The 144179-nt window shown below is 42.7% G+C and overlaps 2 protein-coding genes across 5 annotated transcripts; one reads left to right on the top strand and one right to left on the bottom strand.

Moving 5' to 3' along the window:
* The first annotated feature begins 3241 nt into the window (after positions 1-3241).
* Positions 3242-68852, top strand: LOC307045612 (uncharacterized protein). Of its 2 annotated transcripts, none has more exons than XM_079691390.1 (7): positions 3242-3352; positions 59402-59596; positions 65458-65620; positions 66419-66967; positions 67229-67296; positions 67806-67849; positions 68733-68852. In XM_079691390.1, the coding sequence occupies exons 2-7, from the start codon at positions 59402-59404 to the stop codon at positions 68782-68784; spliced, it is 1071 nt and encodes a 356-aa protein (XP_079547516.1). In that variant the 5' UTR covers positions 3242-3352; the 3' UTR covers positions 68785-68852. The 2 variants fall into 2 exon arrangements, with proteins under 2 accessions (XP_079547516.1, XP_079547515.1); XM_079691389.1 differs by lacking the exon at positions 3242-3352 and adding an exon at positions 57431-57878.
* Positions 68853-72624: 3772 nt separating this feature from the next.
* On the bottom strand, positions 72625-77412 carry LOC307013719 (uncharacterized protein). Of its 3 annotated transcripts, none has more exons than XM_079641272.1 (12): positions 77348-77395; positions 77090-77264; positions 76407-76500; positions 76090-76325; positions 75758-75872; positions 75239-75359; positions 75067-75158; positions 74502-74619; positions 74303-74404; positions 74028-74201; positions 73386-73562; positions 72625-73158 (listed from the first exon to the last, which is right to left on the bottom strand). In XM_079641272.1, the coding sequence occupies exons 2-12, from the start codon at positions 77146-77148 to the stop codon at positions 72872-72874; spliced, it is 1575 nt and encodes a 524-aa protein (XP_079497398.1). In that variant the 5' UTR covers positions 77149-77264; positions 77348-77395; the 3' UTR covers positions 72625-72871. The 3 variants fall into 3 exon arrangements, with proteins under 3 accessions (XP_079497398.1, XP_079497399.1, XP_079497400.1); XM_079641273.1 differs by having other exon boundaries at positions 72626-73158; positions 75239-75356; positions 77348-77393; XM_079641274.1 differs by having other exon boundaries at positions 73019-73184; positions 77348-77412.
* Between the last annotated feature and the right edge of the window lie 66767 nt (positions 77413-144179).

The raw sequence follows: 144179 nt of genomic DNA on the forward strand, positions 1-144179 counted from the left end.
AGTGTGATCTAATCAATAAATAAAGATTCAGCCGATAACACAAAAGCACATGGCTACTTAATATGCAGAATTACGTCATTTTGCATGCTAAGTAGCCATGTGCTTTCTGGGGCTAAATCTTTATCAGTAAACCGATTTCACCGGTAAAAGTTCCTTCAAAATAAGAGTCCCGATCTTATTACTATCAAAATAAAGGTGCAAAACGAAAACTTTACCATAGGAAAAAATTGGCATACAAATAGAATCACTTCTCTAAAAGGTAACTCATTTTAAATATAGTTAGACATATTAAAGGTCATTTACAATAATAATAATAATAATAATATTAATATTATTAAAAAGCTTTATATTTGTATAGCACCTATTACAAGAATTGTAGCCAAACTCGCTTCACAGCAGTTCAATAGACAGATTAGTATAACATGACAGGATAAAAGCAATGTAGAGGAGCATCTACATTTGAACACATATATCCACGAAGATTAATATATGAAGACTTGTGACTCAGACTTGACTTGGACTCTTCTTAGGTGACTCAGACTTGGACTCGGACTCGAACATAGGTAATGATGACTCGGACTCAACTCGGACACTCCTTGGGTGACTTGGACTTGGACTCGGACTCGAACACAGGTAATGATGACTCGGACTCGACTCGGACACTCCTTGGGTGACTCGGACTTGGACTCGGACTCGACTACGACTTTCCCTTGGTGACTCGGACTCGGACTCGAAGAGTGGTGACTCGAGAGTCACTTGGACTCGTGAATTGGTGACTTGACTACAACACTGTCATGAACACATCTGTCCATCAGACAGAGTGCTGCTGTGCCTCCTGTCATCATTAACCTCTTAAGCCCTGAGCCTGTTTTTCAGGTTTCATGCTCGAAAATGCTATGCCCAAAACAAATGACTCTAACTTAACTTCTAAAAGGGTTATATGAATAATTTATTTTATCAAAGCAAGGGTACATCTGTGAGTTGGATGTAGAAGTGTCAGAATCAATATATAGATATTTCTGTGTCAGAATAAATTCAGATGGAACATAGTAAAAAAAGGTAAATTCTTACCTCCGCCTAAAAACAAAAAAAAAACATTACTTATAGTGAAAACCACCCTTGAATGATGGTATGGTAGACTAAAAGCTTTAGGAATCCAAAGTATAACATATAAGTACCCTTTATCAAGATTGAGGCAAAACAAGTTACATTTGACCTTTTTTAGAGAGGTTTAGCAAAAAAAGAAGACCAGGCGGACTGACCTTTGGGCACATTTGGATACCATCAGTGCCATTTGACCTTTTTCAGGTACCATACTGTAAAAATAATTGTATTATCACTATAGGTAATCATTCCATCCAAATACAAGTGTTTTTATAAAAAAAAATATATTTTAAAATCGTTTTAAATTACATTTCTTTTTTTATATAAATGGTGTGTGTGTGTGCCACAGTCCTTATATTACATGTTTATCACCCGACTAACACTTCTAGGAAGGTTTACTTACAGTGTTACACAATAAAAATTAGGAAACATAGGATACATTTGTCTCCAACAGGAGCAGATTCATTAAAAAAAATAACACACTAAAAAACTACACTAAAACCGAAATAACACCAAGCATTTCTTTTGTAAACACTGGCAAAAAAGAAAAAATGTACACAACCTGAATGTGTTTAGTGTTTTTGAATTGAGTCACCAGGCACTTAGTGCAGTAGATAGGTCTTCACCGTTTTGTTGCCAGCACCAGAGCACCTCCTGAGCGCGGTGGCATCTTCCCCATAATACTTGGGAATGCATACGAGTGATGATGGGGGGGAGTGGTGGTGGTACTGCAGGGACTTCACCCCTCATGTCTGCAGCAAGCTGCTCCGTGAAGGACTTCTGGGTGTGTGGCTTCGTCCTGCCGGGGTCACCCCTCATCTTGTGCAGGTCCTTGTGGAGAAGGAAGCTGTTCACCACTGCTATGTCCAGAAAATGGTAAAAACAAGTCTTGTACCATTTCATGGTTTTGTGGTGAACGCTGTAGTACTCAATCAAAGCATCGGACACATCCATGCAGCCCATGCTTCTGTTGTAGTCCACCACAGCGTCAGGTACGTCAGGTAACAATCTTAGTCTGCCACACACCAGCCCGTTTCACTTTCCTCCTGACAGTCTGTCCACTGAATCAGAAGATGCAGAGGGAGGCTGAGTTAGTACTGGTGCAGACATCCGACGGCGTAGCTTGGATGTTGATGGCTCTGGGGCAACTGTATGCTGATCTGATGCACGTCGTAGCTCGGATGAGGCAGATGTTGATGGCTGTGATCCAGAAGCCATTTGATACTCGTCTTCATCACTGTGAAAACAAATGTAGAAAAAACAAAATCGATTACTTCACTGGCTTATTCTTTCAAAAATGTAACTCAAATCAGAAATAATTCCTCCATTTAGCGTGTGTGAAATAACAGTATATATATATATATATATATATATATATATATATAGACTGATATACAATACAGGCTTATTTATATACTGCCGTGTTATAGTCATAAAATACAATTAATCTATTTATACGTTCACCAACATGATGTTCTCATTGTTTTAGTTTCTCACGGACCGATAACGCTACAACAACAAAGCGGCGTCCATTTTGTATTTTGCGAGTGTGGAATTACTATAGATTACACCAAATACACAACTAATAGATACAAACAGAGAGAGTACATACCTTTCCTGAAGTTCATAATCAGGGTCTGATTGTGGCCGAAGTACATCCTCATCTTCTGACGGAGAGTCAGCAATACCATTTCCACGGCGTCTTCAAGCTTATACAGCCTCTTTCTGGGTGCTATTATTTGCTCGAATAAGTCCTAAAAGCAAATAAATCCTTGTCCTTGTCCTTGTAATATTATGGTCTGTTGCCTGCTGTTTTCTCTGTGTTCTCTGTTCGCTGTGTTCGTTGCTGCTGCGCTGTGCTACTGAGGTTGTGCGGCTGGCTCTGCTGCTGCTCCATGTGCGTAAAGCTGCCGCTGCTGGCATTATTCTTACTGCGCAGGATCCTATCTCTGGAACCCATTGGTCGATTTGGATGATTGACACCTTTTTTGTGAAACTTTAGAGCCAATAGAATCGAGGGGGAGTTAGTAAATCCCGCTAAACACTTACGTCAAGGAGAGAGAGGCTTGCGTAAACAGCACATGAGACAGCCTGAGCCCCGGACTGCAAAACTGTATACCTACTCTGCGGCCATGAATGTAATTTTGGATTATCAGCAACAATTCTAAAGCGACTAAGAGACATTGGATTAACCTTGAGCAGCGTTTTTATTCCCTTGAACACGACTTTTGATCACAAAACAGCAACGGTAAGACATAATTATTGTTATGGTTTAGAACACTGTTGTTGTTTTATTGCTCTGTTCTGGCTGCTAGCTCAGTGAGTTTTTGTCCTACTGTGATGATACTTTTATCAAAATAATCTGTGGAGTATCAGCTTTCAGATCATGATCATATGTAGTTTGTGCAGAACATATTAAGTTTTAAATATTGTTTTTGCTAGTTAGCACCGGAAGTAGCATCAGCCTGTTTTCACTAAGGGCTAATGCTAACGCTTCTTTTGAGACTAGTGTTTGGTTTCCGAAAAATGGCTCATATCGTCAGGTTGCTGAGTTTTTTCCCGTTATTTGAGTATTAGACATTCATAGGTTTTTAAATATTAAGAAGCCCCCAGACGCTGTCTCCTGCAGTGACGCGTTTTTCCGGGCCGGGCTTAAGAGGTTAATGGACGTCTCTTTAAAATGACCGCTCAGAGGAGAGGATTTCTCATTTCTCTAAACGCCTGGTGCTACTGCTCTCTCCTCGGTTAGGAGTCGAGGAGAAATTAGATAAATGGGAAAAATATTTTCTTTGGGGGGTGCTGTGGGGTAGCTTGACGTTTCATAGAGGGTGCTCAAACATTTAGGGTTTCCCATTAAGGTACCGATCGCTACAGCGGAATTTTCTACTTCAACATTCGCCACACGCATATACACAGTATATCCGCGACAGTTACAAAGATGGCTCGATAATCAGCTCGAGGCATATAGGGGTGTAACCGGTGTTGTTAAGCGGTCTCTGCGTTGTGTTTTGCGTTGTTCATAGATGAGACCCGAGCCAGCATACAGTTTAGACCAGGGGTTTTCAAAGTGTGGGAAGGTGAGCCTCCCCTCAAAGAACATAAGAACAGCAGCGCCCCCCCTCCCAATTATTATTGCTATTATTAGGGCCTGAGCACGAAGTGCAAAGACCTATAGGTTACTTACGTAACCCCAGTTCTCAGAGTAACATGAAGTGAGATGTCTCACTATGGGATGCGCCTCAACGCGTATGCAAACAGAAGCATCAATCTCATTACGCCAATCCTGATTGGCTGGTGATCTTGACGTCTACGTCAGGGAATCCACCCACCCTATAAGTAGCTTGCGGTACGACGCAGCGTCATTCAAAAGAAGCACCTCTTCTCGCTTCGCCTTAGCAAGAAGGGCCGTCTGGTGAGACATCTCACTTCATGTTACTCTGAGAACTGGGGTTACGTAAGTAACCTATAGTTCTCATTCATAACACTCCGTTCGATGTCTCACTATGGGATATTGAAACTCCCGTATTGCTAGACATGCTTATCTCGAAAATCACCAAAACAACCAGAACTTAACAGGTAGAACCCTGTCTCAACACGGGGCCCAGCACTGGGGCCACACTTGGAGCAGAGACATCTACCCTGTAAAAGCGGACAAAAGTGAGCGGTGAGGACCAGCTCGCTGCTGCACAAATGTCTTGGATGGAAACACCCTTGAACAAAGCCCAGGATGTAGCCAGTCCACGAGTAGAATGAGCACGCAGGCCCGTTGGTACCTGCAAGCCCTGACTCGTATAAGCCAGAGCAATCGCTTCCACAATCCAGTGGGAGAGCCGTTGCCTGCTAACGGGCTTGCCCTTCTGAGGGTTAGCCCAGGATATAAAGAGTAGGTCATTGCAACGAAACTCTTTTGACCTGTCCATATAGGTGCATAAAGCACAAACTGGACACAGCAAATTTGGCCGCTGTTCCTCAGAGGAACACAGCGGCGGAGGAAATGCCACAATGTCAATGGGGGTACATGAGCCAACCACCTTAGGTATAAAGGCAGGGTTGGGCTTCAGCAACACTCTCGTTTGCCCCGGGGCAAACTGAGTGCATGAAGGATGTACAGAGAGCGCATGAATGTCACTGACTTGCTTGGAAGATGCCAGAGCCAATAACAGCACTGTCTTCAGTGACAGATGTTTCATGTCAGCTTCTTCCAGGGGTTCAAATGGAGGTCGAGTGAGCCCATCTAAAACCACTGCCAAGTCCCATAAGGGCACCAGTGACCTGGAAACAGGGAGGAGCCTGCAAGCCCCTTTCATAAAACGGCAGACCAAAGGATGTTGGCTAGCCGCCTTTCCCTCAAAGCCCACATAGCATGCAGCAATAGCAGCCAGGTACACTTTGATCGTAGAGAAAGCTCTGTGTTTATCAATTAGGTCCTGTAGAAATGATAAAATCACCCCGACAGGACATTGAAAAGAGATGTGTCCCTTTTGAAGGCACCACTCCTCAAACACCCTCCACTTACAGTCATAGAGAGACCTGGTGGAGGAAGCTCTTGCACTCTGAATAGTGTTTATCACCTTCTGAGGGAGCCCCACTGTATTCAGATTGTACCACTCACGGGCCAGGCCCATAGTGCCAAGCGCTCTGGGTGTGGGTGAAAGATCGAGACAGTATGTCCCTGCGTAGCTGCCACGGCTGCCCGCACAGCAGCTGATATATCTCCGCCAGCCAGTACATTGCAGGCCAGTGCGGAGCTTTCAGGATCAGTGTGTGGCGTTGTTCTCTCACTCTGGCCAGAGTTGGGGGTATCAGAGCCAGGGGTGGGAACGCGTACAGAAGGACCGGAGGCCAAACGTGTGCGAGCGCGTCCACGCCTAACGGTGCGTTTAAATCGCCCATTGAAAAGAACAGCTGACATTGAGCATTTTCTTTTGATGCGAACAGATCTACCGCGGTTCGGCCGTAACGCACCCACAGCTGACTCACAACCATTGGATGTAGAGTCCAGTCTGCATATAGTGGTGCACCTCTGGACAGCAGATCTGCCCCGAGGTTCATCACTCTTGGTACGTGCGTCGCTCTCAGAGAGAGGAGACGTCCGCAGCTCCATAAGATCAGTTTGCGTGCCAGCATGTGTAACTGGAGAGAACGCAAACCCCCTTGGCGGTTTATATACGATATTGTGGTCGTGTTGTCTGTCCTCACGAGGACATTATGTCCTCTGAGAAAAGGCAGAAAGCGTTTTAGGGTGAGGAACACCGCTAAAAGCTCCAGATAATTTATGTGTGACCGTTGGAGGTCTCTGCTCCAGAGACCCCTCACAGGTCGACCTTCGTATATACCCCCCCAGCCCGTCAGACATGTGTCTGTGGTGACCACCTTCCGCAATAGGACAGCACCCATAGGCACTTCCCGTACTAGAAAAGTAGGGTGCAGCCAGTGGCGCAGTGCCGTTACGCATTTCATAGTGACCATCACTCTGCGTGCCATGACGCGCGGGGTCCAGTCTGAGGGCAGCTACCCAGCGCTGAAACTCCCTCATGTGTAAGCGTCCCAGTCGTACCACCAGGATGGCTGACGCCATGAGCCCCAGTAACCGCAGACGTGATCTGAAGAGAACATATTTGTGTAGCCGGAAATGAGCGAGACAAGCTCTGAAGGCTTTCACTCTTTCTGCTGACAGGCGGGCTGTAAAGGGCACCAAATTCAGGTGTAGGCCCAGGAAGAGTACAGTCTGGGCTGGGGACAACATGCTCTTTTCTGTGTTTATTACGAAACCCAAATCGAGCAGGTGTTTTACGAGGACATTCGTCTGCGTAATAGCCTCTTGCTCCGACTGTGCGAGAAGCAGCCAGTCGTCCAGATAAGTTGCCAAGCAAATACCCTGTTGTCTTAATGGGGCTATCGCGGCTTCCGTACACCGTACAAACACTCACAGGCTGAGAGGCAGACCGAAGGGAAGGACTCTGTACTCGTAACAGACACCCTGAAAGACGAACCTCAGATATTACCTGTGTGGGTAATATACTGGGATGTGGAAATACGCATCTTTCAGGTCGACTGATGTGAACCAGTCGTTTTGGCGCACGAGACGCAACAGAGATGTGTGAGTGAGCATTCTGTATCTTTTGAGATATTTGTTCAGAGCTCTCAAATCTAGTATAGGCCGAATTCCGTTCCCCCCCCGTTTGGGAATGAGGAAATACTTGGAATAAAAGCCGCTCTGACTCTGTTCGGCGGGTATTATCGATATAGCCTTCTTTTGTAGTAGCGAGAAAATCTCTTGCTCCAGATTATGGGCCGACTCTCCCCGGGCTTGTGAATACAGAATGTCCGAGAAGCGAGGGGGGGTGACAGCGAATTGGAGCCTGTAGCCCCGTGTTACTGTCTTGAAAACCCAAGCAGAATCTGTGAGCATCTTCCACTTTTCGCTCCTTAAAGCGAGCGGAGATGTCACATCTCTGTCGTCTGCCCTCTGTGTCTTTATTTCTTGTGTTATGGGGCCCTCTAGTGTCTGAACACGGTGGTACCCCAGGTTGACAACCTAATGTCCGCCTTTTGAGAGAGGCCGTAGCCGCTCTCAAAAGAGGGGTAGATGACAGACTGTTTATTGTTTTTATTGTTTTTCTTTTCATTTTTATTGACTACGCCCTTGGCTTCAAGCCTGGAAAAGACAGTGGAAAATTATTTATCAGGAAACAATAATGATGACATGTGTTTGTGTGACTTAAACAGGCAGCGGAACTTGCTGTCTTTGATGTTAAGTCCATTTCCTTTATGGCGCGAACTTGAGGATGACGTTCTGGCATCACTCGAGGCGGCGGGAAGATGGGGGCATGATGGCACCCCGAAAACACATGAGCATCTAACACTTGAACGTGTTCTGGAGCTAGGGAACAGGGAACTTCCAGCTGTCAGGCCGCCCGCTTCTTATTCCTCGCCTGGTGGCTGAAAACCTGGGTCGGCTGTGCCTGAACAGCAGCTGCCAGAACCGGAGATCTTCTTGGCCAGCTCATCCTCGCCTCATGCCTGGGCTGGGGACCCGGGACGGGTTGTGGTCTCTGCTGCTTCAGTATCTTGAACCGGGCAGGACGTGAGGCAGCTTGAGTGAAGGCCTGCCGCGGGACCGTTGAAGGTGGCGGCTGGACCCTTCAGGGGAGACAGAGCTGGAGAGCCTCGTCTTCCTTCTTTTTTGATTCGCATCTCAGCTGCATCGAAGCTAGAGCGGAGCCAAATATGCCCTCGGGAACAATAGGCATGTCCAGAACATCCTCTTTTTCCCGGTCTGGAAGGTTCGTCAGGTTGAGCCACCTGGCTCTCTCCTGTACCACCATCATTCCCAGTGCTTTGCCCGTGGCTTGGACTGCACAGCGCTGCACACGGAGGCAAATGTCCGTGATCGCTGCGATCTCGTCCCGCACGGCAGGCTCAGGTTTGCTCGACAAGTCTTCGCAGAGCTCCACCTGGTAGGCGGTCAGCAGCGAGGAGATATTGAGTGCCCTGGCGGACAAAGCTGGGGCTTTATAGGCCCGTTCGGTCATCGCTGACTGAAAACGGTCTGCCTTTGCCGGGAGCATGGGGTTCCTGCTCGGTGTCGAAGCCAGCCTCGGTTGGAGGTGGGCTGCCACCAGCAGTTCCATGGGCGGCCTGCGGAGCCGTCACAGTCCAGGGAGGAGGCACCCTGGATTGGGGCCTTGTTGCTGAAAGGGCGGTTTCTCCACGAGACCGAGACCTCGTCCAGCATCTCCGGAAAGACTGGAAGGAGCTGCCTCTTCGTCCTCGCTGCTTGGGGCAATTGCTTGACCTCGTAGCGAGATCTGGAGGTCTCCTTGGCCACTTCAGGCCATGGGATGTCCAGCCTGGGCGCAGCACGTTGACACACGGCCTGCAAGTCCATACTTAGGCAGGGCGAAGCTGGTGTCCTTTCGCCCGGGAGAGCGGACATCGCTCCCGGCTTTACAGCCTGAGCCGATGAAACAAAGATGTCATCCTCGTGCTCAGCCGAGTCGGACAGGAGGAACTCAGAGGCATCCTCTTCTTCCTCCATATAGTCCAACTCCAGGACATCCTCCACAGGTTGAACCATGGTGAGGTCCAGTTGGGAGCCCCAGCTTGACCCAGCGTGGGGCTCCGCCCTCGCGGCTCTTGCCGCCACCGGACCCCAGCCTGTCACGGTGCGGGGCTCCGGTTCAGCGGCTGCCGCTGTTATTGAGCCCCAGTCTGACACGGCGCGGGGCTCAATCTCTGCGGCGGACGCCACCATGTCTTGATTGCCGGCCGGCGAATCAGCGGACATTAGGGGGTCCTGTCCCGACAAGCTAGCTTGGCGTGCTAGCCGTCGACGGAGGCTCTTAATGGTGAAACGGGCACAATGCCCGCACGAGCCGGGGTTATCGATAGCCTCCTGGACGTGTTCCAGCCCGAGGCAGGACGAGCAGACCTGGTTTGAGTCTGTGCCTGAGATCTTAAACCCGCAGCCGCATAGCCAAGCCTCAGAGTCCCTGACTCCTCTGGTGTGAGGGAGAGAAGGGTCCATCTTTGTTCGCCGGGGTGTCGGCGTGGAGTGGACACGCTAGTAACAGGTACGTTACTGAGAAAAAAATCCAACCTTGTCGTTAATCCGAAAGGAAAAAGCGACGGCGTAGATTTTATTCTTTAAAGAATATTAACTGGTGTGTTAATACCTTTTGTTTTTATCTACGACTCCTCTGGTGTGAGAGAGAAAAGAGAACGTCCTCGCTACCGTGGTGTCGGTGTGGAGGGTAGAAAAGCTAGCAACAGGTATATGTTACTAGCATGAAGAAAAAAATCAAACCTTAACGTAATTTCGAAAGAAAGAAACGGCGAGGCAGATTACAATATTAACTGGTGTGTTAATATAGTTCAGTCTTCTTGCAAAGCAAAAAAGTAACCGGCAAGCGCCCGTCGACCGAATTTTAGCTTTGGGTTCAGTCTGTGGACCGTTAAGCTAGCCCGGCTACTGATAATTTGAGATGTGCTCTGAAGCGAGAAGAGGTGTTTGAATGACGCTGCGTCGTAGCGCTAGCTACTTATAGGGTGGGTGGATTCCCTGACGTAGACGTCAAGATCACCAGCCAATCAGGATTGGCGTAATGATATTGATGCTTCTGTTTGCATACGCGTTGAGGCGCATCCCATAGTGAGACATCGAACGGAGTGTTATGAATGAAAACTATTGTTATTCGCACGATTCTTATTATTATTCCTCTGCTGGAAATTCCTGAATTTGAGGGCTTTACGACGCCATTCATGCAACGAAATTTTGCTCGGACGGGCAGGACCGGTGATAAATGTTACATTCTGGAGTCGATGGGTTAAAAAATTCCAACATCCTCGCTAACGCCACCTATATGTAAAACATTTTTGAAATATTTACATAGTCGTACCGTAAGTCGGATGGACCTGAAATGTTGCACTTATCCGGGTGGACATGCTCTACATTAAGTCCTCTTGAACCCCTAAGCTCCGACTACTTAATTTTTTAAAAAAATTAGCATAATGTTAAAAACTGAAATATTATCCTAAATTTCAATTTCGGTTTTATCAACACCAATCTTAGTATACAGCATTGGTGGAGGGTCACACACATTAACATATGAAATGAGCGTGTTCAGGTAATAAATATGGCCGCCATTAATCAAAACGTATTAGCAAAAAGGTGTGGCTTAGAAATAAATGCTCATAACTCATCAACAATGTATTCATTCACCACAGATTTTGGTGGATACTTTACATTTGTGCTGAGGAATAGGCACTCCAAAGCATTTTCCTTTCGGACTATAAAGGGCGCCAAAAACACCACCAATTTATAAATCAAGAACGGATGGCCGAAATAAAACAAACCTTTTTTAGACATACTCTGGGGGTGACTATGAACTGAGATTTAAAGTCTCGAAACAAATGCAGAATGTGGGCGTGGCCTATACATTTTTTTTACATTGCGATAGCATAAAATGAGCTTCGGACGCAAAACTTGAGACACACGTCATAGCCCACGACCTTTTCGCGAATGTAAAAGAAAAACGTAACGTAACTGCTCACTAGCGCCCCCACTTGTTTGGTAATCACATATAGTTTACCAGATCTTCACGAATTTTGGCACAGACAATTGTCAGGGAATAGCGGACATATTTCAAATTTGTTTCCATTGGCCCCGCCCCCGAAAGTCAGCCATTTTGGGAAATGTGCGTTTTTCATGCATTTTAAGGAAATGTTTGCTTACTCCTCCGAGGGGAATGATAGGAAAAATTCCAATTCAGGACAAGTTCAGCCCCTATCCAGTATGATGCTTAATTGAGAAGCCAATTTTTGATAGCTCAATCGTGGAGGTCGTAAGCTAACAGCGAATACACAATGTTTGACGATTTACATGTCACTAATTAATCCAAACTACTAGCATACAGTTCTTCTGATATTCACGAAACGCTGTATACACATTGCTCTTATGAATCTGGACATATTTCAAATTGCCTTCTACTGCCCGGGCCCCCCAGAAAGTCGGCCATTTTAAGCACATTTTTTCCTACTACTCCTAGGGAAAATCCAGGACAAGTTCAGCCCCTATGCAATATGATGCTAAATTGCGAAGAAAATAGTTGCTCCAGATGTAGTGATTCATTTCAGACAGTTTGAAAAACGCGAGGGCCGTGATTGGTACGTGATCTGCCCTCGCTCAAGGGAAAACCTCCAGCTTGACTTGAAACCGCCCCCGTGATAGATAAATGTAATTATAATGAAGCCAGCTGCAATGGATCATTGATCCACCAGGAGGTGCAGTGGGTTTCCACACTGGAGCTCATGTGAAATAAAGTGAGATACAGTATGCTGGATGTACAGCGGAACTTTGTTAAGATCCATATGTCACGGATATCATAATACTGTGCTAAATAAGAGACATGTAATCATGTACAAAACATCACCATGTTGTTATTTAACAAAATAATTTTGTTATTCGAAAAAAACGAACGGGAGGAAATGCAGCCCGGCTCTCGATTTTTAATCCTAATTTAATCATCATCTTCACCACGATCATTTATGTTTTTGTTCGCCGAATTGACATGAAATCACTGACACATATGAATATACTGTATTCAACTTCATTAAAACGTTATTAACGTGCCTAAACTCAGTAATTCACCAAAAATATGTATATTTTAATGGAGCTTCGTCGGTCGATCAGGATCCCAAAGTGTAGCGGAGGGATCCTCATCTGGATGAAGGGTGTTATTTTCCCCATAAGGAACAAGTCGCTGCAAATTATCCCGCTTATTACATGGCCACATTCTCAACAAAGTAACGACATGACTCCCAATATTAATTGAAATGCTTTTATGGATTTAGAAAATGTTTTTATTGATTAAAAAAATAGTTGTATGTATTGATTTAAATTGACATGCATCCGCTAAGAAAAATAGTCCGTTGTTACAGTTTTTTAAACAATCTGAATGAAACGGCAGCGCTCAGCTGTGTATTTACACAACTAATGGCCCATCAACCACAGCTCTCTCCCCCCCTCCCCCCCTGATCTTTCTTCTCCAGCAGCTAAATTAACAGTAGGTTACTCTGAGTGACCATAGACTGTATGTGACAAGCTTACAGTTAGTGACGTAACAACACCATAAAAGCTGGTGGGTTGAAAGCAATACTGGAGGTAAAAATAACTAGAATAATTGTGATTTATTTATTGTGGCTTTTATGTTTTTAGGTATAAAATATTATGTAATTCAGGCTTATAGTTCACCCTTCTCTAAAAGCCTTCAACAATGACAATATTCATTGTAATTTAATAAATCCTTCCAACACACATTGTAAAAAATAGCCTACTGTAAGTTAAGAAATCATTCCAATATGTACATCTTCTGATGTAACAAAACAATAACATTATAAATAGTAACATAGCTGAACATGGTTTTGCACATTTAGCTTTGAGTGTTACTGACCTGAGATGTTTTTATTACATGAATTAAGGTGACTGAGGCTTTTTAACATACAGGGATGCAAACTCATCAGGTATGAAAAAGGTGACAAGGATCAGAGCCCCCGGCTCCCCCACCCCACGGAATGACAGAGGATTTTAGCAGTCAGAACAACTAAAGCAGCAGTGTTAATAATAACAGAAACGCCAAAGAGTAACATCTAATAGAAATATATAAAAGCATTTATTTTAAATTGTGGAGCAGTCCGTTTATAATTTTGGCAGCACTGTTGAGCATTTTGAAAATGTATTTTCATGCCTCTGTGCAAGGCTTAAGTCTTTTTATCTTTATAGCCACATGGTGTAAAGTAACTAAGTTCATAAACTCAACAAGTACTATACTTGGGCACGATTTTGAGATACTTGTACTTTATTTAAGTATTTCAATGTTTTGCTACTTTGTTCTTCTACTCCACTACAGTTCAGAGGTAGATGGTGTACTTTGACTCCACTACATGTATTTAATACCTTTAGTTACTTCACAGATCTGGATTAATTAAATGAAAGATAATCAAGTGTTAAATCAGACTTTAGTTCCACCTGGAGTAAATCCACAAGCTACCCTGCATTATACAAAGTCATTCAAACTAGCTGCACCTTTAGCAGCTTTGAGAACACGTTCATGATCAATCATTATAAAACATATCATATCTATTATTCTGAAATGGACCAATCTGCACAATGACTACTTTTACTGTCGCTACTTTCACTATATTTTGATGATAATACTTTTCTACTTTTACTTGAGGAACATTTTGAATGCAGGACTTTTACTGTAACAGAGTATTCCTACACTCTGGGACTATTACTTTTACTCAAGTACAAGACCTGAGTACTTCTACTTTTACTCTAGTAAAATATCTGTGTGCTTCTACTTTTACTCAAGTACAAGATCTGAGTACTTCTACTTTTACTCAAGTACAAGACCTGAGTACTTCTACTTTTACTCTAGTAAAATATCTGTGTGCTTCTACTTTTACTCAAGTACAAGATCTGAGTACTTCTACTTTTACTCAAGTACAAGACCTGAGTACTTCTACTTTTACTCAAGTACAATATATATATACTTATACCACCTCTGTTTATAGCCTATGAAAAAAACTATTAGAAATAGAAGGCTAAAGCTAACGTTAGCAGATAGTGACAATGTATGCTAGCTAGCTAGCTCAACGATTCCTTAAATAATATTGCCACAGAAACACTTTTCAGTTCACATCACGCTCTGCCGCTCCGACAAGGAGCTCTGCTCTGAACACCTGAACAGCCCGTTCTAACAGCTGTTCACCAGCGGTCCAGTCTGTGCCACAGTGACTCCGGACGCACAGTTAATATTAACGAACGCACCCATAGGTAATGTAGCTGCTGAAGCTAGACCATCATCTCGGAGCAGCATAGCCTTATTATACATCCATGAGCAGAGCCGACAGGCAGGAAGACTCGAGCACACAGCTCGTACTTCATTATAATATATAAAAAAAGAACACCATGCGTTTCACGATGGCACATAACAGCTCACGGCCGCAGATTACTCCGGGTCCCAGCCCCCCCCATACCCCAAAAATATTTGTATTGCAGATCTACATGAATCACACAAACGACTTATTTTGGATTCAAAACGGCGAATTTCGCCGAAAGGTGACAAGTTTGCATCACTGAACATAGACAGAGCACAACTGAAACATAACATCTGAAACGATGTAACAACATAATACACTTGTGGGGATGCTTGGGATGTGAGGAGTGAGGGACACGGCTTAGAACGGGTGTGTCACCTGGCAGGACAGGAGAGTGTGTGCACCAGTCTGCCTTGATCTATGAATTCATGTCCGTGGCACTCACTGCTGCCCACAGGCACGGCCACATTCTCAACAAAGTAACGACATGACTCCCAATATTAATTTAAATGCTTTTATGGATTTAGAAAATGTTTTTATTGATTTAAAAAATAGTTGTATGTATTGATTTAAAAAATAGTTGTATGTATTGATTTAAATTGACATGCATCCGCTAAGAAAAATAGTCCGTTGTTACAGTTTTTTTAAACAGTCTGAATGAAACGGCAGCTCTCAGCTGTGTATTTACACAACTAATGGCCCATCAACCACAGCTCTCTCCCCCCCTCCCCCCTTGATCTTTCTTCTCCAGCAGCTACATTAACGGTAGGTTACTCTGAGTGACAAGCTTACAATTAGACACAACACTGTCATTGCAAGTGACCCTCAGTTATTTGACTTTTATGTTCAACTGCTAAATTCGTTACTGATAAAAAAGGGCTTCTACTGTACCTAATTACCTTAACACTAGAACCGCCAGAGGTTTTTGTATAGGCCTACCTAAACCCGTCAAATCCCGCTATTAGAATGCAATTTTTAACAACATAGGGTGCTACATAACACACTTTCAGGAAAAGTCACGGACTGGGAGACTTTAATGTTTTATTGAAAAAAAGTTACATTGCACACACTCAACACACATCACACAAATTGACCCGATTGGCGGTTCTAGTGTTAAATAAACTCACTAATTAATTAAACCAGTTCAATACGCATTATTCTTATTCTTATAATTCTTTATGAGCGCAGAAATAGTCTTAAAATAAGATCTGTTTTTTAAAGGAAATCTGACGGCAGGCAGTTAGCTCTGATAACCTATGATAAATGCGCCGCACCTAAACGCTGGCCATTCAGCCACAGACACTGTTCGAAATGGGGGGGAGCTAGGGGGAGCTTGGCTCCCCCGAAGAGGGAGGGAGCTCCCTTGATGGCTGACTTTGAGATAAATAGGGGGAGCCCAAAACAATCGTGCATATTTGTGTCACACAGATTAGAAATGTTGAGTTTCTGTAAATAACAGTTCTTGAAATAAATAATAGTTTTTGTTCATTACAGTTTCTGAATATTTGTTTTATATTTGTGAATATGTCTGGGTGTTGCCATCTGTACGTGGCAGCGCTGCATTCTTACTTACGTTGCTATGGTTATGGCGGTGATGCCGGCGCGGTATTTGAAATGTTCATATTGATATTTTTTTAACTCTGGATGTGTAATAAAACAATTCTTGGGAGGCCGTTGCATTTATTTAGCTGTTCTTCTGTTTCACAAAATACATCACAGACAGACCTCTGTTTTTCACACTGCTTCCCCGCAGCGAGGCTCCCCCCGCCCTCCGGCTGATAGTTCACGAGCGTCAAGCTCCTCAACCCCCCCCCCCCGTTGATAATTCTCGATCGTCGGCACGCTGATAACAATTTTTTTTTTAAATGGCACTTCATATCAAAAAGGTTGCCGACCCCTGTCGTAAGCTAACGGAGAATGTACCATTTTTGACGATTTACAAGTCACAAATTAATCCAAACTACTTCATTTCCATTTTTGGAAACATTTACAAAGTCGCACCGGAACTCTGAATGACCTGAACAGTTGCACACTTACTCGGGTGGACCTACTCTAGATATTATGTCCTTGAACCCAGAGGCGTCGCGTACTTGATTCATTTGTAATTAGCATAATGTTAAAAACCGTGAAATATTAACTTAAATTTAAAATTGTTGTGTTTCAACTCCAAACTTAGTATACAGCATCGGTGGAGTGTCAAACACATTACTGAAGGAAATGGCCATGTTCAGTTGATAAATATGGCCGTCATTATTCTAAACGTGTTTGCAAAAAGGCGGGGCTTAGAAAGAAATGCTCATAACTCGCCAACAATGTATCCAAATAACACACATTCTGGTGGATAGGTTCAATCTGTATTAGGGAATAGGCACACAAAGGTATTTTCCATTTGGACTATAGGGGGCGCCAAAAACACAACAAATGTATAACTCAAGAAAGGATGGACGAAATTAATTTTATTTTTTTAGACATACTCTGGGGGTGAGTATGAACTTATAGGTAAAGTGTCGCAACAAATGACGAATGTGGCCATGGCCTACGTTTTTTCATTCATATTAAGCACATTTTTGCTATTTCCTCAAAGGAAAATGATCGAAAAACATTCCAATCCAGGACAACTTCAGCGCATATCCAATGTGATCCTACTTTGCAAAGGAATAGTTGTTCAACGAACGGGGAGCTCGTAGGCTAAAAAGTAAAAATGTTGACCATTTATATGTCAGATAAGCTACTGATACCTGCCTGTCTGCCTGGCACATCAACTCTCTTGCACACACACACACGCACACACCGCCTCTGCTGGCGGCAAATTAAATTATAACATACACCTATACACTCCACAAAACACACCTACACACTGTACAACACACACATACAGCTCCGGAGGATACATCCCTCGGTTATAGCTCCTCCAGAGAGGCTCCTCGATAATCGATCCTCGAAGAGCCTTTAGAGACATTTATTATCCTTCGAACTTTAAAATGTAGAATAAAAGGCATAAAACAACAGCAGGTAATAAATAGGATAAAACACCAATAAAAGACAGCTACTAACTCACCTCCTCCGACGACGACCCAAAGGCCTGTCGAAAGAGGTGGGTCTTTAACTGCCCCTAATCCCTATTGAGTCAGAGGTTTTTATTATTTTCCTGGGAGTTTGTTCCATAGCCTTGGGGCCACCGTCTCAAAGGCACGGTCACCCTTGGTTTTTAGCCTGATTCGGGGCACCCTTAGGAGGCCTTGCTCAGAGGAAATCAGGGCCCGGGTTGTGCTATGAGGGTGGATCAGGTCATTAATGTAGGCTGGGGCTTGGCCATGGACCGCTCTATACGTGAAGACCAATACTTTGAATTGGGTTCTGAGATGGACAGGGAGCCAGTGCAGGGCAGAAAGGATTGGATTGATGTGGTATGTTTTTTTGGAACGAGTGAGCAATCTGGCTGCTGCATTTTGGACCTGTTGTAACCAGTTTATTGATGTTTTGTTGAGGCAGGAGAACAGAGCATTACAGTAATCAAGCCGGGATAAAATAAAGGCATGGATAGCCATCTCCATTTCTGCGTTTGATAGAACCCCCCTGAGCTTGGCAATGTTTCTGAGATGGAAAAAACAGGTACGGGTCAGGAGTTTGATGTGTTTGTCTAGTAGCATAGACTGATCGAAAATTACACCAAGGTTTTTTATCCATCCATCCATCCATCTTCTCCCGCTTATCCGTGTTCGGGTCGCGGAGGTAGCAGCTCCCGCAGAGAGCCCCAAACTTTATTTTCCCTGGCCACATCAACCAGCTCTGACTGGGGGATCCCAAGGTGCTCCCAGGCCAGCGAAGAGATATAATCCCTCCATCTGGTTCTAGGTCTACCCCTTGGTCTCTTCCCAGCTGGACGTGCCTGGAACACCTCCCTAGGGAGGCGCTACCCTGCGGAGAAAACCCATCTCGGCCGCTTGTACCCGCGATCTCGTTCTTTCGGTCATGATCCTTCATGACCATAGGTGAGGGTAGGAACGAAAATGGCGTGGTAGACGGAGAGCTTTGCCTTCTGGCTCAGCTCCCTTTTCGTCACAACGGTGTGGTAAAGCGACTGCAGTACCGCTCCCTCTGCTCCGATTCTCCGACCCATCTCACGCTCCATTGTTCCCTCACTCGAGAACAAGACCCAGAGATACTTGAACTCCTTCACTTGGGGTAAGGACTCATTCCCTACTTGGAGTGGACAGTCCATCTGTTTCCTGCTGAGAACCATGCCCTCAGATTTGGAGGTGCTGATCCTCATCCCAGCCGCTTCACACTCGGTTGCGAACCGATCCAGTGAGTGCTGAAGGTCGCAGACCGATGAAGCCATCAGAACCACATCATCTGCAAAAAGCAGTGGTGCAATCCTTAGTCCACCAAACTGCAGGCCCCCTCCCCCACGACTACGCCTCGAAATCCGATCCATGTATATTACAAACAGGATTGGCGACAAAGCGCAGCCTTGGCGGAGGCCAACCCTCACCTGAAATGGGTCCGACTTACTGCAGAGGACCCGGACACAGCTCTCGCTTTGGGAGTACAGAGATTGGATGGCCCTGAGTAGAGACCCCCTCACTCCATACTCCTGCAGCACCTCCCACAGTAACTCCCTGGGAACTCGGTCATACGCCTTCTCAGAGTCTACAAAACACATGTAGACCGGATAAGCGTACTCCCAGGCTCCCTCCAGGATCCTTGCGAGAGTAAAAAGCTGATCCGTCGTTCCACGACCAGGACGGAATCCGCATTGTTCCTCCTCAATCTGAGGTTCAACAATCGGCCTGACCCTCCTTTCGAGTACCTTAGAGTAAACTTTCCCGGGGAGGCTGAGTAGTATGATGACTCTGTAGTTGGCACATACCCTCTAATCCCCCTTTTTAAAAAGGGGAACCACCACCCCGGTCTGCCACTCCTTCGGTACTGTTTCCGACTTCCACGCAACGTTGATGAGACGTGTCAACCATGACATTCCCTCAACACCCAGAGCCTTCAGCATTTCTGGGAGGATCTCATCCACTCCCGGGGCTTTGCCACTGTGAAGTTTTTTATGTTTGCCCTTATGTTACCACTGAATGAACCCAGGTGGCTTGCTACCTTAGAGGCAATGTTATCAGCCGCTAAGATCAGGACTTCCGTTTTCGATGCATTGAGCTGTTGGAAGTTGCTTGACATCCACTCCTCAATTGCAGACAGACATGGGATGAGGGTGTTTACATTTTCCATGTTGACGGGTTTGAAAGAGAAATATATCTGGATATCATCTGCGTTGCAGTGATACGAAACACCCTCAAATTGGCTAATTAAGCGGCCCAATATAAGCATGTACAGGGCAAAAAGAAGGGGGGCTAAAACAGAACCCTGGGGCAGGCCGCAGGATAGGGGAGTGCTATGTGATGAGGATGGGCCCACCGCCACGGGGAAAGTTCTCCCACTGAGGTACGAGGCAAACCACTGGAGGGCAGACCCTGAGATGCCTACCCAATCCCTGAGTCTATCTAGCATGATGGCGTGGTCCACTGTGTCAAACGCTGCAAAGAGGTCCAGTAAGAGAACATGTCATTAAATGCTCTGTTTTCGCTGTCTACCTTTCTCTTTTTTGAGCACGCCATTTGAAATTACTCCGACTGTTTCTCTCTTCTTGTCTCGTCTCTGTGTGTGTGTTTGAATCTATTGTGCTGAGTCCCAGTCTTCTCTGATGTTACACTGCAACCTGCCTGTGAAACAGAGTACACATGCTGCAGCTACACAGCTACTCACTGTTTGTAAAAGTAAATAAATAGTATTTTCATTTCATTTCATTTCCTTTACTCTGCTTCATAAACAATACTGACATCCCTGTGCTCCTCCGAGTCTGGGGGTCCGGGGATGTGTGGACAGCGTGAGGACATGGACAGGGAGGCTGCTTTACTTCATAAAGGAAATGGCGGTCAATATTAACAACACTGGAGCTAAAAAACTTAATAACCTTCATTACGTGTTAAAGAAAGAACATAAGAAAGTTTGACAAAGATGAGGCTGTTAAACGGGCAGCGGAGCCGCTGTGTGTAGAGAGAGAGAGAGAGAGATTTTTGATTTTTGATACCACCTTTATTCACACATTTTTCACAAAAAACAAACAGACACATTATTACCATATAATAAACGTTCTGTTTGACATGGTGCTAAACTTAAAAACAAAATCAGTAACATTGTTTAACTTTCACACAAAGAAACCCTCACATCTGAGATCAGGAAAAAACATAGCATCTCTGAAAAAGAGTCATTGTCATTAGGAGACTTCAGTCCATTCCAGTGAGCAGCGATCAGTGCCTCTGCAGCAGGAGGCTGCTCAGACGTGAGGCCAGGCCTGCAGCGTTGTCCAGGTGGGGGCCACACACCTCCACCACCTGGCCAAACGTGAGGATCCTCTCCTCACAGAGTCTCTGCTGCAGAGAAGGCCCAGAACCTTGAAGAGACCTCCATAGAAACCAGAGAGACCGTTCAACTGTAATCCTTTTAGGTCCATCAGGAACAGCGACTCAGCCAGAACCAGCCCACCACAGCGCTAATAAGGCCCGAGCTACGGGTCTCCAGACCAGGTCAGCAGGTCCAGTCTGGAAACTCTGGAGGAACCGGAGCCTGAAGGCAGCCCCTCTGCTCGCCAGGTGAACCAGGCCATGTCCCCCCTCCTCCTTTGGCAGGAACAGGACGCTCTCAGGGACCCAGTGCATGCAGTCCCAGAAGAAAAGCACCACAAACAAAGATGCTCTCTTAGCATCCCCTCGAGAAACGTCAATCTTTAAAGAGCCCAGCTTTATGTCACTCATAATGACATTATAATTGCATAAACAAAAACATGGCTGAAGAAAAATAAAAAGAGAAAAAAATAAAAACAAGATGTACTTATTCATAATTCTTTGCAGTTTCCTCTCTAATCCTCTGAAGTATCTTCTTTAACCGAGCCTTCTCTGGGCCGCTGAAGAAATGTTCCCCTAAGGCTTCTTTGCGCCGCATGAGAACCCTGGCAGTATTGTGAAAAATCTGCAAATCAGCAAAAAAAATCTCTAATTTCACCCCCCTCCACCCCTTAGTTTCCGCCAGAAAGAATCTGATCCCCTGGAAAGAGTACTCCTCTCCCTTTGCTACCTCAACGATGTCAAAGAAAGACTCACTGTCACTGTCCTCTAAGTCTTCTGAGACTCCCTCTGGCTGAGAGGAGGAACACAGCGACTCCTTCTTTGACACCTTCCCTTTTTGTGCCACACTTCCTTTGCTCACTTGTTCGTTTTTCCTTTTAACAGGTAACCTTAATAAATCCTCATCCATTACAAATAATAAAAATGCTGTGTGTGCAGTCCCGCACAGTGCGGGACACCTGGTCCCCCTACACACACGGTTCTGCCCGCTTGGTTCTGCACGCTTCAGATCAAGTTGCATAAATGCTTGAGCTACGTTTTTATTATAATTACTGTGAAATCTGCCTATTATGTTTTCGTCATTATTACAACAAGCACACACTTGCAACTGATAACACTGGCAATGATTTTAGATGTATTAGACCAGGGGTCGGCAACCTTTTTGATATGAAGTGCCATTTAAAAAAGAAATTGTTATCAGCGTGCCAACGATCGAGAATTATCAACGGGGGGGTGGTGAGGAGCTTGACGCTCGTCAAATATCAGCAGGAGGGCGCGGGAGCCTCGCTGCGGGGAAGAAGTGGGTGGACCTGTGAGCGCAACTGACATGATGCCGAATTTAACACATTTAAATAATTGGTTTAAACGGCATAATAATAAGGAAGATCGTCCGTTCTGTGATTCTCCAGAGCACACATGTTATGATATTAGGATCATGCAGAGTGAGATGAGATCGCTGTCCCTTTAAGAGAGAGAGAGAGAGAGGGGTATGGCTTGTGCATGTGTGTGTATGGATGGTAGAGCGACAGTGAGGAAACGTGTGTATGTTTCTGGAAGTTAAACGAGGCAGTAGAAAAACAGAGGTCTGTGATGTATTTTGTGAAACAGAAGAACAGCTAAATAAATGCAACGGCCTCCCAAGAAGAGCTCGCCTCTCTCCAGTCATTTAAGCTAAAGTGGGTTATTGAACCTGAAGCTTGTTGCTTCTGCCCTCCTCGATCTGGGAGCGGACAGGAAAGTTCAACACACAAGATGGCCAGTCCGCCCCTTTGTCATGGACGCGGGAAGGGGGGTGCTGAGGGCGCTGCAGCACCCCCTAGCGGCAGGCAGGGGGTGCGTAGCTCCCCTGTCTGAATTATTATTTGACGGTTATTGCTGCTCCCGCTGTGCATAATCTGTGTAATATGTAGCCAATAAATTCCACATTGTTGATAAAATAATATTTTGGCCTGCCCCGAATGTTTTTTCTGTAGCACCGGACCATTCTACCTCAATAATATAATACATTAACCGTGCTTTACGTGAACCTCATCAAGACACTAGAAAGGACGGCAGGACTGTAATTTCCCGTGTTCAGTGAATGCAACAGAGGCAAGACACCAGACCAATCAGAGAGTTGCATGGAAATAAAAGTGTGCTTGTGTCATTCAAGCTCGTGGCTCTGTGTGTGTGCGGAAATAGCGCATTTAGTGTTTGTGAGAGAGGGGGAGAGAGAGAGGGACCGGTGCCAGCAGCAGGGACCGTGTTGTTAGCATCTGGTTAGCTAGCTGCACTAACGGACATACGGAGCTGTTTGTTCCACAACAAGCTGGAGGAGAGCTCTCCTCTCAGACTGAGAGAGAGTCCTTTAGCTCACCTGAGCCTGAGTGTTTAGATAGTTAACTTTAGTCTAAGTTATCTCAGTGGGTCTCAAACGGTTTGGTCAAAAATTATTCAAAATATTATTTCCGCGGCACACCTTCATATGATCATTATAGTTATTAAAAAAATAAGAGAATAAAGGAAAAACAGTTATGAAATACTGTATGGTAGTAAAACAAGAATACAATTTGAAATGGGAGTGATTTGTAAAATATCCATAAAGAAAAAGAACATCTGCTTACAGTTGTGTTTCATCTGGGTGTTGAGAGATGTATCCATAGATCTCTTAATGTTGCTCTCAAAGTGCACCAGATTGATGCTTTTAACTTCAATATTTAAGAAAAACTTCCCGGCGGAGCATCCCCCCGGACTCCCCTAGAGGAGGTGAGGTCCGCTCCCCACTCGTAAAAAATAGCACTTTACCCCTGCCTATATGCCGTGAGCTGATTATCGAGCCTTCATTGTAACAGTCGCGTGTTTACTGTGTGTTTGCGTGTGGGGAGTTTTTTTGTGCGTGCTCTATAGTGCGCGTAATAGTGTTCACTGGAGTCCAGCACCTCAGCACCCCTACTCAAAATACCTTCCCGCGCCTCTGCCCTTTGTAGAATATTGTTTCGATAACAGATGAACAGATCGCCACTGGGCTTTCAACTAAATACACAGCCACGCAAAAACTGCAGCATTTGTACAGCTCCTTATGGGTACTGCAATTAGTGAAGTGCTTTCCTCCGTGGTGAAACGATCAGCACTGCACCACGGAGGAAAGCGGCAGAAAGTCACCTGGAGATAAAGAGAGCGGGGCTGCCTTGCGGGCATGGCCTCCTTCTGCAGGTAACGGGGAGACGCTCTGGCGGCGGTCTCGGTCAGGATCCAAAAATACAATTGAAATATTTTGCACACTTATTCCACTTATTCCTAGTGTGCCACTGGTTACGGTGCCGCGTGCCAATGTTGGCACGCGTGCCAGGGGTTGCCGACCCCTGTATTAGACTAATTAAAAAAAGAAATCATGCTTCAAATAAGTGGGGGTACGGCGTACCCCCGCGTCCAACGCCCACTACACCACTTTATATATATATATATATATATATATATATATATATATATATATATATATATATGCTATATATGCTCTGAACGTTCCACTTCCCGCCTGCCCGACATTACCTTACGGCTGCGTCGTGTCAAAAAATAGACTTCAATCCTATTTTGAGCGGAGCCCAGCGGCGAGACGCTTCTGGGACGCTTCTGAGCCGTAAGGCGGCGCGTCTGGTGGAATAGCATCCATTGACTAGAGTGGCCGCGATCCTCACGGACGCCGCGGCACAGCCATAACACGGCCGTAACGCGACGCAGACGGACCCGGTGGAAACTAGGGGTTAGGGAATGTTCCGGTATTTGGACAACATTAACATGGGATCACTCCGGTCAATGTACGTACTTCGTCTCACTGGAATATTAATGGCCAGATTGAATACAACATCGACCCAAATTCTCCGGTCAATGACAGGAGAGTTTTGAAAGTGACAAAACACTGTTCCACACATTTAAAAACACTTAATCAATGTTTACCCAGGATCCATGCACCTTTCCTGGCTTGTAAAATGTGGTGATGCGCCCTGGAGGTAGCGGGTAGGCTCTGTGCGTGGTGCTGAACCCCAGCCTGTCTATGTGGAATACAAAAACAAACAAAGACAACACCTTTAAGGTCACCAGGGTCGTGAGGTTCTGGTTCTGGCGGTGTGCATGGAGGGGTTTAGTCCGAGTGAGGAGTGCTCGAGCGTGGGAGGATGTGTAAGGCAGAGGAGGGGAACAAAAGGTGTGTGCAGGAGCAGGGAGAAAAGAGAAAATAAAAAGACTCAAAGTGTTCCACCTTCCAGCAGCAGCAGCAGCGGGCCCGCGGTGCTGAACACCTGCCTGTCTATGTGGAGTACAAAAACAAACAAAGACAAACACCTTTAAGGTCACCAGGGTCGTGAGGTTCTGGTTCTGGCGGTGTGCATGGAGGGGTTTGACCTGGCTCCCCGACACAATGCACATAGTCTGGAGCAGCGGAGCAGCGGCTGGGCCGTGTTCCCCCTTCTGTCCATTTGCCTATCAGTTTGTTAACGAAGTGGACAGAGGCTGTTTTTTGCCCCTAAAAGTTACTTTTAATGGTGTTTTTTGTATTTAAATGATGGGTCTTATCATTGTGGAGGGTCCCCAAGACAATGCAACTAGTCTGGAGCTCGCTGGGGTCCCGCAAATGCTTTAATCACGATTTGGTCCATTTGCCCATCAGTTTGTTAACGAAGTGGACAGAGGCTGTTTTTTGCCCCTAAAAGTGACTTTTAATGGTGTTTTTTGTATTTAAATGATGGGTCTTATCGTTCTCCAGGGTCCCCGACACAATGAAACTAGTCTGGAGCTCGCTGGTGTCCCGCAAATGCTTTAATCAGGCGTTTTAACACTTTTCCCCACGAAAATGATTTTTAATCATTTTTTGGGGGCTATATAAATCAAATTCCGGTTAATGCCGAGCACAATCGTACCTTTTACTATTTTAATGTATTTGCATGATATATCTTTGGGCTATAAAAGCGACATGTTTGGATGACTTTGTCAGTTTATGGAGCTTATCCCACAAATCCCGGATGATCCGGGCCAAATTTGGGAGCTCATAGGCAGCCTGCCATAGGCCCCCACCCGTGGAATGAAAAAAAAATGAAAGAAAACGGTCAATTATATGTTAAAATAATCAAAAAATGAACTTTTAAAATTACATGGGAGAGGGGATCTGAAAATTGGAGAAGGGGAAAAGTGTTCGGCGCTTCGGGACGAAGCGCCGAACACTTTTCCCCTCCCCCGTTGCAAGGTACAACGGAGAGGGGAATCCAGACTTCCCCTCCTCCGTTGTAAAAAACCGTTCATGTTTTACAAGCTACCTTCTGCACGAAATCGGAAACCCGGTTTTTGAGAGGACTCAGAAAAAAAACGGCTGTGTAACTTCATGGAGGAATTCATCCGCTGTATGTGCACTTTGGCTCGGATACATTTTGTTGCCTGGAGACCCCCCAGCATGGTTCTTACCAAACTTAAAGTTTTTGAACTGGGCTCTGGAGGAAGGTGAGGGGAGTTGACAGGGGACTTTATCCGCCTTATGGGGCACTATTCTCGGATACATTTCAACACTTTTAGCCCTTTTTGATGGTTCTCCAAAAAATAACTCTGACTTTTTCAGAGTGTGGAGGAAGGTAAGGGGAGTTGACAGGGGACTCAATCCGCCTTATGGGGCACTATTCTCGGATACATTTCAACACTTTTAGCCCTTTTTGATGGTTCTCCAAAAAATAACTCTGACTTTTTCAGAGTGTGGAGGAAGGTGAGGGGAGTTGACAGGGGACTTTACCCGCCTTATGGGGCACTATTCTCGGATACATTTTTTCATTTTCACCCATTTTTGATGGTTCTCCAAAAAATAACTCTGACTTTTTCAGAGTGTGGAGGAAGGTGAGGGGAGTTGACAGGGGACTTTACCCGCCTTATGGGGCACTATTCTCGGATACATTTTTTCATTTTCACCCATTTTTGATGGTTCTCCAAAAAATAACTCTGACTTTTTCAGAGTGTGGAGGAAGGTGAGGGGAGTTGACAGGGGACTTTACCCGCCTTATGGGGCACTATTCTCGGATACATTTTTTCATTTTCACCCATTTTTGATGGTTCTCCAAAAAATAACTCTGACTTTTTCAGAGTGTGGAGGAAGGTGAGGGGAGTTGACAGGGGACTTTACCCGCCTTATGGGGCACTATTCTCGGATACATTTTTTCATTTTCACCCATTTTTGATGGTTCTCCAAAAAATAACTCTGACTTTTTCAGAGTGTGGAGGAAGGTGAGGGGAGTTGACAGGGGACTTTACCCGCCTTATGGGGCACTATTCTCGGATACATTTTTTCATTTTCACCCATTTTTGATGGTTCTCCAAAAAATAACTCTGACTTTTTCAGAGTGTGGAGGAAGGTGAGGGGAGTTGACAGGGGACTTTACCCGCCTTATGGGGCACTATTCTCGGATACATTTTTTCATTTTCACCCATTTTTGATGGTTCTCCAAAAAATAACTCTGACTTTTTCAGAGTGTGGAGGAAGGTGAGGGGAGTTGACAGGGGACTTTACCCGCCTTATGGGGCACTATTCTCGGATACATTTTTTCATTTTCACCCATTTTTGATGGTTCTCCAAAAAATAACTCTGACTTTTTCAGAGTGTGGAGGAAGGTGAGGGGAGTTGACAGGGGACTTTACCCGCCTTATGGGGCACTATTCTCGGATACATTTTTTCATTTTCACCCATTTTTGATGGTTCTCCAAAAAATAACTCTGACTTTTTCAGAGTGTGGAGGAAGGTGAGGGGAGTTGACAGGGGACTTTACCCGCCTTATGGGGCACTATTCTCGGATACATTTTTTCATTTTCACCCATTTTTGATGGTTCTCCAAAAAGACAAGTTAGTCTTTTTTCTTCCCCCTTCCTCTTCTGATTTCTCACTGATCGAATGGCAAACGCGACCCGCCATCGGAGGGCCTCCGCCGGCCCGGCCTCGTGCCGGTGCTCTGGCGGTCGGTTCCTCCGAACTGCGGGTTCGACTCTGATGGCCGGGAGGGACGAGGGAAACGTCGGGGGGGTCTGCTGGAGGCTCCTGCTGGAGTCTTGCGTTCACTGGGACCTGGCTCGAAAAACTCGAAACCCTGCCTCCTCCGTGTTGCGTGGGCTGCGTGGGGGTAACCCTGCGTGTCCGTTACCCTGCGTGTCTCTTACCTCCCAGGCCGACCGATATGAAGCGTTTCCAAGACGAACCGTCTGACTCAGGGGTCCCACCACAGGTTCCGTAGCGGGGTGGAAGTTCCACCTCCCCTCTTTGCCGCGGAATGCAAAACAAACACCTGTTTCTCTCATCCTCCACTGTGGCATAGCGGCCTTAGTCGGCTGCGGCATTCAGCAATTGGCCTTGCTCCGGGCACAGGACCCTACTTCATCAAACTACCTATTTGATCCTGCGTAACAACCACATATATGCTTGTCTGCAAAGACATTGATCGAATGGCAAACGTGACCCGCCATCGGAAGGCCTCCGCCGGCCCGGCTTCGTGCCGGTGCTCTGGCGGTCGGTTCTTCCAAACTGCGGGTTTGACTCTGCTCCTGGGAGCACATATGCTTGTCTGCAAAGAGGGACATGCCTGGTCCCGCCCAGGTGTTCTTCTACGGCTAGTGTCCAGCCAGCTGCGGTATCATCAAATTTGACCCGCCATCGGAGGGCCTCCTCCCCGGGTCCAGCTTCCGGTGCTTGGCGGTCGGTTCCTCCAAACTGTGGGATTGACTCTGCTCCTGGGAGCACATATGCTTGTCTGCAAAGAGGGACATGCCTGGTCCCGCCCAGGTGTTCTTCTACGGCTAGTGTCCAGCCAGCTGCGGTATCATCAAATTTGACCCGCCATCGGAGGGCCTCCTCCCCCGGGTCCAGCTTCCGGTGCTTGGCGGTCGGTTCCTCCAAACTGTGGGATTGACTCTGCTCCTGGGAGCACATATGCTTGTCTGCAAAGAGGGACATGCCTGGTCCCGCCCAGGTGTTCTTCTACGGCTAGTGTCCAGCCAGCTGCGGTATCATCAACTTTGACCCGCCATCGGAGGGCCTCCTCCCCGGGTCCAGCTTCCGGTGCTTGGCGGTCGGTTCCTCCAAACTGTGGGATTGACTCTGCTCCTGGGAGCGCATATGCTTGTCTGCAAAGAGGGACATGCCTGGTCCCGCCCAGGTGTTCTTCTACGGCTAGTGTCCAGCCAGCTGCGGTATCATCAAATTTGACCCGCCATCGGAGGGCCTCCTCCCCGGGTCCAGCTTCCGGTGCTTGGCGGTCGGTTCCTCCAAACTGTGGGATTGACTCTGCTCCTGGGAGCACATATATATGCTTGTCTGCAAAGAGGGACATGCCTGGTCCCGCCCAGGTGTTCTTCTACGGCTAGTGTCCAGCCAGCTGCGGTATCATCAAATTTGACCCGCCATCGGAGGGCCTCCTCCCCCGGGTCCAGCTTCCGGTGCTTGGCGGTCGGTTCCTCCAAACTGTGGGATTGACTCTGCTCCTGGGAGCGCATATGCTTGTCTGCAAAGAGGGACATGCCTGGTCCCGCCCAGGTGTTCTTCTACGGCTAGTGTCCAGCCAGCTGCGGTATCATCAACTTTGACCCGCCATCGGAGGGCCTCCTCCCCCGGGTCCAGCTTCCGGTGCTTGGCGGTCGGTTCATCCAAACTACGGGTAATCCTGGAGCGGACATAAACAAATAATGATATTTTACAGGACATGATGGATATGTGTTTTTTCCAGGCTTTTTGGAAATAAACCAAATGTGATTTTGCAGTGCATGATATAGCTCATTTTACCCATGTGATGTTGTGCAGTACATTACTGAGCTCATTTAACGATATGGTCTACCAGGTGAAGTGGGATGCTGCCATTTCCCAACTGGTCTCCGGAGGAATATAAGGAGAGTTGACAGGGGACTCTGCCCAGTGCTCATGAACCAAATGAGGGGTGTGTTAGAGGGGAAAGGCTCTGGCTGTTTCTGCAGCCTCTGCATCTACCTTCTCTCCCCACCCCGATACCAGCGCGTGCCTGCTGTAAAAGGCAGGTGCACGGGCTCTCACTTCCACTAACTCTGAGCCTGGCTCCCGAGCAGCACGTTCTCCCCGGCAGTCCGCCAGCAGATGAAAAACACCCACCTCTCCGCCTCTTCCGAGGGACGAGGGAACCGCGCGGGGGGGTCTGCTGGAGGTTCCTGCCGGGTGCTCCGTACTGCGTTTCACCGGGACCTGGCTCGAAAAACTCGGAACTCTGACTCCAGTGCGGTGTGGCGGTCTCGCCCTGGCCGTCCACCGTGCGCCTCCGGGTACCTGACTCCCCTGCCTCCTCCGGGGGCAGGTGCGAGGGGTTCAATGCCTCCTCCCCCCGCTGCGGCGAAAGCCGGAGCGGGACGGAGCGCCCGGAGGTACTGTTACCCCCACGTTTTGTACCCAAAACTGTCTTGTGAGTTCGTGGCAGAACCATGAAACAAAAAACAATCAATGTATCGGACCCATCGCCAGTCGCGTTGGTGCGGAGGTGGGACCATTTTAACCAGGTGGTAACCCAAGTCCTCCCCTTGGTCCGTGTTCCCTGCATTGAAGCATCGGACCCATGGTTGCAATCAGCAGTTGGCTAACGCATATAAACGGAGAAACAGAAAACCATTTAAATAGAATTCATTGTGTGTGTTTTTGGAAGGATGTTGACCGAATGCCCGGTGTGCAGCCTCCGCTATCTGGCTTTGAATAAGCACCTTAAGCACAAACATGCAGTGCGGAACCTGGATGAAAGAGGCATCATTCTTAAAATGGCCAGTGGTAGAATACATGTTCGGACCAAACCCTGTCCCATCACAGGGTGTTCGTATGCTGGGAGGAAACTACACCGTCATGTAACTCGTGACCACCCTGAGTTCTCCCGAGATGAGGCACATCAGGTCATGGCAAGGCTGAAGCATAGTGTGGCCCTGCAGTTGCTCCATGACCTCCGAGAGACTAATCCCATCATTGGAATGGCTACATCATTGGATATAGACAATGAGGAGGAATACCCGGTGCACCCTCCACCCTTCTCCCCACATACCGAGTGTGACGAAGAGGACTGCATGCAGGTGAGGCTGGACAATGTGGCATTGAGGGCTCAGAAGGATGCCCTCATTGATGAGGTGAAGACCCTGCGCTCCAGGCTAAAACAGGGTCTAAAACCCAGGAAGCAGAATGCCACTGCTGCTCTGCTTGAGGAAGACGAAGAATGTATACGATTTAAGGGAGTAGCAATCCCAAGTACCCCCGACATGAACTCAGTAGCCTCCGGCAGCAATACCCCTCTCAAGACCCCGGTGAAGACTGTCATGCGGTCCATAGAAGCCTCTGCGAGTGAGACCCCCCTCAAGTCTGTGATGCGGTCCCCAGAAGCCTCCGGAAGCAAGACCCCGGTGAAGACTGTCATGCGGTCCGACAAAGCCTCCGGTAGTGAGACCCCGGTGAAGACTGTCATGCGGTCCCCAGAAGCCTCCGGAAGCAAGACCCCGGTGAAGACTGTCATGCGGTCCGACAAAGCCTCCGGTAGAGAGACCCCTCTCAAGTCTGTGATGCGGTCCCCAGAAGCCTCCGGAAGCAAGACCCCAGTGAAGACTGTCATGTGGTCCCCAGAAGCCTCCGGTAGTGAGACCCCAGTGAAGACTGTCATGCGGTCCATAGAAGCCTCTGCGAGTGAGATCCCTCTCAAGTCTGTGATGCGGTCCCCAGAAGCCTCCGGAAGCAAGACCCCGATGCAGACTGTCATGCGGTCCGTAGAAGCCTCCTGTAGTGAGACCCCTGTATGCCAGAAGACCCGTGCGTCTGTCTCCAATAAGCTGAAAGCTAATCTGGCTAAGGACTGGCCCTCTTCCCAAAATCAATGGTGCACTGGGAAGGGACTGCGGAATACCATGCGTGAAATCACGTTGCCTAAAAGCATGGAGACGTACATTCAGACATACAGAGGTCATTGTGAGGGTCTTGCACCGACAGTAAAACGGAAAGAGAATTGTATGTCCAATGTCAGCCGGATAAAGAACTTCATAGTATTCATGGCCCATGGTTTTGACCGGCTGTCAGACTGGCTGTTTCTAAAAGACACAAAGAGGGTCCGTGGCTGGAGCAAGTATATTTCAGAGTCGGGCCGGACAGTCACAACATCGCTTTTGTTCCTGAAGACTGTGAACCATTTCCTGAGGTACTTGTCTGCATCAAAGCTCCGGGGGTGCAGGCTCACCCAGTCTGATATGACCAACATCATCAGAGAGGTGAAAGCCAACATTAACGATTTGAAAAAGTCTGTCACTCTCCACCAGTTTAAGGTGAAGAGGGACAAGCTGGATCGTCTGCCGAGCCAGGCGGAGCTTCTCGCCGCCATGGCGGCCGCTGAGAAGCGCATCCCTGATCTCCTTGACCTGATGGCTAGCAATCCGACCTCAATCACCCAGTACCTGCTATATGGCTATCTAACCCTCCATTGGAGCCTCCTGTATGGCCACCGTCCGGGTGTGTATGCAAACATGACCAACACGGAGGTCTTTGAGGCGGACAGAAGGGGCACTGCTGAGGGCTACATCATCCACGTGCAGGATCACAAGACTGCCAAGACATTTGGTGAAGCACAGCTGGTGCTTACAATAAAGGAGTTTAGCTGGGTCATGCGGTGGATGGGGATAAAAGAGGGCTTGTCGGGTCCTCAGAATGAATTCTTCCTTTTCACATCGGGGAAGCAGGCTTCCAAGAACCTGAACGCTCACTTGAAGAGGGCTTGGGCTGATGCTGGGCTAGAAACAGCCGTCACCTTCACCATCTTGCGCACTGCCCTGGCTGACAATATCAAGCATCACCAAGATCCAGAAAGCAGGTCGATTCTGGCTAGGTTTATGTGCCACGACGTAAGCACTGCAGACCGGTTCTACGCGAATACGCCTGGAATAAAGGAGGCATTGAAGATCCGCTCCATGTTCAGGGCGGCGGCAGCAGCTGCAGCAGCATCATCATCAGAAGGAGGTCTACCACCGTCAGCTACCTCCGAAGAGGATTCAGGGGCGGAGAGCAGCGATACCTCTTCTTCAGGACCGATTGGTACTCCTGATGAGGGGAAAGGGGCCGTGGACTCAACCTTTTTTCCCCGGTGCACTGTACAAGTTAGACGGCTAATATGGCCCCCAGGCCCCTGTTAATCATGTTGTTATTATGTTTATTTTGTATACTGTTTTTGTAAAAGTGGTGTGATAATTAAATAAAAAATAAAAAAAAAACATTAGTATAACCTTGAAGGTTCCCAGGGGCAAATACAGTGCCTGTCATTTTGCAGGATATAATTTAACATGTAACCTCTCCTGGAAATGGACATACTCTGTGCATTTCCAGGAGAGGTTCCATGTTAAATTATATCCTGCAATATCCTCCAAAGAAGGGGTGGTAGTGTCATGAATAAGGCCGAATATGTATGCCGATGTGCGGACGGTAAAGCACCGCAAAATCCACCCCTTTAGGGTAACCAGGGGCATGAAGTTCTGTAGGGTGTGAACATCTGGGTTTAGTCCGAGTGAGGAGTGCTCGAGCGTGGGAGGATGTGTAATGCAGAGGAGGGTAACAAAAGGTGTGTGCAGGAGCAGGGAGAAAAGAGAAAATAAAAAGACTCAAAGTGTTCCACCTTCCAGCAGCAGCAGCAGCGGGCCCGCTCTGTCCGTGGTGCTGAACACCTGCCTGTCTATGTGGAGTACAAAAACAAACAAAGACAAACACCTTTAAGGTCACCAGGGGCGTGAGGTTCTGGTTCTGGCGGTGTGCATGGAGGGGTTTAGTCCGAGTGAGGAGTGCTCGAGCGTGGGAGGATGTGTAAGGCAGAGGAGGGGAACAAAAAAAAACGAATACAAATAAGTTAAAGTGTGAACCTCCAGCAGGGCAGGTGCTGCTGCTGCTGCTGCTGCTGCTGCTGCTGCTGCTGCTGCTGCTGTGAAGGAGGACGAATATTGATGCTTGTGTTCGGACGGTAAAGCACCGCAAAATCCACCCCCCCTTAAAGGTGACCAGGGGCATGAGATTCTGCAGGGTGTGAACATCTGGGTTTAGTCCGTGGGGGAGTGCTTAAGTCCGGGGGCCCGGGGTCTCACGGTGCACGAGGTTATGGAAGTGCAGCAGGGCAGGTGCTGCTGCTGCTGCTGCTGCTGCTGCTGCTGCTGCTGCTGTGAAGGAGGACGAATATTGATGCTTGTGTTCGGACGGTAAAGCACCGCAAAATCCACCCCCCCTTAAAGGTGACCAGGGGCATGAGATTCTGCAGGGTGTGAACATCTGGATTTAGTCCGTGGGGGAGTGCTTAAGTCCGGGGGCCCGGGGTCTCACGGTGCACGAGGTTATGGAAGTGCCACTGTTGCCGGAGGTCCTTAGTCCGTCCTTTGGGGCTCTGTCAGGGGCTACAGAGAGGTGGTTTTCCCGGTCCCTCTCCTGGAGGTATGAAATAACCTGAGCTCCATGTGAGGGAGCCGTGCTGGAGCTGCTTAGTCCGTCCTTTGGTGGTCTGTGAGGGGCTAATGAGAGGTGTTTTCCCCGGTCTATTTGATGGAAGTCTGACACGAGCAGAGTGTGCATGCTTTGAAACTAATCCACCCACACTTAGCATGCTATTTTAGGGTATAAATCGTACCTTGTCACCATGCACTGTGCTCCCTGGGACGACGCGCCCTCCTGTGGGGACACATGAGAACTGCACTCAAATCACTTTGTGCTTTTTAAACAGTTTAACATATTTTTTTCCACATTTAAAAAACGCTTTCTGCCCTGGAAATCATTTCTAATCATTATTACCGTTATGGGGGGGCTGCAGGAACACTTTCCCTGCCTTGCAAACATTTATTCCTGGTTCAAATAATCAATTTGTTCCGCCTGCTTTGCGTCAGCACCTCTGCGGCTGTCGGATTAACACAGATGAATGCACTTTTAACACTCACGCAGCCAGAATTCCTGCTCTTTTCCTGGGTTACAAAGTGAGGTGACGCAGCCTGTCCTCTGAGTCTCCCCGCCTCTCATAGACTTATTTCTGGGTAAAAAAAGCCATGTGCTCCGCCCCCTGGATCTCTGCATGTGTGTGTGTGCCTGTGAGTCTGTGGCTACTGTCCACATGCCCGCATTAGGAGGCACTATTTTCGGATACATTTTCTCATTTTCACCACTTTTCATGTTTTTATTATGTATATTGTTATATTATTATTATTATTATTATTGTATATATGTATACTGTGTATACTGTTTTTGTAAAAATCATGTGATTATTAAATAAATAATAAAACATGAATATAACCTTGAAGTTTCCCAGGGGCAAATACAGTGCCAGGTGTCAGACTATTTAAACAATGTTTACCCAGGATTCCGACACCTTCCCTGGCTTGTAAAATGCGGTGATGCGCCCTGGAGGTATCAGACTATTTTAAACAACTTTTCCCCGCCTTTCAAACACTTGTTCCTGGCTTATAGCCTGTCATTTTGCAGGATATAATTTAACATGGAACCTCTCCCAGGGGCAAATACAGTGCCAGGTGTCAGACTATTTAAACAATGTTTACCCAGGATTCCGACACCTTCCCTGGCTTGTAAAATGCGGTGATGCGCCCTGGAGGTATCAGACTATTTTAAACAACTTTTCCCCGCCTTTCAAACACTTGTTCCTGGCTTATAGCCTGTCATTTTGCAGGATATAATTTAACATGGAACCTCTCCCAGGGGCAAATACAGTGCCAGGTGTCAGACTATTTAAACAATGTTTACCCAGGATTCCGACACCTTCCCTGGCTTGTAAAATGCGGTGATGCGCCCTGGAGGTATCAGACTATTTTAAACAACTTTTCCCCGCCTTTCAAACACTTGTTCCTGGCTTATAGCCTGTCATTTTGCAGGATATAATTTAACATGGAACCTCTCCCAGGGGCAAATACAGTGCCAGGTGTCAGACTATTTAAACAATGTTTACCCAGGATTCCGACACCTTCCCTGGCTTGTAAAATGCGGTGATGCGCCCTGGAGGTATCAGACTATTTTAAACAACTTTTCCCCGCCTTTCAAACACTTGTTCCTGGCTTATAGCCTGTCATTTTGCAGGATATAATTTAACATGGAACCTCTCCCAGGGGCAAATACAGTGCCAGGTGTCAGACTATTTAAACAATGTTTACCCAGGATTCCGACACCTTCCCTGGCTTGTAAAATGCGGTGATGCGCCCTGGAGGTATCAGACTATTTTAAACAACTTTTCCCCGCCTTTCAAACACTTGTTCCTGGCTTATAGCCTGTCATTTTGCAGGATATAATTTAACATGGAACCTCTCCCAGGGGCAAATACAGTGCCAGGTGTCAGACTATTTAAACAATGTTTACCCAGGATTCCGACACCTTCCCTGGCTTGTAAAATGCGGTGATGCGCCCTGGAGGTATCAGACTATTTTAAACAACTTTTCCCCGCCTTTCAAACACTTGTTCCTGGCTTATAGCCTGTCATTTTGCAGGATATAATTTAACATGGAACCTCTCCCAGGGGCAAATACAGTGCCAGGTGTCAGACTATTTAAACAATGTTTACCCAGGATTCCGACACCTTCCCTGGCTTGTAAAATGCGGTGATGCGCCCTGGAGGTATCAGACTATTTTAAACAACTTTTCCCCGCCTTTCAAACACTTGTTCCTGGCTTATAGCCTGTCATTTTGCAGGATATAATTTAACATGGAACCTCTCCCAGGGGCAAATACAGTGCCAGGTGTCAGACTATTTAAACAATGTTTACCCAGGATTCCGACACCTTCCCTGGCTTGTAAAATGCGGTGATGCGCCCTGGAGGTATCAGACTATTTTAAACAACTTTTCCCCGCCTTTCAAACACTTGTTCCTGGCTTATAGCCTGTCATTTTGCAGGATATAATTTAACATGGAACCTCTCCCAGGGGCAAATACAGTGCCAGGTGTCAGACTATTTAAACAATGTTTACCCAGGATTCCGACACCTTCCCTGGCTTGTAAAATGCGGTGATGCGCCCTGGAGGTATCAGACTATTTTAAACAACTTTTCCCCGCCTTTCAAACACTTGTTCCTGGCTTATAGCCTGTCATTTTGCAGGATATAATTTAACATGGAACCTCTCCTGGAAATGGACATACTCTGCGCATTTCCAGGAGAGGTTCCATGTTAAATTATATCCTGCAAAATGACAGGCAACAACTCTCTTCCAGACGTTTAAAAACACTTTTCCGACTATTTTAAACAACTTTTCCCCGCCTTTCAAACACTTGTTCCTGGCTTATAGCCTGTCATTTTGCAGGATATAATTTAACATGGAACCTCTCCTGGAAATGGACATACTCTGCGCATTTCCAGGAGAGGTTCCATGTTAAATTATATCCTGCAAAATGACAGGCAACAACTCTCTTCCAGACGTTTAAAAACACTTTTCCGACTATTTTAAACAACTTTTCCCCGCCTTTCAAACACTTGTTCCTGGCTTATAGCCTGTCATTTTGCAGGATATAATTTAACATGGAACCTCTCCTGGAAATGGACATACTCTGCGCATTTCCAGGAGAGGTTCCATGTTAAATTATATCCTGCAAAATGACAGGCAACAACTCTCTTCCAGACGTTTAAAAACACTTTTCCGACTATTTTAAACAACTTTTCCCCGCCTTTCAAACACTTGTTCCTGGCTTATAGCCTGTCATTTTGCAGGATATAATTTAACATGGAACCTCTCCTGGAAATGGACATACTCTGCGCATTTCCAGGAGAGGTTCCATGTTAAATTATATCCTGCAAAATGACAGGCAACAACTCTCTTCCAGACGTTTAAAAACACTTTTCCGACTATTTTAAACAACTTTTCCCCGCCTTTCAAACACTTGTTCCTGGCTTATAGCCTGTCATTTTGCAGGATATAATTTAACATGGAACCTCTCCTGGAAATGGACATACTCTGCGCATTTCCAGGAGAGGTTCCATGTTAAATTATATCCTGCAAAATGACAGGCAACAACTCTCTTCCAGACGTTTAAAAACACTTTTCCGACTATTTTAAACAACTTTTCCCCGCCTTTCAAACACTTGTTCCTGGCTTATAGCCTGTCATTTTGCAGGATATAATTTAACATGGAACCTCTCCTGGAAATGGACATACTCTGCGCATTTCCAGGAGAGGTTCCATGTTAAATTATATCCTGCAAAATGACAGGCAACAACTCTCTTCCAGACGTTTAAAAACACTTTTCCGACTATTTTAAACAACTTTTCCCCGCCTTTCAAACACTTGTTCCTGGCTTATAGCCTGTCATTTTGCAGGATATAATTTAACATGGAACCTCTCCTGGAAATGGACATACTCTGCGCATTTCCAGGAGAGGTTCCATGTTAAATTATATCCTGCAAAATGACAGGCAACAACTCTCTTCCAGACGTTTAAAAACACTTTTCCGACTATTTAAACAACTTTTCCCCGCCTTTCAAACACTTGTTCCTGGCTTATAGCCTGTCATTTTGCAGGATATAATTTAACATGGAATCTCTCCTGGAAATGGACATATTCTGTGCATTTCCAGGAGAGGTTACATGTTAAATGATATCCTGCAAAATGACAGGCTACAACTCTCTTCCAGACGTTTAAAAACACTTTCCCCGACCATTTAAACATTATTTATGGCTTGTAAAGTGCGGTGATGAGCCCTGACAGTATCAGACTATTTAAAGGGTTACCAGGAGCATGAGAATATCCTCCACAGAAGGGGTGGTGGTGCCGTGAATAAGGCCGAATATGGATACCGATGTGCGGACGGTAAAGCACCGCAAAATCCACCCCCTTTAGGTTAACCAGGGGCATGGAGTTCTGTAGGGTGTGAACATCTGGGTTTAGTCCGTGGGGGAGTGCTTAAGTCCGGGAGTCCGGGGACTCACGGTGTGCAAGGTTATGGAGGTGCCCATGTCAGGGACACATGCTGGAGGTCTGTGGTCCGTCCTTTGGGGGTCTTGGAGGGGCCACAGAGAGGAGATTTCCCCGGTCTCTGTCCTGGATGAGTGAAATAAACAGAGTCTCCATGTCAGGGACACATGCTGGAGGTCTCTCTCCCGAGAGTGGACGTCCATTGCCTGTAAATTGGTCTAACATTAGGTCTGTCACTTTGGCTAACCGCACCACTGTCTGTCGTCTCCCGCAAGTGGACATCCATTGTCACTTTGGCTAACCGCACCACTGTCTGTCGTCTCCCGCAAGTGGACATCCATTGCCCCTAAATAGGGTTAGGGACAGCTTCATCCCACAGGCCATAAGACTGTAAAACACCTGAACTTTGAAACAACATCCATAACATTCATCTGGCTGCTACTTAGAAATTATGTGTCTAATATATCATATTCCAATCACTTGTAGGCTATATAGACTCTTATAAAACGGACAAGTCAAATCAAGCAATCTGATTGGTTCTTATCCGTGATATACTGAGCGTATACCACGGGTAGAATTGTAAGTTACTTTTCACAACAAGTCAGTATCCCTCCGCGCCTGAGAAACACAGTATACAGTTGGGCTGAAAAGCAAACTGCCTGCAGTTTGCTTTTCATACTGGAACAAGAAAGCAGCGGAGAAGTAACGGGGCAGAAACCCTTCTTTTTACGCAGTGGCCCAGACATAGACATCAAATGGCAAAACATATTCAGCGTGCAGTTCCTTTGGCATTAGGGAAGGGATATATAGATACTCTCCAAGGTTTGACAAAATGAATTTTGCTACTTTTAAAGCAAGCAACGATGTTTTCAAATCTGTAATCAAAGAGGTCCGCAAAAACGCTATCGACCAATCAGATTGCTTGATTTGACTTGTTAGTTTTATTAATACATTTACATTTCTTCCGTTATGAAACAAACTTACAAAGCACAAGATGGAAACATTTAAGATTAACTTCGACCTCCGGGGGGGTCTTACTATGGAGGAGTGGATTGAGCAGTGCCTATCTCCAGAAAAAAAAGCACCTAAACGACGACATGCAGAGCTACGTGAAGAGCAGGTAGACCAACTGGAAAAGTACCACCATTCAAAAGCTTTCTGATGCGGGTCTTGAAACAAAGCAGAGAATTTATGACCGTGAGTGGCCACAGGTGCGAAAGCTCTCTCCAGAGCTACTGGAAGCCCAATCTCGGGAACCGGAGAAAGTGGAGAAAATGGCCTAGAAGAACCTCAACCTATACAAGTCAGTGGCGTAGCGGAGGCCCCCGCCCCGGAGCTTAGGGGGCCCCGCCCCCACTGTAGGCTATCCTCTTAGATTTCGTAACGCGGGAACAGGGCGCAGAGGGCGGGGCCCCCCCCTCCCTGCTATGTTGCTAGGCACCCCGTCCCCGTCATGTGTACGTTGCCTGTAGTAGTACAACAGTGTATCATTATAATTATTTGCTGACCTGCGATAGGGCTAGCCGGCTGATAACTAATGTTCATTGGCAGGCTGGGCTGCATTCAAAACAAAGCGGGAAACATTGCTCATATAAATAACGTTCATTAGTTGCGTTGCCGGTAAACATGAAAAATGAAGCGCCACTATCCAAGCGGTGCTCAGAAAAGCAAAATTAGAGCGAAAGCCGAACAGGAGAGGGCAAAACTACCTAAAATAACGTAATTGTTCCGGCAGGCAGCAAAGGTAGACGTAGACTCTAACGTTACTGCAGATAGACCGCTAGCGACCAAGTCTCCAAGCTCCAAGTCCAGGCAGACAGCCCAGCAGCCCCGTTACAGCCGAGCCATATAGTCGTGCCTCGCGCTTCGAGACAGGTTAGACATTAGAATAATAGAAAGTTTTATTCGCCATAACCAGTAAGAGTATGCTACAGGTTACATTGGAAATGGAATCTAATCCGTTCATTTTTGCAGGTCAGCAAGAAGTCAGCTGTGCCCCCTCCAAGGCCAGTTCAGACATAGCCAAGGTTGCCCAGCCAGCTAGCCGTGCCCCGAAAGTGACAGCAGCTCCCAACCACCCCAGGGACACTTTGGCCAGCGACAACTCTGTGACTGCATACCCTACTGATAGGGGGAAATTCCCTGTAGATTTAGAAGACGATGATGTTAAACGGTACATTCTGAATAACGGGCCATGCAAGCCTGAAGGGCCATTCAAAAGGGATGGGAAGGGAAGGTGCTTTTCAAAAGAGTTCTATAACAAAACATCTAAAATTGGATGTAGAATTCCGCGCAAGTGGCTATGTTACTCGCCATCTATGAACCGGGTGTACTGTGAGCAGTGCTGGCTGTTCGGTGACAGACCGTCTGCCCATCACCTCCACCAAGCGTGGAGAATAGGAATAAATGATTGGCAGGGTCTCTCTAAAAAGATTAAGGAAGACGAATTCTCTCGCTCTCATTTGGCAGCATGTGTCGTGTATGATACGTGGAAAAATAATCTGACCATTGACGCGCAAATATCATCTAAGTTTAAGAGAGAGGTGGGGTTTTGGACCGAGGTCCTAACCAGAATAACTGATGTTACACTAACACTGGCCTCTCGCAACTCTGCTTTACGGGGTCACAGAGAGAAAATAGGTGATATAGATAATGGTAATTTCTTATCTACCATAGAACTTATGGCGCGTTATGATCCAAGGCTTATTGAAAGCAAAAAGAAGGTGCACTACCTAAGTCCTCAAACTCAAAATGAAATAATTTCATTGCTATCGAAAAAAGTGCAGGACACAATCATTACAGACATACAGAATGCAGAATTCTATTCGATTATAATGGATACTACCCAGGACATTTCAAAAGTAGACCAACTGAGTCAAGTGTTCAGATATGTTACTATAGCAAATGATGAAAATGGAAACCCTACAGAGGTGAAAATAAACGAAAGTGTTTTGGGATTCCATGCAGTCACAGACCAAACTGCTGCAGGTCTAGAGAGAGAAATTCTCGAATCGATGGAGAGAAAGGGGATACTACTTGGGAACAGTGTTGGGTGTAACGCGTTACAAAAGTAACGGAGTTACAGTAATATATTACTTTTTGCTGTAACGAAGTAATGTAACGCATTACTAATGAAATTTGGGTAATATATTACCCGTTACAATTCTCAGTAACGCAGTTACACAACACATTTTAACCCGAAATTAAATGGTGTTTTTTTTTTTAAGAATTTACAAATATCGCGAGACATTCCTACACCAGAGAAAAAATGTGCGGGTAGATTAATAAACCTGATGCATTGTTTACTCATGGGTTAAGATGGCGGGAGGAACTTTTGAGCGATGGGTGTTCTCACATTATTATCAGTTCATTAGAGAAAAAGAGAAAAACATAATAGTCAAGTGCAATCTATGTTCGTCGGCAGCAAAGGAATTGTCTACATCAAGAAATAGCACTAGCAACTTAAAGAAACACCTGGACCGGTGCCACGCTAACACTAAGTTATTCGAGAGATCTGCCGGCTCGGAGAAAGGAAAATATACAGAAGACGTGAGTGCAGGCACGCCGAAGCAACACGAGTTAACATTCTCTCGGTCTTCTATGATTCTGGAACCCCGAGAAGTTAAGAGACTCGTGGCAGAGTATGTTGTGGAAGACATGCAATCTCTGTCAACTGTGGAGTCGCCGGCATTTAGAAAACTTGTCAGCAAAATCCCTGTCAACACCACCAATGACAAGGTAAGCTAACGTTGCAATAGAGACTTTTTAATACAGTAGATTACTGGGCCATGCCGAGGCTGTACTACCATGTTAGCGACCAGCGACGTAATTGTAATGTTGTTATTGTGTGTGTGTGTGTGTGTGTGTGTGTGTGTGTGTGTGTGTGTGTGTGTGTGTGTGTGTGTGTGTGTGTGTGTGTGTGTGTGTGTGTGTGTGTGTGTGTGTGTGTGTGTGTGTGTGTGTGTGTGTGTGTGTGTGTGTGTGTGTGTGTGTGTGTGTGTGTGTGTGTGTGTGTGGACTCACATCTTATTCCACTCTTTGTACATGGTTAGCTTAAATGTTATACTGCTGCCTGGTGGTAAAAAGATGCATTGCCTATACATAAGCACCTATCATTACAGTAATATTACCGGTATTTAAATATTATTTAGCCCAGTTATAAATGGAGCATTAGTTTATTATCTGGCATGACTTTAATATCTCTATCTTCTTAATTTTCAGCAAGTGTTGCCAGATAGAAAGACATTTGCCAAAGAGTTGGATAAAGAATATGCTATCATGGAAAAGGAGCTGAGGAAAACTATCGATGACCAGGATTATGTGTCAACAACGGCAGACATATGGAGCGCTAACAACAAAAGTTTCTTGGGGGTGACTGTGCATTGGATCGATGCAGATACCTTGAAACGAAAGAAGGCTGCGATCGCTTGTAGAAGATTTAGGGATCGACACACGTACGACGCAATAGCAACAGAGCTGGAGGACATTTTCTCTCAATATGGACTTACCAACAATAAAGTGACTGCATGTGTGACGGACAACGGGAGTAACTTTGTGAAGGCGTTCAAGGAGCATCAGCAGCGGCAAGTGGAGTCTGATGAGGAGGAAGATGAGGTGGATGGCGATGGTGAGGCAGACTTTACAGACCTTCACAGTGTGCTTGCCACCGCCAAAGATAATAATGCCCAGGACGGGCTATGTGTACTGCCTCCCCATCATAGATGCGCAGCCCATACACTTAATCTAATTGCGAACAATGAGGTTGATAAATGGCTGTCATCTAACGTAGAATCTAGAGCTGTGTATCGTAGTGCTACAGCCAAATGTTCAGCGTTGTGGATGAAGGCCAGCCGCTCCACAGTCGCATCAGAGTTCCTGGAAGAGGTCAGTGGTAGAAAGTTGATTGTTCCCACAGTAACAAGGTGGAACTCATACTTTGACGCCTATTCTCGGATCACAGAAATTCCCCTCACTGACATCAATAATATCTGCACACAATTTCAAATGAAATGTATGAACGACAGGGAATACCAATTTCTCAAGGAATACTGTTCCATTATGAAGCCTTTCACAGTTGCACTGGATATCTTACAGGGTGAGGACACTTGTTTTTATGGAACGCTTCAACCAACACTAGAAGTTCTCATGGGAAAAATCTTAGCAATGAAAACTGGCCTATCAGCAATGACCACTCGGCTGCCTGTTATTGTGGGAGCAATCAAAACTCGATTTGCCGCAATAATTGACTCCAAGGGAGCGCTGCTTGCCGCTGTCTCACTGCCTAAGTTTAAGCTGCGTTGGGTAAAAGAAGAAGCCAGAAGAGACTATATCAAGATACTCCTCATGTCAGAGTGTCGTTCCCTAACAACACAAGAGCCTGCATCCCTCATGCCCGATGTCCCTCAACCTGCTGCTGTTGCCTCCAGCGAGGAGGATTTTTTTGCCTTTGACTTACAGCCCGTTACCACAGCTGATGCGCCCATGTCTGTGGAAACAGAGGTAATGTCTTATTTCAATTCTGCCCCTACGATGGAAAGTCTGCACCAGTTTCCAAGAATTAAAAAAATCGCACTCCGCTGTAATGCCCCAACGCCATCCAGTGCACCAGTAGAGAGACTTTTCAGTCTTGGAAATCTTGTGCTCACCCCAAAACGCAACCGTCTCGGTGATGGACGCTTTCAACGCCTTCTCCTGATGCGCTTCAACCGTCATTTCAGTCAAGGCGGTAATGGAATAGGCCAGCCCCCCACCATAGAAAAATAAGTAGGCTATAGGTCAAGGCTTTAAGGGCTTTCATACTTAAATGTATTTTACGAGCATTAATCTGCTGTATTCTACCTCTGTTTTGGCAGTAACAGGTTTCCTGTTTATTTGTTTTATTTTCAATATTCCAATGTGTGTGTTAAATATAGTGGAGCTTCATTTGTTTTGTGAAGTATTTCCTACGAGGCCTTTTTTGCATTTAGATTTGACCAGACTTTGTTTGGTAGCCTATGTTCTAGGCGTTGTTTGGCAAATAGCAGGGCTCCTATTTTTGGCCTACGTTGCATTTAGTAGCAATTTTAAGCAATGTTTGGCTTACATGTTAATAGTGTTGGACTGAAAATGGCTGAGCCGTAGGCTATTCCTTGAGGCATAATCCTTTTCGTATTTTTGATAAAGCTTCTTCTTTGTCCACTCAATACATTCAAACTTCTTGTGCTTGGAACTTGAATTAAATAAAAGAAAGTAACAAAAAGAAAAATATATTGCACACCTTGTCATTTCATAATGTTATAGATTTCATTATATTGAGCTCTAGCTCTATTGTATTTAATATATATATAGGCCTAGACTTATAAATATTTACAGTATCTCTACTATAATTGACTAGACTTTGATCTTTTGTCTGCTTTAAATAAGTTTATAAGTTGTTAGTAGCCTTAAGGGCCTACACAGTTGTTGTGCTATACCACATTGCCCTTCACTGGATGTATAATGAGCTGCACTAAACTACATTTTAGCATTTAAAATAACTAGCCATTCTTTTGTGGTTATTTTGGTGAAAGTAACTAAAAAAGTAACTAAAGTAGTGTAACTCATTACATTTCAGAGACAGTAATATTGTAATGTAACTTATTACTTTCAAAAGAGAGTAATAAGTAATATGTAATATATTACATTTTGGAAGTAACTTGCCCAACACTGCTTGGGAAGTGCCGCGGACAGGGATATGACGGGGCTAGCAATATGAGTGGTGTCTACTCCGGTGTACAAAAACGCATAAGGGATAAAGAGCCCAACGCAGTGTACATTCATTGTGCTGCGCACAATTTAAACCTTGTACTCAATGACGCATGCCAAAATATACCTGAGATAAAAGACTTCTACGACACTGTTGAAAGGCTATATGTATTCTTTAGTGGAAGCATCAAAAGATGGGAGCTTTTGGAAACACACCTCTCAGTGCCCAAGGCTGGCCAGCCTACACTGAAGAGACTATGCCCGACACGATGGGCATCAAGACGCCGTCCAATCATTGCGGTTCCGTTATGCTGACATTATGCAAGCGCTAACTAAGATAGACTTGCTCTCCAAAAAAAGCGAGGAACGTGCCGAGGCGACTGGCTTGAAAAAGGCCATGGAGAGCTTTGAGTTTGTTTTAATGACTGTAATACAGGGCAAGGTCCTTGAAACAGTCAACATTGTGTCCCAAGCTCTCCAGCGCAAAGACGTGGACCTCTTACAGGCGACAGCAATGCTTGGTAACGCAACCGATACACTTGCCCAACTCTGAGGAGAGTTTGATGGCTTAAAAGCGCAAGCGCAAGACCTGGCATCCTCATGGGGTGTCCACAGTCTCTTCAAAGACAGACGCGCAAGGCGCACAAAGAGGCATTTTTCAGAGCTTTGCGAGGACCAGCGGCTCCAAGACCCAGGGGAGCATTTTAGAGTGGCGGTATTTTACGCAAATAACGATATTGTCGTTGCCCAACTCAAAAATCGATTTGTTGGAATGAGCGAAGTTGCACAGTGATTTTCTTTTCTGCTTCCCCACAAACTTTTGCGCGCAACAGACAAGGATCTGTCTGAGTCCGCAAGTGCTTTATCAGGCCAGTATAAAGACGACCTGTCAGCCGAGTTTCCTTTCCAGATCCTGTCCCTCCGTAATGCTCTTAGGCCTACTATAAAGAAAATTGAGCGTGGAACAATCAAAGACCTTGCACAAACCCTGCTCATTGAAAATCTGTCCATTTTGCCAAGTATCCTCGATGTTGCCACAGCACTGAAATTGTTTTTAACTATACCCGTGACTGTTGCCAGTGGTGCGAGATCTTTCTCAAAACTTAAATTAATATAGACATATTTGAGGAGCACAATGTCGCAAGAGAGACTGTCTGGGTTAGCAGTCCTTAGTATTGAGAGCCGACGCACGCGCAGTATAGATTTAAAGACTGTTATACAGGACTTTGCGCAGAAGAATGCCAGGAGACGCGCTCGTATAAAATAATAGGCCTACAAAGCAGCTCCTGATTGCATCCTCTATGTTGCCTATAGGATGTGTTTTATTTGTTTGTTTTTTGTAGGCTACTCTTCTTTTATACAGAATGTTATATATATGTGAACCGTTCCGTTGTGTGAACTCCAATGATGATAGGCTATAACGTTCTACAATATACCTTCATGTTACAAAAAATACACAGCCACTTGTTTGTATTTGTCAATGATGTTTAAATCAGATGTATATTACTATACAGTTCCTACTGACCTTACTGTTTAAATCAGATGTATATTATACAGAAAGTTCCTACTGACCCTACCGTTTGAATCAGATGTATCTTTATACAGAAAGTTCCTACTGACCCTATACTGTTTAAATCAGATGTATCTTTATACAGAAAGTTCCTACTGACCTACAGATGTAGCACTGAATTTCGGACTCCAGCTTACAGCTTCCTGCTTACGACCTGCCAAAGACCAGTATAGAGGAATGTTAAGCCCTCCCACTATTTTCCAAGAGGGCGTTGCCAGATTTTCAATTTCAGGTTTTAACCAGGAGATGGCGCTTCATTCACAAATACAGAAAGACAAGTTTCATGGACTTTCAGTTGTGTTTTGAAGAGCATTTGAACACATCAATATTTTAGATCAACTAAAGTATATCTAATCTTGTAATTCAATAATATATAGTCTTTATATATTAAATAATCATAATGTAAATGTTTACATTACACTTCTTTATTTGTTATGCTCATACTTTAACCTTTACAATCGTTTGCTTTAATATGTATATTTTTGTGTTTGCTTCCTCCTGCTCCCTTTCGGACACATACTGTATGATTTATTATTATTATTAATATGAAGATATTATTAAGATAAGATAAGATGTTACTTTATTGATTGAACATTTTAGTTTAGAATGTGCTGTCCCACGGTAATTCAGAAGGCTCACAGGTCACATTCCGACCATTATTTAAAACAATAGGTGCTTTCACACCGTCTACAGTTTGATTTGTATAGAGGGAGCTCTGTCAGTTTTCGAATTACCCATTTGCTTTCGGGGAGCCCTATTTTTCAGAGCACATCCTGCTACTAAATATGTCACATGCACGCTCTTTTGACTGGCGCAGCAGCGCAGATGCGATCAATTGCTATAAAAACACTCTTCTACTAATACAGACGGTGTCACTATGCCGGTGGATGTGGCCGTTGTTGAAGCCTCTTCAGGCTCCGCATCGGCAGGCCTCTCCCTCGGTGTGGAGCTGTCAAGCTCGACCCTAACGCCGCTTACAGCCGGCCAACTAAAAGTTGTTTTCCGTTCACCTTGTAATTTTTAGACTCCTTCGCTTCTTTGCTTGTGAATCCAAAAGCTGTGACGCTTGGCTGTTTTCGTTTTGCCATATTTTTTTATTACACAGCCAGAGTTAAAAAAATATCAATATGAACATTTCAAATACCGCGCCGGCATCACCGCCATAACCATAGCAACGTAAGTAAGAATGCAGCGCCGCAACGTACAGATGGCAACACCCAGACATATTCACAAATATAAAACAAATATTCAGAAACTGTAATGAACAATAACTATTATTTATTTCAAGAACTGTTATTTACAGAAACTCAACATTTCTAATCTGTGTGAAACAAATATGCACGATAGTTTTGGGCTCCCCCTATTTATCTCAAAGTCAGCCATCAAGGGAGCTCCCCCCCATTTCGAACAGTGTCTGTGGCTGAATGGCCAGCGATTAGGTGCGGCGCATTTATCATAGGTGATCAGAGCTAACTGCCTGCCGTCAGATTTCATTTAAAAAACAGATCTGATTTTAAGACTATTTCTGCGCTCATAAAGAATGATAATAATAAGAATAATGCGTATTGAACTGGTTTCATTAATTAGTGAGTTTATTTAACACTAGAACCGCCAATCGGGTCAATTTGTGTGATGTGTGTTGTGTGTGTGTGCAATGTAACTTTTTTTCAATAAAACATTAAAGTCTCCCAGTCCGTGACTTTTCCTGAAAGTGTGTTATGTAGCACCCTATGTTGTTAAAAATTGCATTCTAATAGCGGGATTTGACGGGTTTAGGTAGGCCTATACAAAAACCTCTGGCGGTTCTAGTGTTAAGGTAATTAGGTACAGTAGAAGCCCTGTTTTATCAGTAACGAATTTAGCAGTTGAACATAAAAGTCAACTAACTGAGGGTCACTTGCAATGACAGTGTTGTTTCTAATTGTAAGCTTGTCACTCAGAGTAACCTACCGTTAATGTAGCTGCTGGAGAAGAAAGATCAAGGGGGGAGGGGGGGAGAGAGCTGTGGTTGATGGGCCATTAGTTGTGTAAATACACAGCTGAGAGCTGCCGTTTCATTCAGACTGTTTAAAAAACTGTAACAACGGACTATTTTTCTTAGCGGATGCATGTCAATTTAAATCAATACATACAACTATTTTTTAAATCAATACATACAACTATTTTTTAAATCAATAAAAACATTTTCTAAATCCATAAAAGCATTTAAATTAATATTGGGAGTCATGTCGTTACTTTGTTGAGAATGTGGCCGTGTAATAAGCGGGATAATTTGCAGCGACTTGTTCCTTATGGGGAAAATAACACCCGTCATGTGTGTGTAGAGGTGTGTGTGGTTAAAACACTTTCATGAAGTGAAGGAATTTCCTTCTATAAAACAGCTGTGGGCAGCAGTGAGTGCCACGGACATGAATTCATAGATCAAGTCAGACTGGTGCACACACCCTCCTGTCCTGCCAGGCGACACGCTTGTTCTAAGCCGTGTCCCTCACTCCTCACATCCCAAGCATCCCCGAAAAGTGTATTATGTTGTTACATCTCAGATGTTATGTTTCAGTTGTGCTCTGTCTATGTTCAGTGATGTAAACTTGTCACCTTTCGGCGAAATTCGCCGTTTTGAATCCAAAATAGGTCATTTGTGTGATTCATGTAGATCTGCAATACAAATATTTTTGGGGTATGGGGGGGGCTGGGACCCGGAGTAATCTGCGGCCGTGAGCTGTTATGTGCCATCGTGACACGCATGGTGTTCTTTTTTTATATATTATAATGAAGTACGAGCTGTGTGCTCGAGTCTTCCTGCCTGTCGGCTCTGCTCATGGATGTATAATAAGGCTATGCTGCTCCGAGATGATGGTCTAGCTTCAGCAGCTGCATTACCTACGGGTGCGTTCGTTAATATTAACTGCGCGTCCGGAGTCACTGTGGCACAGACTGGACCGCTGGTGAACAGCAGTTAGAACGGGCTGTTCAGGTGTTCAGAGCAGAGCTCCCTGTCGGAGCGGCAGAGCGTGATGTGAACTGAAAGGTTTTTCTGTGGCAATATTATTTAAGGAATCGTTGAGCTAGCTAGCTAGCTAGCATACATTGTCACTATCTGCTAACGTTAGCTTTAGCCTTCTATTTCTAATAGTTTTTTTCATAGGCTATAAACAGAGGTGGTATAAGTATATATATATTGTGCTTGAGTAAAAGTAGAAGTACTCAGATCTTGTACTTGAGTAAAAGTAGAAGTACTCAGGTCTTGTACTTGAGTAAAAGTAGAAGTACTCAGGTCTTGTACTTGAGTAAAAGTAGAAGTACTCAGATCTTGTACTTGAGTAAAAGTAGAAGCACACAGATCTTGTAGCCTACTAGAGTAAAAGTAGAAGTACTCAAATCTTGTACTTGAGTAAAAGTAGAAGCACACAGATCTTGAACTAGAGTAAAAGTAGAAGTACTCAAATCTTGTACTTGAGTAAAAGTAGAACCACTCAGGTCTTGTACTTGAGTAAAAGTAGAAGCACACAGATCTTGTACTAGAGTAAAAGTAGAAGTACTCAGGTCTTGTACTTGAGTAAAAGTAGAAGTACTCAGATCTTGTACTTGACTAAAAGTAATAGTCCCAGAGTGTAGGAATACTCTGTTACAGTAAAAGTCCTGCATTCAAAATGTTCCTCAAGAAAAAGTAGAAAAGTATTATCATCAAAATATAGTGAAAGTAGCGACAGTAAAAGTAGTCATTGTGCAGATTGGTCCATTTCAGAATAATAGATATGATATGTTTTATAATGATTGATCATGAAAGTGTTCTCAAAGCTGCTAAAGGTGCAGCTAGTTTGAATGACTTTGTATACTGCAGGGTAGCTTGTGGATTTACTCTAGGTGGAACTAAAGTCTGATTTAACACTTGATTATATTTCACTTAATTAATCCAGATCTGTGAAGTAACTAAAGGTATTACATGTAGTGGAGTAAAAGTACACCATGTACCTCTGAACTGTAGTGGAGTAGAAGAACAAAGTAGCAAAACATTGAAATACTTAAATAAAGTACAAGTATCTCAAAATTGTGCCCAAGTATAGTACTTGTTGAGTTTATGAACTTAGTTACTTTACACCATGTGGCTATAAAGATAAAAAGACTTAAGCCTTGCACAGAGGCACGAAAATACATTTTCAAAATGCTCAACAGTGCTGCCAAAATTATAAACTGACTGCTCCACAATTTAAAATAAATGCTTTTATATATTTCTATTAGATGTGACTCTTTGGCGTTTCTGTTCACTGCTGCTTTAGTTGCTCTGACTGCTAAAATCCTCTGTCATTCCGTGGGGTGGGGGAGCCGGGGGCTCGGATCCTTGTCACCTTTTTCATACCTGATGAGTTTGCATCCCTGTATGTTAAAAAGCCTCAGTCACCTTAATTCATGTAATAAAAACATCTCAGGTCAGTAACACTCAAAGCTAAATGTGCAAAACCATGTTCAGCTATGTTACTATTTATAATGTTATTGTTGTTACATCAGAAGATGTACATATTGAAATGATTTCTTAACTTACAGTAGGCTATTTTTTACAATGTGTGTTGGAAGGATTTATTAAATTACAATGAATATTGTCATTGTTGAAGGCTTTTGGAGAAGGGTGAACTATAAGCCTGAATTACATAACATTTTATACCTAAAAACATAAAAGCCACAATAAATAAATCACAATTATTCTAGTTATTTTTACCTCCAGTATTGCTTTCAACCCACCAGCTTTTATGGTGTTGTTACGTCACTAACTGTAAACTTGTCACATACAGTCTACGGTCACTCAGAGTAACCTACTGTTAATTTAGCTGCTGGAGAAGAAAGATCAGGGGGGGAGGGGGGGGAGAGAGCTGTGGTTGATGGGCCATTAGTTGTGTAAATACACAGCTGAGAGCTGCCGTTTCATTCAGATTGTTTAAAAAACTGTAACAACGGACTATTTTTCTTAGCGGATGCATGTCAATTTAAATCAATACATACAACTATTTTTTAAATCAATAAAAACATTTTCTAAATCCATAAAAGCATTTCAATTAATATTGGGAGTCATGTCGTTACTTTGTTGAGAATGTGGCCATGTTATAAGCGGGATAATTTGCAGCGACTTGTTCCTTATGGGGAAAATAACACCCTTCATCCAGATGAGGATCCCTCCGCTACACTTTGGGATCCTGATCGACCGACGAAGCTCCATTAAAATATACATATTGTTGGTGAATTACTGAGTTTAGGCACGTTAATAACGTTTTAATGAAGTTGAATACAGTATATTCATATGTGTCAGTGATTTCAGGTCAATTCGGCGAACATAAACATAAATGATCGTGGTGAAGATGATGATTAAATTAGGATTAAAAATCGAGAGCCGGGCTGCATTTCCTCCCATTCGTTTTTTTCGAATAACAAAATTATTTTGTTAAATAATGGTGATGTTTTGTAAATTATTACATGTCTCTTATTTAGCACAGTAGTATGATATCCGTGACATATGGATCTTAACAAAGTTCCGCTGTACATCCAGCATACTGTATCTCACTTTATTTCACATGAGCTCCAGTGTGGAACCCCACTGCACCCCCTGGTGGATCAATGATCCATTGCAGCTGGCTTCATTATAATTACATTTATCTATCACGGGGGCGGTCTCAAGTCAAGCTGGAGGTTTTCCCTTGAGCGAGGGCAGATCACGTACCAATCACGGCCCTCGCGTTTCAAACTGTCTGAAATGAATCGCTACATCTGTATACTGTTTACAAAAGATGCCTGAAAAAACAAACATTTAAAAAAGTGGCCGCGATGTCTATCCAATATCACTCTATTATTGATTTAGGGGAGGGGGCGGGGCCCCATGGTCCGACCTGCGGGGGAGCCCCGAAATATTGCGCAACGCCACTGATACAAGTCACCACGTAAGCCATTCTACTGATGCTGGACAGTTTTTCAGTGGGTGCACAATAAACGGCAACATACAAATGAATGTAAATAAATAGCCAAATAATGGATCAACGCTCTCTGTGTAATGTGTTCGCTAGCTGTTAGTGTTGTTGCATAGCAACCACCTCGCACTAGGTTTCTTGCAGAAGGCAACGGAGGGACTATTTTATTTTGAACATCATTATTTACTAATAAAAACTATTTAAATTAGAGTGTGTATTTTTCTTTCATATTGCCACACTTAGTAACCATTTTATAAAAGCAATAGCTCACTTCAGGCCGTGATATATGCTCATTATATCACAGCTAAGGGGGTTGTCTTAATTATTGCACTATTTAACTTATTACTATTTTACTTTTTGAATTTACTTGCACTATCTTTTCTGAGTATCTGTTGTATTGTGTTGCACTGTTGGAGGAGCCTGTTACCTAAGGGGGGGGGTGGTAGTACACGTTCGAGTTTTGATTTGGATAGTGTGCCGTCGATGGGTTTAATTCCATTTCAAAGTGCTGTTTGACGCGTGTAAACTTTGCGCACTTTCACTCCAACATCCAATCCCAGAGCTTGAGAACTGAAAACAAACGATCAATTTTTCACTTTGCTTTTTTTTTTGCCTAAAAATTGAATGGGTGCTGGCCATTGGCCTAATCATATCACCTGTGTTGGCTTTATGTTTTTGGTCAAAAATGTGTTTGTTTCACTAGCATTGATGTAATGAATAATTTTTCGAATTTAATTAAATAAAAACATTAAAAAAACACATACATTTCTTGGGGGTGCTTCAGCAATCAACATTCATTATCCAAAGTAATTTGACTTAGGCCTCTTCTTTATAGAGGACAAGATATACCTTCAAAGCACGTAGCTCAGAGACAATCAAATGTACTTTCTCTACCTTCTCCTCTCCCTCTCTCTTTATCACTGGCTACATCTGTGAAAGTAAGTGAGAGAGAATCCCAATATGTTTAGGTGAGAAAAGTCATCATTTGCTCTAATGTTTATTTGCTGAGGTGGAAGGGAGGAGATGTGACAAATGTGCTGACTGGAGTAAGGAGCATTAGCAGGTGAGGCAATGCATTAAATCCCTCAGACTCAATCATTGAGGTAATGTCCCGTTTGTTTTGGATTCATAGCAAGTACTGCCTTTTAATAGATTGAGTGTGGCCATCCATGAATCTCTGGCTACCATTATCCTGCAGTGGGAACAGTGTTTATACAACGCACCACATCATCTGATGCAAACCATGTGGACATAAAGGGATCAAGTGAAAATCTGTGATCCGGGTACTATTTTCTTAAGGCAGAGCTGTTTTGTGGACACTCATTTAAATCGCTTGATGCGTTTTATTATCACATTGTGGGTAAGGAATGTCTTTTTAAAAACATTGTTACATTTTTGAAATGCCCTTTAGATACTGATCAACATTTTAAATGGTCTGGCAAGAAATGCTATTTGACGCTGTGGTCGACGCAGGCTGCATCTCAGGTCGGTTAAATGGAATCCTTGAGTCCCTGACTTGCGTCGTTTCCCTGCGTTTAGTCCCTCCCACCAGGGAAACATGGAGAGACGCAAGGAAACCACGAGAAGCAGGGAAATTAGTTTTAAGAGCAATGGGACGTCCTTTCTTACGGAGCGTCACGTGAAGCGACATCCGTTTGTGATGACGCCGCGCAGCTTTTCGTCTGTCAGCAGCAAGCTCTGTCCCCGTTATATTCACAAACACCCCCGCCTCTGTTATTACACATTTACTGACATAAACATTTGTATCATCTGTTGTAGACCCAAATACATTAAATAAAATAAGAACTCATTCTCAAAAAAGACAAACGCCCTTCTTAAAATGTATAAACGAACAATAGTTAGATTAATATTGATTAGAGTGCACAAAATAAATAAAATAATTCAGAGAAGAAAAAGAAATATGTTATCTATCAAAACCCAGTTAGATTAACATTCATTGGATTGCACACTTTGTTTGTTTGTGTGCACATTAACATTTTAATAGCACTTAATGACTGACTGAATGGAAAAATATAAAACGAAAAAAGCGATCATGAAAATGTTTCCAATAAATGAATAAAATGATTTTTGACCACTTTGTTGTTCAGCTATATCACATTTTGTAACTAAATGATACATTAATTGAAACAAAACACAGTATAAACTGAGGAGTGAGTCCCTTGAGTTTCATGTGTTTTCTTCACTCCGCTGGGAAACTGCTCTCATGTCAAGAAGCATCAGATTAGTGCATGCACTGCATCGTCCAATCAGTGAGCGATACACAGTAAGGGGGCGGGGCGAGTACCTGAGGATTTCATCGGAGGATGGTCTGGTGGTTCCTCGATTATCGCTCCTCCAGTATCGCTCCTCGGTCCTCCGGCAGAAATAAGAGCCATGGGACGCCACTCAAGATGGCGCAGACAAATCAACTTCCGGTGATACCGAGGACCGAGGAGCGAGGAAATAATAATAATAATTAAATAATAACCTACTTGAGATGCAGCCCTGGACTTAAAAAGTGTGATATGCGCCGGTGAAGATGGCCGCATTGTCTTTTGGCTCCTCTCCAACTTTGCCCTTTTTCGTATTTTTTGTGTTTATTTACTTTTTGCCGTTTGCTTTTAACATGGTTCGCAACATGCAAGCCGACCGCACCAACTCTGCAATACAATATAGCAGAGAGGAACTTCTTCACATCAGAGACTTTGTGGACAATAGCCCACCGACAGATAATGGAGATTCGCCATGGCTACCTGTTGCTGTCCTACCTGAGAGACACAGGAGGAAGACAAAGCGGGGGTCCCGCGCCGGGCTGCTGGTCAGCCTGAGGAAACGAGAAAACCGACCCCCTCTTCCGAGTATTCTTCTGGCCGATGAAGAATACTCGGCCAGAACCGGAGATCTCTTTCTGATGACCTGTCCTCTTCACACAGCAGGGTAAGGACCAATAGCTACTCCAAAAGTAAAAGGCTAGAGGCAAAGCTAACGACTGGGCCTGAAACTCTGATTGTGGTTGACTATGCTGTCAGAGATGTAAAAGGTCTGTGTAGTAAGAACAACACCAAAGTACTCTGTTTTCCCAAGGATATGGTCTCTGACTTGGCTGAGAAGATCCTGCATATCAGGGCTGAACATCCGACTGTAAAAAAAAGTGGTACTGCACATTGGAACAAATGATGTTGTGAAACAACAGTCAGAAGTGCTGAAAGAAGACTTTAAATGTTTTTTGGAAACTGTCAGCTCTCTAAATGCGGAGGTGTTCATCAGTGGCCCTCTACCCCCAGTCAGAAGAGGAGTGGAGAGATTCAGCAGATTGTTTACACTGAACACCTGGCTTTCAACTGCCTGTACTGACCATTCTGTCAATTTTATTGACAATTTTAACTTTTTCTGGGACCGCAGACATCGTTTTAAGGCAGATGGAGTGAAATTGTTTATCTCTAACATATTCAACTGCCTGCGTCATCAATCTGTTCCATTTGCCAAGGACAAGCAACGCAAGGATTCAAAACAAGAGAAAGACACAACACATCGCTCAGAAAACCTTGAAGATGTATCACTGCAACCGCCTGAGGAATGCCTTGATTATGGGAAACCTATGAGACAAATGGAGGAGTCTCCACTGCCCTTCCCCCCCTCCTTATCACCTTTGAGGATACTCTTCCTTCACCCCACAGCTCTCTACTCGCCCACCCTCCTGGAGATCGCTGAACACATGAAGGAGATACAGGATGGCACCAATTCCTTCCTGGAGTTCAATGACCGCATTAAAGCAATACGTAGGGTTGGCAGCATATCCTTTACCCCCGCCCCTCAACGACGGCCCACAGAGACGTGCACCATTATGGTGTTATATTTGTGCCTCTATCCTGAGCACGCAATGAAACATGTTGGGCATAGAAAATGCTATTGAGCGCGCACTTGAACATTTTTGAGCACAGAGAAATATATTTTCTCTCATAAAACTCCTGCTCCGTGCGGAAGCAGACCACTGCACGCGCTCTCTTTCACTCTCTCGACCTCTCTATCCTGTGCGCGCTCAGCTTTGCCTGCCTGCTCGCCCAAGTTATCACAGCGTTACAAATGTGCCACAAAACCAACCAATCGGAGAACTCGAGAAGATCAATTCTGATTGGCTGGTCGTCTCTAATTATATCTTCTATCTGAGATGAGAGAGGGATTTTCGGTTGCCATCAGGCTGTTGACGTTCTTATTACACATCAATCGTTGACATTTACAGGACATGACAGACTCGAATGAAGAGAATAGTACGCCACAGTGTCAGGTGAGTTATACATTTCTAGTTTTCTGATATCACGTTGTTGTTTGCAATGCCTTTGACATAACTTTTTATCCGATCGTTTCATATAAGGGTGAGTTTGCTAGCCGGCAACATAGCTATATGCAACAAGTCCTCCAACTAATACGACCAAATAGGTCGATTGTTTTCCTTGTTTTCCGACCCATTAATACGACCCAGAGCAGCGTTTTCAATCAACGGGTGCGTCAGCCTGTATACCTTTACGACCCACGGGCGCGTTTTAAATCAACGGGAGGCGGCGTAATGACGTACAACGTCCTCGACAACTTCTGTTAACAACCATCGTTTTTCAGACACGTACACTCTTCAAAAATCACGGCTGTCTGTCGTAGAACAAAACGTGATCCGTCTCTTAAATTTGTGTCGACCACAGACCTTATTTCAAGCTATTTTCCCAAATCCTATGGAGAAATCTCATTGGTTCTGAGGCGAGGGAACCGGAAGTGGTAAAATGCTAACTCACCGGGGTTTTGGACTCGTTACTGCATCACTGACAACATCCATTTATTTCCCAGACAAGCTAATAAACGTGAATAGTCAGATATCAAAAATATATTCATTTTGGGATATGTATTATGTTGTTTTATTTTGTCGTCTAGTATAGTGACAAAGATTACTATGTTTACCTAGGAATAATGATAGCAAAGCTAAATTAGCCAAAAGTAGAATCAGCTAACGTTAACGTGAGCATGGAAGTTATGTGATCCATCGGTTCATGCGGTTGATCCAAATGTTATCACACGTCACATTCTTTATAACTATATTAAATACTATTTATCTATTAAGTGAAGAGTGACCAGGGGTGTAATACTGCCGGAACACCGCTCCGGCACCTAAAACGGGGATGGTTGTTAGCATCTGGTGCTAGCTAGCTATGATAACGGATAGGCTAAGAGGCTAATGTACCTAATGTAATGTTTACACAGTTAACTTTAGTCTAAGTTATCTCAGTGGGTCTGAAACAGTTTGGTCACCATATATGGAAATACATATTTCCAAGGCACACTTTTATATTATTGTAATGTTCCACAATAGGAGTCGGAAATTCAAGTTCCTAGGTTCAATAGCTCCTTTGGTAGTATACAAATACAGGTTCATAGGTCACAGGTTGCAGGTCGCAGGTTCAACGTCACACAGCACCCTAAAAAAAATCGAATGAATCTAAAACATCGATGAAATCATTACAATTCATACTATTTGACATACAACAAATGCATAAAAAAAAAAACAGTAAATAGTTAAATATGCACAAAGATACATTTAAAAAAAGTATTATTCTTATCTTTTTTTTTTATTATTGAAATGTATACAGTTAAGTTTCATATGGGTGTTGACAGATGTATCCATAGATTTAGTTAATTTTGCCCTCAAAGTGCACAAGATTGATGCATTTAACTTCCCGGGGGCCTCCGGACCCCCCTAGAGGACATGAGGTCCACCCCCACTTAAAACATATTCACATGGATAGGATACTAAATAAATGTGCACACTTTTTATATAGTAACCTTTGTACCTCAGCAGGAGGGAGTTAGTTTATAAAGGTCCTTCACTGATCACTTAACTATCACGCAGCTGTGTGCAGCATTTACTGTAAGAATCACACATTTATTCAATAATGCAGACTTAATAAATGACCATTCTTTGTTGATTCTGGCTGGAGTGTTAATTGACAGTAGTTACATAAGCTTCAAAACGAGCCACAACTGCGCGTGCACACATGCAGAACTTATAGAATTAGCAATACACCCCTGGTAATGATGATTTTAGTATTATTTTCTGTGATGATGGAGCATCAACTTTTGGATCAACCAGATATTGACAGATTAGGGTTGTCCATAACAGTCACTTTAAACATGTGACTGACTCTGTATAACATTGTTTTCCTTACTCTTGTGATTTTTGTTCATCCTATCTAAAAGATAAAAAAAACATGAGTTCATTGTTTTAACAAGATTTTTCACGATATAATAAAATACATGAATCCTGTAAACATTTGTAGTATAGTATTCTTATTTTTGGTATTCCCTGACATTATCTGTGTTTCTGTTACAGATGCCTACTCAAAAAGTGTGCCAGACATGCAGGCAAAGCATAGGAGTAGCAAGTAAAAAATGCAAACAATGTGGTGCCATCCAACCCTACAAAGAGAAACTCTCCAAGCAAAAAGAAAAGGTTGCACAGGAGTGGAAGGCCACGCAAAAGAAAAACCACAGTGTCAACAAAGTGTATGACTCGACACATTTACTGGTAAGCTTTTTTCTCTTGCAGATGTCAGTTATCATAAAAAAGTGTGTAAATAATCCCTGATCTTAATCTTTTTATACAAATTGTTAAATTACTTAATTGATTTATACTTTCCAACAGTCGCCCTCATTTACTTTTTAAAAATAATCCTAATTTCTTAATTAAGTTTATGTGAGAAGTACAGACTAGTGCACGATTACTGCACTTTAGGCTTGGGCGGTATTACGGTATACCAGGGTATTTCGAAATACCGTCGGTATGATTTTCAATACCGTGACGTAACAGACTGTGCGCCAAATCACAGATGCGTTTCATTCTATTACACTGACACGGAGTTTTGACAGGGACGACATTGATTGTAATGCACAGCACGCGCCAGCAGAGGGCAGGGGAGGGCAGTCCGTCTTTCCCGCTCTCAGAGCTCAGAACAGAGCTGAGCTGAGCAAGATGGCGGCAGCATTTGCCGGCCCCGAACTCGGACAACTAGTAAAAAAGAAAACTGCCTCTGCGCCTGTTTGGGACTATTTTGGGTTTACTCGTCGCCAGTGACTTCATCCAGCACAACGAGAGACAGAGGCACTTCTTTGGGAATGTTTAAGACGGGGTGAGTGAGTGTTGACATTTTTTAATCCTATGCAACTGGTTGATGGTTTTGTAGTCGAGGTCGGACGGTTTTAAAAACGAAAGCATTTACGTGCTAAACATTCACGCGAGTAATCCAATGAATCAAATGGAAATAAGGTTTTTAACACATGCACGGAATAATATTGCCAAACTAGTTAGTGAATATAGCAAACTTTATTCAATAAGTCAAGTATTTACTCCCGGAAAAAGTTTATGTATGATGATATATTGTTAACTTAGCTCACTATGGAAACAACGTCGGACATCTACAAACGCGTCCTGTATCCGATCTCAAAATGTGCCATTTGCACAATGTGTCATGTATGCAGCCCTTGTTTTGCACTTGCGCGCACTTCGCGGCACTTTGCGAGCGTCTACCGGCTCGCAGTGGCGTCAATTCAGCCAAAGCTAAGGTATGGCAAGGTTACTAGTCACATGACTTAACTACAGTATCAATCAATATACATGCCCAGCAAATAATCATAACAAAAGTGACAAGTCTGCTATGTAGCTTTTCTGTGTGGTTAGGAAAATTTGAACTTTTTCAAATGCAGCCTCACTCACATCCCGCTAGCGCAAGTAACTATGGACACAAACACTTAACTACGCACGTCAATCAATCAATTCAGTCAAATGCGCCGTTACGCATCCGTTTTCAGCACCATGGATAGCAAGCGGCAGGGTTAGACAGCAGTAATAGCCTTTCTGACACAATTTCACTCTTTCTGTTCACTTCATTCACTATGTAATTGCAACAATATCACGTGAACATACCAGGTAAACTGCTGTAAACTGTTAAAGTCCAAATATAAAGAGGAGAGGGAGGGAGGGAGGGAGGGAGGGAGGGAGGGAGAGAGGAGAGGGAGGGAGGGAGAAGAAAAGAGAAAGAGAAATCATATTAATAAGATGTTTGGGTATCTTACTTTGAGATGAACTTTATTAATTATTCCACAAGTGGATAACGGCGGGTCCTCAAAGCAGCAAAGTTATTGACGAGTTCATCTGCGTCCAGGGATTTTACGACAGCAGGCTCAACAGCCATCAACATGAGGTTTGTGAGCCTGTCATCGCTCATGGTGGTCCGCAGGTAAGTCTTGACTCTTTTTAAAACGGAAAAGAATCTTTCGTTGGATGCAGTGGAGACAGGAATTGTTGCTGCGATCTTGAATAGCTTGATGACCTCTGAAAAAGCGACAGACATGGTCTTCAGTCGTGTCAAAGCCAGCATTATGTTTTTCTCCTCCTCCACGTCCTCCTTCATCTCAAGTTCAAGGAAAGCTTTTGCTGTGTGACACTGGGAACTGAGAAGGGTGGTGTCGATCAGTTCATCATAGAGTTGTGCAAACTGTTCCATTTTAACTACATCCATGAAATGGGGAGATGAACAATCAAATGCCTGGCTAGCATTAAGTAGCTCATCATTATCTGTAAATCGGCGATCTAACTCAGAGATGAAGCGGTCCAGTGTTTCAAAGTATAGTCTTTTTTCTTGGTCATCTCCTGTTTGTCTCTGGCCACTGGATGATCCGACAATAAACCCTGCCAAGGCTTTGGACACACTCCGTGCTCTTGCTGGTCGCAGAGGGGCAGTGTCGCTGCTTGGGAGGCCGAGCTCTGTGGAAAATGCCTTGGCTCTGCTCAGTGTGTCCTGGTACTCTTTATCTGACCTCATCTTTTCCAGCTGGGCCTTAGTACTCCGTATGAGGTTGGAAGCCATCGTGATTGCAATGTCTTTTGTCTGAAGCTGTTCAGACAGTCCATAAGTGAGATTTAAGATTTTTTCTAGGACATGAAGACGCACAACAAAAGTGACTGTCAGCATATTTGTCCGAAGTCCAGCAGCTTCAGTTGAACCCTCTGCATGAGCGTCAATAGTGGCATCTAACACAGCTAGTATAGCCTCGTAGCGCAGTTTTATCTTCTGTAGAGCCCTATACCAATACAGCCACCGAGTGGGACAGGTGCGCTCCAAGTGCAGTATTTTGTTGTGTCCCAACTTCTTTTGAGCCTCAATGAAAAGCATGTGTCTGGTATTGCTATTTGCAATACAAGTATATAGTGTTTGAACAACACCAAAAAACTCTGCCATCTCTGGTATTTCAGTTATCGAGCTCACAAGCACAAGATTTAGTCTATGTGCATGACAGTGTATATACGCTGCATGCGGCACTTTTTCACGTATTAAAGCCTGCACTCCACGCACATTACCCCGCATAACACTTGCACCATCGTAGCATTGTGCAACACACAGCTGAATATCTAAACTCGATAATTCCTTTATTATTTTCTGGGCCAGGGATTCAGCTGTCAGGTCTTTCATGTGATAGGTTCCAATGGCTCTTTCCTTTATAATCCCGTCATGTACATAACGGATCAAAATGGCCAGCTGCTCCTTCTTAGACAGGTCTTTCGTTTCATCCACTAACACTGAAAAGTACCGTGCTTCTCCTACTTCATTTATGATTATACTTCTGATATTTTCCCCAATAACTCTCACCATATCATTCTGGGCTTCTGGGGAAGAATAGTGCGCATACCTGCGTTCCTGTTTGCTTTTCACGTTCCTGTCATCTGTTGCAATAACGTCCAAAAGTTCAAGGAAATTTCCTTTATTTTCATCCTCATCTCTCTCGTTGTGGCCACGGAGAGGGAGGGCCTGTCTTCCCAGAAATGACGTGATTTTGAACAAGGATTTGACGTGAGCCCGGTTCTCCTGCACCTCATCTGTCCTGTTTGCGTCAATCCGACTTGCGATGGATTCCTTATGTTAGCCTTAAAGTTAGACCACGCTAATGCAGCACAATTGTGTCTACTGCTCCCTTGATGATCCCGGAGATTTTTTTTCATGTTCTTCCAACATGTGTATCCAGTGTCTATGAACACACGCAGTCCATGCCTGTCACCTGTTAAAGTTGAGGCTCCTCCAAAATGACGGCATGCAAAGCAATAAACTGCATCTTCTTGCGCAGAATATTCAACCCAGTCATATTCCTGATACACACTGACATTAAAGCGTCTTCCATTTCTAGTTGGGAAGTGGGTCAAACGAGGACGCCTGAGTCCGTCTGTTTTACATCCACTAATATCCTTCTTCTCTGCTCCAGTTGACCCAGAGGCTGCTACTGCTGCTGCACCCGGGCCTTGACCTTCCTTATCGCTGTCCACGTCTGATCCAGCTCTTTCAATCTGAGAAATTGGTGGGGACTCAGACTCGGATTCAATTCGAGAAGTCGGTGTGGACGAGTTCTCAGCCTCCATGCATGTAGTCTCCGTCTCCCTGTTAGCATCTGCATCCCCGGCGCAGGTGCTGGAGTGGCTAACAGCCTCGTTAACAGCTTGAATCCCACCTTCACTACCTGGTCCTTCTCCCTCTGCTGCTGGGGCAACATTGGAGCCATCACCTTCACCTGCCTTTTTTTTGATAAAAAAAGATTCTAAAGTTCTTTGCTTTCTTTTCATTTTAGTTAATTAGCTTAGCCGAAAAATAAAAAAAACCGCGATAACATGACCCGCTCTGACCTCCGGCGGCTTCTCGTCAGGAGATACCACATTTCAAGATAGGGAGGGGGGATACGTTACGATAAGTATTGGGAAAGATAATATCTAGACTAGAGAAATCGATTGTGTTGTTCTGATTTTCATTTGTATTTAATTTATATGTATTAAATAATAGAATAATCAATACAAATTGACACAGAGTAATTCCATAAATTAATTTTTTTAAAACGAACATTTACATTTTCCCCTGGAGCCAAGGTGTGGCAGCTGCCATACCTTGCCATACCCAATTGACGCCTCTGCCGGCTCGGGCTGCATTTTACACCGAACATATAATATACCGTTCGAAACATCTATTTGCCGCCGAACGCCACCTCACTCAAGTCGACCCAAGTCATATCGTCAGTGGCGGCTGGTGGAAAATATTTTTGGTGGGGCTGTTGATATAGTGAGTAAAAAAATGTTGGGGGAGAAATTACCCCTTAAATTGGGACTGATACCGTCATATACCGTATACCACAGTATGATGTCAGCAAGGTATGACAGTATGAAAAAAATGATACCGCCCATGCCTACTGCACTTCATGTAATGTGTTAAGCAAAATTGTTGTCACCGTTGTATTTAAATCTGTAAAGGCATAACACATTTTTTCGAACTGATGTTAGATAGTGTTTGTACTGGCAAGCACCCAGTTTTAGTAAAACATTATTTCTTAACCAGAAGTAACATAGTTCAGGCCAGTGGTAATTCCTAGAATCAGAGCTTCAATGTACATGTTTTTCTAATTATATCTTACAAAAAAACCTGCATTTTGGTGTTTTATATTTTATTTTGGAACTTCATAGTATGGAAAACACATAATTATGTGACTATGGTTTCCAAAAGTAAAATAAATGAAATATCATATACATTTTTGAATAAATGGTAAAACCAAGAATGTCACAGAATCAAAACCAGCCCATATTAATATAGTGCTTGAAAGACAATCAAGACCTGGAAAGAGTTAGTATTAATAAAGAGGCCCTTAAAAGCACTTTCATTAAGCTTACCAGAGTCTCTGACTTTGAGCCGTGTTCGAACAGTCATTTCAAAATTCCCCTGTAACACCAGCTTTACATCTGAAGTGCTGTTAATGCAGAACTTTGAACCTGAAATGATATAGGTTATAGCTTGCTGACATGTTTCAAAGCTAAATGTAGCTTATTCAGATATCTGAATGTGAGAGTTAAATGGACCCATATTAGGGATGCCAGAAACTGACCATGATCAAAATCGGACAGCCCTGGCGAATATTAATCGATTATTCGCCGCCGAATTGAAACTAAGCCAGGAAAAAAAAGAAAAACATAAATAATAATAAAAATATATATAAATAAAATCGAATTTTAAAAATAATTTTCGATTATGGAGACTATAACGAATATTCGAAAAATAGAATAATCGCTGGCATCCCTAACCCATATAAAAAGAACTATGCCCATGTAAAAAAAACTCAAAGTGAACCCGAGCTCGATAAACTTCTTTTTTTTTTACAGTTCTTTTTTAGGGGCTCCCCTAAAAGGGGTCTAAAATCACACCTGGTTAATTGTGGGGTGCCTTCCTCAATGTGCACACGTATCACATCAGTGCATTTTTCACTTATGCAAAATAAATGGAGTTATAATGGCTTTAGGTGTGTGATGATGTTTAGAGCTGTTGTGTACATAATATTTCTTGTTTTTTTGTGTCCATTGTGTTCCAGCTCCACAAATGGAAAATGTTAGATCGGCGTCCCATCCTCCTTCTTGCCAAGAGAGGCACAAATGGTTTTGCGGCCGATTGCATCTGTCCATGGCAAATCGAGACAGAAGATGGTAACAATGCACTTGTTACCATAAAGAGGATTTACGAAAGCCTTATTAATGGTAAAGTATACAAATCTGCATGCTATATTTCAGCAATGTATCTGTTAACATTTTTTGTAAATTAGTTGCTCAGTTATCTGGTTTTAAATGTAAAAAAATGTGAATCACTGTTTACCAAGTAGTAAAAATATGTCGTTATGTCTTGTTTTGTCAGTTAAAGGGCCCATGTCATGCTTTTCTGGTTATTACCCGTCCCCTTGTGTGTTATGAAGCTTTTCCTGCATGTAAACGGTCTGCAGAGTCACAAACCCTCAAAGTACACCCTGTAGCGAGTAAAACTCTAACACAGAAAATACCTGTCTATGCTGCTCTTTTTCAAAGAAAATTCTTCCTGAGTATAGTGACGTAACGGGCATAGTGACGTACCGGCTCACACACACACACTCACTCAGCCTTATCTTTTCTCAGCCGAGGCTCCGTGGATCTCCTCACGCACACACAGTGTGTGTGTGTGTGTGCGCTCAGGCTGAGTTCCTCGCTGTCTCGCAGACCCCACGCAGCAACCAGGAAACAACACCAGTAATCCAGCTCACACTGTCTGCTCCTCGAGCCTCAAAGGGCGGAGCAGCGAGCCCCCCAACGTCCCGCCAACACGGCACCCAGACCCCACGCAGCATTCTCATCTGTTTGTCCTTACTGGTGTCATTTCCTGGTTGCTAACAAACGCCATTGTAACACAGAATCACTGATGTTCCGCTGTTTCATTTTTAGCTGTAATTACTCAGATTATAAATGTATATGGAAGATTATACTTGGTCATTTATTCACCATGCGTCTACTTTTTTTTCTTCTCAATAGTGACTTTGGCAGTTGAAACTGAGGGCCCTTCAACCACACAGGCAGAAATGGCCGCAGACCCAGGATCAGACTTGTCTGTACCTCTTACCACCGAGACTGACACTGAGTTCACTCTCTTCCTCACTCCTGTGTCCTCCGGCCTGACTCCTGCTCTCTCCTCCGGGCTGACTCCTGCTCTCTCCTCCGGGCTGACTCCTGCTCTTTCCTCCGGCCTGACTCCTGCTCTCTCCTCCGGGCTGACTCCTGCTCTCTCCTCCGGGCTGACTCCTGCTCTCTCCTCCGGGCTGACTCCTGCTCTCTCCTCCGGCCTGACTCCTGCTCTCTCCTCCGGCCTGACTCCTGCTCTCTCCTCCGGGCTGACTCCTGCTCTCTCCTCCGGCCTGACTCCTGCTCTCTCCTCCGGCCTGACTCCTGCTCTCTCCTCCGGGCTGACTCCTGCTCTCTCCTCCGGGCTGACTCCTGCTCTCTCCTCCGGGCTGACTCCTGCTCTCTCCTCAGTGTCTTCCTCACAGAAAAGAAGACCAACGAGGAATAAAGTGGCAATTAATGGTATGTGCGGGTTGATTAGTAATTATCTTATTTACATCGACTGAAACTGTGTTAGATTTTGCACATTGAATTAGTTAAAGAGAGAGAAAACAATCATCGGTACAATTAGAATACACCACCTTTTGTTTTGTTTAAGACTTTGCAGTATCAAAAGTCTCAGTGCCATTTTGAACAGTTTAATTGAGCACAATGTGATGTTAGGCAATGTTTAGGAGGTTATTGCTGAACTTCAACTTATTACCATCTTTTAATTCCTTGCAGAATGTCCCATTCATCAAGGGTCAGACACTTTCCCCTACAAAAAACTACTGAGGGAACGAATCAGGGAGGTTTGTTTAGAAAATATTTTTAAATAAATAAACAATGACAATAATGTTTCCGTGGAACCAAGTCTTATCTTATTGGATTTTCGTATACTTTTTTTAAAAGGAGTGTTTCAGTCTTAAGCATGACTGCTAATGTAAATATTGAAATATTGAAATTACAGTAACAATAATGTATTATTAATTTAAGGTTGAGGTACTTGTGTAATGCTTCATGTCGCATTAATGCATCATGTCCAGCCATTTATTTGTATATTACATTTTTTCTTGTAATCCTTTGTAGGTGAATTCCTATTCTTGGCAGTACAAATATTTTTTTAAATAATAATAGTATTCCAAAATATTAAACTGATGGGGAAAATGCTATTGACTATGTTACAGTCCTTCATATGTTTGAGTTAATCGTACCTACTATTATTTCAAATTATCATTTGATTTCACTGGACTTTTTGTATTTACATGTATGACATTTGAAAAAAATGAAGTTTACCTAAAATCTGTGTTTCTTTACTCAGGGCCATACCGAGGTGTTGGTGCAGTGGCAGTCTTGCTCTGGATGGTATGTATCTAATCTGAAGTTTCCTTCAGTGTAGCTGATGGGTCTGGCAGAACAGGGGCCACAAAGTAGTCTTACCAACCAACTTCATCAACCCTGAGATCACTAACTTAAACATTTTGGGTTCCTCAGCAGTAAATTGAATTTAGTTGATCACATGGGGGTGGGGAGCCATGTCATCAATGGCTCTATCAGACGTTTGCGCCATAAAGTAAGACATCCAAGTTCTCTGCCCTTCGTCATTCAGACATCGCGCCCTAGAAACGCTGTCTGATTGTAACACATAAGCAGGGAAGTAGCCTACATTGAAATAGAAATTAAAATATACAATAGAGTTTATCATTGATCAATATCACTAAAGGTTAAATGATTGATATGTGAGGCTGGATGGTATTTGATCTCTTTTGTAATTACTGACTTGTTACATTTGTTCTTAACAATTATACTATAAGTATAGTTAGTAGTAATAAGTAGTATTATTTCTGTGTGCAGTCTTGCAGGCAGTTGTCTAAGTTTAGTGCTGTATGTTTGGGCATTGATAAGACAGCAAATTCAAAGAATTGGTCAAATGAAACATTGACTTTGAAATAAAAAATGTACCTTGTATTATATATGATGTACGTGTTATATATAAATATATACATTATACTGCACTTTCATCATGATATTTTTGAGTGACTTAGTATATCTTCTCATTTGAAATAGCATTGTCAACATACTGTAGAACTACATATTCCAAAAAGTAATACTTTTTGCTGTGTCAGTATTGTCATACTGATATTCTGTACAAACTGTGAAGTCCACTGAGACAAATGTAACATTTGTGATATTGGGCTTTATAAATAAACATTGATTGATTGATTGATTGACTGTTTCTATTTTACAGTGGGGCGAAGTGGAAAAATTCCTGGGAGCCAAAGGAAAACTTTTCCAGTTAAATATGGCTGACTTTTTTTTTCTACTTTGGAGTAATAAAATACATATAAAAAAAACATCTATGTAAGTGTTGTGCCTATTTGTGTTCTTATGTTATCAGTGAGCTGAAGCCAAGACAAATACAAATATGTTTTAAGTGTATCCATACAAACTCATTCTCTAAAACTGTCATGATTGGTCTGTTGTGAATGACACCCATGAGGAAAAAGGTCCTATACATTATATCACATCGGCAGGGCTGTGATGTGATGAGGCCCTCGCGAGCGTCGACGGGGGGGTAGTGTGTAAACCCTGGACACACCAAGCCGATTACAGCTAGTGGAGCCTCGCAGCAGAAACTGTGGCGCGCTCAATTGCGCCGCATTTGCGCATCAGATGAGGCTCCCTCCACAAGATGAGGGCGAGAGGCAGACGCAATCTGTGTGATCGGCGTGTATGGAGGGGCGGGCCTGCACATCGGCATATCACAGACTGGTGCATACATTGTACAGGCGGCAATTTGAAATGGAACGCAGCCCACACACGGCAGACAAACCCAAACACTTTTGGAACACGCCACCTCCAGACACATTAACATGCACTCCCCTAACTTTCCCCTAATCTTACATTGTATTTCATTCCATAACATATAAATATACTGTTCACCCATGTGAAACACACACACTGAAACCAAAATAATTTACAAACATGTAAAAATCTTTCATATGCGATGGAAACTTCTGAAGCAATGGAAACAGGAGTCAGAGAGACACGAGGAGAGTAGGAACTTTGATGGCAAACTGATGGTTTATTCACAAGACATGTTGTGTGCCACGAATTGACACAAAAGATGCCAAACCAATTCTGAAGATCTCTACCCCAGACCCATATTTAGCTAGTTCTGAGAGAAGAATCAACATTGTGCATAACAAGATAAAACCAACACCTCTATCAGCTGACGCCAATAGGCAGGAACAGGGAGACAAAACACTGAGAGCACAGTAGCCAAGGCTACAGGTGCCTGTGCTCAGTCAGGACCTGGGGGGTATACCACGAAACTGGTTCAACCTAACCTGGATATGTTTGAGTTAGCCGGTTGGCCTAATCCAAAACATACGCCCTCTCGCTAAACGGCACTACGACACGGGTTATCAAGTGGATCGCTCAAGCCAGCCGTGTCCTATCTAGTTAGGTGCGCGTTCACATAAAAGGGGTAGTATTTGGAGCATTCGACCAATCACAAACATGGAGAAGCGTACTGACAGCGCAGCGCGTCATACTTCCTGAATGAAAAGTCAACTATATAATTAGACAAATATGAAGACTTTAAACATCCATGACTCAAACACTTTATCCAGGATAAAAGCCACATAGCTGCACCTGCAAGGTGAACACAGCTGGTAAAAGAAAAAGTGTTTGAATGCGTACATTAACAGGTTTATGATATGCCCCGTCTAAGACACGATCTGACTTTAATTACATTTGACTCGAGTGTTTCGTAATGTGTTGCTTAAAATAATACTTCTGCATACAGTATGTGACACTGTAAGTGTTGCACGGCCAGATACGGCTCAGCTGACTCAGATAAGGAAATATATGATACATTATGATGTGATGCCGCGGACTGTACTGTTACTTTGATCCAGTTACTTATGTTGTGGCAGATATTTAATTAAGCTTTCTTAACGCTAATGTTATAATAGTCAGATTGCTCTGAAGATGGGAGGTGATATTCTATTAATGTTCACATTCACACGTGAACACGTTTGGTTCTATGCAAACTCAGTAATATCCATTGTGATACCGTTATAAGGCCTTCACAAGAGACTGTCAGTGGAGATTAAAGGGGATCAGGAGCTCACGTCTTCTCAGAGTCCTTGGTATCTGGCTTGATGATTGTCTCACATTTCTAAACTTCATGTCAATAACCTGCTTAAAAAGCTGAGGGTTAGGCTAGGTTTCTTCTACAGGAACAAGTCCTGTTTCTCTGCTTGAGGCCAGGAAAAGGCTAGTCACTGTGACCTTTTGACCTGTGCTGGACTATGGTGATTTGATCTATATGAATGCACCTGCCAATTGCCTGGTCAAGTTAGATGCTGCGTATCACAGTGCACTGAGATTTGTGACAAACTGTAAAGCATTAACCCATCACTGTACCCTGTATGCAAGGGCTGGTTTGCTTTCACTAACTGTACGGAGGCTCAGTCACTGGTACATTTTTATATACAAAGCCATGTTAGGGAAACTTCCATCTTATATCTGCTCCCTGATCTCACGGAAAATTGTAAGTGGCTACTGCCTGAGATCGAATGTTGTGGTTTTATTAAATGTGCCAACTGCTAGGACTGTCTTAGGGAAGACAGCTTTTAGATGCGCAGCTCCTCTGTCTTGGAATAGTCTGCAAATTAAATGGAAACTGAGCAATCTGGTGCCACTAAATGTTTTTAAAGCTCGGTTGGATGCTACTCAATCGGAAGCTATTGGTACCTGTTTATGTGGATAGTTATGTAAATGGTGCTGTATGATGTCCTTTTGTTGTTCTGTTTATGTTTTTATGTTTCATGTGGAACCTACTTGAGCAGGTCTCCCTTGAAAAAGAGATCAATGATCTCAATGGGATACACCTGTATAAATAAAGGTTTGAAATTAAATGAAATGAGAGTCATCATCATCATGTTCTCTCTGCTGCTGCTGCTGCTGCTGCTGCTGGCAGCTGGAAGTGAGTCAACACTTATTATACTGCTGTTTAACAGGATAATCTGTCATATAACTTTTTTTTGTATTTGTACAGGTGTGAAGTGTGAACAGTTGACACAGCCAGCCTCTGTGACTGTGCAGCCAGGTCAACGTCTGACCATCACCTGTCAGGTCTCTTATTCTGTTAGTTAATAATAATAATAAAATTCAATAACGCGCTTTAACCACTAGGTGCCAAGAGTTTATAAATTAACATGAACCGAAGCTGTTGCCTGGTAACGCAATCGTGCAACGTCACGTCCGTTAATTCCACATCCACACACATTGATTTAATAAATGAATGTAGCCTTTGTATCTGCTAAAAGAGGTGCCGACCAGCTGGGGCAACAGAAAATTGGCGAAATTGAGTGTGACTATTACAAATGAAATCATTATTATATTAATATTGATAATAATAACAACCGACCGTCGGGGTAGCATTTGCTTGGCATTTCCGGGTATATCTCCACTGGTTGGGCCACGTTAACAATACTGTGTAATTGTCACGTTTGAAGGGACGAAATCGTGACAGCTTCACGTCTCCCATCATGGTAAATCGTCACATGTTCACCTCTTGCCGTGATACCGGGTTGTGCTGACCATGTCCATGCCTTTATGACAACAGTGTACCAATCTTCTGATGGCTACTTCCAGCAGGATAACTCACCGTGTCACAAAGCTCAAATATTCTCCAACTGGTTTCTTGAACATGACAATGAATTTTACTCAAATGTCACAGTCCACAGTCATCAGATCCAAATCCTACAGTGCACCATTGGGATGTGGTGAACCAGAGATTTGCGTCATGGATGTGCAGCCGACAAATCTGCAGCAACTGCGTGATGCGATCAGGTCAATATTGAGCAAAATCTCTGAGGAATGCTTCCAGTACCTTGTTTAATCTATGCTATGAAGACTTAACGCAGTTCTGAAAGCAGATGGGGGTCCAACCCATCCTAGCAAGGTGTACCTAATTAAGTGGCTCGTGAGTGTATTACTTAGCTCAATTTGTATTGTTAGTGTGTGTCTGTAGGAGTAAAGTCTAGACACATTCTTTGGATGTAAGCATTGGCTAATTAAACAGATCGTGATTAAATGACATGATGATAATAAGGGTGATCACCAAAACCTTATACCAGGGGTGGGGAACCTCTGGCCCTCGAGGTAACTCGGATCTGAAGGTGACTGATAACTGCTAATGGCATTTACTTGAATACCAGACATAGTAAATGCAAAGCAGGATCATATAAAAAAAAAGGTAATAAACAAGCCATTCAATCGTAATACTCGTTTTAATACGTTGACATGCATACAACACAATAGACTTGTTAAGTCCTGTTCGTTGTCCTGTTTGTTGTCCTCATCACCGTCCTGTTACTTTTCCTCTTCACCGTCCTCATCACCGTCTTGTTCGTTGTCCTCATCACCGTCCTCATCACCGTCTTGTTCGTTGTCCTCATCACCGTCCTCATCACCGTCCTGTTCGTCGTCCTCATTACCGTCTTCAATGTCTTCCTCCATCATGAGAAAAGACGAGTCCGAGCCAATACAGCTGTAGGTGCTGGTGACTCTGCTCAGTTTCTGCTCCAGAAGATATTGATGGTGTAAAATACAGCAGTGCAGTCCCCTGTATCCCTCTTCTGTTATATCGCTTGGAGAAACTAAAATAAAAAGACAAAATGACAGTCTATGTAAGGCAACTTTTAATTAGCATTGATGTTGGTTCCATATAAGCAATTTGAATGTTTAACTCCGAGGCTGTATATTAGCTAAAAAGATTTGTGATTCAGAAAAAATGCAATCATTACAGATGCTATTCAGTGATAGACATTTGACACTGGGAGGGGGGCAGTGGCAAATGTTATAAATCGGTATTTGTGGAACATACTTTGGTTCCTGATGTCATCTTTTGTCTGATGAAGGAGGTGGTCCAGTTTGTCCAGTGCCTGCCTCAGATTTTGACAATGCTGGGTCATCTCCTTCACAATGATGACTTTCTCCTCTTCCATACGCCTGACCAGCATAACCTGGTCAAAAAGTCGCCTCTTTGTGCGCAGGTTCACCACTATAATGGAAAAAACACAAAATATAACAACCACAATGGTAAGGCTAATAAAACAAATAATATCAGTTTGTATTCAATCTTTTTAAATTAAATTGACCAAAACCTTAAAATCTGGTAAAAAAAAAATCAACCTCGCCGCTTGCTGAATTTTTTCAATTCTGTCTATGTTGGCAGAATTACATTCAGTATGTCTTGAGATTCAACATTAGTATGCAGTTTAGGGTGGTCAGGAAGGGTTTTACTGTTTCCATAGATATGCCTGTCCCAGTGAGACTAGACTATTAAGACTTGATAGGGCAACATCATACAGACCTTTCAATATCATTATTTTTAAATGATTTGTTGTGATCATGATGATTTGTGACACCTATGTTGATAGCTCTGTGTTACATTGGTGATTGTATTCTAGTACTTCAACTGAATTTATGGAATATCTAGGGCAAACAAAAACAAGTTGTTTCTTACCATCTCCTTGCGCCTCCCAGGGCAGAATGACATCCTCAGACAGACCGCATGCTGCTTCTGTGTCAATTTTCTCTGAACAGGCATCAATGGTGTTGTACTGCAGTATCCTCTCTCTGAGTTTCTTCTTGAGCTCTGTCAGTCTTCTCTGTTTGCGTTGCCTTGTTTGGTTGCTGTCTGTAAAGTAAAACAAAATACAAATAAACTAATATTAATAATACAAACAACAACAACAACAAGAAACAAATATTGTTTCTAGATAACGTAATAATAAATACCATTTTGTCGATAGAGGTCGTGTTTCTTTCTTCGGAGGGAATAAATAATTTCATCTATTTCTCTCTGGAGCTCCTCTTGGCTACTCTGGGCTCCATGTTTCTCTTGAAAACAGAAACAACAAGGTGTAATCATAAAACATGAAGCCAAATGTTTGGAAATATGGAACCAAATCTATACCACAGTGATCATATAACATACCAGTGGCTGCCCATTGCTTGACCTCCAACACCCACTGCTCCGTGTCCTCCAGGGAGATGTTCAGCTCTTGCTTGAGACTCTCAAGATTGTCCACCTCAGTTTGTGCTCTCTGTGTAGTCTGGTTAGAATGTTTAAAAGGAAAAAGTGAATATGCGTTCCAGTTGGTTGAGAAGGTTGTTTTTTACTGAATTCCTTTATGCACATTAACTGACCAGACAACAACATGAAATGCTAAACACCTTCTCTTCAAGGTTGGCAAGTATCACCTTAGTGTCCCTTTTTTTTCAAGATCAAGCAGGATTAACATTATTATTATTATTATTATTATTATTATTATTATTATTATCCAGAAATTCAGATGAATCAACCTATAGTGCTTTATTAAAAACAAACAGAACAGAGACTCTCTTGGCAGAACAGTGTGCCATGGCAGCGCCATCATAATGAAATGATTGCAGAATGCATTCAATTCAACAACATGTAGCTAAGGATGGTGTTAAATTACTACAACAACAAACTCGGATAGTCTTAATATACATTTTGAAATGCATTATGGACGTCTTACTTTGACAAATCTCTTTGAGAGTGTCTTGTGGAGATTCTCCACCTTCCTGTGGTTCCATTGCATAGCCAGCACGCTTATCATATCTGCTCTAGCTGTAAACACAAAAACATGAAAATTCATATGAGCTTTACAATGTGGCACTACTTAAAACTATTTGTTTTCCTCTACCAACCTGATTTGGTCATGTATTTTGTTGTCAGAGCTGCCCTTGAGAGGAAGCTGTTAACCTGTTCCACTTCCTCGCCGACAGTATTTCCAGCACCTTCCTGGCTTCTGCCACCCCACTTCACCTGCTCAGAATCATAAACAATGAGATCTAGCTATTTAGTTCAATATTATAATTTCTTGTACTGTACATCTTTAGTTATCATCAGTGTCAGGAGCAATTTCAGAAAGTAAAAATGTTCTGATATTGAATTATGCTTTGAACTACAATGTCACAACTGCAGTTATTTGAAGCTCTATTCATTCATTATTTCTACAGTGCGGATATATTTACTAAAATAAACATAATGGGTTTTGGAAGCCTATCCTTGTGACAGTCTGTTTTGTAACAATTTTGTCAACATTTGTAACTATTACAATTATTCCACAGGCTTGAATAGAATATACTACATGATATTCTTATGTGCACTACAATTTCTAAAACATTTGAATCTAGTGACACAAATGTTTAACTTGCATACCGTACCTCGCATTTGCCTGTGTGGGCCTTGGCGTGCATTACAGAGAGAAAAGGTTTCATCTCTGTAAGTGGTTGGAGCTCAGGCAACTTTGCTGCCATCTTCTCCAAATAAGGCCAGTACCTGTAATGACAAAATCAATTAGCTTTTCCAGTTGCATGATGGCATAATAGTAAAAAGATAAACCAGGTCCTTAAAATTACCAGTACAATCCTTGTAACCAACATCAGCATTTATCCAAATGAATGCTTTTTTTGCTTTACATCTACTGGATGTGCAAGAATTAAATAGATAACACGTTTCCCACAAACACTTCCAATTTTGCAATAGTTATAACTACCTGCAGGCAACATCCATACAAAAGAATGTTGCATTCGCAACTTCAGCCAGCTCCTTCTGCAGGAACATTGGGTAGGCATATATTTCACCACGGTAGTGATTTAGGCCTTGTAGCAAGATGCCATGTCTGCACACAGCTATTTGCAGTCCTTCCTCATCCACCTTGGCCCTGGACTTGTGTGAGGTTTCTCTGCAAGCTGTGAATGTTGCCGGTCCACAAACATCACAACCACTTTTCTGAAATAGACACAATCTGTTACATTTAACCCTGTGCTAAGAAAAATAAATAAAGGGTTAGGGGATTGAATAGATTCTTACAATCGTCATCTGGCTCCTGATTTTGTCGACAAAGGCAGACACTTTACTGTCCTGGGCAATGAACAGTCCATCAAATAGAGACGGTTCATCTGTCCTGCAAAATTCGAGAAAGACATTGTAAGCAACATTATCATACATACATAAGTTTGATTGTGTCCTCTATTTAATGTGGCCAATTTGCTTTTGCCATAACATTTTCATAAATGTGGAAAAGGTCTTTGTGAATTTGATCTGTAATTCTGTGTAAAGTCTTTTGTCACCATTATTTAACATTAGTGAAAAGTTTACTGACTTCTTGTAAAAAGGTAAAAATAAAAGTACATCCTTTATATTGATGGGCATGGAATAGGGCAGAGGAAGGCATAGAAAAAGGTTCCTGGGCAATTTAATACATTTTTCATGAAGCGATTATATCCAAAACTGGTTCTTAGCTCCAACATATCCAACTAACGTCAACCATTTAACATTTTAAAGTTGAGTTAACTTTACAGGCGTCATATATAATAATGTTTATGAATTGGATTTATATAATTATGTGTAATTTCAAACCAACTATTGTTTTCTGATGGTCTACAAACTTTGGAAAAAGAAATTGCAGAGTTGGGGAAAGTTAAACATTTCAGCAAAGACATTCAGCTTAGTCAATAAAACAACAACTAAAATGAGAATATGATTTCACTGACCCTCTGGACTTCTTGAAGCGATAATGCTTTCTATTGCCATCTACAGCAATAGCCAGCATGTCAGGTGTGCATGCTGGGCATTTAAAGGGCTCCACCAGGCATAGATCTTCTTGTCTGTAATTACAGAAGGCAAACTCCCGAAAGACTCTGTGGAAGGTATCGCTACAGATTCTGCCTGACTGGAAACAAGAATGGTATTCATTTGGTTAATAAAAAGTTTGGTATTCAAAAATCTTGAAAACCACATTTTATTCTTACCCTTCCTGTGGAAAACGATCGATGTTCAAGCATTTTTATAAATACTTGCTGGGATAATGCTGGGCTGGCCAATTTCATTTGCTCGAATGATGTGAACACATCAAACTTAAAAATAATTTTGCAGCTGTCGGTTGGTGGCCAGTATTTGTATCCCAGCAAGTCACCTATGCTCGGGGACCATTTGGCGGAACAAATTGGGCAGCACACAGAAGGCAGACGAACGTTGTATGGACCTGAGAAAAAATATAAATGTGCAATTTGACAGCTATCTATGCAATGTAGGACAAAAGTATAATAGTAATCCTGTATTTCTGCTTGATCGTCTTCTGGTGGCAACAAACCATTGATAGTCACCAACACGGTCTGCTTTCCTGGGATGATGGTGAAATCTTGGCTTGGACCACAGAAGCAGATTTGGGATGGCGGAGGAATTGGAAGCAGACACACTGCAGCAAAGACAATTTCAGAGATTCATATGCATGTTAGGACATGTTAGGAAATGTAGTCAATACAAATTGAGACATTTTAACTGTTAAAGCAAACTTCCGACATGGTGAAAATGATGCCGCTGTATATGTAGTGCACATTAGGAAACCATAGTAAGGGAATATGTAATACATTATTTGAACCCACCTTGTTCACAGAGTCCATATTGGCCACTTTCATCCACAACCACTAAGGATGTGGGAGGAATAGGTCTGTAAAACCCATCAAACATGGCTTCCCTGTCATGGAAGACATGTTTACCATGGATAATAGGGTCACATGCCGGACAAAGAAAGGGAGTTCCTGGTGGAACACAGTCCAAGCACCGGACCACAGCATCAGCAGTTTTGCATTGGAGACAGGAACGTGTAGTGACAATCTCTGCAGCCAATTTCAAATTAAGGAGCTCTGGCATTGCAGCTCTGAATTTTTGTTCACGTTTCAACTGTCTTTGGGTCCATGTTGATGCAGTGGGTGTTTCTTCTGATGATGCAGGGACAGTGAGAGAACCCAACAGGTTTCTCAGTGTCTGAAGATGTTGATCTAAAATAACAAAATATAAAACAAATCATGGAATTTAGTTTAATTTAAAAAAGATATTCCATACATGGCTTTTCACTTTACAATGTATCATGAACAAAGCTATTACATACTACAAACAATTACCTACATTTCAAGTTGAAGGATAATTTAAGAATTCATTGTGCATACCAAGACTTGGGACCTGTAGAGGAATCTCATGTGTCTCCTCGACCTCTGGGGACTTCTGAGAGCTGGAAGGTTTAACTGCATAAAACAAAGTACGATGATATGGGAAACATTATTGAGGACCGACCAACGACATTAAAACTTAATGAAATACTAGAACTAGATTATATTTTACAGACCAGATCGATTCTTATTCCAATGTTGGGCTATAATGTTCCCATCCAGGTCCCTCTTCCTCCAGGAAACATTTGATCCTTGCGTTATTTTCTTTGGTATCTTCTGTATCTTCGGTTTCTTTGGTTTCTTTGGTATCTTAATATATAAATATATAAAAGAGATTATATATTTCCCTTAATTGTTGCACACACATCTTTGTAATGTGTGTGTCTGTTATCATTTGAGTAAATGTTATAATACATTTTTGAATAATGTTGTACTTGCCTTATTTGCCAACTCATCTGCGAGGGCATTCCCTATCTCTAGCCATTCATTCAGTTGCTTGGATGCCATTTTTAAGTGAGGATAAAAAGGGCAACAACAAACAAAGGATGAACTGACATACAGGGAGGGAGAAAAACAAAACAAAAGACAAGAAAACGAGAGGGGTGAAAGAGAGTAGGAAGAGGAATATGGCTCTGAAAAGAACCGTTGATTTTTTTATGATAATAGGCTACTTCATATAATTGAATTGATAGATGACCTGAAAAAAACCAAACAGATGAACTCAGATTAGCTGTGCTACCATGTAATTTAATTGTTGCTTCATAAATAAGCATTTGCCAAAATAAAACTACAGGCACCAAAATCAATCAAGTCCCAGGTAAATCAGTAATTACAGGGAAATATATTTCTCTTTTTAACTAGATGTGATGCTTTCACAAAACTTAAGTTGAATTAGCGCATGTTTAAAGTAGTAAAACAACTATGACCTGATGATATTCAAGTGTTGAACTTACCCTAACTATCATTCATGCAACATGTTAGGTGACATTTCGAAGAAAAAAAAAGTGTGTGCATTATAAAAAGCGCCATGTAAATGTCAACTATTATTATTATTATTATTAAAGTGCCATTTCCTTTCGCATTGTTTACGTTCATATCATGTCCTTGTCTGGTTAGCTGAATATACATACTTTTGCCATTGTTATGTGTTATGTCACGTGCTACCAAGGGTTTTGTTTTTAGGCAAGATTTTAGCTCCTTTTGTGCGAAGGAGAAAACTCTCCCTCCAACTTGTTGTAGACAAACCTTCTTATATTGCAATACATATCCGTTAGCGCATATAAGCTAAGCGCTAAGCTAAGCGCTAACCTTTACAGCCATGCTATTGCTAACAACATGCATTCGCCTATACTGCCTATGCCACGGGCCAGCCCTAAAACGTAAAACTGAAATATCGTGGTTAAACATGATTAGTAGAAAAACGACAGGTTTAATTTAAAGCGTAAACAAATCAAATGAAATACAGAAATCAGATTTACCACTTGTAAAGCTCTGACGCTCTTTAACAATTCTTCTTCTTCTTCATCTTCTTCTTCATCTTCATCTTCTTGGCTCGTCGCACTTTTATTGATGCGCAAGGTTAAAGTTCACGGGATTACGATCGTGACAAAACGTGACAAAAGGTCGTAATAAACTGCTGCTAGAAATGAATAATGGGAAAGCTACGTGGCTATGGGTCGTAATATCGTGATCAACACTGCTTAAACAATCTACCTATTTGGTCGTTTTTTGTAGGAGGACAGGCTGCTATATGGGTAGTTTAAGCAAACAGCTAACAAACCGTAGCCTACATGTACATGAACCCTTCTGAGGTATTGATTACTTGCTGTAAGCATTAGAGGTGGCAGAATGACAAAACATGTTTCTCTCTCTATCACAATTTTGACCAGAACCTGGACCAACTTCTGTTTCCGGTTCTACAATGGGAATACAGATGTAGCGATTCATTTGAGACAGTTTGAAACGCGAGGGCCGTGATTGGTACGTGATCTGCCCTCGCTCAAGGGAAAACCTCCAGCTTGACTTGAGACCGCCCCTGTGATAGATAAATGTAATTATAATGAAGCCAGCTGCAATGGATCATTGATCCACCATGGGGTGCAGTGGCGTTCCACACTGGAGCTCATGTGAAATAAAGTGAGATACAGTATGCTGGATGTACAGCGGAACTTTGTTAAGATCCATATGTCACGGATATCATACTACTGTGCTAAATAAGAGACATGTAATCATTTACAAAACATCACCATGTTGTTATTTAACAAAATAATTTTGTTATTCGAAAAAACGAACGGCAGGAAATGCAGCCCGGCTCTCGATTTTTAATCCTAATTTAATCATCATCTTCACAACGATCATGTATGTTTATGTTCGCCGAATTGACATGAAATCACTGACACATATGAATATACTGTATTCAACTTCATTAAAACGTTATTAACGTGCCGAAACTCAGTAATTCACCAAAAATATGTATATTTTAATGGAGCTTCGTCGGTCGATCAGGATCGCAAAGTGTAGCGGAGGGATCCTCATCTGGATGAAGGGTGTTATTTTCCCCATAAGGAACAAGTCGCTGCAAATTATCCCGCTTATTACATGGCCACATTCTCAACAAAGTAACGACATGACTCCCAATATTAATTGAAATGCTTTTATGGATTTGAAAATGTTTTTATTGATTTAAAAAATAGTTGTATGTATTGATTTAAATTGACATGCATCCGCTAAGAAAAATAGTCCGTTGTTACCGTTTTTTAAACAGTCTGAATGAAACGGCAGCCCTCAGCTGTGTATTTACACAACAAATGGCCCATCACCACAGCTCTCTCCCCCCCTCCCCCCTTGATCTTTCTTCTCCAGCAGCTAAATTAACGGTAGGTTACTCTGAGTGACAAGCTTACAGTTAGACACAACACTGTCATTGCAAGTGGCCCTCAGTTAGTTGACTTTTATGTTCAACTGCTAAATTCGTTACTGATAAAAAAGGGCTTCTACTGTACCTAATTACCTTAACACTAGAACCGCCAGAGGTTTTTGTATAGGCCTACCTAAACCTGTAAAATCCCGCTATTAGAATGCAATTTTTAACAACATAGGGTGCTACATAACACACTTTCAGGAAAAGTCAGGGACTGGGAGACTTTAATATTTTATTGAAAAAAAGTTACATTGCACACACACAACACACATCACACAAATTGACCCGATTGGCGGTTCTAGTGTTAAATAAACTCACTAATTAATGAAACCAGTTCAATACGCATTATTCTTATTCTTATCATTCTTTATGAGCGCAGAAATAGTCTTAAAATCAGATCTGTTTTTTAAATGAAATCTGACGGCAGGCAGTTAGCTCTGATCACCTATGATAAATGCGCCGCACCTAATCGCTGGCCATTCAGCCACAGACACTGTTCGAAATGGGGGGGAGCTAGGAGGAGCTTGGCTCCCCCGAAGAGGGAGGGAGCTCCCCTGAAGGCTGACTTTGAGATAAATAGGGGGAGCCCAAAACAATCGTGCATATTTGTGTCACACAAATAGAAATGTTGAGTTTCTGTAAATAACAGTTCTTGAAATAAATAATAGTTATTGTTCATTACAGTTTCTGAATATTTGTTTTATATTTGTGAATATGTCCGTGGCGGCGCTGCATTCTTACTTACGTTGCTATGGTTATGGTGGTGATGCCGGCGCGGTATTTGAAATGTTCATATTGATATTTTTTTAACTCTGGCTTTGTAATAAAAAATATGGCAAAACGAAAACAGCCAAGCGTCACAGCTTTTGGATTCACAAGCAAAGAAGCGAAGGAGTCTAAAAATGACAACGTGAACGGAAAACAACTTTTAGTTGGCCGGCTGTAAGCGGCCTTAGGGTGGAGCTTGACAGCTCCACACCGAGGGAGAGGCCTGCCGATGCGGAGCCTGAAGAGGCTTCAACAACGGCCACATCCGCCGGCATAGTGACACCGTCTGTATTAGTAGAAGAGGGTTTTTATAGCAATTGATCGCATCCGCGCTGCTGCGCCAGTCAACAGAGCGTGCGTGTTACATATTTAGTAGCAGGATGTGCTCTGAAAAATAGGGCTCCCCGAAAGCAAATGGGTAATTCGAAAACTGACAGAGCTCCCTCTATACAAATCAAACTGTAGACGGTGTGAAAGCACCTATTGTTTTAAATAATGGTCGGAATGTGACCTGTGAGCCTTCTGAATTACCGTGGGACAGCACATTCTAAACTAAAATGTTCAATCAATAAAGTAACATCTTATCTTATCTTAATAATATCTTCATATTAATAATAATAATAAATCATACAGTATGTGTCCGAAAGGGAGCAGGAGGAAGCAAACACAAAAATATACTGCATATTAAAGCAAACGATTGTAAAGTTTAAAGTATGAGCATAACAAATAAAGAAGTGTAATGTAAACATTTACATTATAATTATGATTATTTAATATATAAAGACTATATATTATTGAATTGCAAGATTAGATATACTTTAGTTGATCTAAAATATTGATGTGTTCAAATGCTCTTCAAAACACAACTGAAAGTCCATGAAACTTGTCTTTCTGTATTTGTGAATGAAGCGCCATCTCCTGGTTAAAACCTGAAATGAAAAATCTGGCAACGCCCTCTTGGAAAATAGTGGGAGGGCTTAACATTCCTCAATACTGGTCTTTGGCAGGTCGTAGGCAGGAAGCTGTAAACTGGAGTCTGAAATTCAGTGCTACATCTGTAGAGCCTGCGTTAATTTTCAACCGGACAACTAAATTAGGATTAGGCTAGGATACCGGATAAAGTTAGCAACACACATTAACCACGAACAGCAGTGTTTCCCCTACCATTGTCTTGGCGGGGCGCTGCGCTCTGCCAACGGAGCCCCCCCCCACACACACACACACACACGCATACACAATCAGAGACAAGAGCGGAGGAAAGGAGGAGAACAACAAAGTGTAAAAAAGTCAAACAAATCTGCATTATTGCCCCGAGCTCTGCTGTCTGCCCGTTTGTGTCCCCTCCCTCAGTTTAAAATGTGTTTATTATTATTTTTTAACCTCAAGCCGTTATGGTCACGGATGAAAAGGACACACACAGCCTGCCCAGGTGGACGCGCACGAACGCGACAACGAACGTAGCGTGCACATTCTAAAAATAGCTCACAGATGGTGAGCAGGTATACCGCGGTTTTGAATTACAGTATTGAATTTGACAGAAAACAACAATGAAACGCCAGCAGAGGAATAGTCTAATGAGTTGGGGGAAAAAATAAACAGAAGATGTGAGTTGGTTTATTCAGTAAATTAGCTCAGGATAATTGGATGTTCTGTCTATACCTGTTGATGTGAGGCTAATGCAGGATTTGCTAGCTTGATGCTACCGGCATTTAGCGGCAGTGACTCAACAAATAATAATAATAATAATAATAATACATGGGACTTTTATAGCGCTTTTCATGAAACTCAAAGACGCTTTGACAGAGAATTAAGAAAAGACAACAACAAAAAAAAGAGAAAGAAATACAAAAAGAGATAAACAAAACGGATTGGGGTAGTGCAGGGGTCTCAGACTCAATTTACCTGGGGGCCGCTGGACGTAGAGTCTGGGCAAGTCTGGGCCGCTTCAAGTATTCCGCAAAACATTTATTAAAAAATACAACATTAACAGTTCTTCAACATCTTCTTAACATGAACTATTCTTCACAACATAACTATGTACAGTTGCTCTTTCTTGCCTACTCCTTGCTGGTAGAGACCTGGCAGCGCTTCCTCTCACACAGCTGAGCCACATTTGGTTTGAGGGAGGAAGCAGTTGAAACCCTCAGTATGGCTTGAAGATGTGCATCAGTAAGTCTGGACCTGTACTTTGACTTATTGAAGTTCATGGTGGAGAAGAGCTGTTCACACATATATGTGCTCCCAAAAAGGCACATGGTCCGCTTGAACATCCTGGAAATCTCAGGGAAGGAGGGGGGCAATTCTCTCATGAACTGTCCAAGCTTGTCTGCTTTCCCATTCACTTCCCTGAACATGGCTTTGAGCTCAGAATTGCACTGCAGGTCGATGAGCTCCATTTGAAGCACACCAGGGGCATTTTCCACATCAAAGGAGAAGGGGCCTGCAAACATTTGGAAAGTGGCTCTGTGTCTCTTGAAGTCTGCAAACCGCTGATCGAATTCCTCCTGTGGCTTCACAATGGCATCAATATACTTCTCACCACTGAATGCTGTGCCCCTGTCCATGAGAGCCTTGCATGCTGGGAAATGGCAGAGGTTTTTCTGAGGGAGCTGGGCTTTCCATAACATCAGTTTTGTAGAGAATGCTCTGACATTGTCATATGCTGCACTAACAAGCTGGCCCTGGCCCTGCAACTTCTTATTCAGAGCATTCAGCTCCTGCGTGATGTCAACAAGAAAAGCTAAGTCCAGGAGCCATTTGGGATCACTCAGCTCGGGAACAGCCATCCCACCCTTCTCCAGCATGAATACTTTCAGTTCTGTTCTCAACTCAAAAAACCTCTTCAGGAAGTTTCCCCTGCTGAGCCAACGTACCTCTGTGAAGTAGAGCACATCCTCATATTCTGACTCAATTTCCTCCAAAAAAGCACGGAACTGGCGGTGCTTTAAGCCCCTGGATCTGATATGGTTGATGCATTTCACAACGACAGACATCACATTGTCAAACTTCAAGCATTTGCTGCAAAGGGCCTGCTGATGGATAATGCAGTGCAGAGCAATAGCCTCCTCCACACCCTCCTCCTCCAATTTTCTTTGAACAAGTGCCACCAGCCCGTTTTTTCTCCCTGTCATTGATGGCGCTCCGTCCGTCGTAATTCCAACAAACCTCTTCCATGGCAGACCGATATCCGCAATGGCATCACACAGTTGCTGAAATATCTCCTGAGCGGTGGTCTGGCCATGCATTGGTTTCACTGTAAGCAACTCCTCTGTCACTTCAAAATTGTCATCAACACCACGGACATACATTGCGAGCTGAGCGGTGTCAGTGATGTCTGTGCTCTCATCAAGAGCCACAGAGTATGCACGGAAAAGTTTGGCTTTGTCGCACAGCTGATCATATATGTCACTTGATAAGTCAGAAATGCGCTCTGCCACTGTGTTAGCTGACAGGCTGATGTTGTTGAACTGACCCTTCTTTTCCGGACAGACTATACTTGCAGCCTGCAACATGCATTTTTTTACAAACTCGCCTTCCGTAAACGGCTTTCCCGCCCTAGCAATCATCTCACTCACCACATAGCTAGCCTCGACTGCTAAATCAGCATCATTGCTTCCTTTCTTGAAGAGATTTTGTTGCTTCCATATAATTTTTTTTAGCTCTGTGACTTTTTCTCTCTCTCATCTCCCAGGTATTTTGCATACTGTGCATGTTTAGTTGAGTAGTGACGTTTGACGTTATACTCCTTGTATACAGCGATTTTCTCTGTGCATATAAGGCACGTTGCGTTTCCCCTGTACTCAACAAAAAAATATTCAGTCTCCCACTTCTCCTGAAATGTTCTGTGGTCATCATCGATTTTTCTTTTCCCTGAAAGTTTTGATGAAGACATGGCGATATATTTTGCTTCCACTCTGTGTCACTTTTGGATCACTCTGGATTGATTCCGCTGCGCGCATTTGATTGACGTGTGGCGGAGTTCCCTCGGAGGGGGGAGGGGTGAGGGAACTCCGAGCAGCAGTTCCCTGCCAGCAGCAGCAGCAGCGGGAAAAATACAATTGAAATATAAAGCGCAAACGTAAACGCGCGGGCCAGATTAACACTATTACATGATATCAACAAAGGGGCCATGAGAAAGTGTCTCGCGGGCCAGACGTGGCCCGCGGGCCTGGAGTCTGAGACACCTGGGAAAGTGAGTTCCAGAGGGTGGGTGCAGCAACGGAGAAGGCTCTGTCGCCCCAAGACTTGAGGTTGGTCCGGGTGGGGAGTAGGGTGGCCATTTCCATAACACCAAAAAGGAGGACACTTTGGGATTATCTTTTAGTTTTTATCCTGGCTTCACTGAATCCTTCATTTACGATACTTTTGCCCTTTCCTGGCTGCTTCCAAGAGTTTTTTGTTTGTAAGGAGTCTCTGGTACATGTCTGTGCACTCAAATGTGAAGTTGACACAAATTTGCAGCTCTGCCTTGACACTGTCCACATCCAGACGATTTCTCTCATTTCTCCATGCTGAGGTCATCATTGAGAACACACGTTCTGTATGTGCATTGCTACATGGGATGGAGAAGATGTAGGCGCTGATCTTCCTCAGATTCACAAGTGGGACTTCTGCTTTGGAAAACAGTTTCAGATACCGCTCCTCACTGTGGCATCCTTCCATTTCTGAAGAGCTGAGAATAGCTTCCACCATGCCATATTCCTCATAGTCATGTCATCCATGTCAATGTCTTTCAGGCTGCAGGCTTGGACTGCATCACTGTATTCTCCATAGGACACAGCAGTTGTGAGGCCAAGCTTTGACACTTTACTATGAAAGCTGTTCTCAGAGAAGTCATACCTTTCACTCACGTATTTCTTGGCTCTTTCATAGAAAACAAGAAAATCAGCCTCACATTTCTTAGCCAGATCAGGGGTTAGCTGCTTGAGTTTGTTGTTCACAGCAAAGCCAAAAAATGTGTCCTTTAACCTTCTCTCAAGTTTCCCTTTCAGTTCAGTCATTACCTTAAACACAGAGGTTATGCTGAATGATTTGGCCTCGAGTGCTTCAATGCTGTCTGAAAACACTTTCAGAATGTGACTGAGGAAGAGAAAATACATCTCAGATACTTCGTTGCCATCCTCTCCAAAGCATTTCCACAAAATCTTGGAGCATTCCTCCTCACCTAGACTCTGAAAGTAGCTGGTCAGGGGTCTCCAACACTTCAGGATTCTGTCAATAGATGGCAGCAGAGACAACCATCGCGTGACAACGTGCCGCAGCAGATTGCATTCCTCCACTTCCACAAACTCGCAGAATTCCTTCAACTGCGCCGTTCTGCTAGCTGAGATGCTAAAATGGCTATACACCTTAAGCACAACATTTTCAATGTCAATATCCAAGTTGCTTGCTGCATATCTTGTTGCATTGTGCAGAATATGGGCTAAACAGTTTGCAGCGAGCACGTCTTTTTGAGCCTGTTTCAGTTTCTGATAAACACTGTTGTGTTTTCCATAGTTAACGCTGGCGTTGTCTGCTGCATATGCTGACATTTTTTTCACATCTAGTCCAGACATCTCCAGTTTAGATAGCAGCTGATTTGTTATAGCTTCCGACTTTTCGTTGCTATCACTGTAAAAATCCAACAGTGCATGTTGCACGCCCTCCTCAAAGTGAAAATATCTCAGTACAATGGGGAAACACTTGATCGTACCTTTGTTTGATGCATCACTTGCCACTGAATAATGCAGTTCATTTTCTTTTATGTAATCCACATGCGTCTGGACAGAGTAGGGTGCTAGGATATTTTCGCACAAAGCTTTGGCTTTTGTTTTTCCACAGGTCATCCCTTTTGCTATTGATGAGTCGTTGTAGATTGTGCGATCAACTTTTATTCCACAGTCTACACTCCTGTATGACTGGTGATGCTTGACGGCATGATAAACTTTACAAAGTTCTGCTGCGGAGATTTTGTCATCTTGAGGCGATGAAACTTCACGGAAAAACGATAAAAGTGAAGAGGCACCTGCGCTTTGATCGTTGCTTTTGTGCTTATCTGTGTTAGCATGTCTGTCGACAGCACCTTTTCCTTTGCTACTTACGTCCACATCGCAACGACACAACGTGCAAAAAGCATGGAAGTCGTCCTTTCGGCTTTTTGTGAGGAATCCATGCTCTTTCGACCATTCAGGATTAAATGAAGTCTTTCGTTTCGGCATTTCTGCGGTTTAACCTACTGCTAACTAGGCGGAGTTGGCTCATGAGCTAGTCTGCTAGCGCTAACGTCACTCTGTGCCACAGTGCCATGCCGTGAACGTGACGTCAAGAAGCACATGGCTAATTGTTTACGTTTATTAACCAATGAAATACAAGATATTTATTTGACATCACATTCAGCCAATAATTTGTAAGACCACAAGTCTTACAGGGATATATACTTACACATAACTTATTTTTTGTATTTCTTTGTATAATTGTCTATTTTTTTTTTATACCCTAAAAGTATAAAATGGGGATCACCTCAAAAGGAGGACAAATGAGCGTCCGGCTCAAGGCTGCGCCTGCAGACGGACACAGACATTGAAAACCGGACTGTCCGACCTAAAACCTGACGGATGGCCACCCTAGTGGGGAGGGACAAGAGGTTGGCAGTGGCAGAGCGGAGGGAGCGAGTGGGAGTCATTTCATTTCATTTCAAACCTTTATTTAGACAGATTGGTCCCTTGAGATCATCGATCTCATTTACAAGGGAGACCTGCATCATTTAGTTCCACATGAAACATAAAAACAACATACAAACAACAGAGGATATCATATTTACATATTCAACATTTACAAATACCCAGAGTGTCAGAAAGCATTTCATTTAGACATGCCTTAAATACATTCAGAGAAATAAAAATGCTCAATTTCAATTTTGCCTGTAGACTGTTCCAAGCAAGTGGAGCTGCGCACATAAAAGCTGTCTTACCTAAGACAGTCCTTACTCTTGGCACATCTAACAAGACTATATCCTGTGATCGCAGACAATAGCTGCTTGCAACTTTCTGCTTTATCAATGAACAGATATAATACGGGAGTTTGCCCAACATAGCTTTATAGATAAAAGTGTACCAGTGACTGAGCCTCCGTACAGTGAGTGATGGTAAACCTGCCTTGGTATACAATGTACAGTGATGAGTAAGTGCTTTACAGTTTGTGACAAATCTCAGAGCACTATGATACGCAGCATCTAGTTTGCTCAGGTAGTTGGCAGGTGCATTCATATACAGCAGATCACCATAGTCCAGCACAGGTAAAAAGGTCACAGTGACTAGCCTTTTCCTGGCCTCAAGTGAGAAACAGGACTTATTCCTGAAAAAGAAACCTAGCCTAACCCTCAGTTTTTTAAGCAGGTTATTGACATGAAGTTTAAAAGAGAGACAGTCATCAAGCAAGATACCAAGGTATTTGTAACAGGTAACAACTTCAAGTTTTGTTCCTTGCGTTGATACAATATCTAAAACAGGCTCTGGTGTCTTTTTAGCTTTTGAAAAGAGCATTATCTTGGTTTTATCCACATTTAAAAGAAGCTTTAGTTCAGAGAGCTGAGTCTGAATAATGTTAAAAACAGCTTGTAATTTAACAACCGCCTCCTGAATGGAGGGACCTGCACAATACATCACGGTATCGTCCGCATAAAAATGTAAAGTAGCTTCATCCACATTTTCACCTAAACTGTTGATATATATGGAGAATAAAAGTGGACCTAAAACAGAACCTTGAGGAACACCATTAGCAATGTTTAACCACTCAGAAGACAGCCCATCAAAGTGAACACATTGGGACCTTTCAGAGAGGTAGTTCACAAACCACCCCACTGCATGGCTGGATATGCCAGTACTGAGTAGCCTCTGTTTTAAGACGCGATGATCAACGGTGTCAAACGCTTTGGAAAGGTCAATAAACAGAGCTGCACAACTCTGTTTATTATCTAGCATACTAGTAATATCATTTACCACTTTCATTGTTGCAGTGATGGTGCTATGTTTCTTCCTGAAGCCTGACTGATGTTTAGACAGGATATCATTTATACATAAAAACCCCTTTACTTGTTCACTCACAAGTCGTTCGAGCACCTTAGCCAAAACTGACAATTTAGAGATTCGCCTATAGTTATTTAAAATAGTTGCCTCCCCTCCTTTCAGTAGAGGCAGGACATAAGCAGACTTCCATACTTTAGGAATTGTATTTGTGCTGAGGGAGAGGTTAAAAAGAGAAGTAAGAGGTGGAGCAATCAAATCTGCAGCTATCTTTAAAAAGAAAGGTTCTACGTTGTCCGGGCCAGCCGGTTTCCTAGGATCTAACTTGGATAAAGCTTCATGGACAATACCAACAGTTAAAGGAGTAAAACTGAAAGGGTTTTCCAGACCACATTGTTCAGAGTCAAGGACTGGAGCGTTCACAGAAGCAGAAGCACAGTCAGTGACAGAATCAAACAGAGAGCCACAAGAGACAAAATGCTTATTAAAGCAATTTAGCATGGTGGCCCTGTCTGATATAATGCCAGATGCTGTGGTGAGGTACGGAGGTAGCTCATTTGGGATATCACCAGTGGAAATCGATTTTATGGCTTTCCAAAATTTCCTAGGATTATTCAGGTTTTCTGTGGTAACTGACAAATAGTACTTTGACTTAGCACTTTTGACATGTGAAGTAAAGCTATTCCTTAGCTGCCTAAAGCGTAGCCATTCTACCTCTGAGCCTGATTTCCTAGCCTTTGCCCAGGCATTGTTTCTCTCATGAAGGAGACTGGACAGTTCAGCAGAAAACCAGGGATTGTTTCGTCCCTTCACTCTAAATGTACGCAGAGGTGCATGTTTATCTATAATTTTTATAAAACCAAGATAAAAATAAGACCATGCAGTTTCTACATCAGCACACAGATCGATTTTTCCCCAATCAAAATCAAACAGATCATGTAAAAAACCCTGCTCCACTAAGTGTTTTGTATCTCTCTTTGTGATGATGCGTGGTTTAACTTTTTGGACCTTAGTGTCCCTAATTGTGGCTACAACACAGTGGTCACTCACATCATTAGCAAATACTCCCACAGATGAGTATTTATATGGAACATTTGTTAAAATGAGATCAATTAAGGAGGATTTATTTGGGGACTTAATATTTGGGCGAGTAGGACTGTCTATAATCTGAGTAATGTTCAAAGAGGTACACATGTTTTTAAAATCCTCTGACACAGAAGTTAACCAGTCCCAATTAAAATCACCAAGCAGCACTATTTCCTTGTAGGAAAGTTGAGATAACAGTTTTGCCAATGAAGATAAGGAGTCCTTGACAGCCGAGGGGGCCCTGTAGCAACCCACCACCATGACCTGTTGACCCTTTGTTACTTCGACATTCACAGCTAAAAATTCTAGTTGTTTACTAACAGATTTGGAAACCATTTTTGTTACACAAAACTTATTTTTCACATAAATGGCAACGCCACCACCTTTTTTAGGACGGTCAGTGCGATATACATTGTAACCATTTATGTAAATGTCAGAGGCCAAGATCGATTTGTCTAGCCACGTTTCTGATAAGACAATGACATCAGCATCAGTTGAACTCGCCCAAATACGGACAAAATCTAATTTAGGTAACAGACTGCGCACATTTAAATGAATTAAACCTAACCCCGATCTAGAAATAAAATCAGCAGGAGTAGCTATTTGACTAAAACTACCAGGTGGACCCGGATTTGGCTGTACATTTCCTGATAGTAACAACAATAAAAATACCAAGCACCTTTTCCTCTTAATCAACACACATACATTTTCAGCTGTTCTAGAGTCACCAGCAAACTTCGCAAAAGTGAGATTAGAGTTCAAAAAACAATTCTGAAGGACCATTGTGGCAGGCATGTGAGAAAGACAGACATTTGACGAAATGAATGTCCGCGACAGTGCAACTAGCAATTGTTTGTGCAACCCATCCGAACCTGTACAGGGGATGTCCACTGCGGGCGGCAGAACGGACCCGAATCCAGCTGAATTTTCAGGATGACTAGCGAACTTCTCCTTGTCCAGCACAGTCAAAAAAAGGCACAGCAGAAACACGACATTTGCCATTTTCCCAGTCCAGCTCAACAGCATCCACGATGTTCCCGAAGCAAAAAGTGTGTCTGTGGAGGAGGTCAGTCAGGTAGGATGGGGCCAGGTTATGGAAGGCTTTGTACATCATCAGGAGGATCTTGTACTGAATTCTCTGGGGGATAGGGAGCCAGTGGAGCTTGATGAGGACGGGGGTAATGTGGTCACGGATTCGGGTGTGGGTGAGTAGACGGGCGGCGGAGTTCTGGATATATTGAATTTGTTGAGGATTTTTGCAGGTGAACCATAGAGGAGGCTGTTGCAATAGCCCAGACGGGAGGTGATGAAGGCGTGGATGAGAGTTTCGGCAGCAGTGGGAGAGAGGGATGGACGTAGACGGGCGATATTTTTGAGGTGGAAGAAGGCTGTCTTTGTGATCTGTTTGATGTATCTGTTGTAGGAGAGGGTTTGGTCAAATGTTCCGGATGTGAGGGGAGGTTTGAACTGGGAAGCCGTCTATGTTGAGGGTGAAGTTATGGATAGGTGTGGTGAGCTTTTTTTGTCCAATGATTATTATTTCAGATTTATCGCCAGGATTTTATTTCAGTGATGCAGTTTGTCAGGATGGAGTGGGTAGCAGTGGAGATGGACTTGGTGGAGATGAGAAGCTGGATGTCGTCGGCAAAGCAATGGAATTGAAGTCCATGACGGCGGATTATGTGACCAAGGGGAAGCAGGTAGAGGATGAAGAGGAGGGGGCCGAGAACTGAGCCTTGAGGGACACCTTGGGGGAGAGGAGCGGTGGGGGATTTGCAGTTATTGATGTAGATGAACTGGTTTCTGTCAGAGAGGTATGAAGTGAACCAAGAGAGGGCAGTGCCGGTGATGTTGAAGGTGGTTTCAAGACGGGTGAGGAGGATGGAGTGATTGATGGTGTCGAAGGCAGCGTTGAGGTCAAGTAGGATGAGGATGTTGAGGTTACCAGAATCGGAGGAGAGGAGAAGGTCATTTGTAATTTTGAGGAGTGCGGTTTCGGTACTGTGGTTTGAGCGGAATCCGGATTGAAAAGTTTCATAGAGGTTATTAGCAGAGAGATGATGCTTAAGCTGTGACACAACAGCGCGTTCCAGAACTTTTGACAGAAAGGGTAGGTTCGAGATTGGTCTGAAGTTATTAGGGTTGTCAGGGTTTAGTCCGGGTTTTTTCCAAATAGGGGTGATAGCAGCTATTTTGAGGGACGGTGGGACGGTGCCAGAAGACAGGGAGGAGTTGATTGCTGTAGTGATGAGTGAAGAAAGAGTAGGAAGGCAGGCCTTAACAAAGCTGGAGGGGATGGGGTCCAGGGTGCAGGTGGCAGTTTTCATTCCTGTGAGGAGATCAGAGAGGTCGATAGGGGAGACAGGGGAGAACTGGGACAGGGGTTGGCAGGATAAGGGGGGGCACGTGGCTTGAGGGAGAGCTGGTGTGGTAGTGGTTAAGCTGCTGTAAATGTTGTCTACTTTGCTTTGAAAAAATGTGAGAAAAGAGCTGCATTTGTCGACTGTGAATGACTGAGTGGTGGTGTCCAGGGGGCTGAGGAGTTTGTTTATTGTGGAGAAGAGTGTTTTGGGGTTTCCGGAGCCAGAGTGGATTAACTGAGAGTAGTAGGTGGTGCGGGCATGGGAGACGGCATCTTTATATTGCTGTAGGTGGTCTTTGTAGGTTTGAGAATGAATTGTGAGACCTGTTTTATTGCGGAGTCTTTCAAGTTGCCGGGGACGGGTTTTCATCAGACGGAGTTCAGGGGTGAACCAGGGAGCAGAGTGGGTGAAGGAAACTGTTTTGGTTTTTAAGGTTGCAAGTTGGTCAAGGCAGGAGGACAGAATGTTGTTGTAGTAGTCAGTGAGATCAGAGGGGCTATGGAGGTCCACAAAGGGAGTGGTGGATATTTTTTCAGAGAGGGAGGATGAGAGCGAGGTAGCTGAGACACAGCTTAATTTACGGAAGTTGATTTTGCGTTTTTGCTTTGGTGGTGGGGTGGGAATGTTAATGGTCATGGTGATGGCTAAGTGGTCGGAGAGGAAGAGGTCTGAGCCAGACAGATGGTGAAGGTTTAGTCCAGTCGAGCAAACAAGGTCCAGAATGTGGCCACGGTTATGGGTCGGAAATTGCCTTTTTGAAATGTATCGTCAGCAATGTATGACAAGCAGACTGCTTGTTTAATATTAGACTAACACCAATAGCTCAATATGATCATAACACAATTGCTTTAATATCAGAGATCAGAGGAGGTGGAGCTCTCTCCAGCAATAGAGGATGAGGCACAGAGAAGCAGCAGCAGCACAGGGTTGCAGCAGGTATGATATACAGGACTGTCTCAGAAAATTAGAATATTGTGATAAAGTTCTTTATTTTCTGTAATGCAATTAAAAAAACAAAAATGTCATACATTCTGGATTCATTACAAATCAACTGAAATATTGCAAGCCTTTTATTATTTTAATATTGCTGATTATGGCATACAGCTTAAGAAAACTCAAAAATCCTATCTCAAAAAATTAGAATAGTTCCTCAGACCAAGTAAAAAAAAAAGATTTATAACAGCAAAACACAATCAAACATTTGAAAATGTCCATTAATGCACTCAGTACTTGGTTGGGAATCCTTTTGCACGGATTACTGCATCAATGCGGCGTGGCATGGAGGCAATCAGCCTGTGGCATTGCTGAGGTGTTCTGGATGCCCAGGATGCTTCAATAGCGGCCTTTAGCTCATTAGCATTGTTGGGTCTGGTGTCTTTCAGCTTCTTCTTCACAATACCCCACATATTCTCTATGGGGTTCAGGTCAGGGGAATTTGCAGGCCAATCGAGGACAGTAATGCCATGGTCAGTACACCAGTTACTGGTGGTTTTGGCACTGTGGGCAGGTGCCAGATCATGCTGGAAAATGAATTCCTCATCTCCATAGAGCTTTTCAGCAGACGGAAGCATGTAGTGCTCTAAAATCTCTTGGTACACAGCTGCATTTACTCTGGGCTTGATGAAACACAGTGGACCAACACCAGCAGCTGACATGGCTCCCCAAACCATCGCTGACTGTGGGAACTTCACACTGGATTTCAAGCAACTTGGATTTTGCTCCTCTTCAGCCTTTCTCCAGACTCTGGCGCCTTGACTTCCAAATGAAATACAAAACTTGCTTTCGTCTGAAAAGAGGACTTTGGACCACTGTGCAACTGTCCAGTGCTTCTTTTCCTTAGCCCAAGTCAGACGCCTCTTCCGTTGTCTTGAGTTCAGAAGTGGCTTGACCATGGGAATACGGCTATTGTAGCCCATTTCCCGGACACGTCTGTGAACAGTGACTTTTGATACCTGGACTCCAGCTTCAGTCCACTGTCTTTGAAGCTCCCCCAAATTCTGGAAGCGACTCTTCTTCACAATGCTGTTAAGGCTGCGGTCATCTCTCTTGGTTGTGCAGCGTTTCCTGCCACATTTCCCCCTTCCAACAGACTTTTTGTGGATGTGCTTTGAAACGGCACTCTGTGAACAGCTTGCTCTTTGAGAAATTTCTTTTTGTGTCTTACCCTCCTGATGGAGGGTGTCAATGACGGTCCTCTGGACAGCAGTCAGATCAGCAGTCTTCCCCATACTTGTGATTTAGTTTACTGAACCAAGCTGAGTGTTTTTCAAGGCTCAGGAAACCCTTGCAGGTGTTTCGAGTTAATTAGACGATTCAAGTGATTCGTTGAACACCCTACTAGTATACTTTTTCATGATATTCTAATATTTAGAGATAGGATATTTGAGTTTTCTTAAGCTGTATGCCATAGTCAGCAATATTAAAATAATAAAAGGCTTGCAATATTTCAGTTGATTTGTAATGAATCCAGAATGTATGACATTTTTGTTTTTTTAATTGCATTACAGAAAATAAAGAACTTTATCACAATATTCTAATTTTCTGAGACAGTCCTGTATGCTGTAGTCAGGTGATTTAAATGTATCAATGAAAGGAAGAAGTGTAGGCTACATGATAAGAAGGGAATACAGTTTGAATAAAAGTAATACAGTACAGTGTAACACTTTACTTTATTACTTTTTAATGTACACATACTTTGTTACTGTCGAAAACAATAACAATAATCCACAGCTCCTCTCTCTGCTCCAAAATCTCTACTCCAAAAAAAAAATTCCAGCACCCTGCCATGGCAGTAAACCTAGGGGAAACACTGAACAGCCTATTAATCCGTTCTCCTAATGTTATTTCATCCAACGTTGTGGCATTAGAGAAAAGGGGCTTCTTAATTTGCGTTTATACGGGGTGGAGGGAGTTAAATATTAGTTAGTTATAACATTGGGGCGTGTGATTGTAGTGGGTGGAGTTAGTGAAATGAGGATATCCATTTTCAACACACTCTCACTCCATAATCGTCCAGGAGCAACGTTTGGTCAGGGTCCCGTGGCGTGCAAATAGCTTTCAACTGATTGCAATGTATTCCCATCTGCGGCGGGATTTGACGCCCATGGAAGCACGGCATTTGTTTGTGTCGGCTGCCCTTAAAGGCAATGTGAGCGTCCATTCCCATTGGATAATGGAGAATTGTACACCCGGAAGTAAGTATTCCCCTTACTGTCGATTGATTTTACAGTGATATCTGCACTACTCATCGTCTAAAAAACACCGGATTATCCTTGTTAATTACACAACATGAATTGGTTTAAATTGTGCGCAATGCTTTTGTATTTTTCCCCTTCGATTCGGAGAAACAAATATTTTTTCGGAGTAAAGGATGGCAGAAGACACTACCCAGAATACCCAGCTATCGTTTAGGACTACACCATGTGCTCTGTTTGACAAACCCCGTGATTAGTTCTCAAGCTCTGTGATTGGTTGACCTCCAACTGCATTCCATATGAAAAAAAACGTTTCGTAAAAGATAAAATCATACTTTATTCAGCAGTGCTTGCTTTACTCTTTGAAAATCATCACATGAATGCATTGCAATAAATGGTTCGGCTGCATTAAATATATTACACATCTGTCGTAGTTCTTTATTTTTATTGATCTACAGAGATCGGGCTCGGAATAGACCGGAAACTATTATTTTACCGTTCAGTTTGAATTTCACAATAAAGTTAGTAGTTATATTTTGTTTTGATATTATTGTTTTTTATTAACTACTAGACCGCTGGGTCATGTTAAGACCATCTTTTCTGTGTTGCTTTGGGTTTTTTCCATCGCTTTTGTGTTACAAATATCAAAAGCAATAACTAAATATATCCATCGTAAACTAAACCAGAAACAGCAGTATATTTTATTTTGTTAACACTGTAAACTTGACAGCTTTTTAACCCAAACCACCTACTGGTTAAAGCACGTTATTACACGTTTAAAGTAATGCAATGCAGGTAGATTGTGTTGCTTTTTAATGACTGTTTAAAATGCCTTTTTCTTAATGTATTTTATTATTATTAACTACTTGTTACTTGTTGCTAGGGACGCTGCTATCGATATTATTTATGTTATGTTGTGTAACTGTTTAATGGTGTTATCTTTATTGCTACCCCCTTCCCCGTCAATGTATAGTGTTGGTCCACAGCGCAAACGTATTAGTTTAACAAAATCTGCATCTAAAATTGTGGCATAGATAGCCTACGTTATTTTCCCCTGTGCAATTCTCCATTTACTCAACAATAACACATAATTATCCTTGTGTTTATTTATTTGTTTGATTAACCCTTTGGAGTCCTGGGCTAATTTGGCCGTTTTCGCATACTTTTGATTTGTCTAACTAAACCCCATTAAGAAATGTTCGGCATGTCAATGTTTGGTATCTTTCTTTTAAGGACAACCTCACCTATAAACCTGATAGTTATTTCTTTCATTTTGAGATACTATATGAACATTTTGGACCCAAAATCACAAAAAAACGTAAAAACAGATTTTGAAAATTATATTATTTTTCATATAGGTAACACAAACATACACAACGAAACCATTTGAAAGCTGGAGATATATACATGGGATGTCACAATGATAATGTGTAAGTTTGATTGAGGTAGCATGAACCTATATACAAATGTTATGAACAAATAACAGGTGTATCCATAGGCTTTTTTTCCTCATTTCTCAAGTTCTGTAGGCACAACAAAACATTTAAAAGCTTAAATAATGTACATGGGATTTCATTCTGATAAGGCAAAAGTGTTATTATAAATATAATACAAATATATATATATACACATTATGTACAAAAATCGTTTTTTTCTGTCTTTATCTGTGCCACGCTTCAAAGCAGTTTCTGTCAACTACGACACGGAGGGCAACATCACAGGCTCCTCTTCCTCCTCCATGTCAAAAAATAAGCTCATAGCTTGACTCACGTTCAGAGTTCTCTTCATCATAGTTGAATCTTCAAAACTTTAAATCTATCTAACTATATCTAAATTCTCAATGTTTGTCTGCCACTTTACTTCAATCGCAGTCTCCCGCCGTCTCTCTTTTTCTCCCGCCGCCTGTCTTCGTATATTTTCGTCTCTCTCCATTTCCCGCCGTCTCTCTTCGGTTCCCGCCGTCATTCTTCGTCTCTTTTCGTCTCGCTTCGTATCACTCCGTTTACCTGATTACCTCACCCCCTCCCTGGTAAATACATCCTGTTGAGCAGAATCTATAGTTTCCAGTATTTTCCGTTACGTAAAATTATAAAATATGGCAAAGATATTAAAATATGTGCTTCCATTATTCATACTTTTGAAATATATTTGTATTAACTTTATATCATCGTATCTCCGTGTTTATTGGGTCTTTTTGCATGAAACAAAGACTGGCATATAGTTTCAAGCCAGTACTTTCGACAGAAATACACATACATCATGTTGAGCAGGATGTATTAAAGTAAGTTATTAAGTTAATTATCATATCATATATTCTAATGTATTGTATTATTAAGTAATATCATACATTAACCCCATTATAGCAGATGCCACATTGAATGGATGAACACATTTATACATCAATAAGTACAACAGAGTATTTCTAAATACAAGTTGTAACAATACTTATATGTATGTAATATTATAACCCTTTGGAGTCGACCGTCACGCCGGCGTGATCAGATCACATGACACCGGTGACGCATAAAAACAACAGTCCGGACAACATTGCCGTGTGTTTCTGTCGAAAGTACTGGCTTGAAACGATATGCCAGTCTTCGTTTCATGCAAAAAGACCCAGTAAACACGGAGATACGATGATATAATGTTAATACATTTCAAAAGTATGAGAAATGGAAGCACATATTTTAATATCTTCACCGTATTTTATCATTTTACGAAACGGAAAATACTGGAAACTGCTCAACAGGATGTATTTACCAGGGAAGGGGTGAGGTAATCAGGTAAACGGAGTGATACGAAGCGAGACGAAAAGAGACGAAGAGGGACGGCGGGAACCGAAGAGAGACGGCAGGAAATGGAGAGAGACGAAGATATACATATTATTGTACATAATGTGTATATATAATAACATAATGATTAATTTCAGATGATAATACTTTTCAGGGTTAGGTCCGGTCTGACAGCGCTTAGCTCTCTGCTGCAGAGAAGATCACTGCTCTAAACAAAGTCAAAAATCCTACATCCAAACGGAATAAATATAATAAATTATTATGAATACGTTAAGTCTTGTTCATTCTTTTTCACTTTTATTAAATGTTTGATATTTCCGGTGGAAATGGTGGACTATCGGACAGCACACATTCACATATTGTCACTCACACATTCATACATTTTGTTCTCATATTCATATATTTTAATGCTCATATTTATACATTTTGCTCTCATGCAGATTCATTCAATGTTTACATTTAATATTAAACATAATATATGCATGTCTGGACACAATATATGTATGCAAGAGAAGAATGGCTTATTATATTTACAGCTCTTAATAACATTCATTTTCTGGACTCAATGTGTGTCTTGGGGAGAGCTGTGGAATGCGACCATCCCCCTCGGGGGAATTCCTCCACACATTCCGATGGCCAATTCGTTTTAAACAAAGAGTACACATCAACATGGGAGGTGGGGGGCTGGTGAACGGTCTGGTCATTTGTTTGTTCCACAATGTTTATCATCAGGAAATGAATATCTATATATTTTATACTATACTTGCACTGCTTCCCGTTTTCATACTTTATATATCTTAGCATATTCATACACACTGTTCATACTGCTCACAGGCTGCTGTGTGTATCTAGTGTATTCATACCCCTCACTGTTTATTCATCATTCAATTCATTCAATTCATCTTTTATTCTGTAGATTGTGTACATTACTTTTCACTTTACTGCTTGTTGCACTCCTGGTTAGAAGCTAAACTGCATTTCGTTGTCTCAGTATCTGTAATATGTGCAATAACAATAAAGTTGAATCTAATCTTGAGCAGGAACAAATGTATTTACTTAGTACATATCTGACATTAATGATTAAACATGTGTGCATTCTATTTATGCAAACCGAATCAAGCCGACTGCGGAGGTGGCGGCATGCACCTTAAAGTTGTTTGCAATCCGCCAAAAAACCGAGAGAAGAAGAAAAAGAAGAAGAAGAAGAAGAAGCAGAAGCAGAAGCCGAAGCCGACTCGGAGCTGTCCGACTTCAGACGATCTTTTTGAGACCTCGCCCGGCTGCGATCGGCTATAGAGAGGCGAAGTCACGCCCATCTACTTCCGGTCCATGGGACCCCGGAAGCGAAAAATTATACATTGAATTCAATGGAGAGAGAAAACGTATCTTTTGATCCCGTTTGAATTGTGCCACGAACTACACATATGATGTTTTTCAATCTTAAACAATCATTTCCATGTCAAAAAAGTCACATTTTGTCGTAAAACTGTTGAAATATAAGACTATGAAAAATACGCGACTACAAAGACTACAAATCCCAAATCCCATTCTGGGTCGCGCATGTGATGTCACAGGCGATAATGCTTCAAGTGGTTGCGAATCGTAATTAAAGCGAAGAAGAAGATTTCATAACTGATTTATTCCCTCCAATAAATATAAGAGATTGCTCCAATAAATTCACTTTTATAAGATGCCTGTGTGCTTTGTACCATGTTGTAATCACAAAAGTGATCATACCACTTGCTCGTTCTATCGCTTCCCGTCTTATGAAAGGACCAGGAGTCGCTGGATCAGACATATCAGGTAATATCATAGGTAATATACATGTTGTGCATGGAACATAGTCAAGTTGGCTACCTAGCTAGTAGTGAGCACGTTAGTTAGCATTACATTACTTAGCCTTGTCATTTTTAGTAGCCTTACCATGAAGTTATTATTTTATTACATGAAGTACACCAACATTTTAAACAGTAAGATTAGTCATCATGGTAAGTATTTCGTGAAACATTTGAAGAGTAGCCTACTGCGCCCTCCACCGGGTACTAAGGAAGCAGTTCAGGAAGAGTCGAAGGAAGGCAGGCAGGCAGGGAGCTTTGCATGACATTCTTCTGGACATGTGTCATTGTGATGACAGTAAGGGTGAGTCAATCTGTTTGTTGGAAAGACAGTAGTTGAGTGATTACTGAGAGAAAATTATTAAAAGAGATAATTATTCAGTGTTGTTACTTTAAAGTGTTGTTACTGACCTTTTTCTCTTTTATTTTCTTTACCTCACCTGTAACTGCTGAGACCCTGAGGAACATGCACACTGGACTGACCTGCTCTGGCAACCTGATTTCCACTGTACGTAATAGTATTTGGTTATGGTATATTATTTATATACATCAAAGGCACAATGCACCCCCCAGAGAGACACATGTATTGAGTGTGATATTTTGCATAGGTCATGTGAAATCATCTTTACATACTAGAAAACTGTAGGAGCGGCAACTTGTTTTGAAATTGAATTTTTAATATCCGATAATAAAGTTGATCTGTTTTCTTTATTCTTCTCTCTTCCCAGCTCCATCCATCACCGTTCTCTGTTCCTGCAGGTCCTGCTTACTAATCAATGCTCATATGTTTTTACACAACTACAAATAAAGTCAATGTACTGTATGACATGAAGTTGTGCTTCATTCTGAGTCAATAATAAATTCATTCTGCCTTCAACTGCAAAATGATTGTGGACTGCACCGACATCCATGTAGCTGCCCCCCAGTAAGATGAACAAAGCAAAGCTGACACTCAACATACAGCTGTGCTCTTAAGTTTACATGAAGAATTTGTGAAATATTGGTAATTATTTGGAAAAAATGACTGACGATGCAGAAAACCTTTTTTATTTAGGAACAGTGGTCAGGTGAAGCATTTATCACTACATATGTATCACACTTAAAAGGCCAAACACACTGGCCAAACACACCTCGTTTACAACTCCCCAGTTGACAGCCATGGCTCCGTCTAAATTGTACCCCCCAAGCACCCTCTTCATGAGGGACGCGCATGGAGTGGATGAAAGTCCCGACCTCAGCACAGCACCAAAATTGCTGGCTGTCAACCTGATCTGCCTGTGTAACTGCCACTGAGGATTTGTCTGCTGTCCTACGGTGGCTGTCTGGATGGCAGCTTAATGGTCTCTGCTCAGTCGCATTGAGGCAAGAATTGCCTCAAGCCCCCGACCCCCATGCTCCTTCACCAGCTCCGGCACGTTGAAAATGGCCTGATGTTGAGGCTGCAGCTCCGGCTCAGGTGACAAAAGCCATGCCATGCCACGCTGCGCCCCTCAGTGCAGACCTGAACCAGTCTACTTCCTCAGTGGCGATGTCTCTGGCCAGTGGGTTGTATGTCTCCTCTTGCTGTTGGTAGAGTTGAGACACCGGCTGGACTACTTTTGAAGTGCCAGGCTTCCTCCACTGGCACTCAACTTCTGTGGAGCTGATCTGCCACATGGCAAATATTGCCAATGCTGCAGCGTGGCTGCATTTGTACATCCTCCGTGCACAACCACAGACAGCGCTCTGCATCGCGCCATCCTCTCCCATGTAGATCTGTACAAATAAAGTAAGTACCATGTTTGTTAACATGCTATAATAGATTGAATGAGCAATACAAGGTTGGTCCAGATCTGGGGGTGGGAGGGTTTATTTTCCCATAGTTTTGTCCTCTTGTCTGATTGTTGTTATTGTTTGTTTTTTCTGAATTTTTTGTAATTTGTGTTGTATTGGTTGTGATTGTACATTGAATTTTTTTTAAATGTGTATTACATTTTTGAAAAACATTTGATCAACAAAAAAAGAATTTTTGGTCAGGATCTAGACTCAGTGTGTAGTTTATGAATTAATCAATGCTCTCTACATTAGGAAAACACATACCAGTGTACCAGAGGGAGTCACACACAGCTGTGCCTAGATAACCAAACAAATTGACAAGATAACCAAAATCCTTGAATCTACACACAGCAAATAAACTCAAATGACACAACGAGATGTAAAAAGGAGATCACACATATAGTCGATATAAAAATGGCCGCTTCAATCTGAAGAGCAACTAAAACAAAACACGGGAGTGTACCTTGTTCTTGTGAACACTAATGTTATCCACAGCATACACACCCGTATACAGTACACCCGTTCTAGGTTCTGATTGGCTCTCTAGGTTGGCATTCTAGCTTCTGACTGGCTGTCCAGGTTGTCAATCACAGCCGTGGTTCATATTATGCTTGTCGACTCGTAACATCGCTAAACTTTTTTTCTTGACGGTTTTCTCAGTCAAGTAATGCTATTGATAACAGTAACATAAATTAACACAGCCATGCACACTGCAGTCATTATATGCATCGTAGACGATATTGGCTATATGCCCTACAGATTCTAACAATATGCCTCTGAGTCTGAATCGGATGAAACAAACTCCTAGTCGGACAGTGGAGACGACAACCCGCCCGACGATCGTGAGATACCTCTCGATCTACAACGCTTGAACAATGTGGAATGGTTTGTAAACTATTTTATTTACGGAGTTTGACTAAATAACGATTCTGTTTTAAAATAATGGCAGTGGACACCAATCAGTTTATGTTTGATCTGTTAGAAGTTTAGGAATTAGGTGCGTCAATATGGTCGATAATACGGTCATGTAGCCAGTGGTGGACAGGGACTAAAAATCAGCCCGGCACTCTCGACCGGCCCACTTCAGTACCGCTAGTAAATTGTCAACGGGGGGAGTGGGGGATGTGCTAGTGACTTATCCGACCGGCCCACTTTGGTACCGGCCCATCGGGATTCGTCCCGATGCCCAGTCCGCCACTGCACCCAGCCCAGCCCACGCCTCGCTGCGGGGAAACGGTGGACCTAGTGTCCCGATCGGAGTGGGAATAATAATCATGATCATAAATCATAATCCGTGAATTTTATCTATTAATTTCCCCAACATTGTGGTAAAAAAAAACACACGTTTAATCCACGTTGGTGCACTACAACTACAAAAAGCATCGGTTTGTTTTTTCATCAGGAAATGCAGACCGGCTCAAACAAACGATTTTTAATCATCATCCTCACGATTATTTAATGTATCATATGTTCACTGAATTGACATGAAAGCACTAATAAATTTAGCTTAATCCACTTGAGTTTACAACTACAAATAATTGGTTTGTTTTTTATATCACATCCGACGGGAGGAAATTCAGCAGCTCTCACTACCGATTTTTGATCCTAATTTAATCATCATCTTCACAACGATCATTTATGTTTATGTTAGCCAAATTGACATGAAAAGCACTAACAAATATGAATATACTGTAGTCAACTTCATTAAAACGTTATTAACGTGCCTAAACTCAGTAATTCACAATTTCTACGCATGACAACACACTTTGTCCGTGTTTGGCTCTTTCGCCGCACAGTGAAGCGTTCCCGCATTGACTTCACTTCCGGCTTCCCCCAAAACTTCAAAATGAGTGGAAGGAATTTCTCCCCGATGTTCGAAATTATTGATATTTATCGGATCGGTATCGCACCTTAACAGATATTGTTCTAAACTGTATTCAAGTAAACATGTATTATTTTAAACTATATTGAAGTGAACATGTACTATTTGGGACTGTTTTCAAGCAATCCTATGTATACAGTATATAACCTTCTCACTTACACTCACTGACCCAGATACCATCACACACACATATTATTTTCAAGGTCCTTTCTGGGCACCAATATATCTGTGTACAATATTTGATTATCTGGGAAAGAATAGTTTGTGTGAAATATTCCTTGGGAAAGTAGAGGAGTGAATCCAGGTGCAAGATAAGATTGACTCTGTCCTTGTTTACTTCCGAAGCTCTCACGCTCTGTTCAGAAGTAAAATACTTTTTCCCAGAACTCTGATTCGCTATATTGTATCCGACCAGAAGTGAATCCAACCAGTAAGAACACCTAGGGGAGTGAGCAGCCGACACAACTCCGCCCCCAAATTGTTCTATGTATACTGATGTTTATTCATACACGAGGCCCCCTGTTTCTGACTGGCTGGTCCCGATATCTGTATCGCACGGCAGTAGAGCGGGGAGACCGGAGTGCTCTGTGACAGAGTACTCTGTAACTTGTATTGGAGTTTTTTACCATTAAAATCGGATTATTTTTATAACTTTTATGCCGTTGTTTTGAACTCCTTCTCTTATTAATGTGGGCTTTAAGCCACCACCAATGTGTTTTCTCCTACGAACTGGTGATCTCCGACGTGATGAGTGCTGGTCTCTAGAAGGACCACCGACAGCCAGCGGACAGAATTCAGTCCAGGGGAGGACACCTGGATACCACTGACAACTAAACCAGGGCGTCCTACATTAATACAAAGGTAAGCAGATACCTGTTGATTACCAAAATCTGTGATTGGCTGTACTACAACATTTTAGAGTTGTCAGTGGCGTTCTCAGTGTTCTTAGTCACGGTGAAAAATACAATACATTTTAGTTTGAGCGTAGGGTATAGAGTCCCTACGGCTATAAGGAAAGTCATATAAGACTACATTTAAGCAGCAAAGTATTTCAGCGTAGGGTATAGAGTCCATGCGGCTGAAAGGGTATAGAGTCCCTAGCCTAGTGGAGGTATAGAATCCCCACGGCTATGCTTGCTGGGGAAGTCAAGTGGTAGCATCGAGTCTCCATCCATGACTAAATCAGAATAACAAATCCGAGGCTCATAGGAGCTGGAGGTGAGTTATATGTAAAAAATCCAAAGGAGAGGTATGCTAACTTCAAAAAGCCATTTGAAGCAAACCGGACCTCATATATCCTTTGTTTGTGGGGTTCACCTGGAAGGCTCAACGTGACGATGAAAGGTTTTGCAACATCGCGCAATAAAAGCCGGATAGACTGAAAGGGGGTATATTACTGTGTCATTCTTACATAATATCTGTGTAATAATTGAGAGGAAAAAGCAGAAGTATAGTTTAAGTATCGACAGGAGACAAAATTTGCAGAGCTGAGAGTTTCATCAGACAGAGGAAGCTCATTCGTGGTCAGCTGCTGCCCCGCGAACAGGGTGTATAACAATATTCTGTGTTGTTTCACGCTGGAAACTTTGAATTTTGGATTCAGACTGTGTGCACGTCTGAATTAAGGACAGGGCATTCACATAAATAGAATAAGGACATTAAGAGTAACGACAAGAATTGTCCAGTATATTAATAAATAGTATAAAAGGTAAACACATATCAACCTAGTCAGATAAAAAATAGGAAGTCATAATGGAAGGAGAATTTAAATGAGAAGAGCGTGAGTTAGGAGCTTACGAGAACAGTGGGTTCAAGCAGAAAAATTGATTAGCAGTGGGATTAAAATGGCGGATCGTAAAAAGTCCTCCACAGATCTCCGTTTCCTACGCAATAAAATGATAGCAGAAGACAGAGTAGGAGCCGACGAGACATTCGGAAATCTGTTTGTTGATTGTTCTATCTGTTGGTTGTCATTGTTGATTAGTAAAGGTCTTGTTTTATGTTGATAAATGTCATACCATAGTCTGTTGTTAAATGTTGAAAGAAGCCCCCCTTCTCTTGAAAAGGCTGAGAGCTCCAGCCGGGGTGTGCTGTCTTTGTCTGTGATAGTGTCCCCCCCCCTTTCTCTCGAAGAGCAGCAGCCCGGAATGTGTCTGCTTGCTCTTTTCTCAGACGCCTGAAAGAAGGTGCTGAGTGAGTTTAAAATAAGGAGTGAAAGATCGAGTGATCTGAAGTTGGAGTGAATACATTGAAAATTAATAGATCAATGTGTGATTTGATGTAGTAGATATATTGAAATAAATAAGAAACTATAATTTGTTGTTTTTAGCATAGTTTTTGTAGGATACAGTTACGTCACCTTGTGGTTTTTATAAGAGATTTTGAGAACTGATTGTTACCATTGCATTGCATTGTGAATTTCATGGTATTTGTCATTAACTAAGAATCGTACTAAAATATATTTCAAATAAAAAATTATATTAGATACAGTAACGTTAAGGGAAAGTAAAAAGTGGTTTACTGAGTATATGAAGTACATTAAGGTTAAGGCTTTATTCAAATTAAATATAATAGGTGGATTTTTCCACTTAGTATAAAGACATAGAAAGAGGAGAATTTGTTAAACATTAAATAACAAACTCACTGGAAGAAATATATATTGTAATGTTATTTAGGAGTTGTATTTATCATACAACAGTGACTCTCATTTAAGCATGACAGAGGTGCTGCACGATTCTTGCTCAAGCCCTCTCACACTGTTGGATAACACAAAGAGGTGATTGATGAGAGAAGCTTGTGCAGGAGCAGGCAGCTGCAGGGTGCAGTGAGGAAAGAGAGAGAGACAGGAAAAGTGTTGAGATGTTCTCAAGAGTGGGAGTTTTCACAATGCTTTTTAGTTTTTATTGAAACAATTAAGTGATAAGGAAAGAAAGCTGTTCCGTGATGATTTATTTAGGTTTCAGCTTTAGTAGTAAAGATTACATTTCGTAATAATTCCTTTAAGTGTTCCAAAAATATATTCATTAACTGTAATCAGATTACTTGTTTTTCCAATATAGCGTTAAATACAGTTAGTTTTGTATTCTGTTAGAAACCTAACCAAGAGATTTAAATTGAGTTTTTCTCAGTAGCTGATTTGCTCTGATTACAGCAGCATTGGATAGTTGTGCACCACCTTTTGGGAACTCTGAATCAGTGTGTAGGTGAAAAGTTGCTCAATACAGAGAGAGAAGAACTGTGCAAAGAACGCATCTCTGAGGAGGTTTCAACATTTTGCTTGTGTCTCGTTGTCAAGGCAACAGTGGTGTGAAGAGGAACTGCAGTTTTTGGGGATTTCTACTGTGCAGAGGACAACGTGTGTCTGCTGATTATACCACATTGATCCAAGAGTTTATATCCCAATGCCAGAGAGAGTTTCCTTGAGCCCAGTGACCAGGGCCGTTTCTAGCTTTTTGGGGACCCTGCCACTGACTACAGCTGCAGAAGACAACGCATCACTGACTGTTCTCATTATGACAAGATCTTGAGACAGGCTTGTCTCAGACTGTTCAGACTCTGAAGAAATGATGCAATGATTTTACAGCATAACTGTGCAAGAGTTTTCCAGAGGGTGGTGTAGAACGATATGCTTAGTATTTAAGAAAGGAGGCTGATTGTTTAAACGATGTTTTGGAATACTGAAAAGATTAAAGTTTAATATCCTTGTTTAGCATACAAGACATCTGATTATTATGTCACACATAATAATCTTGACATAGAAACTAGCTATGGGTAAAACGTGTGGTCGTTATACCATTGTTATCATGAACAAAAAATAAATAGGGAAATAGTATCTGCTTAAAGATGAACGGATTTCATATCCTAGAGAGGATTATTTATATTGTGAATACTTCATAAGGTATTTACTAATGTATTTTAAAGAACCAAATTTAAAGAAATTGAATTGACTTAAAAAGTTGTATTACCCATTAATCAATCAATTGGTAAATTAAAAATAGCAGTGAAGAAGAAACTATTAAAGTGAAATGAGAAAATCATCCTATAACACACCGAGGGATAAAGGGGGAGACATGATGGAAAAAGTCACTACACTTTAAAGAGCCTGTGACACGAACCCAACAACTGTTGTGCAATGAAATAGTGGGCTACTAGTAATCTCGAACCGTCAGTTTAAAAAAGAAAAAGCGATACCGTTCCGATAAATATCAATAATTTCGAACATCGCGGGAAAATTCCTTCGACTCATTTTGAGGTTTTGGGGGAAGCCGGAAGTGACGCCAATGCGGGAACGCTTCACTGTGCGGCGAGAGAGCAAACACGGACAAAGTGTGTTGTCATGCGTAGAAATTGTGAATTACTGAGTTTAGGCACGTTAATAACGTTTTAATGAAGTTGACTACAGTATATTCATATTTGTCAGTGCTTTCATGTCAATTCGGCGAACATAAACATAAATGATCGTGGTGAAGATGATGATTAAATTAGGATTAAAAATCGGTAGTGAGAGCTGATGAATTTCCTCCCGTCGGATGTGATATAAAAACAAATCGATTATTTTTGTAAACTCAAGTGGATGAAACTACATTTATTAGTGCTTTCATGTCAATTCGGCAAACATATGATACATTAAATGATCGTGAGGATGATGATTTAAAAATCGTTTGTTTGAGCCGGTCTGCATTTCCTGATGAGAAAACAAACCTTAGCTTTTTGTAGTTGCAGTCAGTGGTGTAGTGGTCGTTGGACGCGGGGGTACGCCGTACCCCCACTTATTTGAAGCATGATTTCTTTTTTTAATAGTCTAATACATCTAAAATCATTGCCAGTGTTATCAGTTGCAAGTGTGTGTTTGTTGTAATAATGACGAAAACATAATAGGCAGATTTCACAGTAATTATAATAAAAACGTAGCTCAAGCATTTATGCAACTTGATTTGAAGCGTGTGTGTGTGAGGGGCAGAACTGTGTGTGTAGGGTGTCCAGGTGTCCCGCACTGTGCGGGACTGCAGACACAGCATTTTTATTATTTGTCCCGCGTCCCACACATTGAGACTATGTCCCGCATTTGAGTGATAGTCGCGCAGAAAGGCCGGATCGGTTCGCTGACAGCCGGCACCGCCCTTTATTATTATATTGTCTAAACGGCATCATGTAAGTTGCGCTGACAGGCGACACAGAGGTCCCCAAGCCCCCCCCCCCCCCCCCCCCCCGTTGACAGTTCAGGAGCGCGTCCATAGTGTCTCCCGTCCACCCACCACCCCGTCCACCCAGTTAAACATCCCCACTACACCACTGGTTGTAGTAGTACACCAACATGGATTAAACGTGTGTTTTTTTTTACCACAATGTTGGGGAAACTAATGGATAAAATGCACGGATTATTATTATTATTATTATTATTCCCACTCCGATCGGGACACTAGGTCCACCGTTTCCCCGCAGCGAGGCTCCCCCCGTTGACAGTTTACGTGGGCTGGGCTGGGTGCAGTGGCGGACTGGCCATCGGGACGATACCGAAGTGGGCCGCTCGGATAAGTCACTAGCACATCCCCCACTCCCCCCGTTGACAATTTACTAGTTGTACCGAAGTGGGCCGGTCGAGAGTCCCGGGCTGATTTTTAGTCCCAGTCCACCACTGGCTACATGACCGTATGATCGCCCATATTGACGCACCTAATTCCTAAACTTCTAACAGATACAAAATAAACCGATTCTTCAGCCTCATATGAGCTCTCAGACACGTTCAAAATTAAACTGTCATCGCTGTCTGAGCTTGCTGCTGTGTGCCCCATCGTGCGTTTACATGCAAATGCTGGGATCCTGAACGGTGCAGCTGGAGCGCTGTACCCGCATTGACGTCACCCATAATTTGGCGGGACTTGAAGAATCCCCGAGGACATCCAGGAAATGGTCAACATTGAAGGGCAGATTAATGGTTATCAAAGTACAAATATCCAAAATCAGTTCAGTAACGGTTTTCAAGGGGACAATATTTACTCAAATTGATGGGTTTGGATGATGGGGGAAAATCGTGTCACAGGCTCTTTAAGCAGTGGGTGTTTTGGAGTACAGAGTAGAACCATATTCTTCAATCTTTTCATCATGTTATCAAATTATTCTTCAAGAGATTTGTATTCACCTGTCAATAAAGTAGTGGTCTCATTTGTTATAATATTGACCACCATTAAAAGGATAGTTTTAGGAACCACTCTATAAGACTAATCTGTATTTGTATGGATAATGTTAAAGGGAGAGCTAGTGCCAAGCCAAATATGATTCCAATCTATAAAGTATTGATTTCATCATTGTAGCATAGTTATTACCATAGGAGGGCTTTAGGATGGAAATACGAAAAGACTTCTGTTTTTAAATCCTTGATAAAGTAGGGAGTAATTGTTGCATGCGTTCCACACACTGCTAAAGAGTTTTACATTGTTTTTTAAGTAGACCAGAATTGAAGATAAATAATAATGATATGCACAAGTTTCCGAAATAGATCTATTAAACATTTTAATATAGATTAGGTGTTAATAAACTGCAGTAGTAGTACTATAAGGAAGTTACATTTTTGGCTAACAAATTTTGTATTTTATTTTATTTAACCTTTATTTAACCAGATAAAAAGCACTGAGATAAAATCTCATTTAAAATGCTGACCTGGCCAAGAAGGCAGCAACGTTACACATAACACATAACACAAACATATAAAATACAGAGAACATAACTAAGAAAACAAAAGACAAAAAAAGCAGTTACTACATTGTGCACATTAGGACAGTAAGAAAGGCACTACTTATTACTGCAAGAGCAGCTGGTGGTAAGGACTTCTGACAACTTCAATTTAAAACATGCTATAGAGACAAGTGCCGTCAGTTTGAGGCGTTATTGAAGGTCATTCCAAGACCAACGACCATAATAAAAGAGACTCCTTTTTCCAGCCTCAGCAGGAACCTGGAAAGCGTATCCAGGCACTGGATCTGAGGTTGCAAAAGTCACAAACTGGAGCAAATCTGGCACATATGTACAGTGGAAGCTTTCCTAAAATGGCTTCATACATTAATAAAAACCAATGCTGCATCCTACGCATATTGAGTGAGGACCATCCAGTTAGGCTATACAGTGTGCAATGATGAGTCCTATAGGGTGCATTTGATATATAACGCAGTGCAGCATGGTAGAGTGGGTCAAGTTTGGCCAAGACAGTGGGACAGGCAAATCCATAAATGGTATCACCATAGTCCAGCTGGGACAGGAATAAGCCAGAGACCAACCTTCTACGGGATGAAGTTCAAAACAACATTTAAGTCTGTAAAGGAAGCCAAGAGAGAATTTCAATTTCTTTGTTAGAACTTCAATATGGTGTTTGAAATTCAGATTACTGTCCAACCAAAAGCCAAGATATTTGTAGGTATCAACAAACTCAACAGAGACGCCATCAAGGGTGTCAATGGAGAGGCAAGAGGATGCTGATTTGGGAGCGAAAAAAGCATTGCTTTGGTTTTCTTACTGTTCAAAAGCAGTTTGGAATCAAGAAGTGCATGCTGCAGCGTGATAAAATCAGATTTTAAATTGGAAACGGCCATATCCAGAGAAGGAGCACATGAATATACAATAGTGTCATCAGCATACATATGATAGGTAGAAAATTGCATCTGATTACAAATATTGTTTACATATAATAAAAAGAGCAAAGGCCCCAAAATAAAGCCCTGTGGAACTCCCTTCTCCAAGGTGACAGGGTCAGAGACAGTGCTACCCAACCTGACGCATTGAGTACGGTCGGTTAGATAACTCTGAAACCAGCAAATGGCATTATGACCGAAACGAGACACCAACATAACATTAGACATAATGTGGTGATCTACAGTATCAAATGCTTTGGCTAGGTCAATAAACAATGCAACACAAACTGATTTGTTATCCAAAGCAGCCTTAATATCATCTAAGACTTTCAGACTGGCAGTCACAGTACTGTGCATTGATCTGAATCCAGATTGCATAGGGTTAAGGATGTTGTGTGAATTTAAAAAAAGTTTTAGCTGAGTAGAAACTAGGGACTCAAGAATCTTTGATAACACAGAAAGATTTGAGATAGGACGATAATTATTTAACTCAGTGGGATCAACAGCTTTCAAGAGGGGCGACAGCAGAGCTTGCTTCCACAGAGCTGGCAGTGTGTGAGTGGACAGGGAGAGATTACAAATATCAGTTACTGGTTGTGCTATAATCTGAGCTGCAATTTTTAGAAAGAACGGGTCGAGGCCGTCAGGCCCGGCAGACTTTTTAGGATCAATTGAATGCAAACCCTGTAAGACTTCAGAGACCGAGAAAGAAGCCAAATCAAAAACAGGGGAGCTCATCTCTTGACTAGGGCTGTGAGTACGACCATTTAGAGAGACATGACTTTGCTCATCAAAAATGTGACCAGCCTTTTTGAAGTGAGCATTGAAAGCATTAGACATACCATCTGAATCTGAAACAAAAGAATCACTGACCTTCAGTTTTTGTGGGAAACTAGAAACCTTCTTGTTCTGAAGTGATTTAATTGTTTTCCAGAACTTAGAATGGTCATTAAAACAATCAGTGGTTAAAGAGCAACTTCCAGGTTAAAGACACCTGTACATAAATGTGTAGGAAAATGACGAATAGGCCTACACTAGATTTTCAAAAAAATATACAGAAATATACACTACAGTGACATCTGGCGTCGTTTTTGTAAGAAATGTTCACTTCCACATAATAAAGCCTCGGCACGTGATCTCCCGCGTGTGACGTAACACGGGGGACACAAGGGAGAGAGCGGCCGGTGTAACGTATTACTAAACATGGATCCCAATGCTAGTTTCGACACAGAAGACACAGAAGAAGTTGAACATGAATATTCGAATGCATATGATGGACCACAACCTTATAATTATGAGTCTGCTAGGCGTCCAAGAGACCAGGAGCAGCCAAGGATTAGAAGAAATAACGGCCATCGGAGAGAAATTGAGCTGTGGTGTGAGGAGAACCAGTGGAGAACTGGGCAGCTATCTTGGTGAGTGACCGGCGTTAGCTACAGAATGTTAGCTAACGTCACATCACAACATTGTAAAGTTAGCTATCATATATCAGGCTATAACTAAAGTAGCATTGATAATATAGTAACGTTACTGGCAGGGAGCCAGGAGTGACAGCCACCACGCACACACAAACAACACAGACAGGGGGAAACAAACAAACACAAAGGAGACAGCTGGAGCAGTACAGCCACCACAGCGTTACCTAATGCAACTCCACACTATGTCTTAGGTGCCGTGTACCGGAGGGGAGAGAGAGAGAGCAGCGAAGGGGGGGGGGAGAGAGAAGTAATACGGTTTCCTGATAAAGCTGTGGAGAGTATGTGCTGCAGGGAGGTGGATGCACAACGCACCCAGGAACGAACGCTAGCTCCGGTCCTTTTTACTGTGGACTCGATGTCCTGACAGGCTGGTATTTGTGCAACCTGCACAAACACAATACTGCACCATGATTAGAAATGGTGAAATACAATGTAAAACTACCGAAAAATACCAGCTCCTTAAAACACAACCGCTCTACTCAACGCAACTCTTCTATACCCGCAGTCAGAGAGCGGAGATGTGTCCCCTATGTGATGTAATATGATGCGTTTGACGTATGACCTTAAAAAAAAGCAGTTTTTACAGATGTAGCGATTCATTTCAGACAGTTTGAAACGCGAGGGCCGTGATTGGTACGTGATCTGCCCTCACTCAAGGGAAAACCTCCAGCTTGACTTGAGACCGCCCCCGTGATAGAAAAATGTAATCATAATGAAGCCAGCTGCAATGGATCATTGATCCACCAGGGGGTGCAGTGGGGTTCCACACTGGAGCTCATGTGAAATAAAGTGAGATACAGTATGCTGGATGTACAGCGGAACTTTGTTAAGATCCATATGTCACGGATATCATACTACTGTGCTAAATAAGAGACATGTAATCATTTACAAAACATCACCATGTTGTTATTTAACAAAATAATTGTGTTATTCGAAAAAAACGAACGGGAGGAAATGCAGCCCGGCTCTCGATTTGTAATCATTATTTAATCATCATCTTCACCACGATCATTTATGTTTATGTTCGCCGAATTGACATGAAATCACTGACACATATGAATATACTGTATTCAACTTCATTAAAACGTTATTAACGTGCCTAAACTCAGTAATTCACCAAAAATATGTATATTTTAATGGAGTTTCGTCGGTCGATCAGGATCCCAAAGTGTAGCGGAGGGATCCTCATCTGGATGAAGGGTGTTATTTTCCCCATAAAGAACAAGTCGCTGCCAATTATCCCGCTTATTACATGGCCATATTCTCAACAAAGAAACGACATGACTCCCAATATTAATTGAAATGCTTTTATGGATTTAGAAAATGTTTTTATTGATTTAAAAAATAGTTGTATGTATTGATTTAAATTGACATGCATCCGCTAAGAAAAATAGTCCGTTGTTACAGTTTTTTAAACAGTCTGAATGAAACGGCAGCTCTCAGCTGTGTATTTACACAACTAATGGCCCATCAACCACAGCTCTCTCCCCCCCTCCCCCCATGATCTTTCTTCTCCAGCAGCTAAATTAACAGTAGGTTACTCTGAGTGACCATAGACTGTATGTGACAAGCTTACAGTTAGTGACGTAACAACACCATAAAAGCTGGTGGGTTGAAAGCAATACGGGAGGTAAAAATAGCTAAAATAATTGTGACTTATTTATTGTGGCTTTTATGTTTTTACGTATAAAATGTTATGTAATTCAGGCTTATAGTTCACCCTTCTCTAAAAGCCTTCAACAATGACAATATTCATTGTAATTTAATAAATCCTTCCAACACACATTGTAAAAAATAGCCTACTGTAAGTTAAGAAATCATTTCAATATGTACATCTTCTGATGTAACAACAATAACATTATAAATAGTAACATAGCTGAACATGGTATTGCACATTTAGCTTTGAGTGTTACTGACCTGAGATGTTTTTATTACATGAATTAAGGTGACTGAGGCTTTTTAACATACAGGGATGCAAACTCATCAGGTATGAAAAAGGTGACAAGGCTCCGAGCCCCCGGCTCCCCCACCCCACGGAATGACAGAGGATTTTAGCAGTCAGAACAACTAAAGCAGCAGTGTTAATAATAACAGAAACGCCAAAGAGTCACATCTAATAGAAATATATAAAAGCATTTATTTTAAATTGTGGAGCAGTCAGTTTATAATTTTGGCAGCACTGTTGAGCATTTTGAAAATGTATTTTCATGCCTCTGTGCAAGGCTTAAGTCTTTTTATCTTTATAGCCACATGGTGTAAAGTAACTAAGTTCATAAACTCAACAAGTACTATACTTGGGCACAATTTTGAGATACTTGTACTTTATTTAAGTATTTCAATGTTTTGCTACTTTGTTCTTCTACTCCACTACAGTTCAGAGGTACATGGTGTACTTTGACTCCACTACATGTATTTAATACCTTTAGTTACTTCACAGATCTGGATTAATTAAGTGAAATATAATCAAGTGTTAAATCAGACTTTAGTTCCACCTGGAGTAAATCCACAAGCTACCCTGCAGTATACAAAGTCATTCAAACTAGCTGCACCTTTAGCAGCTTTGAGAACACTTTCATGATCAATCATTATAAAAACATATCCTATCTATTATTCTGAAATGGACCAATCTGCACAATGACTACTTTTACTGTCGCTACTTTCACTATATTTAGATGATAATACTTTTCTACTTTTACTTGAGGAACATTTTGAATGCAGGACTTTTACTGTAACAGAGTATTCCTACACTCTGGGACTATTACTTTTAGTCAAGTACAAGATCTGAGTACTTCTACTTTTACTCAAGTACAAGACCTGAGTACTTCTACTTTTACTCTAGTAGCCTACAAGATCTGTGTGCTTCTACTTTTACTCAAGTACAGGGGCGGATCTAGACAAATATTCATGGGGTGGCAAGAGGGTGGCAGGAGAATTTCAGGGATGGCATCCCCTGGCACAGTGGTTCCCAACCTGGGGGTCGCGACCCCCTTGGGGGGTCGCCAAAGATCGCAGGGGGGGGCGCCAGACCCTCAGATGATTTGAGGCCTAATATCATATTTAGAATTAAAAAAAAAAAAAAAATGTACATATCATTTTTTTTTTACATATCATTTTTTTTACATATTGTAACGCAATACATGATTGGCGCTAAAAGCCTTGTCTACATTACAATCAAATATAGAAATGAATTGATTAACTCAAATTAAAATTCAAAAAATTCATCTGATACTCCTCCGATTGGCGCCAACATTGACGTTACTGTGTCAGCTTTCATAATAATAACAGTTTGCTGCGCTTGCTAGCTAGCGACCGAATTCATAAGGTGAACATTTTTCGTCTAAAAATGTCTGAAAAACGTAAAGGAGATGACAGCTCATCTGCAATCAAAAAGAACATGAGGACCTACCTAGAGAGCTATCTTAACTTTGGTTTCATGGAGGGAACGGACAAAACCCGCCCAGAGTGTGTGATATGCAGAGAGAAGCTAGCCAACGAAAGCATGAAACCCAGCAAAATGAAGAGACACCAACAGACCATGCACCCAGAAACAGTCGGGCGTGATCGGGACTTTTTCATAAAGAAACAACACCTTGTAAAGGCAAACAAGCCAATGGATATTAGAACAGCATTTTTTAGGGCTGGCAGCGATGCACAGAAGGCCACCGAGGCCTCTTTTGAATGTGCACTTTTAATAGCAAAGGCAAAGAAACCGCACAACATTGGCGAGCAGCTCATTAAGCCGGCTTGCATTAAGATGGTTGAGAAACTGTGCGGCCCGCAGGTGGCGGAGAAGCTAAAAACTGTACCACTGTCAAACAATACGGTGAAAGACAGAATTGACAAGATGGCAAGTAACTGCGAGCTGCAGCTGCTCGAAAAGCTTGGAAAGGGGCCATTTGCCATACAACTTGATGAAACCACAACTGTAGCAGACGAGGCTGTGCTGATCGTTTATGTGCAATATATCGATGGGGAAGATTTGAAGCAGGACATTCTTATGTCAGTCAACCTTACCACTACCACCCGGGGTGAGGACATTTTTACTGCAGTGGATTCTTACCTCTCATCCCACAATCTTTCCTATGAGAATTTAGTTGCATGTTGCACAGACGGAGCTGCCTCAATGATGGGGAAAAACAAGGGATTTAACAGTCGCTTGAAAGAAAAAGCCCCACACTGCACAATATTTCACTGTGTGATACATCGCCAGGCCCTGGCCAGCAAGAAACTGTCAGAAGACCTCAGCGAAACACTCTCAACTGTTGTTAAAATAGTAAATTTCATCAAAGGTCGCCCCACCAACAAGCGTCTATTCGCAGACTTGTGCGAGGATGAAGCGCACCAAACCCTCCTCCTGCACACCGAGGTGCGCTGGCTCTCACGCGGCCGAGTGCTGGCACGCTTTGTAGAACTGAAGGAAAAAATGGAAGAGTTTCTACAAACTCGTAACTGCGCACTGTCAGAGCAAGTGACTGAGTCATTCTGGATTAAAACAGCATACCTGGCCGACATCTTCGGTCTCTACAATGAAACAAACAAGCGTCTGCAAGGCGTGGAGTCCAACATTTTCCAATGTAAAGAGGCGCTCGATGCATTTGTGCGCAAACTGGAGTACAGGGTCGGGAAAATGGAGAGGGGGGAGCTGCAACAGTTTCCACTACTGCTGAAACAATCCCAAAACAATCCTGAAACGGTGCCTGTGTCTGTACGTCGCGAGTTCATCCGCCATATGAACGCACTGCAAACGGAAATGCAATCACGGTTCGCTGACATAGACGAGTATGTCTCCAAGGAATTGTGGGTTTTAGATCCCTTTATTGCCAAAGTTGAGGATGTGGAATACCTGGATTGCGAAGATGAGCTCACCGACATACAAGCTGACTCGCTGTCAAAGAAATACTTCCAGGAAAAAGGATTTAAAAAGTTTTGGATTGTCAAAGGACCAAGTCTCACTCCAAAGATCACATGCATGCCACGACCAGGATTATACTCCCATTCAGTACGACATATATATCAGAAACAGCCTTCAGCGCACTTGTTGCCATCAAGACAAAAGCACGCAACACACTGGACGTTCACAACGACTTTAGACTGGCTGTCACTCACATTACACCGGACATTCCATCCCTGGCTGCGGGCGTGCAAGCCCAAGGTTCACATTAATGAACCTACTTGAACCTCGTCTTCTCTCTGCTACCTGTTCCATGGCAGACAAGCATTTGATTTACCTGCTTAATATGCCAGTTTTTCATTTTTGTTTTATACAGGCCTATGCCACCATATTACAATTTTTTTATTAGACATAGTCTATTCTTTTGAAGTGTCCTGTTTTTCGACATTTGAAATAATTATGATGCATACTTTTGCAAGTTAGTAGCTAATAAAAGCATACAAAGACAGAAATGTATCATTTTTTTCTTTAATAGAAATGTTTCTTCTGCGCGTAAAGTGTCGGTTTCAGTTGGATTATTTGTCACAGTTGCTCCGATCAGATCGGTCTCCTCCATTTTGTAGATTATTTACGATTTTTGAATCCACATAAACACATCGCCAAAATCCGGCTTACTTTGAGCATGTGTTTTAAACAGTTGAATCCCTTTGTGAATTGTTTCCACTTGCGTCGTCATTTAATTTCTTCATACAGCGGGCATCCAAATGAATTAATCCTGAGTCCAATAACCAACAAAGTCACTCCAATTATAGTGCTCCTTAATTACGCTTTCATCCTCCTTTAACGAAATACTTCACATTCATCCAGTTTGTGACAGTAGTTGTAGCATTTTTGAGACTTTTAAACTTGTGTGTGTGTGTGTGTGTGTGTGTGTGTGTGTTCGTGTGTGTGTGTGTGTGTGTGTGTGTGTGTGTGTGTGTGTGTGTGTGTGTGTGTGTGGGGGGGGGGGGGGTTGGTAACCGCTGTTACCAGGCACGGCTGTCACTACCCGATCTGCCCCCCTGCCTGATCTGTACTGCACATGTGCGAGATGGTCCGCCATACTGGACAACTACATACGGCAACTCTAATAGGACACTTCACAAAGTGGCGTTTGGCAAAGCAGAAAAAGAACACAAAAAAACGGGAGAGATGAGTTATTGTTATTACAACGTGACTTCACTATTATTTAACAACTCTTTTTATTGGGTTCTTTTATTTGGGGTTAAGTACATTGTCAGATTAAGTGGGACATGGATTTAACTTCTGCTAGACAGCTATATGCCATACATTTTTGCATACATTCACAGTAAATATTTATTCAGTATGATAGCTGCCAAACAGAAGTTAAATCCATTTCTCACTCATTCTGACAATGTACTTAACCCCAAATAAAAGAACCCAATAAAAATAGTTGTTAAATAATAGTGAAGTCACGTTGTAATAACAATAACTCATCTTTCTCGGTTTTTTTGTTTTCTTTTTGTGCTTTGCCAAACGCCACTGTGTCAAGTGTCCTAGTTGGGTTGCCTTACGGAGTTGTCCAGTATGGCAGACCATCTCGCACATGCGCAGTACAGATCGGGCAGGGGGGCAGATCGGCAACAGCAATAATTAAAGTTTCAAAGTTTTGGGGGGTCGCAAATTCCAACAGGAGTCATTTGGGGGGGCCCTGGGTGAAAAAGGTTGGGAACCCCTGCGGCCTGGCAGAAGTATATGCTGATTTAATCGCAGTCATATCAATCAATGTTAACTTGGAAAGCCACAATATTGATATTTTGACTCAATAACATAGGTGACATCATTGTGGCACATCAGTAAAGCCTTAAATATAAATATATAAGGTGGCACACGTAATTTAATGAATTTTAACCGAATGAGTTGGTTTAACTCTAAGACCAGCAGGGGTACCAAATATGCAGAGTGCTGCAATAAATACATTTATTAACTGTCTCATCGATTTGTGTCTGTATGAATATGATAATATTAACAATCATATTATTCCTATCAGCTGTCAATCACTGTTATGATTCACATATTCAGTGTTATTATTAAATAAACTATATTTTTTGGAGGAGTTAATGATGAACGTTCCTCAAGATGCTTGCTCACCCTCCTTCAAATTTGAAAGACCAGTAATTACTATCATAATTCAAAAGAATCAAAGGAACAGTTCAGCGCCCCACAACTTCATTGCAAACAGTTACAACCTTGACTTTACATCAGAAAGAACAAACATTAAAGAAATGACTAACTGCATCAGTTAGGGTTAAAAAAAAACGTGTATTCAGCTAAAACATACATCGCTGCAGTTATTACCCAGTGGAATGCCCGTACCTACTGGCCTAGTTAAATCAAAGTGGTTACTTTTTTTTGGCTGGGCTGTGAAGTTTTACACACCGTCTTATTTTATTTTCTCAGGACTTGAAACTTTTTTTGGGGGGCAGACCCCCACAAAGAAGAAACCTATATTTACACATGTAAGTTCATCTTCTTAAACAGTTTATTATTCTCATCGACTCATCCGTGAGCAGAGCATCAAGTTGGCATGCCTATAACAGCTGAATGTGGCGATTACCATCTTGATCAGCAAAACGCCACACAAACGTATTAAGATTTAAAGCTATGGTGCGTTTTGATTCAATGCTGAGTACAGCCAAACTTGACAGGCTCTTCTTTGTCATAGTAGACCGCAAACAGTTGCGGCGCCAGAGTATTTGTGTTGGGTAATCTGTGGTAGGGCTAACCCATACAGTGGTGTGGCTCAAGTCAGTATTTGCAATGTAATTACATACAGTACACGCTCCCCTTGACAGTGAAACGCCATGCATGAGGTTTAGATTATTTCCCTGTCTCAATCCAAATTGAACTGTATGAAATAAAAAGGCACATTTGTCTTGTAGTAAATAAAAAGGGCGACCTGGAGCCAATCCTGCAATTTCCCCACAGGTGAAAGAGTTGAAAACCCAACCCCTGCAGGGGGGTCTGGGGGGATTCTCCCCCAGGAGATTTTTTGAAATACTAACATCAAATACACATTCTGGTGCTCTCTTGAGAAGAAAAATAAATAAATATATATTACTACACAACGTATTTTAAAAAATGAATGCCATTTTAGTTTTGTGTTACTTTGTTCTGAAAGCTGAACCTGCTGCTCCTCACAGAGAGGAGAGGGAAGAGGCTGTGTGAATTACTTTACATTGTGGATAAGGGTGGATAGCCCCCATTGTTCTGTGTGTCAAAATGAAAGACAGCCCACACACCTATCGATCATCAAACCGTGGGGTCTTATAGTTGTACCGATGTATATCGATATGTACTACAGCAAAAGTATTCTCCGTCGGGACTTCCTTCAACAACACAACGCCGTTATCGTGATTCTGATTGACCAGAAGACATTATCAAAGATGTTCTATTGAGAAGACGATCACTACGTGACAAAAGTTTTCAAAACCGTTTCTCTTCGGTATTTCCAGACAAGTGGCTACTGAAATCAATCTTACTAACTGCTGTCTGTGCAATTTACTCCGCGCGAGTTGGCAGACTTTATTTTGCTTACTTTAACATCATTGTTCATGATGGGGCTAAGCCATTTATTGGTATTGCTGTAGCCTACCCCAGCCATACCCTGACCGCAAATACCTCATTCCTTCTGTCTACTTGTATCCAAAATGCTTCTCGTTTTGCGCTGTCCTCCCGTTCAAATGAAATTGTCGCCAATCATATTTCCAAGCTCGCGCCAGGGGAGGGGGAGGGGTTACAAGGCTCGCGTCGTGTGCTGCATTCACTTGCACTCGGACATTAGAGATTTTCTCTCATAAATGTCCGGTGAGCCACAACTTTTCTTTCAAAACAAAGCTGCCAAATGGGGTGGCAGCTGGGGTGGCAAGGCATTTTTCTGAGGTGGCAGCTGCCACCCCGTGCCACCCTGTAGAACCGCCACTGCTCAAGTACAAGACCTGAGTGCTTCTACTTTTACTCAAGTACAAGATTTGAGTACTTCTAATTTTACTCTAGTACAAGATCTGTGTGCTTCTACTTTTACTCAAGTACAAGATTTGAGTACTTCTACTTTTACTCAAGTACAAGATCTGTGTGCTTCTACTTTTACTCAAGTACAAGATCTGAGTACTTCTACTTTTACTCAAGTACAAGACCTGAGTACTTCTACTTTTACTCAAGTACAAGATCTGAGCAGTAGCGTGGCGTGGGGAAAAAATTAGGGGAAGCCAATAATACGTCCTTTCTTTTGGGGTGGGGGGGGGGGTGTGGTGGTCAATGTAATAACGTAACCAGATGAGTGATTACAGCGCCCGGTATCATTTTACACACATTTGTATCATACAGATGCAGGACTTACACACGCCTGTTATCTGACCGACAGGTCCGCACGCACTCTCTAGCCGAAACTCTAATAAGCATTCATTCACAAACTAAATCAGGAGACCTTTAACGTTTTACGTCCGGTTCGCTCCTTTGTTCCTCGCTGTACACAGCTCCAGTTTGGGCATTGGCCTGTCATCAGATTGTATTAGTTGTTGCTGCTGCAGCGGAACTTTAATCCAATTATTTTTGATTAAATACTCCAAATCTCCACCCTCCATAATTGCACTTGCTTCAGTTGCTTGCTACTTTCTAACGGCGGTGAAAGTGGTGCAGTGACGCTATCTATCTTCTATCGATTAGATTTATGATTCGAACATTATAAAAGTAGGGTAGACATGTGGATATTATTCGACTGAACAAAACATGCATTTTCCAAAATCCTATGGAGAAATCACATTGTTATTTTTGTCGAGGGAAACCGAGCGCAGCTTACTTCCGCTTTTTGGGACGCGTCACTGCACCACTAAATTGATGCGATTTGATTGGATTGTGAGGCAAGGGAAGCCAGCCGCCTCTGGCTTTCCTTGGCATGGCCCTGACCAATCACAGGTTGGCAGGGGCATGACGTAAGCCTCATCTGATTGGTCAATCCCTCCATTTTTTTTCACCAAGGGAAGCAAATTTCGGCTGGCCTCCTCTCGCAACAGAGAGTGCAATCTACTGTTCCACCATAACATCTAGAGGGGCGCTGTTTCACTCTTTGTAAAATACTCAATGAGAATCAGGAGACCTGAGACGGGCCGGCAGCAACATACAACAATGAATTTCCGAAACTAAACGAAGTGTTTTTATTTATTTATTAAAATTATAACTACAATCCGAAAAAACAGGGGAAGCCTGGCTTCCCTTGGCCTCCAGGAGAAAACGCCACTGGATCTGAGTACTTCTACTTTTACTCAAGTACAATATATATACTTATACCACCTCTGTTTATAGCCTATGAACAAAACTATTAGAAATAGAAGGCTAAAGCTAACGTTAGCAGATAGTGACAATGTATGCTAGCTAGCTAGCTCAACGATTCCTTCAATAATATTGGCACAGAAAAACTTTTCGGTTCACATCACGCTCTGCAGCTCCGACAGGGAGCTCTGCTCTGAACACCTGAACAGCCCGTTCTAACAGCTGTTCACCAGCGGTCCAGTCTGTGCCACAGTGACTCCGGACGCACAGTTAATGTTAACGAACGCACCCGTAGGTAATGAAGCTGCTGAAGCTAGACCATCATCTCGGAGCAGCAGAGCCTTATTATACATCCATGAGCAGAGCCGACAGGCAGGAAGACTCGAGCACACAGCTCGTACTTCATTATAATATATAAAAAAAGAACACCATGCGTGTCATGATGGCACATAACAGCTCACGGCCGCAGATTACTCCGGGTCGCAGCCCCCCCCATACCCCAAAAATATTTGTATTGCAGATCTACATGAATCACACAAACGACTTATTTTGGATTCAAAACGGCGAATTTCGCCGAAAGGTGACAAGTTTGCATCACTGAACATAGACAGAGCACAACTGAAACATAACATCTGAAACGATGTAACAACATAATACACTTGTGGGGATGCTTGGGATGTGAGGAGTGAGGGACACGGCTTAGAACGGGCGTGTCGCCTGGCAGGACAGGAGAGTGTGTGCACCAGTCTGCCTTGATCTAGGAATTCATGTCCGTGACACTCACTGCTGCCCACAGCTGTTTTATAGAAGGAAATTCCTTCACTTCATGAAAGTGTTTTAACCACACACACCTCTACACACACATGACGGGTGTTATTTTCCCCATAAGGAACAAGTCGCTGCAAATTATCCCGCTTATTACACGGCCAAATTCTCAACAAAGTAACGACATGACTCCCAATATTAATTGAAATGCTTTTATGGATTTAGAAAATGTTTTTATTGATTTAAAAAATAGTTGTATGTATTGATTTAAAAAATAGTTGTATGTATTGATTTAAATTGACATGCATCCGCAAAGAAAAATAGTCCGTTGTTACAGTTTTTTAAACAGTCTGAATGAAACGGCAGCTCTCAGCTGTGTATTTACACAACTAATGGCCCATCAACCACAGCTCTCTCCCCCCCTCCCCCCTTGATCTTTCCTTTCCAGCAGCTAAATTAACGGTAGGTTACTCTGAGTGACAAGCTTACAGTTAGACACAACACTGTCATTGCAAGTGACCCTCAGTTAGTTGACTTTTATGTTCAACTGCTAAATTCGTTACTGATAAAAAAGGGCTTCTACTGTACCTCATTACCTTAATACTAGAACCGCCAGAGGTTTTTGTATAGGCCTACCTAAACCTGTCAAATCCCGCTATTAGAATGCAATTCTTAACAACATAGGGTGCTACATAACACACTTTCAGGAAAAGTCAGGGACTGGGAGACTTTAATATTTGATTGAAAAAAAGTTACATTGCACACACACAACACACATCACACAAATTGACCCGATTGGCGGTTCTAGTGTTAAATAAACTCACTAATTAATGAAACCAGTTCAATACGCATTATTCTTATTCTTATCATTCTTTATGAGAGCAAAAATAGTCTTAAAATCAGATCTGTTTTTTAAATGGAATCTGACGGCAGGCAGTTAGCTCTGATCACCTATGACAAATGCGCCGCACCTAATCGCTGGCCATTCAGCCACAGACACTGTTCGAAATGGGGGGGAGCTAGGAGGAGCTTGGCTCCCCCGAAGAGGGAGGGAGCTCCCCTGAAGGCTGACTTTGAGATAAATAGGGGGAGCCCAAAACAATCGTGCATATTTGTGTCGCACAGATTAGAAATGTTGAGTTTCTGTAAATAACAGTTCTTGAAATAAATAATAGTTATTGTTCATTACAGTTTCTGAATATTTGTTTTATATTTGTGAATATGTCTGGGTGTTGCCATCTGTATGTGACGGCGCTGCATTCTTACTTACGTTGCTATGATTATGGCGGTGATGCCGGCGCGGTATTTGAAATGTTCATATTGATATTTTTTTTACTTTGGCTGTGTAATAAAAAAATATGGCAAAACGAAAACAGCCAAGCGTCACAGCTTTTGGATTCACATGCAAAGAAGCGAAGGAGTATAAAAATTACAACGTGAACGGAAAACAACTTTTAGTTGGCCGGCTGTAAGCGGCGTTAAGGTCGAGTTTGACAGCTCCACACCGAGGGAGAGGCCTGCCGATGCGGAGCCTGAAGAGGCTTCAACAACGGCCACATCCGCCGGCATAGTGACACTGTCTGTATTAGTAGAAGAGTGTTTTTATAGCAATTGATCGCATCCGCGCTGCTGCGCCAGTCAACAGAGCGTGCGTGTGACATATTTAGTAGCAGGATGTGCTCTGAAAAATAGGGCTCCCCGAAAGCAAATGGGTAATTCGAAAACTGACAGAGCTCCCTCTATACAAATCAAACTGTAGAAGGTGTGAAAGCACCTATTGTTTTAAATAATGGTCGGAATGTGACCTGTGAGCCTTCTGAATTACAGTGGGACAGCACATTCTAAACTAAAATGTTCAATCAATAAAGTAACATCTTATCTTATCTTAATAATATCTTCATATTAATAATAATAATAAATCATACAGTATGTTTCCGAAAGGGAGCAGGAGGAAGCAAACACAAAAATATATTGCATATTAAAGCAAACGATTGTAAAGGTTAAAGTATGAGCATAACAAATAAAGAAGTGTAATGTAAACATTTACATTATAATTATGATTATTTAATATATAAAGACTATATATTATTGAATTACAACATTAGATATACTTTAGTTGATCTAAAATATTGATGTGTTCAAATGCTCTTCAAAACACAACTGAAAGTCCATGAAACTTGTCTTTCTGTATTTGTGAATGAAGTGCCATCTCCTGGTTAAAACCTGCAATTGAAAATCTGGCAACGCCCTCTTGGAAAATAGTGGGAGGGCTTAACATTCCTCTATACTGGTCTTTGGCAGGCCGTAGGCAGGAAGCTGTAAGCTGGAGTCCGAAATTCAGTGCTACATCTGTAAGAGCAGAGCTCAAAATTGCTCCTTTCCCTCTGAATTCCTGCCCTTATGTCTCGTAAAACATATCAAATCCTGCATTCACTTTTTTAATTTTAATTTTCAAGCAAGATTAAGCATCAATGTAGAAAAAATAAAAAGCTGCTAAAGACCATTACTTATTTCAATCATGAATTAGATCAGATAGCTCTCTAGTAAACCATGGAGTGTTCCTATTCTTGACTCTGAATTTTCTAATGGGGGCATGTCTATTAATAATCGATAAAAAGGGACCAATACAAAATTGGACGGCAACATCGACAGATGGAATTAACGCTATGAAGTGTCAATTAACCTCCGCCAGATCGTGTAGGAAAGCCTGCTCAGAGAAGTGTTTGAAGCAGCGCCTGAGTACAATAAGGCCCTTGGCTTTGGGCAACTTAGTGCTCCTAACGCAAGCAATAGGGCAATGGTCACTGATATCATTAGGAAAAACACCAACAGACACATACTTATGAGCTGCATTTGTTAGAATGACATATATAAGGGTATTGTTATTGTGTTTGGCAGGGTTTCTTCTAGTGGGACTTTCAATAAGCTGAGTTAAGTTCAAAGAATCACAAACCTGCTTAAACTGTGAAGATTTATCACTCAACCAGTCCCAATTTAAATCACCCAATAATATGATTTCAGAAGAAAACGTAGACAACAATTCAGTAAGGCTAGTAGTTGCATCCATGATGGCCGATGGAGGCCTATAACAGCCAATAACAGTGAGAGGAGAATTTGCTATAGTTATTTGGACTGCTAGCAACTCAAATTGCCTTTGAATTGAAATTGAGTGAAGGACTGAGCCATGTAGTTTCTCAGCAGTGTATATTGCAACACCACCAGCTCTGCCCTTACGATCCGTTATGAATACATTATATCCATCAATGTGAATAACAGTGTCAGTGACAGACGGTTTTAACCAGGTTTCAGAAACTACAACAATATCAGGTTTAGCAACTAAAAACCAGGTCTTGAAAACATCTAATTTGGGCACTAGGCTTCTAGCATTAACATGCAGAAAACCCAATCCTTAAGCTAAACTCATTCGGAGTTGGCAAATGATGCAAGGAAGCAGGAAATGTGGGAAACAGCTGTCCCAATGAAAAGTTAGAGATATCTTGAAAATTATAGTTGTAATCGTGAATTAATAAATGATGGCGCTCCATATATGACAGATTTTTGTAGAAAAAGGATACTGGCCTATGCTGAAATATCAAAGTCTATGCAGAGCATGACACATGGCCAAAAAGACTGAGACCAAATGACCTTTGACCGACAGTGTTACTTGAGAAAGGCTCTGTCAATGACTGACTCTGGGGTGTACCTGACCAAAACTCACTTGACAACCAGACAGTGTGAGTGTGAATGAATACCGGCAGTGTAACTGCATGATTCTAAAACAATAACTAACCAAGCATGTTTTTGGACTAACATATTATTTTGGAGCTCCAGGGGAAACGAGAGGTTTCCTAAAAAATTCCACAAAAGGGGGAAACCGCACATGTGACCGGGAGGAAACACCAGATGATATTTTACTCCCACAGGAGATGGCGGTATGCAAATGTAAAACTCAAACTAAAATGTGAAGATTCAGTTTCTTTAAGGACTGAAGGACGTGTTGAGAGAAACACTTCTTTTCACTGAAGTGTTTACTTTGGAAATGATAATAATGGATGTCAAATTGTAAATGTTCGCTCTGTCCCTAACCAATATTTACCTGAAAGTTTTTCCCCCTCCCCATTACAGGATTTTGTTACACATGAGTTCATGTTTTAAAAGGGTTGGAGTGTGTATAATGTATTATATCAACATGGCTGTCAATTTCACAATCTACATTTTTCATTTGGGGACTGAAAGAAACCTGCCGCCCCAACTCGGATGTTCAATCTGACCATTGATTGACAGTTTTAGAATGAACCTGCTCCATGTCCATAAGATACTGTTTGATGAATGTTGATATGTTTCTAAATATTGATTGAATTATAACAGGTAACGCAGATGCAGAAGCAGTGGCCAAGGGGCTACTGTGAGAGATGTAAGTCCAGAATGGGAATACCAAAGAAGTTGACCTGTGATGATGAAACCATTTTGTAATGTGGATTTTTTAACAGATATTAGAGTAAGTGGGGTTTGAAATGTAGAAAGAACATATTACAGTTAAGTTAAAACATAGTAATGTAATGAGACAGAATTTAATTTAGACAACATCTTGTAACTAGCCTTGTAAAGAAGTAAAAGCCATATACTTTATTGTTTAGGTCATTATGGGGATATACATTTAATTTAAATTCATAATAGAAAGACATTTGATGACAGTATGTTGGATTTCTGTATTAATTTTCAGCTTGATAATAGACAGGTAGAAGCAGTATTGCCAGGTGCAATCAATGGGATTTCTGCACACGATCCAAGCAGAGAATGACATACCTTACAGCAGGGGTTCCCAAAGTGGGGGTTGCGAGGCCCCTTAGTGGGGGTCACGAGATGATTACAAAATAAAAATGAAAAAAAATAAATAATAATTATTAAAAAAAAATGATAAAAAAATGGTATAATAAAAAAAAAGAAGTTATTATTAATAATAACGTTTGCATAGACATTTTCAGGGGCGGACTAGCCATCTGTATAATTTCCCCCCAACGAGGCTCCCCCTTTGACAATCCACTAGCGCAGTGTTTCTCAAACTTTTTCATATCAAGGACCACTTACACTAGGACCGCCAGAGGTCGCTGTATACCTAAAACCGCCAACGGGTAAAATGTACCCGCTATAGATTTTCAAGGTACAATGTTCTTTTATTTATCATACAGAACAGTGAGTTTTGATCGCACTTATACCAATAGAATCTGTGGACTCTCAGCTTTTCATATGATATAGGTTGTGCAGATAGCATGAGGTTTAAAATATCACTAAGAGTGCTGATTTAAACGCTTGGTGTTAGACTTGTGTTTTGTTTAGGTACAAATCTCTCTATCTCTCTCTATCGATCTATCTGTAATGTTCTGTTCTATGAACATATAATTGTCTACATAAATAGACGACGCGGACTACTTCTCTCATTCCGAGTGTCCATCTTTCTTCAACTGGCACGTAACCTGCACACATGCATTACGTCCTCAACTTGAGCTCAGTCATCCAAGATCTTGTATTCTCCAATATGTTACACTATCTATAACTATCTATCTGTCTATCTCTCTCTCTCTATCCATCTATCAATATATCTATCTATCTATCTCTCTCTCTTGTTACGTTCCCTATTGGGCTAGGGGAGCCAAAGGGGAAATAACACGACCAGAGTGGTATTGGTAATAATTATAAGTGGTTTTATTACACCAAGAGAGAACCTCAGCAAGGAAGTTTATAAACACAACAAAACCCTCCCGTTACACGGGGTACAAATGGTGACTCAAGAAGCTGCACACACACACAGTTGTAGCTGGTTTACAGGTGCTAATCACCTGGGTCTAAGCTAGTATGGTTGGCAACGATAACAGCTGGTCAACAGGTGCTACTCACCTGGGTCTAAGCTAATACTTGTTAAGCAGATAACAACAGCTGGTCAACAGGTGCTACTCACCTGGGTCTAAGCTAATACGGGTTAAACAGATCACAACAGCTGGTCAACAGGTGCTACTCACCTGGGTCTAAGCTAATACGGGTTAAACAGATCACAATATTACACAATACGAAGCTACAACACTCTACTTGCACTCGGCTAAGTATCTGCGGATTACAGGGGGAGCTAACAGTATAACACACACAAGAAGTATCGCAATGCTAGAGGCGTCTGTCTCCCAACACAGAGCCTCCCGAATGATCTCCGTTCCCAGCCTTTGTACTCCTCCCCCCACGGGGAATGTGCCGGAAAGGGCGGGGATTGGATAACGTCTCATCCAATCACCTCTTCGGATGCAGCGAGGGCGGGACGTCTGCGGCTGTAACACCCCCTCCCTTAAGACAAAACCCCACAGGGTTTTTGATGAACCATACCCCACAACATAACGAACACAGAACACATCACTACAGTCTGGACAGAGCATCTGCAAACACGTTCTCTGAACCCTTTTTGTGTCGGATCTGCAGGTTGTAGTCTTGGACGATCAGAGCCCACCGCATGAGACGCTGGTTGTGATTGTACATGCGGGACAAAAAGACAATGGGATTATGGTCGGTAAATACTGCAACTGGCAAAGAACTAGATCCGACATAAACTTCAAAGTGCTGGAGAGCTAACAACAAAGCAAGGGTCTCCTTTTCAATGGTAGAGTACCGGACCTGATGTTTGTTGAACTTACGGGAGAAGTAACAGACAGGATGATCCACTCCATCCGCATCCTCCTGCAGTAACACAGCACCGGCCCCCACTGCACTGGCATCCACCTCTAGTGTAAAGGGCTTAGCCAGATCGGGAGCAGCGAGCACAGGAACGTGACTTAAGAGTGTTTTTACGCATTCAAATGCATATTGGCACTCAGGGGTCCAAACGTAGTCCGCCTTGGGACTTATCAAATTAGTTAGCGGTTGGGCTACAGTGGAACAGTTGCGACAGAAACTGCGGTAGTAGCCTGCCATGCCGAGGAAACGGCGGAGGTCACTCCTGGTGCCGGGCACCGCACATTCAGTCACCGCAGCAACCTTAGCTTCCACTGGTCGGACTTGGCCTTGCCCAACCTGATTCCCTAAGTAGGTGACAGTAGCTTTCCCAAACTCACACTTGGCCAGATTCAAAGTAAGAGATGCTTGTGCGAGGCGGGTGAATACCTGACCCAATATCTGCATGTGCATCTCCCAGGTGGGAGTGTACACAATGAGATCATCTAAATACGCATTACAGTTATTTATTCCTGATAATACAGTATTCACCAGTCTCTGAAAGGTGGCAGGAGCATTACACATACCGAAAGCCATGACGGTGTACTGTAGGAAACAGTCAGGCGTAGCGAAGGCGGATATTTTCAAAGCACGGTCTGTTAAAGGTACCTGCCAATAACCTTTAAGCAAATCCAATTTACTAACGTATTTGGCGGAACCTAAATTGTCGATGCAGTCCTCCATTCTCGGCAATGGATAGCCATCGGGCACCGTAACAGCGTTCACTTTACGGTAGTCCGTGATAAAGCGCGGAGAACCGTCAGATTTAGCCTCTACTAGGCACGGGGAGCACCATGGACTAGAGCTCTGTGTAGCTAAGCCATTAGCTACCAGATATTCCGCCTCCTGTTTCATAAGGGCGCGCTTGGTCGGATTTGCACGGTACGGGTGCTGCTTAATCGGCCTCGCGCCTTTTACATCGATGTCATGCGTTATCACATTAGTTTGTGTCGGGACATCCTGAAAAAGGCACGAGAATTGAGCCACTAACTTGGTTATGTCATGCTGCTGCTCCGCCTGCAGATGACTTAACGTAGTGGGCAGCGTCTCTATCATCTCCGAGTTACATAACCGGGCACCCGGCTGGTGATGGGAACGCATCACCAAACCGTCATCAGATGGGCCGGAACTATCTGTAACAATTAATGCGGAAGCATCTACTCTTTGATTACCCAACCCCCCAGACTGGCTGTCAGCAGCGATGCGCGAATGATAACGTTTCAACATGTTAACATGGCAAACGCGCGTTTTACGTCGTCTCTCCGGAGTGCAAATAACATAATCAGTGTCACTAAGACAGTCACGGATTTCGTACGGCCCGAGGAATTTAGCGGAGAGCGCAGCGCCAGGGATAGGCAATAATGCAAGAACCTTTTCCCCTATCTCAAAAAGCCTAGGAACAGCGGCACGGTCATAATTACGCTTCATGACAGCCTGTGAAGCGGAGAGCAACTCTCTAGCGAGTGAATTTGCCCGGTGCAGGCGCTCACGAAACTGACTAACGTAATCCAATACGTTCTTATCTGGAGGAGTATCAGCCGAGAGAAACTCATCATGTAAGATTTTAAGGGGGCCGCGGGGCGTATGGCCGAAAACGAGTTCCGCGGGGCTGAATCCTAACGATTCCTGAACAGCTTCACGAGCTGCGAACAAGACGAAGGGAATTCCCTCATCCGTGTTTTTTTCCGTTTCCAAACAGTACTTCCGCAGCATGCTTTTTAGGGTCTGATGCCACCGTTCCAACGCACCCTGCGACTCTGGGTGATACGCGCTGGACATAACATGTTTCAATTGTAGTGTTTGGAGGACCTGTTTGAACAACTTGGATTTAAAATGTGTCCCTTGGTCACTCTGAATTACCCGCGGTATTCCAAATGTGGAAAAGAATTTTGTCAACGCCTTAACTATAGCGGCGGAAGTAATACTACGCAGCGGAATAGCTTCAGGGAAACGAGTAGACGTACACATGATGGTGAGCAAATACTGTTGACCCGTTTTCGTACGCGGTAAAGGGCCAACACAATCTATCAACACCCTGTCAAAGGGCTCACCTATAGCCGGTATGGGATGTAACGGAGCTTGCGGAATGTTTGGTTAGGCTTACCGACAACCTGGCACATATGACAGCAACGGCAAAAGCTAGAGACATCCTTCTTTAAACCTGGCCAAAAGAAATGTCTGAGAACGATCTGATAAGTTTTAGTCACGCCCAAGTGTCCCGACCATTTACTCTCATGCGCTACAGATAGTACATGTTGACGGTAGGGCGCCGGCACAACTACCTGATGCGCTACACTCCAGTCAGCTTCAGCCGTAGCAGTGAGGGACCATTGGCGCACTAATATCTCCTTATCCAGCACATAAGCTACCTTCTCACCCCTTGCTTTGCTATTACTCACCACCTGCTCGAAACACTTCGCAAGCGTCGGATCAGCCCTCTGCGCAGCGAGTAAACGCTCTCGGGTTACCGGGAGTGTCGAACCTTCAACAACTGGGCTGGCAGGTTGCGCTGGCGCAGTGGCCACGGCACGGGAAAGGGGAACCACAACTTCTGATCGTTTCTCCGGCATCTTGTCATCTGTAAACAGTGTCCCAAACATAGTATCATTTAGAGACACATCTGAGTCACTCTTACGCGCCTGCGCACGGGTGACAGCACAAATGGGGAAAATGTGGGCATTTGTTACCTCAGGCAGTACAGCCTGCGGAGAATCCAATATTTCAAGCGCAGGAGTTACCTTACCTCCTGCAATGTCATTTCCCATTAAGAAAACTATACCACGTATGGGTAATGCTGGGCATACAGCAACAGGGAAGAATCCAGTAATTAATCTAGATTGTACATGTACATTGTGTACGGGCCGGGGCACATAACCCATTTCAATGCCACATAATATTGATCCATACCCACTAGCTGATTGGTCGGAGAATGGCAGGGCAGATGCAACAATCACCGACTGGGAACCTCCAGTGTCTCGTAGGATGCGGATGGGTCTCTGATCATCCGACTCACCTGTTAACAATATCAATCCCTCAAACACAAAAGGCTTAAAGCAGGGATCTATTTCTTCATCATGGTCGGAGGGAGGAATATTGGGTGACTCCGCATTAATTAACCCAATGCCTTTCGGCCGGGTCAGACTTGGTGGTTGCTCCTTACGTTTACGAATCATGCAGTTCGCAATAACATGTCCAAACTGATGACAATAGTGGCACTCTCTCTCCTCTCTTGTTACCCTATACACATTCCCCGGCTCAGAGGGTGCAGCAGACGCGCTGGGTGCCCTCTCAGTAGCGACAGGGGAAAACACAGTTTTATGCATCAACACATATTCGTCAGCCAGTACAGCAGCTGCGGAGAGCGACTGTACTCTCTGTTCGTTTATGTATCCCACAATGCGGTCAGGCAACCCCCTTTTAAATTCTTCCATGATAATTAATTCTTTCAGAATAGAGTACTCTGCAGCGTTACACGAGTCAATCCACTTCGTAAATAACATCCCTTTTTCCCTGGCAAACTCAACATGGGTTTGATTAGAACCCTTTCTATGGTTCCTGAACTTCTGCCAGTAGGCTTCGGGAACTAGCTCGTACACCCTAAGTATGGCACGCTTCACCAGGTCATAACTTAAGCTGTCCTCTAACGAAAGAGCAGAAACTGCCTCTTGAGCTCTCTCGTGAAGCCTACACCGCACTAACAGCGCCCAGGCTTCAGCCGGCCACTGTAGTGCCGCTGCAAGGTGTTCAAACGCACAAAAATACGCATCCACTTCAGTCTCGAGGAAAACCGGCACTAATGCTACATTTTTCCCTACATTGAAGGCAGGTGGACGAGAAGGAAGTGAAAAGATTTCTCTAGGATTGCAAATAACACCAGATGCGCGCAGTTCGGAGTCTAGCTCCATCTGCCGTATCCGGACTTCCTTATCTGCTTCGATTCTTTTTGCCTCCAACTGAAACTGCCTGTCTTGCTCCCTGTCTTTTGCCTCTAACTGAAGTTGCCTGTCTTGTTGCCTGTCTTTTGCTTCTAACTGAAGTCGGGCGAGGCGGACTTTAAGTTTATTCCCTTCCCGGGAATCTGTACTACCAACCGGAGAGGGTGGACATTTACGAGGCGGCCTGAGCAGTGCTTCACACGGCTCGCCCCCCTCGCTGCCATCACTCTTTTCTTGGCTAAATGTAAACTCCGCCGCCTGCCTCTGATTTAACGGGTCTTCAGTTAAGGCGTTAGACCCTGGGAACTCAGCGGGCACAGCCAGTACTAGTAATTCCCTTCTCACCATCTCATCCCCCACCAATGCCTTCAATTCTTCCTTTAACATCTGCCGACTCACCACAAGACTGAAGTGCCGCGCTATTTCTATCAAGTCGTCCTTTTTACACCGGTCCAGCTCCTCATAGGACGGCCAAACTAAGAATGACTCTAAGGCGAAGGCCGCCATTCTCGGGTGTACTGCCCACCCGTATTTACAAAAGTGTTTGTTGCTATAACAAAACAACCTATAACCCCAGGGATTCTATTCAAAGTATCCCGGACGAGCCCCCACGTGTTACGTTCCCTATTGGGCTAGGGGAGCCAAAGGGGAAATAACACGACCAGAGTGGTATTGGTAATAATTATAAGTGGTTTTATTACACCAAGAGAGAACTTCAGCAAGGAAGTTTATAAACACAACAAAACCCTCCCGTTACACGGGGTACAAATGGTGACTCAAGAAGCTGCACACACACACAGTTGTAGCTGGTCTACAGGTTCTAATCACCTGGGTCTAAGCTAATATGGTTGGCAACGATAACAGCTGGTCAACAGGTGCTACTCACCTGGGTCTAAGCTAATACTTGTTAAACAGATCACAACAGCTGGTCAACAGGTGCTACTCACCTGGGTCTAAGCTAATACGGGTTAAACAGATCACAACAGCTGGTCAACAGGTGCTACTCACCTGGGTCTAAGCTAATACGGGTTAAACAGATCACAATATTACACAATACGAAGCTACAACACTCTACTTGCACTCGGCTAAGTATCTGCGGATTACAGGGGGAGCTAACAGTATAACACACACAAGAAGTATCGCAATGCTAGAGGCGTCTGTCTCCCAACACAGAGCCTCCCGAATGATATCCGTTCCCAGCCTTTGTACTCCTCCCCCCCCGGGGAATGTGCCGGAAAGGGCGGGGATTGGATAACGTCTCATCCAATCACCTCTTCGGATGCAGCGAGGGCGGGACGTCTGCGGCTGTAACACTCTCAATCTATCTCTCTATCTATAAGGAACTGCAGTAGACAAAAGGCGTTGCTATAGCAACACGTCATGTTTACGCTGCATTTTCTATGAGGTAAATATTACCCGCTGGCGGATATAGGTATAAATGGCATTTTTTGGGGCGATTTTTTCAATCTGACTTCATATTGACAATTGTTAACAACAGAGGGTGCCACATAATACACTTTCAGGAAAAGTAACGGACTGGGAGACTTGAATATGTTATTGAACAAAAGTTACATACAATCAAAAAACAGCTGCGGGTAAAATGTACCAGTTGGCGGTTCTAGTGTTAACCAATAAAAAACACTCATGGACCACCTAACTCCACAAATATCCAAAAACAATAGGCCTGCTTACCCATTCCAACAGTATATAACAAATTACAGCCTAATAATGACAGCTTAACCTTCTCTATATCGCCTCGTTCACACATTAAATGAACAATACAAATACAACTACAGATTGTATAAGCATTTAGTTCAAATGCGATTTAAAATCCTCTCAGGTTTTACACCTCTTATTATGAAATGTAGACTAAATTTATTATGTAGTATTATTTTAAACACGAGTTTATGTCCGAGCCAACAGACTCACAGATTGTTGGCTACTGAGAGATATGCAAAATACACCGCATGTAGTACGACACAAACCTCCACTGTGGATTTTCAAAACAAAAAATACAATAAAACTATGGTCGCAGGCCCAAGTTTAACTCTCTGAGGCCTGCATGGTCTGTCTACAAAACAAAAATAAAAAAAACGTTTATGCAGCCCCAACAACAGCCTCTGATCATCAACAGACTTTATGCAATGCTTCATCAGATGCATATATTAGATAATAATCTCTATCTCACTCCTAACACATCTAAATCTACTTTCAGCATGGATAAATGTTCATAAAATACATCCATTGTTTTTGCTATATGCTTCTTGAAATCCTAAAAAACACATCGTTTTTCTAGAACAGATTACAAATCGCCTGAAAATGGTACAAACAGGTGGCAACATGCTTGGTGGAGGTGTTGCGCTGGGCTATTTCATGCAATCAAAACTTAAGCTCGCTCCATTAAGGAGATATTCCCGCGTCGACAGGGGGTCGCCAGTGTCTGGCACTGTTATTTTGGGGGTCGCGGGCTGAAAAGTTTGGGAACCAATGCCTTACAGGAGAGATACACTCAGGAAGTCATTCACTCTGACGTCATCTTGACCTTAGGTGTTTTTGAATCCATAATGAAATTGTATTACATAACGTTAGTATGTGTCTTTACCACAAGCAGGAATAGTTCATTGTTATATTTAGATTTGAGAAAGATTACAATGATTTTATTTAGTTCACCATGAAGATGTTTTTTGTTTGTAACATATGCCAAGTAGTAAGATTCAAATATCAGCAGGTACAGGCATGTCAGCAGCACATCAGGAACACATTGCGGTAAAACTCAGATGAGCAGACACCTGACTCACTGGTGGCACCCCTATCTGCCTGACATGATAGCTAATCACCTAGAAGAATGTGTAATTTGCTTAACCGATAACATCAGAGCCACTGTAAAACCACACCAGGGAAAGTTTCCTTTACCTAAGATGGCAGGAGAGAGGATGCAGACTCAGTGATCAAATTCCTAGTCACGCATTACATTCCACTTCAGGGGTTTCCTAGGAAAGTGAGGTCAGACAATGGCAGGCATTTCAAGAACCATGACCTACGCACAGTAGAACAGTCCTTAGGACTAAGACACAGTTTCGGAGACGTCTATCACCCCCAATTTTAGGGAAAGGTAGAAAGGATGAACCAGAACATCAAACATAAACTCAGCAAAGAATGTGAGGAAACAGGCATGAAATGGTTAGACGCCATGCCTTTGGCCCTTATGTCAATCAGGAGCTCTATTAACCGAGGGACAGGTTTCTCCCCATTTGAGCTGACCATCAGTTCCCGGGACCAGGAGCCCTGAGCGTAGGAAAGGAAGTAGAGGTCATGAGTTCGAAACCTTATTGCCAGCAACTTGAGGGGTGGGTATCATACTTCTCCACACATATTGCTGACGCCAAAGGGGGACCCGAGGAGCACAAGGCCAACAGAGCGGAGTTCGTCCAGGCCTAAGTGGCTCAACCCTAGGTTCTCCGGTCCCCACCGAGTAACCCAGAGGACCTCTCATGCCGTCCGCCTAGGAGGAAAGGGGGAAAACTGGTACCACTGGAGCCAGTGTGCGGTCGGGAAACCTCCGGCTGGGACCTTGGACGACATCAGGACGGACCTGGCCCTCGTCAAGGAAATCGACCCAGAAGGCGCCGTCAGTGGACCGGAGGAGGAGGATCGGGAGGGCATCTCTCCAGCAGTCGACGCAGAAGGCGCCATCAGCGGACCGGAGGAGGAGGATCGGGAAGACATCTCTCCAGCATCGACCCGGAAGCCGCCATCAGCGGGCCGGAGGAGGAGGATCCAAAAGACATCTCTCCAGCAGGCAGCCCAGAAGCCGCTGTCAACGGGCTGGGGGGACAAAGACACGGCAAGCCAAGACGGCACAGGGGACTCCACTTTCCGCTGAAACAGGTTGATATAGCCGTTGTGGAACTTTTTTTAATAACCCATTTTTTGAGGGACTTTGTTTTAATAACCAATTTTTGGAGGGAAAAGCTGCCCCTTCCCCTTCGTACCAAATGCCCTTGTTGGCTTATGCGTCGGAGGGGGAAGAGCACCACGATGACACATTTTTTTTAAAAACATATTTTGGTCTCCCTCCACTGTCATAAGAAGTTGTTATGGTGGACTAAAGGTTTAAAGTGCTCTAAATCCGAGCTTCTGATGGATTTAGATACAAGTTGGGGGACAGACACAGTAGAAAAGAATGACAGTGGTTATGTTTCAAATGCTGTGTATATGTTGATCTCTTGAGGTGAGATCAAAAGGGGGAATTAAAGTTAACAGATATTGTTCTAAACTGTATTAAAGTAAAAATGTATTATTTTAAACTGTATTGAAGTGAACATGTACTATTTGGGACTGTTTTCAAGTAATCCTATATATATAACCTTCTCACTTACACTCACTGACCCAGATACCAGCACACACACATATTATTTTCAAGGTCCTTTCTGGGCACCAATATATCTGTGTACAATGTTTGATTATCTGGGAAAGAATAGTTTGTGTGAAATATTCCTTGGGAAAGTAGAGGAGTGAATCCAGGTGCAAGATAAGATTGACTCTGTCCTTGTTTACTTCCGAAGCTCTCACGCTCTGTTCAGAAGTAAAATACTTTTTCCCAGAACTCTGATTCGCTGTATTGTATCCGACCAGAAGTGAATCCAACCAGTAAGAACACCTAGGGGAGTGAGCAGCCGACACAACTCCGCCCCCAATTTGTTCTATGTATACTGATGTTTATTCATGCACGAGGCCCCCTGTTTCTGACTGGCTGGTCCCGATATCTGTATCGCACGGCAGTAGAGCGGGGAGACCGGAGTGCTGTGTGACAAAGTACTCTGTAACTTGTATTGGAGTTTTTTACCATTAAAATCTGATTATTGTTCTAACTTTTATGCCGGTGTTTTGAACTCCTTCTCTTATTAATGTGACTAGGCTCATCTAACGGACGGCGCGGAGCGGAGGTGGGCTTTAAGCCACCACCACTGTGTTTGCTCCTACAACCTTCTTTTTTAAGCTGACGGTTCGAGATTACTAGTAGCCCAATATTTCATTGCAAAACAGTTGTTGGGAGGCTGTCTCAGGCAGTGTTCGAATTACCCATTTGCTTTCGGGGGAGCCCTATTTATTTGGCAATCATATAGGCAGACCTGAAAGATGTATATGTTTCCTGCATTATATCAATATTGATTGCCAATAGGCCTACCTTAGGACATCTTTTTTTCTCATCTCCGAAATCTCAATCGCTTTTTCGTGTGCCTGGCTCTTATGGTGCTCATAAATCTTTTTCCCAGGTTATTCTGTTGATCACAGCTGACTTTTCCCTGAATCCATTCTTGTGAAAGGTGCACAAAGGTGGGTTTTTTTGTGAGCAGGAGGGAGATCAATATACTTTTTGCCTCTTTGCAAATCTCACATCCACATCTTTTATTTTTAGCCTTGAGGAACCCCACATGTTATATTTGTCAACTCAGATGTGTAGTTACCTATAGAAACAAAGTTGTTTCTGTCCTTTAAGTAGGGTTCAAACCAATGTAGAACTGTTTCCGAAAGTCCCACCCAGTTTTCCAGTCGGTCTGGTCATTCTGAATTATCAATAGATGTATTCATTTTAAGTGAGCTGACTTTGAGGTTGGAGGAACTTCAGAGAAGGCCTTAGGGTATAAGACTTAATTATCTCAAAGGGACTGAATATCTCTAAGGTTGTGGTGACTGATGTTGCACTTCTTAAATTCTAAACCAAAAAGGTCTTCATTCTCCACCATGATCCATTTCTACATCAAAGTACATAAAACTGATGATTTACCTTTAAAAAATCATGAGGAATGACAGTTCTCATAAAACACCATTCTTCTTTACTTCAGTTCTAAGTCAAATGAGCAAAACAAGGAAACCCTCCTTAACCACTATAGATTCATCTTTTATCTTCTTGCTTATTATATTATTTTTCTAATTGTTTATCTAAGTTCTGTGTTACAAGCAGGGTGAGGTTGCAACAGAATACGAAACTAACTGTATTCAGCGCTATATTTGAAAAACAAGTAATCTGACTACAGTTAATGAATATATTTTTGGAACACTTAAAGGAATTATTGGTGGAAAAGTTTCCTCACAAAATGTAATCTTCATTACTAAAGCTAAAACCTAAAGAAATCATCACGGAACAGTTTTCTGTCCTTAACACTTAATTGTTTCAATAAAAACAAAAAAGCATAGTGAAAACTCCCACTCTTGAGAACATCTCAACACTTTATTCCATCTAAGCACGAATGTTTATGACAGACACGCCCTATTAATCCAAAACGGTCTTTAATGGTATCAATTGTGAACTTTCTTAATATTAATTGTAAATTCAACGTATGTTCTCTTTAGAACAAAGACAGGATGGTTGCAGCTGAAACTGGTTAATAGCAACTTTCTGTTAACCTAGAAAAGCATGTTGTTCTTATATCTATTAAATATATTTTTATTTTATGTTACTCATAAAACAATGACATTTTCCAGAATAGTAGTTAACTTTATATAACTTTTACTCTCTTTAGACTCTTCAAAACATCTTAATTCTCCTGTCTCTCTCTTTCCTCACTCTGCCCTGCAGCTGCCTGCTCCTGCACAAGCTTCTCATATATCACAATTATCTCTTGTGTTATCCAACAGTGTGAGAGGGTTTGAGCAAGCATCGTACAGCACCTCTAAACATGAACAGATTCCTTCTGACTGACAAATTTATAAAAACCTCTTTTTACTTTCCCTTAACGTTACTGTATGTAATATAATTGTTTCCCTTGAAATATAATTAAGTACAATTCTTAGTTAATGACAAATACCATGAAATTCACAATGCAATGCAATGGTAACAATCAGTTCTCAAAACCTCTCATAAAAACCACAATTTGACGTAACTGTATCCTACAAAAACTATGCTAAAAACAACAAATTATAGTTTCTTATTTATTTCAATATATCTACTACATCAAATCACACATTGATCTATTAATTTTCAATGTATTCACTCCAACTTCAGATCACTCATTGATCTTTTACTCCTTATTTTTAAACTCACTCCTTTCAGGCATCAGAGAAAAGAACAAGCAGACACACTGCTGCTCTCCCAGCTAATGAAACAAAGGGTCTCCTCTTCTACAGAATCAGAAAGAGGGGGAAGATACTTTCACAGACAAATACTGACACACCCCGGCTGGAGCTCTCAGCCTTTCCAGGAGATGGGGGGCTTCTTTGAACAATGAACAACAAACTATGCTACACCAAAACATTTATCAACATAAAACAAGACCTTTACGAATCAACAATGACAACCAACAGACAGAACAATCAACAAAAAGATTTCGGAATGCCTCGTCTCCCCCTACTCTGTCTTCTGCTATCATTTTATTGCGTAGGAAACGAAGATCTCTGGAGGACTTTTTACGATCTGTCGTTTTAATCCCACTGCTAATCAATTTTTCTGCTCCCTGGTACTGGGACGCCTAGTTCACGTTCTTCTCGTTCAAATCCTCCTTCCATGTCATTATGACTTCGTATTTCTTTATCTGACTAAGGTTGATTTATGTTCACTTATTCTATGTATTCACAAACTGTTATATTCCCCGTACAGTCTATCCGGCCTTTATAGTGCGATGTATATTTCAACAGATGGAGAGACTTCTAAAAAGCGCTTCAACACCCCCTTCCGGCGATGTGGCTTTTAGCAAGGAGTCGGAACCCAAGTCTACAGAATCTCTTTATCGTCACGTTTAGATTATCCCAACAGAACAAGAGATAGTGAGATCCGGTCGTTTCAAATGGCTTTTTGAAAGTTGCGTTTCTCCTCTTGGAATACCCACATATTACACAACTGCAGCTCCTATGAGACTGGAAAGTGTTATTCTGTTTTGTTCTGGATGGAGTCTTTAGAAAACCACTGAACTTCCCCAACGAGTTAGCCGTATGGTTCTGAAAAACCTACGGGGCCTTTCACCGTCCTCTTACACACCTCGTTGCTTCACTTTTATCTTATATAACTTTCCTACCTAGCTAAAATATGTATTGTATTTTTTACCGCTAAGAATATAACACTGGGAATGTCCCTGACAACTCTAAAATGTGGGTTATATAGCCAATCAAAGAATTTAGATAATAACAGGTATCTGCTCACCTTTCAGTTGTAGGGCCCTGGTTTTAGTTGTCAGAGATTATTCGAGGTGTCTTCCCTGGACCTTTCGTCCACTG

Source organism: Notothenia rossii (assembly GCF_949606895.1).
Source record: "Notothenia rossii genome assembly, chromosome: 7".
Classification (NCBI taxonomy): Eukaryota; Metazoa; Chordata; class Actinopteri; order Perciformes; family Nototheniidae; genus Notothenia; species Notothenia rossii.

Bases quoted from the DNA above. Each gene is read 5' to 3' on its own strand.
- LOC307045612 (XM_079691389.1), top strand. From the start codon at position 57,801: ATGCTAACTCACCGGGGTTTTGGACTCGTTACTGCATCACTGACAACA. The intron at 59,597-65,457 runs GTAAGCTTTTTT...ATTGTGTTCCAG, and splicing joins ATGACTCGACACATTTACTG to CTCCACAAATGGAAAATGTT. The intron at 66,968-67,228 runs GTATGTGCGGGT...AATTCCTTGCAG, and splicing joins GAATAAAGTGGCAATTAATG to AATGTCCCATTCATCAAGGG.
- LOC307013719 (XM_079641272.1), bottom strand. From the start codon at position 77,148: ATGCTGGCTATTGCTGTAGATGGCAATAGAAAGCATTATCGCTTCAAG. The intron at 75,360-75,757 runs GTACGGTATGCA...TATGATTCTGAG, and splicing joins CCCACACAGGCAAATGCGAG to CAGGTGAAGTGGGGTGGCAG. The intron at 74,202-74,302 runs GTATTTATTATT...TTTACTTTACAG, and splicing joins CGACCTCTATCGACAAAATG to ACAGCAACCAAACAAGGCAA.